At 49.3% G+C, this 121,896-nt stretch overlaps 1 protein-coding gene across 3 annotated transcripts; it reads left to right on the top strand.

The window, feature by feature from the left end:
- Window positions 1–23,041: 23,041 nt before the first annotated feature.
- On the top strand, window positions 23,042–118,811 carry Actn1 (actinin alpha 1). 3 transcript variants are annotated; one of them, XM_041658117.1, is made up of 22 exons: window positions 23,042–23,497; window positions 78,560–78,674; window positions 82,485–82,604; window positions 88,185–88,271; window positions 90,023–90,110; window positions 90,568–90,646; window positions 93,153–93,234; window positions 94,586–94,671; window positions 101,611–101,703; window positions 102,919–103,149; window positions 105,102–105,249; window positions 107,295–107,445; window positions 108,498–108,606; window positions 109,019–109,159; window positions 109,840–110,022; window positions 110,878–111,012; window positions 112,046–112,225; window positions 113,674–113,820; window positions 114,769–114,849; window positions 115,245–115,310; window positions 116,440–116,598; window positions 117,900–118,811. In XM_041658117.1, the coding sequence occupies exons 1-22, from the start codon at window positions 23,393–23,395 to the stop codon at window positions 118,056–118,058; spliced, it is 2,745 nt and encodes a 914-aa protein (XP_041514051.1). In that variant the 5' UTR covers window positions 23,042–23,392; the 3' UTR covers window positions 118,059–118,811. The 3 variants fall into 3 exon arrangements, with proteins under 3 accessions (XP_041514051.1, XP_041514053.1, XP_041514052.1); XM_041658119.1 differs by lacking the exon at window positions 114,769–114,849 and having other exon boundaries at window positions 23,043–23,497; XM_041658118.1 differs by lacking the exon at window positions 115,245–115,310 and having other exon boundaries at window positions 23,044–23,497.
- The last annotated feature ends 3,085 nt before the right edge of the window (window positions 118,812–121,896 follow it).

The raw sequence follows: 121,896 nt of genomic DNA on the forward strand, positions 1-121,896 counted from the left end.
TGGTTTCATGTCTTAGTGGCAGATACAATTGGCATCAGGGAAATCTGTGCCTTACCACAAGTTATAGGACTGGTCCATTACCAGGGCCTGGGAACAAGTTCCTATGGTGTGATATACCCAAGTTTATTCTGAGATGAACAGACACAGGTCATAGGCTAGAGGCCCCCTTATCTTTGCTCTCACTACTTGATCAGCTTTCAAGGACACATGGGAAACCAGGAAGGTTAAGATGAGGGCCTAGCACTGGGATATGTGTCTACTTATTATAAAATATATGAATTGACATACACAAGGAGCAACAAATATGGGGGCTTTGCCACGTGTTCTCATTAGCTTTCTTTTTTCTTTTGGTTTTTTTGAGATGGGATCTCACATAGCCCAGGCTGATCTCAAGCTTATTATGTAGCTGAGAATGTCTTTGAACTCTTGACTCTCCTGTCTCTAACTCTCAAATGCTGAGATTAGAAGTGTGCACCACCAAAAATAAAAAACAAAAACAAAATAGCCTTAAAAAGCATTGGGTGGTTGTGGCACACACCTTTAATCCCAGCACTCAAGGAATAAGAGGCAGGTGGATCTCTATGAGTTTGAGGCCATCCTGGTCTACAGAGTGAGTTCCATAACAGGCTCCAAAGCTACATAGAGAAACTCTGTCTTGAAAGAAGTAGCCACTACCTCACAGTTTCCTGCAGCCTTTTTGCTTCTTCAGGTCAAACAGCAACATCTATCCATCTTCTCCTGTCCTCCAACAGGAAGTACTCAAGGGCCTTGTGGTAGACTGAATGTAACTGCCCTCATAAACTCAGTGAGTGGCACTATTAGGAGGTGTGGGTTTGTTGAAGTAGGTGTGGCCTTGCTGGAGGAAGTGCGTCACCCTGGGGGTGGGTTTTGAGGTCTCTTCAGTTCAAGATCCTCCCAGTGTCTAGACCACTTCCTGATGCCTGCTGGATCAAGATGTAACTTCTTCTCCACCCTCAGCTTCTTCTCCAGCACCATGTCTGCCTCCCACCTCGTCCCACCATGATGATAATGGACTAAACCTCTCAACTGTAAGCCACCCCAATTAAATGTTTTCCTTTATTAGAATTGCCATGGTCATGATGTCTCTTCACAGCAATAGAAACCCTGAACAAGATAGACCTTGGTATAGTGAATGAGAAGCAGATTGCACGTGTATGTGAGCAGCAGAATAGATGGAAGAACTGGAGAGGAGTGTTCATCTAGAATGTTCACACCTGAAGCCTCCTGCCTTCCTAACTCATTGCTCTCTGTTCTCCAAGTTTCACTTCAAACCTCCTGGTGCTGAGGCTGCATGACGTAGCACTTCATTGTGTGATGTGCATTAATGGTGACGTCACTCTGCTTCCTCCAGAAGCATGTCTGTTGAAGGCGGAGCCTCGGTGGTTGGATTTTAGGCATTAGTGAGCAAGTTAAGGAGACCATTGGGGGAACTGTGATCGCTTCAGATTTCAAAGTGGCAGGGAGTTGGGTGTGTTGGGAAGAGTCTCAAATGAGTCTTTTTTTTTAATATTTATTTATTATATATATATACAATGTTCTGTCTGTATGCCTGCAGGCCAGAAGAGGGTGCCAGACCTCATTACAGATGGTTGTGAGCCACCATGTAGTTGCTGGAAATTGAACTCAGGATCTTTGGAAGAGCAGGCAATGCTCTTAACCACTGAGCCATCTCTCCAGCCCCCTTAAATGAGTCTTTTAAAGAACTGGGCCTAGGCTGGGGAAGCTCAGCTACCAGCTCCAGGATGCCAGGCCTTGTCATCCTCTTGGTTTCATAGTTCTCTTTCAAAGAATAATATCATTTTACCTAGTTTGTGGTGAAAGTTTAATATTAGGGTATAATGTCATGCTCTGAGCTCAATGGAGAATCTCATTCTTCTCTTCCATGGCAAAGGGTAAAAGGAAACCCACCTGATCAGACCTTCCCATAGACCTCTGGGACACAGCTGGATCTTGTAGAATATTATTTTAAAATGTGTTACACTTGTTTATGCTGTGGAACATTTATTTAATGATGCAAAGATGTGTTGCATTCTTTTATGTTGCATTGTTTAACTCTGTGAAGCTGTGTTACTATGCCTGTCTAAAACATGTAATTGGTCTGATAAATAGCTGAACAGCCTATAGAAAGGCAGGAGAAAGGATGGGTGGGCTGGCAGGCAGAGAGAATAAATAGAAGAAGAAAAAGAGAGAGAAAAGATCAAGGAGCAAGAAAAGGAGAGGAAGACATGAGGGGCCAGCCATCCAGCTACACAACCAGCAATGGAGTAAGAAAGAAATATAGAAAGTATATAGACTAGAGAAAGATAAAAGGGGGAAAGGATAGATGGGATAAATTAAGTAAAGAAAAGCTGGCTAGCTGGGCAATGGTGGCACACACCTTTAATCCCAGCACTCGGGAGGCAGAGGCAGGCAGATCTCCGAGTTTGAGGCCAGCCTGGTCTACAGAGTGAGTTCCAGGACAGCCAGGGCTACACAGAGAAACCCTGTTTCTAAAAACAAAAAATAAAACAAAACAAACAAAGGAAGAAAGAAAAAGAAAAGCTGACTAGAAATAAGCCAAGCAAAGGCCAGGCATCCATAAAGAAAAGTAAGATTAAGTCTCCATGAGTGTATTTATTTGGGAGTTAGGTGGCGGGGCCCCAAAGAGCAACGAAAAACAACTACAGCTGGAGGGCAATAGTTCCTCACCGGAGCAGACACACAATCCCTATTATGCGCAGGGCAGGGATTAAAGCTCTGTCTTTCCACACTCGTTATTTTGTTTCGTGTAAACCCTGAGGCAGTAATTTGCGGCTGTTGAAAGATGCTCTCCTGACAGCCACTGACGTCCAGTTTCTATTTGTAACAAGATGCGACAACATCACCTTCCCCACCCACTCCCGGGTCCCTGTCAACTGGACTGCTGGGCACTAGAGGGTGACTTCTTACCCCATTGTGATCTGGCCCCTTAGTGCCAAGAGTGCAGAAGAAACATTTAGGAAAGCCAGCATTCAGAGCTCTGGCATCTCACTAAGCCCTTGCCTGGGTAGCAATAAAAATAAAACTGACCTGTGAGGGTCTTTGTCTGTGTTTTGTAGGTAAAGATGGCAAGGCTAGCAGAAAATCATGACTGAATCTTCAACAGGGAAAGAGAAACTGGAAGAGGGGGGTTAGAAAAAGGAATGGTGGAGGGGAAACTGGGGGAGTGGGGAGAGAGAGAGAGAGAGAGAGAGAGAGAGAGAGAGCCAGCCAGTCTACAGAAGAACACCTTTCCTGATTCCTACTGGCCTGGGTTTGTCTGACATGAACTCTAGTTGGGATTTTCTTCTACTGCTGGTCCTGGTAGCCTACTGAGAAGAACAACTTCTTGGAACTCAGACAGGAAATGAGTGGTGAAGGCTCTCTAGCTGGTACGTAAGGATGGCAAGTAGAGTCTAGGAGTTTGAGACCCGGGCAGGGGGCGCGGGGGTGGGGGCAACATTTCAAGACCCGGTACAATGTGAGACAAAGCACACAGAATAACCTTTAGGTAGCTATCAGTGCTTTCACGTGTGGTCTTTTCCAGAGCCAATCCAAAGAGCTGGGCACCTGAACACCTGCTCCACCAACTGTGAAGGAGAGGGCAGCACCTGCAAAGGTCAAAGGTCTTATCCTTGAAACTCCAGCTCTTTCAAGTTCATACTCAAAGAGTAGCATGGCTATGCTGGGGCTTGGTCCTGACCCATGAGAGCTTTAACTCAACAGTCAATGAGCTAACTCAACAGTCCCAGAAAGTAAGTTCTACTCCACACTCGTTATGAGAAACAGATGACTCCTTGCTCGGAGATGGTAAACACCCCCAGAACCCCATGACTGTCCCTCCTTTGCTCCAAAGCAAGCACTTCCTGGGCTTCTGCTTTTATGCCCAGCTGAGGTGGCAGGGTGCGGGGAGGGGATGCTAGAACCAAGGACCTGGATGGGAACGTCATCAAGCCTCTGGGCCAGCTGTAGCCACAGGCTTGGGGGCTGCTTTCATATTGACATCTGAATATCCAAAAGAGCACTTCAGTATAGTACTGGGCTGACTTCAAGGAGGACAGTGGCAGCAACAGGACATCAACATTAACAGCCTAAGTGTCAGAGATGAGGGTCTGTGCTCAGAGCTTTAAGGACATAAGCCCACAAAACTGATGTGACAACTGAGGAAACTGAGGTCTAGCGAATCACATCCCTGTGGAATGAGGAAGCCAGGAGTGGGACCCAGGCTGTCTGACCTCATCCCTCCGTGCTCATAGACCGACTCTCAGAGCTGTGGATGAATGATGAATACAGTCTTTCAGACACTTGCTGCAGATGTGAGGGTCTGTCTGCCATCAGGGACAAGCAGGACATATAGGGCATTTACAGTCTTTCGTGGTGTCACCACAGTGAGGCGTCGTGTTCAGGGAGGCCACGGACTTGCTGGAGGACATTTGGCAAGCTGAGTAAGTCACCCATCTTGGCACAATGAGGCACACTCTCTATAAGCTTGCACAAGTTTGGTCATCTTGAGTGGCTCTTAGCTGGCCATGAAGGTAGTAGTTGGAAAGCTTTTCTGGGGTGGTAAGGAATTTCTTCCCAGCCTGAACCTCGATCTACCTCCTGCTTGTCACTGGTTCCTATGGCTCCAGGTTAAACCCAATGGGAAAACACCCTCCACCAGCCCATTCTCTCCTGGCAAGCCTTGGTGTCTGCTGGCCGACCCAGGCAGACTAGAAGCAGCTAGTTAGGAAAGACACAGATACGATTCTGAATCCTCATCCAATTTACTCTAAAATTAGAGAGGAAAAGCTAGTGGGTAGTGGCACACACCTTTAATCCCAGCACCTGGGAGGCAGGAGCAGGTGGATCTGTGTGAGTTTGAGGCCAGCCTGGTCTACAGAGCCAGTTCCAGGACAGCTAGGACCGTTACACAGAGAAACACTACCTCATAGAACAAAAAAAAAGGGGGGGGGGGGCAGGTGGGCAGATAGAGACAGAGAAACAGAGAGACCGGGTATGTGAGTCTATTTTGACTTCTCCAGCAGTCTCTTGAGTGCAAAACTACGCAGATGCTCTCTGACCCTGGCTGTGCCCTCAGGTCTTTGGATCACCCTCTTTCCTTTTCCCTCCATGGCTGCCCCTCCCTCAGCTCAGGAACATTCTCTCCCTTTGACAGAGCAGGTGGCAGGTGGGAATTTCAGGCCAGCAGCAAACCCCACTGTGATTTACCTACCCAGCGTCCATCTGTGCAGTTTACCCAGCACTCAGTACATGGGATTGCATTTGGTTTATGCTTGAAGTGGCCTTGTGTCATGGTTAATTTTGCCTGTCGGCTGTACCGGGGTATAGATAGGTGTCTAGTTGTTGAAGGCTGGAGTAGAACGGAAAGCTTCGGTCTCCCCACGGTAGAGAGGTCTTTCCTTCCTGACAACTTGACATCAGCTTCTCAACTTTTCCTGGGTCTCGGGCCTGCAGGTCTTTGGTCTGGGACTGCACTATTGGTTCTCCAGGTCTCAGCTCCTGCTTGACTTCTCCAGCTGACCTGGGGACTTGCCTGCTTTATAACTACATGTTCCTTTTAGGAGCACACACACACACACACACACACACACACACACACACACACACACTCACCTCTTGCAGCATTCCCTATTTACAGATGAAAATATGTTGCCCAGTGACTCTCCCATGGAGCTGCTCTGGAAGATGTTCTGTCATGTGTCATGGTCATGGTTGGTAGTGGAGCAAGGACTCAAGCAAGCTTAGTTATGCAGTTTCACACTGGGGCCCCCACTATACTCCTTCCCCACCCACAGGCTCTTCCTAGAGAACCTCAGCCTGAATGGGGGGCTACTCCTAGACTTAGGGTCAGCCCCTGTCCCAGAGGAGCCAGAGAAGACTGGATTTTTTTTTCCCCCTCTGTGTTCAAGACCTTCCCCGGGATCTGGATCAAACTTGCTTTACTGACATGGATCGGGGGTCCCTTACCCTGCCCTCCTACAGCACGGCCTGGGATCTCTCACCCTTCCTCTCCTTCCTCCCCATGTCTGAGTCTGCTCAGCTCACCTAGACGGGCCGACGCTCCCTTGTCAGCTTTTTCCTCCTCTGTCAACCCCGTTTATGATGCCGCTTTTCCCAGGGAACTGGGCCAACAGATGTTCACAGGTGACTGGAACAGACTGGTCCTGCTGTCACTTCTCCCTTACACAGCTGAAAGCAATTGGAAACATCTCAGAACCCTCTTTCTTCCAGTTTGTGGTCAGTCCCTTTGGACAGAAGGCTCTGCTCTGTCAGCGCCTCTCTTTGTGCTCCAGTTTGCATGGGGCCTGATCCGCACCTGCCCTGAGGTTTGTTTCCAAAACAAGGGAGGGATCAGTGCTCCGAGGGCCTGCGCTTTTGATCTGCTGTGGCTCCCAGAAACTCTTTGGAGGAGGAACGAGTTATCTGTGTCTCAACAGGAACTGGGTTCTGCTGGGTCAGTGTCTAGATTTTTACACGGTGGAAAGAAAGCCTGAAAGAAACGGGCAGGAGTATTCAGCAACCAAGTCTAGATATCATAATGTACGCACAGCTTGTATTTACAGGTAACCTGTAAATCTGGCACCTTGACTATGAGGGTCCCAACAATTTTGGCATACCACATGCCGGTTACAAAATTATACGTATCCACTGATTTCCATTCCTGGCATTTGAAAACACTTCAGCACACACTGTCAGCAATGCTCTTTCTCATTTCAAGCATAGAAGACCTAGGGAAGGGGAAGGACAGCTCAGGAGGGCAGGCATGATGGGGCTGGAAGGGCCTCAGAGACCTGGACAACCTCCTCAAGGTCTCCCCTAAGGCAGCCCTCCAAAAGACCATAACAGGGTCTGAAGCTGTGCCCAGATGGAGCTGCTGGGATTGTGGAAGTCTTCCCAACACAGAGGGACTTGGGGAAGAAAGTATGTGGGAGTGTGTCAGGTGGGCATGATGTAATGTTCCCAGAGTACTCGGGGCCTCTGGGTAAAGGACCATTTATCCCCGAGTTATTAGCTCACCTAGTGTTTGTGTCTGTGCCAACAGCTGTGACAATGGCACCCACAAAGGCTGACCTGTGACTGCTGTTGCCTAATGTACATAGTGAAGGCTGGAGGCGGCCGTGAGTTGATGAGGTTTGTCTTTGATCCAAACATGTTTCAGCTGGCTGAGGTCTGCAAGAAAGCCCAGATGGGCTAAGGCAGAGTCAATGTCTTCTGGGCCCCAGCAAGGGTGGCACCTCAAGCTTAGCTTGAGTACATACAAGGAAAGGCTTCAGGTGTTCATCATCTTCATTCCCCCCTCTCTTCCTCCTTCTTTCCCTCCCTTCCTGACAGGGTCTCTCTATGTTGCCCATTCAGTCCTGCAACTCATAAGTAGACTAGGCTGGCCTTCAACTTGCAGTCCTTCTGCCTCAGGCTCTTAAATGCTGGGATTATAAAGCATGTCCCCCTACCTCATTTTAACCTTCTTCTTATGTGATGCCGGACTCAGGGTGATACCCCAATCGATATATGAGGGCCAGTCACAGGAAGTGGCTCGTAGTGCTAGGCAGAGGTCCTCCCTACCATGGCAAGCAGAGGGGCAGGGTGCTGACTCCCGTGTGGCTGTGCCACGCAAGCCAGGGCTGCCCTCCGTCTGGAGTCATCTCGATTCCCATCTAGCACTGCTTGGCCTTAGATTGGCCTTAGATGTAGGAAGCTTGAGTTTACCCAGAAGCTGGGGCTTCCATTTGGAATATGTCCTCTGTCTTGTTTACGACCCATTGAGAAGCTGTTAGAAGCCTCCCTCTTCTGTGAGGGACAGAGAGCCTGGCTCAGTTCTCATCTGAACTTATTTATTTACTTATTTATTATGTATACAATATACATAATAAATTTTATTATGTATACAATATACATAATAAATTTTATTATGTATACAATATTCTGTCTGTTGTATGTCTGCAGGCCAGAAGAGGGCACCAGATCCCATAACAGATGGTTGTGAACCACCATGTGGTTGCTGGGAATTGAACTCAAGACCTTTGGAAGAGCAGGCAATGCTCTTAACCTCTGAGCCATCTCTCCAGCTCCCACCAGTCATGAATTCTTGCATGTGCTTCCAGAATGCTTGCTCCGTTATCACTTCCTGTCAGACATGGGACTAGGATGTACGGTTTGGAGTTAGACTTTGGTCACCTCTCTCTGTGGTCTTGCTTCTTTCAGAAAAATGGACTTTAATCATTGTGTTTGGCCATCCAAGAAGGGAGCCAGGCTCTCAAGCAGGACACAGCCTCTCTGAACACACAGCACTGAACAAAGGCTCAGGAGCAGAGGAAGGAAGAGGTAACAGTCTACACCTCAGCATCTGCATGCCCACAGGCAACCCTGCCTTCTCCAGAGAAGCTGGGCCTTTCCCCTTTGTCAAAATAGGACAATGTGGGGAGCACGGGATTCCTGACTGGAGGTGAGCAGAAACAAGTGGAGGCGACCATGTGTCACTTCAGAGATGAGGTCTTCACTTGTTCTCTCTTGGGTCCCTCAGCACCAAATCTCAAGGACAATCATTTCACTTACAGACAGCCTGGGTAGCAAGGAACAAGCCATTTCAGGGGACCTTTGGGACAGCACACCCTTCAGACTTCAGTCTGAAGTCACCAAAGAGACCCTGAGCCACAGCTTTGGGCTCCCCGGCTCTTAGGTCTCCTCAGCAGCAGTGCCCTGGTTTTCCTTTGAGGCTGCCAGCTTCGCAGTACTTTCTCATGTAGTGATGGGCATGAGCTATTGGCTTACACAGGGAGCGGCTGCTTTGCCGCAGGCAAGTGAGACACTGACAGGTAGTAAAACTTGAATGCAAGGACTCAAGATAAACCAAGAGTGATGGCACACATCTGGAATCTTGGAGGTGGAGACTGGAGGATTCAAGAATCAAGATGGTACTCAGATACATATAGAGCTGGAGGCCAGCCTGGGTTGTATGACATCATGTCTCAAAGAGAGAGAGAGAGAGAGAGAGAGAAAGAGAGAGAGAGAGAGAGAGAGAGAGAGAGAGAGAGAGATGGTGGGCTGGAGAGATGGCTAAGGCTTAGAGCACTTGCCGCTAGGACTCTGGTTCAGTTCTCAGCACCCACATGGTGGCTCTCAACCGTATTTAACTCCAGTTCCAGGGATTCTGATGCCCAGAACTTTATTTTTCTTTTCTTAGATCTTATCCTTCCCCTTGGTTCACATGAGACACCTGACTGCTCCAGGCCAATCCTTACTGCAGGGGATCTCAGGGGGCGGTAGCTCCCCATTTGTTCTTTATTCTGATTGGGTGTCATGATCATTTCTAAATAAATTATTATGCCTGATTGGCCAGGCCTGTGAGGGGTGGGGTCAACTCTATCTGAAGCACAGGGGCGGTGCTTCCCCAGAGGAATATAGAGGAACAGTTGCTGGGAGCAGGAAATGGTTGCCAAGCAGCCAAACAACAGACACTTATTCGTAAAACTACACCAGTTCCGTTCTGTGCTCCACTCACCACGCGCTACACAAAGACACACAGACAGAGACAGACAGACAGACGGGGCCATCCTTGAGACAAGAATGTCAAGAAAGCCCACTTTATTGTGCTGAGGCGCAGCTTATATAGGGCTCTGGCCACGTCCCAGCTCTCGGGATCTTTCAGCTGCAGCCCCACCAGCCTGCCATCAGGGTCTTCTGCTCTGAGCAGAAGAAAACAAGTTGTTTACAAGAAACTCGGGGTCTGGTGGTCTGCAGTCCCCAACATATCCCCTCTTTCTATATAATTAGCCCTGGCATGGGCGTGGCACAAATGTAATAGCAATAAGTTGGAAAGTGCCCTAGTGAACACGCTCATGATTAAACGCTGGAGCCGGCTACAATATAGTCACAGCAGCCGTCTGGCTGATGGCAGTTCCGAAGCGGCCACCAGAGCTGCAGTGATCTATCTCAGGATGGCTCCACCAGGCTAGGCACCGACTGGGCCGGAGTGACCTGCCTCCCACTGCTGCTGGGAGGCATGCTTGCCATTCAAACCACAAACTCCTGGGCTCACAGAGCCAGGAACCACAGCCGCATTCACAGCAGTTGGCTGCTTCCCTCACAAAGCTCTGCTCCAGCCACCGCCTCTCCACTCTTGAGGACTCCAGGAAGCAGGCCCATGCTTGGGAATTGTGGAAGGGACCCAAGTTCTCCACCTGCATGCCTGCAAGCTGCTCATCATGCCCACAATGGCAGACAGGCTCCCGAGCCCTACTTAAACAATAATTTAGGGAATTTGGGCGTAGCTCTCTCTCCAGACTACTTCCTGCTGTTTGGGGTGCTGTATCTTTGTGGGTATTCACAGCAACATTTCAGGGGGTCTTGGTCCATCAAACCGTTCCAGTCTGGAATGACTCCCCCAGGTTCTCATCTTCTGTGGAAACAAAAACAGAACCTCTTTTCCAAAGCAACATATCCTTAGACCCATATTTTAAAGCCAAGATACCTTTCTTAGCAGTTCCCAGAATCAAATGTCTGTCTTCAGTCAACCAACCAAAAGACAACACAATAATTTACATAATCCAAATTCTCTGTGCACATTCCATCCTTTCGTGGCTTATAATCTGGCTGTTTATACTCTGTCTCTTTAAAGATTTACTCAAACACGCATAACACACATACCCATCTTTAATCCACCCTCACCATTCCCGAGGGCAATCTCGCGGAGGGCCTCCACTTGTAAAACTACACCAGTTCCATTCTGTGCTCTACTCACTACGCACTATGGGAACTAGGCTGAAAATTTGAAAGCACAAAGACACACAGACAGATGGGGCCACAGGGACATCATTGAGACAAGAGTGCCAAGAATGTCCACTTTATTGTGCTCAGGGGCAGCTTATATAGGGCTCTGGCCATGTCCCAGCTCTCGGGATCTTTCAGCTCTAGCCCCACCAGCCTGCCATCAGGGTCCCATGCTCAGAGCAGCCTGTAAACAAGTTGTTTACAAGAAATTCGGGGTCTGGTGGTCTGCAGTCCCCAACACTTATTGTCCCTGCATTTTAACTGTGTGCTTCTGTGTGTCTTAGTGTTCTCTCTCAAGTCATCTGGCTTCCTGGCTGCTTGTAGAATGCTCTTGTTTCTTCCTCTTATTTAGGAATTAGACGCCACCCTTCAACAAGAATTCCCTTCAACGCTCTGTTAAATTTGCTGTCTCTCTCTCTCTGTGTGTGTGTGTGTGTGTGTGTGAGAGAGAGAGAGAGAGAGAGAGAGAGAGACAGAGAGAGAGAGAGAGAGAGAGAATGGGTGTGCACCAGTGCCACAGGAGGACGCTGACTTCCTGCTCTATCATCCTTGCCTCAATCCTTTGAGACAGGGTCTCTTCCTGAACCTGGAACTAGGACTGGCAAATTGCAAGCCCCGATGATTCTCCTGTCACCTCAGCCCCTCATTGCTGGGGTCACAGGCACACCAGGCACAGACACTGCCATCAGTACTAAAGGGCAAAACCTAGAGAGTTTGTACCTAGTTTTACATTTGTGCATATCAAAAGGATATTTTAAAAATTGAACACGGCACAGTGTGGGCAGGTGAGAAGAAAAATTGAACATGGCATGAACGTTTGTGATCCCGGCACTGAGGAAACTGAAGCAGGAGGATTGCTGTGAGTTTAAAGCTAACCAGAACCACAGGCCTTTAAAAAAAAAAAAAAGATTTTAAAAATAATTCATTATTTTTTAAATTTTATTTGCATTGGTGTTTTGCCTGTATGTATGTCTGTGTGAGGGTCTTAGATCCTAGGATGACAGGCAGTTGTGAGCTGCCATATGGGTGCTAGGGACTGAAGCCCGGTCCTCTGGAAGCGTAGTCAGTGCTCTTAACCACTGAAGCCATCTTTCCAGCCCCTGAGCCACAGGTTTTTTTTTTTTACTTGGGGATTTGAACTCAGTCCCTCAGGTCTGTGCAGCAAGTGCTCTTAAACACTGAGCCATCTCTCTGGTTGGAACCTCACCTTTAAGAAAGAAGTGCCTTCTCTCCCATCCTTTTTTCTAGATTCCCTCCTGCCTTTTTCTCTCCTGCTTGAGACAAGTTCTTATTTTATCAGCCTCTCTTACTGAAATGCAAATTCCACAGTACAGTAACTTCTGTCCATTCTGCTCCCTGCTAGAACCCAGAACAGTGTCCAATACCTGGTAGGTACTCTAAGCAATGGCTGAATGAGGATCCCCAGATGGGTGTGCACGACTGTATTTGTGAGGTAGCTGAGATGAACTCCAGGCTCCTGCTGTTACAGATGGGGCCCTGAAAACTAAGGATCTCCTCAAGTTATTTTAAACACTAATTGCTGAGTGTTAATGGGGAAACAGCAGAGGGGAACTTCATACATTAGAGTGTGCTCCCACCAAGAGAAGGTTGGAAGACACCCTATGCAGCAATTCAAGCTGAGAAAGTGGCAGGAGGCTTGAGTCATCCCCTGACTGTTGGTAACACAGACATCCTAGGCACTATGGATACACCTACCCTAGGCCAGCCAGATTTAAATCACATGGAGAACAGTAATTTAGAATGTGGCTCATTCGAGTCATACTGGCTTTATAATGTCTTTTAAATAGTATTTATTTCTATTTTATTGTTAACACTAAAGTTTGTACCCATTTTATGTCTGTGCTTTTTTTTTTTTTTTTTTTTGGTTTTTCGAGACAGGGTTTCTCTGTGGTTTTGGAGCCTGTCCTGGAACTAGCTCTGTAGACCAGGCTGGTCTCAAACTCAGAGATTCGCCTGCCTCTGCCTCCCGAGTGCTGGGATTAAAGGCGTGCGCCACCATCACCCAGCTCTGTTTGTGCATATTTTAAAAATAGGGCGTGGCAGCTCATGCTTATAATCCCTGCAGGAGGATTGTTGCGAGTTTGAGGCTAGACTGTGCCACAGTCTGGCTTGGGCTACTGAATGAGACTTTGTTTCACAAAAAGGAGAGGAAAGGGAAACCGGAAGAATGGAAAGAGAAGGGAGAGGAAGGGAAAAGAAAAGAGAGAAAAAGAAAAGGGGAAAGAAAAAGAAAAAAAAATAGAAGAGGACCAGCAAGAGGGAGAGTGAGAAACGGAACAAAAGAGTGGTAACCTATGCAAGACTTTACAGTGTTAACGTTACTTTGTATGCTAACCAAAGCAGCCAATGCAAACATTAAGACAAAAACTAACGGGCTGGGAGCATTTGTATCCTTTATAAAGAAACTTACTTACTACTCAAGGTGGCCAAACACTTCCTGTAGAGTCAAACCCTTGTCCTTGACACACAAGGGAGGAGTCTGAGGATTTCAAGAAAAGGGTCAGAAGCCTAAAGATCACCCGGCCAGTCCAGCCTCTCACGCTGCTTCTGAGTAAAGCCTGGGTTTACTCAGTGAATCCCAGGGCTCTACTCCTGACCTTATCCTGCCTTCCACCTTTGGAGAACCGGCCCCTCCCGGCAAGCAATGGCCTCATCTCCCGGAAGTGACCTGGTCTGCCTCTGGGGCTGAGGCAAGCTCTCCTGCCTCAGCCTCCCCCAGCCTCAGGAATCTGCCTGCCAGCGCCCAGGTTGGGGGATGGAGGGGTGTTACTCACCAGGAATTCCCAGCTGTACTTTGGGTGTTTGCCTGTCGGTATTTGTTGGGAACTAGAGCCTAGAGATATCTGGGAGGTCTCCCCAGCTTTTCTTAGCAGGCCCAGGCAAGGCAGCTGTCAAGCATGGCTATCTTTGTTCTCAGAGCTGACCTCAGAGTAGGTGCTGGAGCTAGAGATAACTGAAGGGCCCTCCCAGCTTTTAAGCCCAGGAAGTTGGGAGAGAGACGGGGAGCATGCTCACTGAGGAAAAGAGGGTTGCAGAAAGTCGGTTGTTCTGTCGGGAGATCAAGGAGCTGGGCAGTGTAAAAAGCAAGGAAACTCTTTTGCCTGCCTTAGGCCAGTCTTTTTCTTCTTCTTTTTTTTTTAGAGATCCTTTAAGGGCAATGTGCCCACTGTCCCCCACACTCTGCAGTCTGCAGCCGGAACGAGGAATGGCTCTCAGTAAACGGTCCCAATTAAGCAGGAGATGAGGGCTCAGAGCTGTTGTCTGGGGCACTTAAGGGACACAACCCACTCAGTGTCTCCAGCAGCACCTCCTTCCCAAGGACTTATAAACTGCTTGACCATAACAAAGGACCAGCTTCTAAGGGCGTATCTCAGGTCTGATAGGGAAACTGAGGCAGAGATATGGAATTTTACTAAAGTCCCGTTTCCTACAGCAAATACCTCCTAGGAACACAGGAAGTGGAAAACATGGAGAAGGGCTTAAATGAAGCAGAGAAAGATGTGGCAGCTGTAAGGGCTGTGCTGTGAGAGTTTCAGAGACCAGGAGTTTGTTTTTGGGTTTGAGGACAAAGCTAGCTTCCGCCTTTCTTTCTGACCCAGAAACCCAAGAATCCAAAGTGTTGTCACTTGCTTTCACTCACTGTGATAAGCACCGGGATCAAAAAACAGGTTTGGGACAGAAGGGTTTAATTAATCTTCCTCCACCTACACCTACACCTCCAGGTATCAGTTTATCAAGAAAGGAAATCAGGGTAGGAACCCGGAGGCCAGAACTGAAGCAGAGACCACAGAAGAATATTGCTTGCGAGCTTGCTCTCCCTAGCTTTGGCTCAGTTGTCTTTTTTCTTTCTTCCTTCTTCCTTTTAAAAAAGATTTGTTTGTTTGTTTGTTTGTTTAATGTGCTCTGGTGTTGACTGCTGTGTGACTGTGTAATTGTTGTGTGAGGGTGTTGGATCCCCTGGAACTGGAGTTACAAACAGTTGTAAGCCGCCATGTGGGTGCTGGGAGTTGAACCTGGGTCCTCTGAAAGAGCAGCCAGCACCCTTAGCTGCTGAGCCATCACCCCAGCCCCTCAGCTAGCTTTCTTATACAGCCCACACCCCCTGGCCAGGGATGAAACTCCCCACAGAGGGCTGGACCCTCACACACGGATTAGCAATCAAGAAAATGCCCCACAGAGATAGTCACAAACCACCTGATTGATGTGCTCCCCATTGAGACTCTTCGGATAACTCTGGGTTGTGTCAAGTTGACAGCTGAGGCTAACTAGGAGATGCATTGAGTTTTCCCTATCTTCTAGCTTCCTGGGGCTTAAGTAGAATATCCTTTATTCAAAGGATTTAGGACTAGATGTGTTTCAGATTTCAGGGTCCCCACCCATGATTTGGGAATGTTTGCATACACATAATGTGGTATTCTCAGGAATGGAGTTGAAAGTCTTAATACAAAATTAATTTTGTTTGTAAATACACAGCCTAATGGTATTTTTACACAATATCTTCAGTATGTCTGCATGTTGGCGGCAATGCAGCGCACGAGTGGCAGTGTGGAATTTTCCACTTGTGTGCTGGTGCTCTAAGAGTTTGGATTCAGGGAGCATTTCACATTTTGAACTTCACCGGGCATGGTGATGCAAGCCTGGAATCCTGGCACCTGGGGCCTGGAGAGATGGCTCAGAGGTTAAGAGCATTGAGTACTCTTCTAGAGGACCTGGGTTCAATTACCAGCACCCACATGGCAGCTTATGGCCATCTGTAAACTCCAGTCCCAGGAGGGATCCGAGGCCTTCTCCTGCCTCCTCAGACACCAGGTGCACATGTGGTGCACAGAATTACATGTAGACAAAACGCCAATACACGTAACCGTCAATTAAAATTTAAAAATGACTGCCAGCACTTGGAATGTGAAGGCAAAGAGGACCAGAGTTCAGTGTCATCTTTAGCTATGTAGAGTTCAAGACCAGCCTGGGCCCTTAAAAAATAAAAAACAAAACAAAACAAAATAAGTAAGTAAAAATAGCCAAACAAGCAAAGTTTGGAGATTCAGATTGAGGATTTGTGCTCGTTCTGTGTTCAAATGACATCTGTGCCTCTGGTGCTCTTATCGTAAGGAATCCATTACCCTCACCCTGTGAGGGAGGAACCCAGGACACAAAGAGGGAAATCCCTAGACTGCTGGACTAGGGGTCTTACAGTGAAAAAAGGTTTCCAGTATCTTTTTTTTTTTCTTTTTCTTTTTTGGAGGAGGGAGGTCTGAGACAGGGTTTCTCTATGTAACTTGCTGTGTAGACCAGGCTGGCCTTGAACTCCTCTCCACCTGCCTCTGCTGGGAGTAAAGGTGTGGGCCACCACCATCTGACAGCTTACAGTAGCTCACAGAACCTACTTGTCTGTGTTGTACAGGGCTCTGCAGGGCCAACACCTCCTAATGGGACAAGGAGAAGGAACGCTTATTGCAGACGCCTGCTTTCGACCAGGCCCTGGGCTGACATTCTGTCATTGTGTCACTTCAAGTCAGGCCAAGGGCCAGGGCTATAGCTCAGGGGAAGACTGCTTGCCTAACATGCACGAAGGAAAAACATGGATTGGAGTTGCTTCGACAAACAGGAGTCCAGTCCATTTCCTCTCAGGTTGTGCCTGCCTGTAACTAGCTACCTGGCATGAAGTGGGTGTGTGCTGGGCATTACCCAGAATTCTCAGGCATTTCCACGGTCCCTTCTTTCCCAGGGAGCTTTGTTCCTCTAGGTAGAGCGAGGCTCTCTCAACAAAGGGGCACCTGTGGCTCCCGGTGACTCACCGAAGCAGCTGTCCTGAGCGTGGGTAATGGAGGAGGCTGGCGACGTGGGAGGTGGAGCGATCTTTCTTGAGCCGGTCCACAGCGAAAGGCTCGCCTAGTGGAGAAGCCACTTCAGCGTTCTCTTCTTTGCCACCCCACGAGCAAATTTCTTGAGTTTCAGTCCCCACACACTAGTGTGTGTGATGGCAAGAACTCTTCCCACACCCCTGTTTCTTTGTTTTTGCAACCAGAGTCATCCAAAGGATGTAGAGGGACAGTAATGGCCGACCCTCTGGGAGGGGTCGATGTGGTTCCTCGGGTAATTCATCCCCTTTGCCCTTCACTGGCCTGTTTCTCCTCACTCAGTTTCTCTGCACACAGAACTCCAGGGAGTGATGGGGCTTGAACCCAGGGCTTCAAACAAGCTACGCCTACCCCCACCGCTGAGCTAACTACACCTCCAGTTCTCCTGTTCTATCTTGTTTGCTTTGCGTCACAGTCTCAAGTGATCAGTGGGGCTCCATCTCCACTGTGGTTAGACTATGGGTATGTGCCACTGTGCCCACCTAGGGATAAATAAATAAATAATATATATGTATATATATATTTTAATTTTTTTCTTTTAAATATTTATTTGAAATATCAGCTGAGGAGTGAAGGAACTTTAATCCCAGCACTCAGGAGTCACAGGTCACGTGGCTTTTTGTGAGTTCAAGGTCAGCCTGGTCTACATTCTAAATTCTAGGCTGGCTAGTGTTCTATATTAAGATCTTGTCTCGAAAACAAAGCAAAATGAAACACTCCCCTCACAAACCCAAACCAGCTGGGCAGTGGTGGTGCACACCTTTAACCCCAGCACTTGGGAGACAGAGGCAGATAGATCTCTGTGAGTTCGAGGTCAACCTGGTCTACAGAGCTAGTTCCTGGACAGCCAGGACTGTTACACAGAGAAACCCTGTCTCAAAAAACAAAACAGAAAAACCAAAATAAGAAATAAAACCAAAATAAAATGAAATGTCATGTAATATAGACTTTACTCACCTTCTCATTTCTATTCAAGCCAAACAAAACATCTTCCACTCAGAGTCAAAAAGTCCCCCCAAAACAATCATCTGCTGAATTGTCCCTAAACATGTACTGTGTGTTTTAAGAGAGACAAGGTCACATCTATCTTGCTGGCATGCTCCACTACTCTCATTTTTGCTTCATTGACATTTATTTATCTATCTATTTATTTATTTATTTTTTGACAGGGTTTTTCTGTGTAACCGCCCTAGCTGTTCTGGAACTTACTGTGTAAACCAGGCTGGCCTTGAACTCACAAAGATCCCCTAGCCTCTGCCTCCAAATGGCTGTGATTAAAGGTGTGAACCACCATGCCCGGCTTTACGTCTTATTTTTATATTTGAAACAGCAGTTGTTGTGATGCTAAGTCAAGCCTTGAACTCAAAATCTTGTCTTTGTCTCCCAAGCGTTGGGATTATAGATTTGGGTTGTCACACCCAGCTTCTTCACTGTGTGTGTGTGTGTTATAAGCCAAAGGTTGATGTCAGGCATTTTCCTCACGCCACACCTTACTTTTTGAGACAAGGTCACTTATTGAATCTGAAGTCTGCCCATGCAGTTAGAATGGCTGGTTCAAGAGTGCCTGGAATCTTCCTGCTCTGTCTTCCACAGGCATGTGCTACTGTGCCCAGCTTTTATGTGGATGCTGAGGATCAAGTCCTCTTCCTTACACAGCAAGCACTTTAGTGAATGAAACATCTTCACCAGCTGTTGTGGAATATAACTTTAACTATGTAAAGATGTGTTACATTTGTTTATGCTGCATTGTTTAAGGATGTAAAGATGTGTTGCTTTGCCTGCCTAAGGCACCTGATTGGTCTAACAAAAAGTGGAATGGCCAATACCTAGGCGATGGAGGGATGGGTGGGGCTGGCAGGCAGAGAGAATAAGTAGGAAGTGGAATCTAGGCTTGAGAGAGAAGGGAGAATGAGGGAGAAAGAGAGGAAGCAGGAAAGTAGGGCATAAAGAAAGAAAGGTAAAAGGCCCTGAGGCAAAACAACAATGAAGAGAAAGAGCTTACAATAAGTTCTAAGAGCTAGTGAGACAGCATAAGATAAGGCCAGATATTTATAACTAGTAAGAGTCTTGGTGTCATGATTTGGGAGCTGGTTCATGGCCCAAAGAAAAGCCTGCTCCACCCAGCCCTTGTCCTCATTCTTTACCTCCAGCACAGTGCCAGGCAGAGATAAGTACCTGGTGAGCGGATGAATGAACGGATGAGAGTAAATGATTGACATTTGGGGAATTAGTGAAATATGCATGCAAGTGGCAAAGAGAGGACGAATCACTACTAGAACCTATGGTGGCAGGAACAGGTAGGTGTTCATTCAGATGGCCAACAGCACACGAAAAGACTCACCAAAAAAGAACCCACTGTTCACCCACCATAATGACTTTTTCTTTTTAAACAATACCAGGTGGTAGGAGGATGGGGAGCAACTGAAACCCTCATCTCCTGCTGCTGGAGAGTAAGTTGTTACAGCCAATTTGAAACACTGTTTGACAATATTTACTACAGCGAAGCATATGCCAACCCTGTGACCTGGCAGTTACACTGAGGTATACATTCAGGAGAAATGAATGCAGGTGTTCATCAAACACACACCCAAACGTGTTCATGGTGGCTTTTGTCATGGTGGTTCCAACCAGCAAGCAGTGAAGATGCCTGTGGAGAGGATAAAGGAGCGGTTACTGAGGATACGCTCCTATAATTGAAAAACACACCACACACACACACACACACACACACACACACACACACACCACAGGGCTGGGGATGCAACTCCTTTGATAGAATGTAGCCTAGCACTTAGAAGGCCCTGGGTTCAGTTCCCCGTAGTGCATATGTCAGGCATGGCAAAAAGTTCAGGGTCATCCTCAACTATATTGGAAATTAGAGACCAGCCTAGGCTACATGAGATACTATCTCAAAACAAGAAGAGAACACAGCTAAGTCGGGCACAGTGGTGAATGTCTTTATTCTCAGCTCTGGGAATGCTTTGTATCTTCACTTGGCTAACAGGGATGTAAATGCACGGATCGATACACTTGATTAACGCACTTTATATAATGAGTTATGCTCTGATCTAGAAGGTGGATGTGACAAATACCCAGACAGAGCAGAAGCAGAGAGCTTGGAGCTTCCCTGTACCATGGAAGTACAGAGGGGATAGGTTTTCAAGGTGAGGGAAATGGGTCACATCAGATACCAGAAAAGCCTGGGCACAAGGCCTAAAACTATGGTGTCTGGATCTCACAGCTGAAAGTGCATTTGTCTGGGCTTTCAGCGGAGTGGCCATAGCTGTGAGTTTAAGAAGCACTAAGTAATGGATAAATTAAGGTCGTGAACACAGAAGAAAGAGTGGCAATGGAGCAGAGCGGCGGCAGTCAAAGGAAGATTTCTTTAAAATCGAAACTTGAGTTATTTGTAGTCTGAAAGACGATCCAGTTTGGAGGAGAGTGCTGAAAACATAAGGGAGAAAAAGACTGAGGGATGGCAGGAAGTTCTTGGGATAGAACCATGGGGTTTCAAGGTTACCAGCTTAAGGATGTGTTGTTACAGCCAGGTTGTGGTGGTACACTCTGGAGGCAGAGGCAGGTGGATCTCTGTGAGTTTGAGGTCAGCCTGGTCTGCAAAGTGAGTTCCAGGACAGCCAGAGCTACATAGAGAAACCCTGTCTTGAAAAACAGAAAACAAACAAACAAAAACAAACCCCTAAAAAAACTAAGGTTGGAAGTCATTAGATCAAGGGCTAGAAAGATGGCTCAGTGGTTAAGAGCACTGACTGCTATTCCAGAGGACCTGGGTTCAATTCCCAGAACCCACATGCAGCTAAAACTATCTCTAACTTCGGTTCTAGGGGACCTGACACCCTCACTCAGACATACATGCAGGCAAAATACCAATGCATATAAAATAAAAATAAATTACAAAAAAATAAGAGAAAGTCACCAGATTGAAAACATGCATGCATTAGGTATCACATGACTTGGACAAGCTTCCGCCTCCCTCTGGGCTTTGGTTTCTTTTCTGTTAAATGGAACTTAAATACTTGTTACAGGCAAACCCCCTGGTCTGTGCCATTATCCTGAGAAACACCTCTCCTCTGTACAGTCAAACTCCTTTGCCTTCCAGCCTGTCCCCAGGTATTGCATCTGTGCACATCTTTCCCATGACAGCCTGGATTTCTGCAACTGGCCTTGCAGTGTGCAGCCAGCACAGTGGGGCTCCTCTACAGCCTCATTCCCTTGTAGCTCCAGTCTAGCTGCCTTGAGATGGTAGGCATCCAGCTATACGCCATGGCGTCTCCTGCCCCTTGATGTCACCTCCCTGGTCCCTCCCCCTGGAATAATCTCCCACGTTCATCTGACTCTCAGTCCTTAAAGTTTACTCAATTTCCACCTGGAGCCCTCTTCCCCATGGGGTTCAGTGCTCCCCGGGGTTCTGCAGAACCATGTCAGACCTCCCCACTCCTGTCTCATTAGGTCACATCTCCGGTTCCCAGTCTCTGGTGGGCTGTATGGGGAAGGAAGTGTGGATATTTTCATCTTTATTATACCCGTGATGTCTAGCATATTCCCCGACACACAGAAGGTATCCAGAAAAAATTTATTGGGTGAATGAACAGATAGAGCACCATCGTTGCCCTTTATGGCCGGTTTAGAGCCACAGTTTAGAAGTGCTTATGAAATAATTCATAAATCTGCTGTCTTTAGCTTAGAAACAGTTGTTTCCTTGCCCAGGGGCTTAGAGAGGACCCAATGCTGATGATAACACTGGCATGAGCATGTGTGGCTGACTAGCGACTTGAGGACCAACACTGCTATCTGCTTATGCCATCATCATGTGTCCTCTGCCAACCAGAGGCAGGGTTTCTCCCTCTCTCTGACCAAAGTACTCTAATTCAGGGCTCTTCTTGTCAGTAAACATCTCTGAGTGATTTGTTAGACTACACCAGCTTCTAGATTAACCAGCTGGCCTACAAACACAGCTTGACCTCCATTTTTACAAATTAGAATCTTGGATTGAACTAACCACAGAAAAAAAAAGCATCCCAAGGGTGGGATGGCTGGTGATGTCAGGATTTCCTCAACAGCGTAAGCAGTCACGTGACATTTCTATTCGGGAATGATTTAAAGTGTACAGTGGATGTATGTAGGTGACACATCAATCTTGTGCCATTAAGTACATGTGAGATTTAAGTTTGCAGATTTTGGTATCTGCAGTGGTCCTGGGAATCAGCTCCCCTGAATATTAAGGGATGACTGTATAAATGAAGGATGCAAGAAGGACCTATCGGTTGTCCACATCAGAGTGCACAGCCAAACCGCTGGCTTATTTGCTACTGCTTTTCAAACTCAGCATCCCTCGAGAGACCACCAGGAAGTCGGCAGCCTCTTCCCAGGATGCAACGCTACTGGACCAACACATTTCCACCCTCCTTTACTGAGCCCAGAGAGTAGTGCAAGGCACCAAATATAGTGGTTTGTTGCAATGTTTCTTCCTCCTCCAAGGACAGTAAGGTTTTGTCAGGCACTAGGTCAGATACTGAATGGGCCTGTAGAGTCAGTCCGTGTCTGCTAAGTCTTGTCCTGCTCAGCTTTTTGAGTCTCAGTTTCCACATCTGTCAGGTATCTGTATCTGGAAGAATTCATGGTATAGGCAGATCATTTCATGGCCCTTCCTAATTTCGAGGAAGGTGTAGGGAAGCTAAAGGAGTGGATAGGACAGGAGGCCTTCAGAAGGTAGCTTCAGTCCACCCGGGCATACCTGCCTGGTGCCTGGGAAGCCGGGCAACCGTAGCTGCCACCCATGAAGCCCGTAGCTGGTCACTGCCCTGAGCCCTCGAGAAGTACCCAAAGGACCCTTGGCGGGGTGGGGACGCTCAGTGGCCTGAGAACCATTGGCTGGTCATAAACCTACAGGGATCAGCCTGGTCCCAAGGGGCGGGGCGGGCGGGGTGGTGGAATCAGGAAATTCCTTTTTACTGTAGGCCCTCCCCGCCTTTCCAGGGTACCTACTTGTCCCGACCTAGGTTTCCTGAGAAAGAGAAAACGAAATACTCGGGTTTCCCCTTTGCAGGACCGGGGTTCGGAGCTCGACCTGGGACCGCAGGAACACCGGTGCTCCCAAGTTCCAGGCCTTCCCGCCCGCAGGGAACCGGGCCAATCCTCGGCGACTCCCGCGGCTCCGGAGCTCAGTGTTGTCTGGTCCCCGAGCTCCACTCTGATTCAGCTTAAGGTGGTGTCACATGAGCCGCGGGGGAGTGGGAACCCAGGGAGTGGGCGGTGGCGTGCGCGCCCGGAGGGGGCCGCCCAGTCCACCTATATGCATAGGGACCCGCCTGACGGATGCCAGGAATTCCCAATGAAAGGCGCTGGGGGGGAAGTTTGGGCAACTCGGCCTGGCCAATGGAGAACCTCGGGAGGGCTCTGCCCCTTCTCCCCGCCCCCTCCCGCCTCTGCTCCGGCAGCGTGAGTGTTCACCGAGCGCAGTGTGCGTGGAGATTAGATCGGAGCGCGCTCCCCAGGAAGGCAGTTCGCGAGCTCCAGCCGCCGCCACCGTCAGCAGCAGCCTCCGCTAGCAGAGCCGCGGCGGAAGCGGGCTCAGGGGAGCGAGCCCGGCCCCGCCAGCCCAACCCAGCCCAACCCTGCCGACTCCCTCCCCACACCCGGGCAGCAGCTGCGGTCGCCTGGAGAGAAGGTGGAGGAAAAAATCCAGCCCCTAGCACTCGCGCACCATCATGGACCATTATGATTCCCAGCAGACCAACGACTACATGCAGCCCGAAGAGGACTGGGACCGGGACCTGCTTCTGGATCCGGCCTGGGAGAAGCAGCAGAGGAAGGTTAGCATTTATCCCCACCCTCCGCATCTCCGAGTCCTGATCCGCTCTGCCCGCCGCACTTCTGGGCTCCCGGCTGGAAACCAGTTCCCGGCGCGCAAGAGCGGAGGCGGGGACAACGCCGCCACTGCGAGGTGGGGTATTGGGTTACAGGCACCGGGCGGAAGAGGGGAGCACCCCTGCCCTGTAGCCCGCGAACTGCGAGCCGCAGCGCGGGGAGGTGGCGTCGCCTGCGGGCAGGTCACCTCGGAGCGGGTGGTCCAGGCCACCCCGCTGCTGCCGAAACCGTGCCGGCGTGGGCACGGCGTGGGGGCGGTGCTCGAGAGGCAGGGGCTGAGACTTCGGTTCCATGGCTGCTTACTCGGGATCGATTTTCCCCTTCCTTCCCTTCTTCCTGGCGCCTCCATATGGCGTGCGGTGGCAGCGCGCTTCCTGGGCCGCCCCTGGGGCTCTCTGTACCGTAGGGGCAAGCTGCCCCGCACTCTGCGCCCCTAGCCGAGTCGGCAGACAGCAGAGCGGGTGCCGGAGGGTTTGGCGGCTTCCTCGGCATCTGCTTGGAACTGGACGTGCTGGAGTGCTGCTGGGGCCGAGAAAATCGGGGGGCGTTTGCGGGCTCCCCAGGGCCCTGTGGGGGCGGGGTCAGGACGGTGAACCGTTTTATTGCTTAACTCAGTGAGCTGGTAGCTGCAAGCCATGCATCTGCGTCCTGCCCTACCGACTCGCTCGTTTCCTAGTGAAACGCGAGTTTGGGTAGCTTGACTCTAGTTGAGGGGCTCCGTGGCGAGGGACGGTCTCAGGAGATATTTGGGGTCGTTCTTTGAGGATCTCTGCTCAGCCCTGCGCTGTATCCTAGACGCCGTCAGCGAGGTCCTGGATCTGCTGCCCTTTCTGGGCTGGGGAATTGGCGATGGGTCCCGAGTGTAATGGCTAGTGGCAGGAAGAGGTCAGAAACCACTCTTGGGGGGTGGGAGGTATTAACCATGCCTCGGCTTTCTGCAAGCGCAGCGAGCCCTTTCCCTGAGCCACGTACCCTGAACCCCACCTCCCATTCCCGTCCAGTCCCTCCCCATTTCATACCCCCCCCCTCGTGATCTGGGTATGGGGGGACAGGATGGCGCGTCCCTCTGGATAGTGCGGTTAGGGCTGGGCTTGAGGGAGAATGCTCATGTCCAAAAATGGTAACATTCATTCCCTTTTTTAAACTTAAAAGGGGGGGGGAGTTAAGAGAGCCGACTCAAGTTTTTTTTTTCCCCTTCAGCTAAAGGCATCCTGTATTAGCTCACTCAGGAATCCTAAGCCCTGAAACGGTGCCCCTTTACTCACTTCATCAGACAAGCAGAGGTAATTTAAAACACACCACAATGGGCTTCCTTAAACAGGCGACCTGAGGCCCTGCCCCTGTCTCCGACAGCAACCACGACTTAAGAGAGTCCCTTGGCTTTGAACTGACTTCTTTGTAATGTATTGGTTGCTTAAAGACACCGCCCTCTTCCTGTCAGCCCCCTCCCCCTCTTCGGGAGCTGAAGGTTGAGGGTCTTTCCCCTATTTCCTGGGACTGTTGCTGGAGGAGAAAACTGGATGAGCAATTTGGAGACTCCCAGAGAGGACAGGGAATCTCCCTCCCCTGTTTCTCTTTCAAAAAAAAAAAAAGGAAACAAAAACCAAAACAAGACAAAAAAAAAAAATCCAAAAACTTTCTCAAGATGGTCAGGAAGGGTGGAATCAGAATGATGGAAATCTTGGGCTCTTCCATGGAGAATAGAAGTCCCTCCTAGGAGTTCAAGTTTGTACTGGAAGAGACAGGAGTGATGGAGCTCTTGAAGAGCCAGGCCCAGCAAGGGTGTGAGACTCACTTTCTGGCATCCAGGCTCTGAGTCTTGGGCCTATATGTTCACTCAGTATTAAAGAATGAATGGCTGAGTGAACATGTTCGTTGAGGTTGGGGAGAAAATGATAGCTTCCCGGAACTCCTACCTGGTGGAAACAGACCATCTAGGTAATTTGGTCGTCTCTGGGCTAATGTGTGCCAGCATCGTAGCTGCTATATCTTGTAGATCCCAGCAGCTCTGTGAGCTGGACACATGAGAAGATGAGCAAACCAGGGTAAGAGAGAAGAAGTAGCCTGGGCTGGGAGCTGGTGTGTGGTGGACTGGGAGACAGCTGGAGGAAGGATGGGAAGAATCCAGAGGGTTTTGGTGTCTGGGAATCCACACCTACTTGGGTTGATAATAGGAGCCTGGCTGTAGGCCCTCTCTACTTTTGACTTGGGAAACCTGGTCTCTGGTGTTGTCTTTCGGGAACTTCAGTTTTCTCTGCTGCAGAAGTTTGGCCCTGCCTAGTTCTCAGAGGAGTCATTGGGATATACAGAGGGACTTCTTAAGGCGAAGCAGCACCTACTAGGTTTTGCTCTTCTTCCTCCTGCCTGGGAATGGGGAGGATGTGATATGGGACCACTGAGGTGGTATGTGCAGTTGGAGTCATTGGCTTCTCAGCTCTCTGAGCGGTATATGTGTGGCTGTGCCTATGTGATGCTTAGAGGCCGATGTCTGGCGTCTTTTGGAGTCACTCTTCGCTTTATTATTGAGATCGGGTCTCTCTGTGTATGCCCTGCCCTGGCTGGCCTTGACTCTGCCATGTAGAACAGGCTGGCCTCTAACTCACAGAGATACCCCATGTTTTTGTCTCCACACCTGGCCAACTCTCTACCTCCTTTTTGAAAACAGCGTTTCTCTCCCTGAACCTGGAACTCCTAACTCAGCTAGTCTGGATGGCCAGCCGACTCCAGTGGTGTCTGCTCCTGCTACCCCTGCGGTTACAGGTGTGGGCCACCATACTCAACTTTTTTTTTTTTTTTTTTTTTTTTTTTTTTGGTTTTTCGAGACAGGGTTTCTCTGTGGCTTTGGAGCCTGTCCTGGAACTAGCTCTGTAGACCAGGCTGGTCTCGAACTCATAGAGATCCGCCTGCCTCTGCCTCCCGAGTGCTGGGATTAAAGGCGTGCGCCACCACCGCCCGGCCATACTCAACTTTTTATGTGGGTGCTAGAGATTGACTTTAGGTTCTTAATGCCTGTGCAGAAAACCCTTTAGTGACTGAGCCATCTCCCCGGCTTTGTGTGAGCACAGACTGTGGGCCAGGCTGAGTTCTAGGCATTGGAAGTGGGACACTGAGTAAGATAGAACCTGATGTGTTTCTACCCTACCGAGCGTCCCCCTCCTTCCAGCTCTTACCCGCTCCTATGAAATGATGAGTGGTGGGAACTGCTTCCTTGGTGGAGGCAGGTAGAAACCCGAGCAGGCAGGAGGCGTGACTCAAGGAACCGAAGGAAAGGGGTGGGGTGGCTGTGGTTCTCCCCTCTTCAAAGAATGCTTAGGGGCAGAGTTCTTGGTTGGTCCCCATACCTCCAAATGCAAAATGTGGCTATGGCCCAGAAACTAGAGATGCAGCTCTGATGGCCTTCCTGACTTCCAGGAGGAGGCCTGAAGTCTTCTTTCTTTCCCGAGACAGTTCTTTTCATGATGACCACAGGCCTCTCTGTGTTCCCTCATGGAGATCTTGCCACGCCCGTGAGTGTTTGTGCACAGGTATCAAACAGGCTAAAGAGAATGTTGACTTAGGGTTAGGTTCTGGACCTGTCCTCTCTCACTGTGACCTTGGGCCAGCTCCTTCTAGCTTCGGGCTCCATATTTGTTTTAACTTGTGAGGACGTGGTCCTGCTCCTCAACTCTATTCTCTTCTCGTTTCTGAGGGAACCGTGTACTCCCACAGGTGTCAGCCCTAGGGCTTTTCCCAATGAGACATCTCATCCACACTTGTTGAGTAGCTGTTGAAACCCAGCAGCCTTGGCAGGCGGATGCGAATAGCTATGGAGAAGACCCAGATCCCAGTGCTGCATCAGTGGTAGACTTAGGCCACCTCAGTCACAGTTTTCTGGGCGGCTGGGCCATCTCATGGGAGCCTACCCAGGATTTCCAAAGGGGGAGTAAGAACTTGAAGGGGTGGGTTTACTTGGGAAGGAGTAAACACCCCAAATCAGGGTGGTACCTGATGGAAGTGGAATTAGAAAGAGCAAGGAATTGGCTCTTCCACCCTCAGAGCCGTCTTTGTCTTCTTGACCTCCGTACCCCTGACAGGTCTGTGGGGGTCAATCATCCAGATTGTCCAGTTCTTTGCTGCATTCCTGGTGCTGAGCAGGGACAGGATTTAGAGGAGGCTGCTGCTTGAGGGCATGGATGCTCTGTTTCTAGGTAAAGACCCAATCCTGGGCCTGCATCCTGGCTCCAGCTTCTTGAGGACATGGATGCTCTGTTTCTAGGTAAAGACCCAATCCTGGGCCTGTATCCTGGCTCCAGCTTCTGGAGATAAATGTGCACCGGGTGTGGTGGGGTGTGTGCGTCTGTCAAAATGTTGGCTCTTTCATTGGCTAACTGTGCCATCTTGGAGCTACTTAGTGAATTCTAGGCTGGCTTGTTCTACATGGTGAGACCCTGTCTCAAAGTCCCCCCCCCCCCCCAATAAAAACTAATCAGGAAAAAAAAGTACTTAAAATTTGTGTCACTGTGTTATAGTGCAAGAAGAACGACACACAGAGAATGAGCGTCCCTTAAGAGCCACTTAGCCCAGGAATTTGCCCTGCCCTCACACCTCCCTGCACCTTCCCTACGCTCACTTGGTGTAGCTGGGAACAGGTGCCCCATTGGTTAAGCAATGGATAAAACCTGAAGGAGAAGTGGGGGAGGGAAGAGTTGGGCCACTAGGCCCCAGATGCCAGCTGGCCCTAGATCAGGCAGGTGTGAGGAGGCCTGGCTTGTGGCCCGAAAAACCAGATTGTCGAACAATCGGACACTGGAGGTGGGCTTGTAGGAAGAAGAGGTCGTAGACGCCCAAAGGGCACGTGGTCAGGGTCTTCTGGAGGAATCTTCCTTGAGGCCGGCTTCCGGAGGTGCTCCAAGGTGCTACCTTTCCACTGGCTCTACAAAAGCCTGGTGCTGAGGCCACAGACCGGAAATTGGGCTTGAGGGCATGTGGTATTTCCTGTGGGTCTAGAGTTGGGGTGGGATAGCCCCAGCCTGCTCTGTGACCTGGTCACAGATGTGTGACTCCTAGAAAGAGTCCAGTCCTTGATGCATGGATTGCTGAGATGACTACTGGAGCCAGGTGCAGAGTGTTGAGTGAATACCCTGGGTGACCTGCCTGGTGGGTCCTGACAACTAGGAGACCAGAAAGATCTGCAGTCATACTGCTAAGCTGTGTCAGTAATAGCTGTTGGAATGAGCAGCTGACAGGCTTTGTGGCCAGGGTAGGGAGGGAGTCTGCACACAGCCTGGGGTGGAGAAGGTGGTGTGTGTGTGTGTGTGTGTGAAAGAGAGGTTTCTGCATGTGTGTGAAAGAGGTTTCTGCTGGGAAACCAAGTGACCTTTTTGCTGCAGGATTGAGAAGGGTGAGGTGAGGGGCCTGCCTGGGAGGGGCAGAGCAAGCCACCCGAGTCAGGTGCTGGGACACCCTCTCGTTCTTCCTCATTCGGACTTGGCCTCACCCACCTTCTCTCTTTCTTTCCTCCTCTTTGTCTTTTTCTTTGGGGAGCAGGGTCTTTTGTAACTCAGGCTGGCCTTGAATTTTCTGTGTGGTGGAGAATGACCTGCTTCTGTGTTCTACGTGCTGGGAGCATAGATGTGTAACAGCTTACGCTGTGGGGCTAGGAATTGAACTCAAAAAGAGTTTCATGCATGGCGGACAAGCATTGCCCCAACTTGGCTACACACCCAGCCCCTGGTCCTTCACTGGCTGAGAGTGACAACTAGGCCAGGCTGTCTAAGCAGGTCACACTGGTCAGGCTCTTAAGGCTCACACCTCTCCAGGTACAGTTGGGGTCATCCCAGTCAGTCAGCCTCAGAGATGCACAGTCTGACACGCAGCCAGATATCACTTGCTCTACTGGCCCTGCCTTTTCTCCTCTTGATATGGCCAGTGGCCCCACATCTCTGCAGGAGTGGTCCTGTGAGCTGGGCCTGTTTACTCACAAGAATACTGGCAGGTCCAGGTGTGGGAGGCATGCCTTTATTCGTAGCACTTAGGAGACAGAGGCTGGGAACATCTGACAGCCTGGTCTATGTGCTGAATTCCTGGTCATCCAGGGCTGCATAGTGAGACCCTGTCAGAATAAAATCTTGGCAGGTCCTGCAGTCTTTCTGCTAGAGGTGGTTTGAACAGTTTTAGTCTGTGGCTCCTCAGAGTATTCACAGCCAAGAGGCCATAGGCAGAGGAAGTCTTGTAGCCCCGTATGCTGGTACTGTTCATATGGGTCAGTGCAGTCCTACTTACCCGTCAGTTCAGGTTTCTGCACCCTCGAACCCGGCCCTGACCCAGGCAAGGAGCCTTGAGAGAACAGGGACAGAGAAGACCCAGGAGAAGAGGGCTGAGAGCCTCCTGGAGGCCCACTCTCCTGCCCCACCCACTGCACAACCAAGATCTGCCATCTGAAGGTTGAGGGGACAGAGTTCCTCAGGCCTTGTCTCGTGCCCTTCCATTGACTGGGGAGTCTTTCACAGGACTTTGGTAGGGGGGCACTAGGAGTCCAGTCTACAGTAGCTATCCTGAGGACCTGTGTGCGTATGTGTCCCTGTGAGTTGGGCCTTACTGTTGTGCCACATTTCATAGGTGGAGAACTGTCTGACCTTTTCAGGATCTCAAGGTCAGGGCGGCAGTGGCTTTAGGGTCTGAAGCTGGTGGTTCTATCCCCCTCTGGTATTTGCCTTGTGCAGGAACGTTAAGCAAAGATGGATGTATACAAATAAAACCCCAGGGGTTGACATGTTCTGGAATTAGACAGTGGCGATGGATGTATGGCCTTATGAGTACGCTCAGAATTGCTGGGCCGTGCACTGCAAAATTGGTGACACTGATGTTATGAGAATTAGGTCTCAATTTTGAAAAAAGCCAAGCCAAGACTAATGAAAAGAAGAAGCTGACAGTTGCCTGTCATCCCACCTCTCAAACGTGCATACTGTCACAGGAGTTCAGATGACACCTGCCATCCTCATAGCTTATCCTTACTTGTGCAATCCCCCTCCCCCATTTCTCCTTGCTTGCCGTCTGCTCCTGGGCTGGGATTTGGAGCCATGAACCATGGTAGGAGAGCTGAAGAGTCATCAGGAAGAGAAGCGTTTCTGTAGAGTGTGATTGGCCCATTCTTGGAAACCGTCTTGAGAATATGACATATAAGAACCGGAGAACAGGGCTGGGGAGGAAAGGTGGCTTTCCGTATCTTCCCAAGTCCCTGACGTGTGAGAGTCCTAGGGGTGTTCAAACATAAACCCTGTTGGACTATAGTCACTGCTTGCCTTCTGCCGTCCCCAGGGTCAGCAGGCAAGGGCAGCTTTCCTAGGGTCAGAGGCAGGTATGGGCTGGAGAGGCAGCTGCAACTCCCTGAGAAGTTGCCTAGCAATAGTGGGTAGGTGACTTAGCCCACTACAGAGGTAGGAGGAGAATAAAAGGCAGTGAGGATGGGAACTGGGCGTAGATGCGTTTCCAGGGATGCTGTTCCCCTGGAAACTGCCTTCTTGGTCCTTGGCTACCATGGGCCTCTAGTGGAGCTGTGATTTGTTCTCCACGGAGGGATCAGAGTCCTCTCCAGGCTTGTGTCCCAAAAGGTCCAGGGTGGAGGACAGGGAGGAATTCTTGCATGCCAGATTGTAAGTCAGACATGTCCCATCAGTGGCCTTCGTTAGTACTCCCTGTAGCAGGGAGTGGAGCTGTGGGATGGTCATTCTTCCTAACTTAGAGAGACAGGGTGACCAGCTCCCAGGCATACAGAGAAAGGGTTGGACATGAAGACCCAGGTGTTCATTTTGGTTTGAAACATTTCAGAAGCCCAAGGTACTAAGAGGGAAGTGTAAACTCTGTCCACCTCCTGGGGAGGGAAGAGAAGATTCTTGAAGGCAAACTGGCCAGGAGAACTGTCTGTTTTACATCACTCAACCAACAAGTATTTAGGTTCTCCAAGGAACTAAAAAGACCAACGATTCATGATGATTAAAGGTTCAATGACTTAGATGACCCCGGTCATTGAGGGAGACACTGTTATTGTGCCTGTATTTATAGGGAAACTGAGACCCAGAGAACCAACCTGCCCGGGAGCTGACCAGTATACTGTTATGAGCAAGGTTAGGCAGATTAGCTTCAGAATTCTGATTTTACCGTAAGTACGGACACACCCCTGGCTGTGAAGGGGCTTGTGTTTTAACTGAGACTTGAGTCTTAAATGCGAGTGAGTAATAACTCAGGGTGCTGTGTAATCGAGTGCTTATTTTATGATTCATAGTTTTTCACATACGTGTGTATAAATCATGATGTGATTTCTAACCGTCAGTGGTGATGAGCAAACTTGTGAGGGCTAAGCTCCATTTTAGGGTAGAGAAAGTGAGCCTCAGAAAAGCCAGGTGATTTTGCCTAGGTCTTGGATACAACTTGAACATTTAGGGTGAATTTTGACCAAAGTCCTTGGGACTGAGGGAGTCTGGCTGACACCGGCTCTTCTGAAGTTACTTTTCTTAGTTGGGAAGGTCGTGGAGGTGCCAGTGGCTACCTTTTGTGCCCCCAAACTGCTCTTAGACATGATTTCAGCTTTTGGGGAGTGGCTTCCCCTGCTTGGGGGTTCAGTAGTCCCTTCCTTTCTGCTTCCTGTTCTCACCAGCCCTGCCCTTTGTTTGTGTCCCCTGGGGAGCAGGAAGGCTGTGTTCCAGGCGGCAGGGCTCTTTAGCTTTACTCTCGTGGTAGGAGTCATACTTTATGCCTTGAGAGTAATGCGCAGAAAGGTGTAGGGGCTTAGGCTGTCTGTCAGCATGACAGGACTGGAAGTGTCTAGGCCAAGCTGAGAAAAGTAGCACCTGCCGGTGGACAGTGACCCTTCTTGAGCCCCAGCATTGAGTATCCTAGGGCCTCCAAGGGTCTAAAGCAGAGGCCCCCCGACTGTCCCGTTCTGGGGGGAAAGACAGTCAGACAGTGCCTCTTATGTTACCTTTCTTCTCCTGCTTGGTGGTTGGGACCTGTGGGGCCATCTGGAGTAGGGTTGCAGGTAATCCTGCAGGTCACAGGATTGTGTTACCAGGCCAGGGCTTGTAGGGCCTGAAGATCTATTTATTTTAGTTGTTTGAGACAGTTTTTGCTCCGTAGCTCAGGCTGACCTGGAACTCATTGTATACCCCAAATCCGCTGTAGGAGAAATGTCACGGGGAGGAACCTGGAGGTGAGTGGCCTCCCTCCGGCAGATCTTTTTTTTTTTTTTTTTTTTTTTTTTTTTTTTTTTTTTTTTTTTTGGTTTTTCGAGACAGGGTTTCTCTGTGGCTTTGGAGCCTGTCCTGGAACTAGCTCTTGTAGACCAGGCTGGTCTCGAACTCACAGAGATCCACCTGTCTCTGCCTCCTGAGTGCTGGGATTAAAGGCATGCGCCACCACCGCCCGGCTCGGGCAGATCTCTTGATGTAGCTTTGTCTTTCCGTGTCGGACAGGAGACATTCTGTCATGTGTGTGGAGGGGCTGTGAGGACCAGGTCCCATCTCGTGTCCCACAGAGAGGCTGGACAGCTCATGGTTTGGGGGTGGAGAGAACCTTTGTGTTTCTCTGGCTGCCAGCAGCCCCTCTGTTGTTTTTGGCCATAGTCTTGGCTTTGAAGGAGGAGTGGTTCCCTTCAAACACCACAGACATCCTCCAGATGACAAATAATGGCACCTTCCAGTCGAGTTCCCGATATTTCCGAAGGGCCTTTCTTTCCAGGAACCCAAAGTGCTTTTCCAGACTCAGCTCTGGGAGCTGGGGTGAGGAGGCGGCGGCACATGAATGTGTTTTCCTGGAGGCGGGAACTAGGCCCCGATCCCTGTTTCCTGGCCTTTGGGTTGCTGTGGCCAGGACTAGAAGTGTATTTGTGCTTACTCCCCCATCCCCTTCATTCCTCCCTTTAGTTGTTTTGTTCTTTGGTTCTGGGAATGGACCTTGTGCGAACTCGACCCGAGTGACACCCACTTCTCTCCTCTTTAAAATTTAAGTTAAGCAGCATGGATCTGGTGAGCCGGCTCAGCAAGTTAACAGACTTACTCGCGATCCTAACAGCGCGTGTTCAGTCCCTGGAACTCACACGGTGGAGGAGAGGAGCCAGTTCCTGAAAGTTGTTCTGTGACCTCCATGTGTGTGCACAGGTGCACATAATAAGCTAAGGTGTAGCAGAATGCAGTGTTAAGAAGTTAAGCAACAGGGGCTGGAGAGATGGCTCAGAGGTTAAGAGCACTGACTGCTCTTCCGGAGGTCCTGAGTTCAATTCCCAGCAACCACATGGTGGCTCACAACCATCTGTACTGAGATCTGGCACCCTCCTCTGGCGTGCAGGCATACATCGAGGCAGAATGTTGTATACATAATAAATAAATAAATCTTTAAAAAAAAAAAAAAAAGAAGTTAAGCAACAGTCAATTTTTAAAATATTTATTTATTTATTATGTATACAGTATTCTGTCTGTGTGCATGCCTGCAGGCCGGAAGAAGGCACCAGACCTCATTACAGATGGTTGTGAGCCACTATGTGGTTGCTGGGAATTGAACTCTGGACCTTTAGAAGGGCAGGCAATACTCTTAACCACTGAACCATCTCTCCAGCCTCCGCAACAGTGAATTTATAGCCTTATTAGTATAATATGTATGTAACTTTATCTTATATATGTTTGTATGTGTATATTGACACATAAAGATATGCATCTATTTGTTTATTATTGTTGTTATTATTATTGGATTTTTGAGACAGGGTTTCTCTGTGTAGCCTTGGTTGTGCTGGGACTCCATAGACCAGCCTGGCCTTGACCTCAGAGGCCCGCCTGCCTCTGTTTTCTGAGTGCTGGGATTAAAGATGTGCACCATTACTCCTGGCCTTATATATTTATTTTTAAAATTAAAAAATGCTACTTTGGTGTTTGCATCTGGGCCTGTTTGGCACCACCCTAAACAGAGGCTGCTTGGCAGAAGCAGCAAGGTCAGTCTGGCACGCAGGGTTGTAGACTGGGCTCTCTGCATAGAAGAAGCTCCTGGTTGAAGAGCAGCTCTGACTTAAGGTCTACATATTAGTCCAGTGACTGTGACCGGGGCTGCCCAGTCCCTCTGAAGCACAGGAAACACCCATAGTCCTGGGGGTTGGCCACAGGACCTTGGTCAAATGCTCAGTGTTTCACAGCGAGGCTTTTGTTTAGACTTCACCTGTGGTGAGATGGCTGACAGGAGGTGAAGGGCATCTGGGGTTTCTGGGGAGATCCGAAAGGCTCAGGTGAGTGGAGCACGTATTTCTAGAGTTTCTGTTTTTGAAGCTAGTTCACAAAGAGCTTGCTGACTTTAGAGTTCTGTTTTAAGGAAATGGCACATTTGAGTTGAGGCCCCAGCATTCTTCTCTGGATTTTCATTGGCTCCCTTGTTGGCATGGACCTGTATCCTGAGTTCAATGTTTTTGTTAATAAGTGTATGATCATATTAACCCTGCCCAGGCAGCTGGTGTGTATCTGTGCCTATTTTAAAACTGGAGGTAGGGGTTGGAGAGATGGCTCAGCTGTTAAGATTGCTGACTGCTCTTCCAGAGGACCTGGGTTCGATTCCCAGCACCCACATGGCAGTTTACAACTGTCTGTAACTCCAGTTCCCAGAGACCCAATACCCATGGCAAAACACCAATGCACATTTAAAAAAACTCAAAAAATGAAAAAAACAAAAAACCCTGGAGATGAGCCTGTAGCCCCCAGTCCCATGTATGTTGCTCTGTTTACACACATCCGTACTGGAACGCTGCATCCCATTTCTGGTTGAGACCTGGAGGCTTTGCCCACATCTCATGACTTCTTGCAGGTGGCAGTAAACCTAGCTTCCTGCCTTTGTGGTGGCCTCTGTGAGGGAGGACAGAAGTCAGTCTCAATGCTGTCTTTTCTTCTTGCATCTAGCACCCGTGTCCTGTGGTTGTCTGCTCTCATGTCCTGCCTGCCATCCTGGGGCTTTGAGGCCAGGGTCTCGAGGACCCACACCACCTGGTTATTGTCTTTCCAGAATAGCAGCTGACTTCATTTATCGATTTACTTATTTATGTATTGGTTTCCTTAAGATAGGGTCTTATGCCTTGTAGACTTGTTCCAGTAGTCAAGAGTGACCTTGAACTGTTGATCCTTTTTCTCCCCCTTCCAAGCACTGGGATTATGTGTGTGTGTGTTCCTCCAAGCCTGGCTTTCTGAAGTGATGGGAATTGAAAGCAGAGTTTGTACATGGTGCACTACCAACTGAGCTGTGTCTTTGCCCCCGCCCCGTTCTTTTGAGAAGAGTCTTCCTACGGTACAGCGGAGTTTGTTCCTCCTGTGTCATGTTTCTGAGCTCTGGAGTAATCAGCTTCCACCACCACACCCAGAGATTTACTATTTCCCTTACTGGGGATTGACTCCCTGGCTCTCTACCTGCTGCTGGGCTACATCCCTGGCTGCATTTATTACAGCGCTTTTTAAATGGTATTTTATGTACATGAATGCTTTGTCCTCATGCACACAGATCACATTACAGATGGCTGTGAGCCACCACATGGGTGCTGGGAATTGAACTCAAGACCTCCTGAAGAGCAGCCTGTGCTCTTAACCACTGTGCCATCTCTCCAGCCCCGTATTACAGCTCTTGATAAAGCATATCTGTAACTACAAACTTATAAATGAATTCATAGTTTATGCCTCACCACAGTGACTTGCAGTCTTTGAAAGCTAATTGTATTCTGGGAGGCAGACTCTCCTGTTGGAGAGGATTGTAGGTGAATGTAAGAGTTCTGGAAGATAGCCCAGGTGAGGAGCCATGATCAACCCCTCTTGGTGAGTCCCATTTCCAGGCCTGAGGACAGCTAGCAGGGTGACAGGCATGTCACCCCTGTCCCTGCCTGGTTTCTTTGTTCCCCCCTTTTCTCTCCTGTCAGCCACTTAGCTGCTGCCTTGCCCAGTTGACACTTGGGCTCCAGGATGGGCTGGCGAGAAACCTGGGAGAGACAGATGTGTTGGCAGGCTGTTGGCAGCCTTGCTATACTGTCTCAGAGAGTCACTGTAAAACCCTTGGCTTTGAGGACGTTTGGAGGATCAGTGACCTGATGTGCCTTGGACAGTAGAAGGCACCTATCGCAAGTGTGAGTTCTCAGAAGCCTTCGTGCCAGGTGGTGCCCAGCCTCCTGAAGACAAGGCGCACAAAAGCTTGTGTGTAGTAGTGCTTCCCTAACTCACTGACTGCCTCTCGATGGTCACCGTCTTGCAGGAAACCCTTGGGTGTCATGGTCTTAGTCACCAATGCCACTCCAACTTTGAGGTTGGTTTCTGGGTTTAGGACAGAGGTCTGGTTTGCTCCCCAGATTCAGATGGACCTCGGAGCCATCCTCATCATTGGACTGGTCAGAGCCTCGGATGAGCTCAGACCCTGCGATGCCTCCAGTCAGCGCTCCAGCTGTGTTCGGTCACAGGGTGGTAGGGTGCTGTTGATGACCTCCCAGCTCCCTTGGGGATAGTCCAGCTGTGTTTGTCTCCTGAGGAACTAACCATGCCGGCCCCTCCCCCAGTACCCTGCCCTTTCTCCCTGGAGGCTGAAATGATTACATTTGGCTGGGATTCCTGCTTCAGAAAATCTTAGGGAGTTTCTGATCCTCTTGTGTGAACCTGAGGGCCCCGCAGGAAGTCAGTGTAAGGTCTTGGTTTTTCTTCTCCTTCCATGGCCAGTGTAATGTGTGTTTTCCCCGGAGCTTAACCTACTGTCTTTAGCAACCTTACCATGGGGTCTCCAGCTGGCCAGGACATGGTGTCCACTAAGGCCTTGATTCTCTTGCCACCTTCTCCCTGTTGGGGCGTTGGAGAGTAGCGTTTGGGACCCCATCTCTTTTGAACTATTAGCTCTGAGAGCTTCTTGGCAGAGTCCTGTCCCATTTCCTGAGCACAGGAGTGCCAATGCCTCCAGATGCCCTGGGATTTTAGTTGGTGCTGTGTGTGACTTTTGTCGTGCTGGAGCAGTCATATGTGCTCATAACCCAGGAGCCTACATCCCAGAATGGTGGTCAGGACTCAGTGCTGGAGGGTGGTTCTTGGGGCCTTGACTGGATCACCACATGGTCCAGTCATCTGGATCTTAATCATCTCCAAGGCCTGGGCAATTGCCAGGGTTCTGTTTCTGCCTTCTGTTTTTTCTGTTTGTTTGTTTGTTGTTGAGACGGGGTCTCATTGTGTAACTCTGGTGCCTAGAACTCTCCACGTGGCCAGGCAGACCTCAAATTCAGAGAGATCCACCCGCCTCTCGCCTCTGCCTCTCAAGGGCTGGAATTAAAGGTGTGTGCCATTGTTTTTTTGTTTTGTTTTTAGGTTTGTTTTTATTCATGTGTTTGAGTGAGTACTTGTACAGTTGTAGCAGAAGAGGGCATCAGATCCTCTGGGACTTGAGTTTCAGGTGGTTCTGAGCCGCCTGCCATTGGTGCTGAGAACCGAACTGAGGTCTAAAGAGAAGAAAGCACTCCCAACCGTCGAGCCATCTCCCAGCCCCGAGGGTTCCTCCTGAAGGGACACTCAGCAGACTCAAATACTTCTTCGTTTGACCTTGGAGTCAGCCTCTGGACTTCTCAGCCTGTCTCTGCTGCTAACCATTTTGCAATCTTACCTGCGCAACCTTCTGTATCAGTTTTCAGGTGTTTCTTCCCACCTGGAGGGGGATCGAGTCCCTTGAATGTCTTTCCCTTCTAGGCAGATCCAGCAGTCAGCGCTCCTGGACACTATGCCTGGCCTTCTTTGACTGTGCAAAATGCCTGGCTAGGGTGTGGCCTTGAGTGGGAAGCCGGTTGCCCCAGGACTTCAAAGTGAGGCCTTATTTGGAGTTAGCAATGGTCCTTAGCTTTGTCCCTTAGCCTGGTTGCTCCAGGCAGGCAAGGTCTAGGAAGGATGGGGACTATCTCTGCCCTTTGCGAGGCAGGCTATCATAATAACCCCCTGTGCTGCATGTTACCTTGACTGCTATTGCCTGTGGGAGGGCAGCTACCTGCCCTGTGGGCTCAGTGGGTCTGAGAACCTGGCCAGACTCTAGAACAAGGCTTTTTGTGTGAATCTAAGAACTGTGTGTGTCATCACTGATTCGCTCTTCTTGTCTTTCTCTCCCCTGCAGCAGTTTGAGGAAAACAAATCAGAGAAGGCAAAGTCAGGGGTCCTTGAAAGTTCTGTGGATGAAGAAACCAAAGTCCATAGTGGTAGTCTGATTTAGCCAGGAGCACTCTGCCACGATATTTCATTCCTCGTAAGGTTGGCTTTGTTAAGGACTTAGAGTACATGGGAACCATCTTCTCCTATCCCTGCAAGTGGGCTCAGGAACCTGAGAGTGGACACACCCAGCCCTGACACAGTGTACTCTTGAGGCAGATAAAACTACCGGGCATCTGGCCATTATGGAGGTGGCCAATTTCAAGTACATTCTGCAAGCTGGAGGGAGTGATGGGCAGGTAAGCTTCTCTACTCCAGTCATCCTGACCTGGCCCCTGAGTTTGCACGTGAGCAGGGACTCAGAAGCGTGGAGGTGGCCGTGGTGGTGGCAGTCCTGGTGATCACAGCTCACACTCACTGCCACATGCTCAGTGCTGTACTGAGTCCAGTCCCTGCGCTGCCAGTGATTCATCGTAACCTCCTCCTAGAGAAACGGTACTCCGGTATTTAATTCCCTCTTAGCAGAAACATCCTAGGCTTTGATGAAGTTGCTTGCCCCGACTTAGACAACTCTATGTGAGAGCTGAACATGGCTCCCAAGATGGCCTTGCTCAGAGCTCCCGGAACTGCCTGCTGCCCTGGCTGTCTTCTTCCTGCTGGGAATGAGCATCTGCTGCCAGGACAGGGAGGGAAGCCCCTCGAAGATGGAGTTGCATCTCTATTTCCCCAGGTCCCAGAAGCTTCTCTCTTGACCAGTATATTCTGTCAAGGCAGCCCTTCTAGCTCCTAGGAACCCGGTGCGGCCCTGCCTCTGTGGCGGTCGGTTGGATAAATCCTGGTGTTCCAGGCCTCCGCTCTCTGAAGCTGCTGTGGTCATGTTGCTGCCCTGTTGCAGAGCCCCTGCTGACTGCTTCCTGTACGCCGTCTTGAATTATCCCCATAACAAAGTAGGGGACACTTGGCTCTTTGGACAGGTGCCAAAATCGAAACTCTGAGAACTCCCTGAGGCTGTTAGAGCAGACTGACAGCCACGCTGGGTCTGTAAGACTAAAGCCTCAGCCACCCAGCACCAAAGTGAACAGAAAGTGGTAGGTGGTGCAGAAACCAAAACCTTAATCCCCAGATACCCCAACACACTCTCCAGCCTGGCCCACAGCATCCTGGGTCTGTGAGAGTCTGGATGAGAAGCAGTCACCGGGCTTCCGGGAACTTCTCCCTCTGTCGTGGTGTGGCTGACTCAGGGCTGGGCTGTTCAATGCAGAAAATCCAGGCAGGCGAATACAAGCCATAAAGATAACCAGAAGCCAATCTGAGGCTGTCCCTCCAATGGCCTCACCTCTCTGCTCCCTTCTTTTCAAGACAAGTTTTAGGTACCCACTATTACCACTATTATCTGTTGACAGAGTCTCTGGGAACCTGGTGGATTGCATGTATCATGCCCATAAGATTATGATAAAGTTGACAAATTCTTGCTGCTGACAAACAGTGACAGTGATGATGACGATGATGATGATAGCAATCTTGTTGCCACCACTGCCTCCACCTCCCCCCCTCCTCTTCCCAGCTTCTCCCTCTCTTTCTCTTCCTCCTCTGTAGCCCACACTGGTCTCAAGCGCACTATGTAGCTAAAGATGACTTTGGACTTTTGATTCTCTAGCCCCTGTCAAGTGCTGGAATGGGGCATCACCTAGTTTAAGCTGTGCTGGGATCAAACCTGAGGCTTTGTGCATGCCAGGCAAGTACACTACCAACTGAGCCACACTGTCAGCCCTTGCTCAGGGTTCCTAGTGCACCTCTGGATTGCTATTGTGTTACCCTTGCCTCCCAGTCAGTACAGTGATGCGTTCTATAAGTATCCACCTGGAAACAATAGGCTACAGCATCCAGTGTAGGTATGCAGGACCACTTAGCCTCGTGTGTATTGCTTAGCTTTGTGTGCGTGCACCGTCATGTTTACACAATGACAAAAGCCTCCTGACAGTGTAGGCAGGCAGGGCTCGAGATAGCCTTATTGCCATGTGATCCCTGGCAAGAATGGTAATTTTAATCTTCATGCTGGGTGGTGTGGGTGCAAACCCTTCTTATGGTGTGAGGCTGGGGCTGTGCTCTGTTCTTTTTGCAGAAAAAACACCCCGGCAACTCCTCTCCACATAGGAACCAATGCCAAGGTCTTGCTTCCTCCATTTTACAGCTGGGGGAAACTGAGGTCCAGAGGGGTATAATAAATGACAGAGCTAGGATTGGAATCTAAGGGCCTTGATTCTTCCTTCTTTTTGAGAGCGGGCCTCGTCCTATAGCCCAGGCTGGTGGTAACTTGCTGTGTACATCAGACTTTAAACTTACAGCATTCTGCTCGGCAGCAGGGATTACAGGTGTGAGCCACCTCGCTGGCTAAGACCATGGTTCTTTTACAGAGGCCTCTGTGTGGTAGTCTTTGTTTGTATCCCCAAAGCTGGCATGACACCTGGTATCTAGTGAATGCTCAGAAAAGCTGTAATGATAGAACAGAGGGTTTGAAGCCTGGAAGAAAAGTGGCCTCTCAGTTGGAAGGAATCCTGCCATGGTACACACTGGGGATGTAAGGCTCCTCAGAATTCCTCCCCTGGCTTCCTGTCATCACTCTTTGGGGTGGGGGATGAATTCAGGTATAGGTGATGTGGGATTCCCCTCTGTGTGCTGTGAATACCATTGCTTAATAAAGGAACTGCTTTGAGCCTATAGCAGAACTATAGGGGAACAGAGCTCGGTGGGGAAAACTAAACAGAATGCTGGGAGAAAGGAGGTGGAGTCAGAGAGAAGCCATGGAGCCCTGCCAGAGCCAGATGGAACTTTAGCCAGTAAGTCATGGCCACGTGGCAAGACACAGGTTAATAGAAATGGGTTAAATTAATATGTAAAAGTTATCTAAAATATCCAAATTAATATGTAAGAAGCTAGAGCTAATGGGCCAAGCAGTGATTTAATTAATACAGTTTCTGTGTGATTACTTCGGTTCCAGGCAGCCCGGGCGAACAAGCAGCCCCCTGTAACATATAGGTGTAGTAGGTGGGGGCTCAGCAGGTGCCCTCTCTGCTCCCCCTTTGCTGAAAGCCTCTCTTTCTCTTTTCATTACTTTTGGGACAGCAGCATGGCATCCTGTCACAAATGCCACCAGCTAGTTCATTCCTGCATCGAGCGAAGATAGGAAGAAATTTAGAGTTTAAAGAAGGGGTCATCTCCCAGGAGGCTGATTCCCACCCCTGCCTTTATCCATGATGTCTGTGTGTTACACGCATGGATTGTCATTAAAACGTACAGGAAATTTACATGTAGGCACAGAAGGAGGGATGAGAATTAGCATCAGAACGTGTCTGAAATGGTTCACCGTCCTGATTGGAGTGCACAGAGATCAGCGAGCTCAGGTGACCTGCTGGGAGTGGCTGAAGAAGAAAGACTAAGGGACAGAGGCTGTCACAGTACTAATGAGCATCACTTTGCCTGAGGGTTTGAACTAACAGCGTATATCACTGGCTGGGTGTCACAACAGTGTCTGAAGGGTGGTTAGTAGGAACATGAGAATCTCACACATATATTGGGGGTGCAAGCACTCTAACCAGCCGTACCTAATTCTTCTGCTCCACCCATATTTGCTGTGGATTCTTTTTTTTTTAATTAACATTGTTTATTTATTTGTGACTTGGTGCGTGTGTGGTCAGAAAACAACTTGCAGGAGTTTCTTCTTGTCTTTTACTGTAGGTCCTGGGGACTGAACTCTGGTCTTCAGGATTGGTAGCAGATATCCTTCCTTACCTGTTGAGCTATCTCCTCAGCCCACCTTTTTTATTCTCATTTTTAAAATGATATTTCTTTTTTTCTTTTTTTTAGTTTTTCGAGACAGGGTTTCTCTGTTAAAATGATATTTCAAACATGACAAAGTATAGATAATCACTGAAAAAGATTTCATGTGCTTGACACCCGTATTTAACAGATGCCAGTTCATGACGGGGATACATTTTGAGATCTGACTTGGGTGATCCTGTCATTGTTGAACAATATAAAGTGGTTGCCGGTGGTGACATACATCTTTAATCCCAGCACTCGGAAGGCAGAGGCAGGCGGATCTCTCTGAGTTCAAGGCCAGAGCAAGCTCCAGGACAGCCAAGGCTACACAGAGAAACCCTGTCTTGAAAAATCAAAACAAACAAACAAAAAAGAACAATATAAAGTATACATCTGCAACCCATACTACTTACAGAATTATTACTAAGAAGCAGGAATTTTCTGCTCTGTTAGCATCTTGCAGATACACATAGGGACATAGGGAGCCTGTAGTTCCATCCAGGTAGCAGCCAGATATGTGATCTCTGCCATTGAGACGACATACGTTCTGAGGAGTCATGGGCAGTGACGGGAGCCCAGAGGCAGACTCTGCTAAACTCCCAATACTTGGAGTCAAATCCAACCTAGAGGACTCCAGGTGGTACAGCTCCATCTGAGAGCATTCACTGACCGTGCTTGAGGCTCTGGGTTCCCAACATTAGGCAACAAAGTAAATCTATAAAATTTCAGAGTAAGTTGGACACATATAATATATAATCCCAATACTAGGGAGGTTGAAGCTAGAAGAACCAGTTTGGGACCAGCCTGGGCTGCATAGTAAGTCCCTGTGGGATGGAAAAGAAAAGAAAACAAAAAGCAAAGCAAAGCTGATCATGATGCTGTACACCTATTGCCCCAGGACTGGGAGGCTAAGGCAGGAGCTCGCGGCATGTTTGAGTCCAGCCTTGATTATATAAAGTTTTGGAATAGCCTGGGCTACAGAATATCAGTCAGTCCTCCCTAGCCCAAGAAAAAAAAAAAAAAAGAAAGGAGGAGAAGGAAGAGGGAAGTGGGTCAGGCAGATGTGCCGGAGTGGTAGAGGCTGTGTGGAGTTGGGCCTGGTAAAGTGTGACCAAGGGCAGGGAAAAGGGAGCATTAAGCTTCGGGGACCGAGAGGCTGTGTGTGTACGCTGGGGGTGGGGGAGTTGGGTAGTCCCAGGCCCTGCCTGAGTCAGTAGAGGGATAAGGCCGTCTTCAGGGAAATAGCAGTCGCTGTGCGCATTCTGAGACCTTCCAAGTCTATGGCTGTTCAACTTGTACCCTTACATGTTGAGAGGGCCATAGATGACTCTAATCTCATGTACAGAGGCTCACATACGGGGCAGGGTGGAGACCACATTACAGGGATATTTGGTGGAAGCTGAGCTTGTTTGAGAAGGCCACGGACTGTCAGTTAAATGAGGGGGCTACGTAGGGATGGGAGAGAGCTCTGTGGGCCACGGGCAGGGAGAGAGCTCTGCGCGCTCAAGGCTCTTTACTTTTTCTTCTAAGAATTTAGGCTGGAGAGGGTGACCGTGGGCTTAGGCACTCCAAGGAAGGCTGTGGAGGAGGCGCTGGCCCGTTGCCATGGGAACGCTCTGCCGTGTGCAAGGGTGCCCTAGAAGGGAGTGAGCTCATCCTACCTATAAGGTGGTGATGAGTCAGGCCTGCCTGCCCTCCTGCCTCTTTAAGGCCAGACCGGAGCTTGACCTGCAGACTCCTGCCTCTACCTGCTCTTCAGCCCCCTCCCTCCCTGCCCCCTATACCCTTGCCTGGGATGTACACTTTTGTCATCAGAGAGTCAAAGTGGCTGCAATACTAAAATTCAGAGTCTAGGATGTCTCCTGTCGCCTCGGCCAAACCTTGGGCCTCTGCATAGGGGACATCCTCTGCTAGTCCCTTGGCTGAAGTGGATTGGGCACCAAGCACTGCTGTGGTGGGTCCGTGGTTCGCAGTCAGGGCTTGGACAACTGCAGAAAGTGGAGGCAGTGGTACAGGGCTCATCTTTTTTGCTTGGTTTTGTATTTTGAGACTGGATGGTTTCTCTGTGTAACAGAACTGGCTGTCCTGGAGCTAGCTCTGTAGACCAGGCTGGCCTTGAACTCACAGAGAGCTGGGATGAAAGGTGTCAACTTTTTAAGAAGTGGATGTTATGTGAGATCTGGTGCTTGAAGAGGTGGTGAGATTCCATGTGGGTGCTGAGATTCGAACCTGGGTCCTTTGTAAGAACAACAAGTGCTCTTACCTACTGAGCCAACACTCCAGCCCTGTGTGAAGATCTGTTGTCAGGAAGTGGGTAGTTTTGAGGGGTTAATGAGGGGAGCGTCACTACCTGTCCCAGCAGGTACTGTCCCAGTAGGAAGGACTGAACTGATAGGAGGAAGCTAAGGTGTGCTGACAAGGTTTTAGGTACCCAGAGTCCGGGGCCATGACTCCTTCATGGATAGCCCATCTGCTATGTGCCTAGTCGTGAGGAAGTGATGAGAACCTGTCAATCATTGGCCGGAGATGGACTGCGAGACTCTGAAAGATCATGGTTGGAGGGAACCAGACACTTGTACTATTGCCATAGCCGGGGGAGGGGTGACTGTCCCTCCCCTTGCATGTCAGCCTGTGAGATGACATGAGAAAGCTGTGCTTTCCTGGCTCTTGATTCAGTGGCTTCTCCCGCTCGCCCCCTCCCCCCATTTGAGAAGATAAATGACTTCGGCAGGAAAAGGACCGTCTAGCCCTTTCGCCTAAACAAAACCGCTTATGTTTCCAGAAAGCCTATGGTGATTTAATCTTCCCCATTTCATTTGGATAGCAGTAATCATGGTGTATATGAAATTTAGCTTGGCTTTTGTATTTTCCGATTTGGCACTTTACCAGAAATGGATTTTCCTTACAGATCTTTGCAACCTCTGTTTCTTCCCCCAGAGAGGGTGAGAACCAAGGCTAGAGGTTGTTTTTATAGCCGTGTACTGCCTGCCTCTTTCCCCGAAGCATTTGGGGGAAGCATATGAACCAGCTTCTGCATAGCAACAAGGCCTGAGAGTCAGAGAACCTGGGGTGTTGGTAGGGCAGGGGTGAGGCTGTTGAGAAATCAGTGCTAGAAGAAGTAGGATTAGGAGACGATGGGATGGCTCAGCAGTTACAGTCACGTGCTGCTGCTTTTTGCGAAGACCCGAGTTTTATTTCCGGTACCCACCAGAGGCAGCTTCCAACCATCTGTAGCCCCAGCTCCAGGGAGAACCTCACAGTACTGGCCTCTGTGGGCGCCTGCACGTCTACGCTCTTGTGCCCCCTACACTGCATATACTCAGGAAAAAAAAAATTAAGAGATTCGTTTACTTGTGGTTTCAGAACACTAAAAGCTCGAGGCAAGAGCCCAGACCAATCTGGGCTACAAAATGAACTCTGTCTCAAAGCTTTTGAAAAGGGTAGGGGGTTAGGTAGTGATGACTCAGCGGGTTAAGACTGTATCTGCTACGAAGCCTGGGGACCTGAGCTCAGTTCCTGGGACTCAGATGATGGAAGGAGAGAACTCATTCCCATACATTGTCCTCTAACCTCTAAATGCATGCCGTGACACGTGTGTATCCACACACATGCATAAACATGCAAACAAGACAAATAGGATGGTGTTTAACAAAATCCACAGTGGGCTTGCAGCGATGGCTCCCTGGTGAAGAAGGCCTGAGTTCAATTCCCAGCACCTACACGGTGGCTTACAACCATCTGGAACTCTAGTTCCAAAGGATCTGATAGTGTTTTCTGACCTCCTTGGGCACCAGGTATACACATGTTGCACATACATATATGTAGGCAAAACACTCATATGCATAAATAAATAAATCTAAAAGAGTTGTTTTTAAATCTCCAAAGGGGAAGAAGGCTGGAGAGATGGCTCAGTGGGTAAGGGCGCTTACCGTGCAATCGTGAGGACCCGCGATCAAATCCCCAGAGCCCACATAAAAAGCTGGGCACTGTCACATGCATGCCTGTATCACCAGCACTATAAACACGTGGAAGATCCTTGGGGCTCGGTGGCTTCCAGCCTAGCTGCAGGCTCAGTGAGAAACTGTTTTAAAGAGAATAAGGCAGAGCGGACAGAGCAGGGCACCTGATGTCCTCTGGCCCTTGCACATGGCTGTGTGTGGGTGCTGTGTGCATCCCCACACAAGCATACACATAAATAAGTAAATTACAGCAAAAACAAACCAAAACACACAAACATAATTTATTTTTAATATTTTTCAGGGTTTCTCTGTGTAGCTCTAGCTGTCCTAGAACTCACTCTGTAGACCAGGCTGGCCTGGGATTCAGAGATCCTCCTGCCTCTGCCTCTCAAGTGCTGGGTTTAAAGTCATGCGCCAACACCACCCAGCTCACAAACATAGTTTTTACTTGTCAATTGTATCTCAAGAAAGAAAGCTGAGGGGAGATAATAACATAAATAAATAATGCGGGGTGTGGGTCGTGAATGCTGCACACCACGTGTGGAGGTCTGAGAACGGCCTTGTGGACTTGGTTCTCTCCTTCTGTTTGTTCGCTGCTTCCGGGGATTGAGCTCTTAAAATGCCGCAAACACCTTCACCTGCTGAGCCATCTCAACCGTCCAAAATGAAATTTTATTTTGTTTTGTTTTATTTTGAGATAGGGTCTCACTGTATAACCCTGGCTTACCTCAGACTGACAGAGATCCACCTGCCTCTTCCCCTCGAGTGCTGAGATTAAAGGCGTGCTTTATCATGCTTAGCTCCTCAAAATTTAAAAAATTTTGTGTGTTTGTCTCTATCTGATGTGCAAGCGCCCCCCCCTCCCCCCGCCCCATGTGTCTTTTTCTTTAGGCCACGGTCTTTGTAACCCACACTGGTTTAGAACTCACAGTCTTGCCCCGGTCTTTACTCTTGTTTCTGAGTCTCCTTTAGACCCTCTTATATGTGATCAAGCAGGCATTGCCCTTCTGTGTAGCTTATTTCGCTCAGCCAAATACTAAAAGTGGTTGATTCTGTAAGTCAGCGCTGGCCTTCCTTCTGAGCCTTCTAGGCTCCAAAACAGGAGGGGAAACTGGATTACACTGTTTATTCCCGAGTATGAGGAAGTCTACCGGCTCATTTGTTTATGAACACTAGCCGCAGAGGGCAGGAGCTGCTAGGCGAGAGGTGCACTGGATGTGCGGTCAGGAGTTCATGGAACACACAGAAACCTCTTCTGTATTCTTGGTTTTCGAATGAACTCACAGTAGAAGCCAAGGCATGGTGTTAAACTGCACTTGAGTGAAGGCGTAGCTGTGGGAAGTGGAGGTCATGAAATCCAGCGATGCTGTTTCTTGAGGCCTCACCTTGAGAACACGGGTCCGTGGAGGTGCTCCACAGCCTTTCCTGGAGACTCACTTGGGGACAGTCTGTGTAGGAGTCCCCAGCCAGGTTTTCTAAGGCCTTTACTAAGAGAAGAAGTGTTTGCTTTGCATGCTGGGCACCAGAGCGTCTGTTTTGTTATGAACACGAGAATGTATCCACCACACCTTTGCAGCGTTCTGGGAGGAGGCCAGCGGTGTCTCTTGCAGGCCATTTTGCATCTGCTTGTGCTCATCGCTGCTGCTGGCTTTGGCCTCTTCACACACCAGGGCAGAGGAGTTTCAAGGAAGAGACCATATGGTTGCTTGGGCCTGGACAAGCCACCTTTGCCTGCTGTCTCAGGTCTCAGCTGGCAAACGCTGTCCAATAATGTCACCACGATGGCGTATTTTTTCCCCCAGCTTTTGGTTATTGTAGATAATGACTATTCCTTTCTTGGCATTCTCAGGACTATGTAACTTGATGGAAGGCGATGATTCGTGTGTGTGTGTGTGTGTGTGTGTGTGTGTGTGTGTGTGTGTGTGTATCTGTCTGTCTGTGTGAGTCTCATGTACTTAATACCGGCCTTGAATTTCACTCCTCCTGTCTCAGCCTCTTGAGTGCTGGTAAGAACGTGGAGGCAGGAAATGAAACAGAGACCCTGGAGGAACACTGTTTACTGGCTCACCTGCAGGCTCACATCCAGGCTTCATTTCTTTTCACGGTCCAGACCCACCTTCCCAGGGGATCGTATCACCCTCAATGGGCTGGGCCTTCCCACATCCATTAGTAACCAAGAAATCCCCCACAGATATTACCACAGACCAGTCTGATGAAAGCAGTTCCTCAATTGAACTTCCCTCTTCCCAGGTATGTCAGATTGATAGTCTAAATTGGCCGGCACAGTCTGGCGACAAAAAAACAAGGATTATCATCGTTCCTCTATCCCAAGGACCTGGGGGTGGGTGGCCACACTACTTACTGCAGTAAACTTGGTGCCTTGTAAACTTGGGACAACCCCATTTCTGGTGTGTAACAGAGAGCTCCCCTATCCCAAAGTGTGTCATCCACGGACTTTGGGCTTACATTGGAAGGTTCTGAAGGCCAGGGCAGTTGTTTGGTGCTACGTGGAATATGGCTTAGGAAACTCTCAGTGCTGAGAGATTAAGTTACCACTGCCCGAAGCAGGGTGGTGGTGGCGCACGCCTTTAATCCCAGCACTCGGGAGGCAGAGGCAGGCGGATCTCTGTGAGTTCGAGGCCAGCCTGGTCTACAAGAGCTAGTTCCAGGACAGGCTCCAAAGCCACAGAGAAACCCTGTCTTGAAAAACCAAAAAAAAAAAAAAAAAAAAAGTTTCCGCTGCTCATTATGCCTTGGTAACTTCTTCAGTAGCAGGCGCAGCAAGGTGGACCTCAACACTTTGAGACCCGGTGTGGTGGGCAAGGGGCTGATGAGCTTTGGTGGGAGAAGCGTTCAAGCATGGGATCTGGCCACAGAAGTTCCTGCTTGTCTTGGGGGCTTGTCTGAACAGGCAGGAGGGTTGGTAAAACTGAGGGGGAAGTGGGAAGGAACCTGAGCCTGCCTTCTTCCTCGCCTCACTTCTCTGAGCTAACGTACCATGACTCAGGTTGCGCACTACCCTCTGCTGCCCCATCAAGAGGAAGCTCCTGGGCTGGGAACCTCTTCTGTGCTGGCTGGATGCTGGCTGAGCTCTTGATCTCCCAACCCAGAACATTACTTCTTCTGTTCAGTCTGCTGTTACCCAAGCCATTGTCTTCTGAATTCCCCAGATGCTGGGATAAGAAAGAAACGACTACTGGAGGAATCGTTTGTTCTCAAGTAGGGAATGAGGCCTTGTCTTGATTCGTGCTAAGAATTGACAGAACATGGGGCAGGAGAGATGGCTCAGGAGTTAAGAGCACATAGAGCTCTTATACAGGATCTGGGTTTGGTTCCCAGCACCCACACTGCGGGGCTCACTGTTGCCTGTAACTCCAGCTGCAGGGAATCTCATGCTCTCCTTTGGCCTCCATGGAAACACTCAGATGGCCATAAACAGACACAAGAAAATAAACATGAAATTAAAAAAAATAATAAAAGTAAATTATAAAATCTACTTAGATGGTATCAAATACCTACATGGGTGCCCATGCTGGGACTTGATATTTTACACACAGTGACTCACCTGAGTGGCTAAGGCCTGTTCAGTGCCTAGGCACTGACACCCAAAAGGTCCCTGTCGTCTGCAACTCTGGCTGTTGCACAGAGTAGGATGGGTTCAGAGCCAGGACTGTCCCTTGAAGAAGGGAGAGGGAAATACACAGATGATGGTATCTTACCATTGTCCACACCCCTGTACCACATGTCAGCTTTCTCAGAGATGGATGTAGAGGATACTTGATGGCCTGTATCCTATGCAAGCCATGGGATACACATCCTGGAACTTATTTCCAGCTTCTAGTGGCGGTGGATGATCAGAACCATGGGCTGCACCTGAGAGACTCGTCCCCAGGGGGCTGTTTCTCAGGACTAGTGATGACTAGCGATGACAATGACGCCTCTGCATTGTCTCCATCACCGTGGGTACCATCTGTGTAAAGTCATTGCCATTGGAGCCTTGTCCTGTCTATAGGCTGTGGCCGTGTGGGCCAGTGGGAACTGATTTGTTCTGTTTTGTTTGGTAGGCCCTGTGCCTTCTCTGCACAGGTACCCAGCACACACAGCACAACAGAGGGTCCATTGATGATCGCGGTCATCGTGAGGTACAGCTGGCCTCTTGAGGAGACAGTGGCTTTTGAGGTGGCCGATGAAGAAGTTCCTCTGTAGTGTAATGAAGCCCCAACCCACCCCCGTCTACACAGTCACCATTCTCAGTGACCTTGGCTTTTCTGTAGGTGTACCACTGCTCTTGTGGTAGCCACTCTCTGTCACCCACAAGGAGAATTTCATTTCGGGACTCTGCTCCTTAAAGGATGATCTGTGGCCTTCCTGGGTACCCTCTAGGCCTGGGAACTGCATGCTCTCATCAGAGCCCAGCTGTGTGTTTCTAACAATTATCCTACGTAATTTTTTTTTTTTTTTTGGATGAAGCTACAGAATTTGGCAGAGCAGTACTGCTGCTGTCGTGTGGCTGTGGGAGCAGTTAAACTCAGCACACCCAGCACCTTCATTCTTCACTTCCTTTGCTGCCAAGATGTCCATTCTGGTAGAGTGTCCTCTCCTTGTGACTGGGAACCTGAATTCTAGCTGCCCTCAAATGGGAATGATGTCTTCCCTTTTCCCTAAGCCCCACCTCCTGTTACTAAGAGTGAAAGAAAGGAGAGGAAACATTGTCACCCTCTGTATGGTCAGTTATGTTGGGTCTGGAGCTGGCGGACTGGTAGACAGTCTGCAAGGGTGCTTTAAAACACTATTGCGGCGACTCCAGTGGAGTTTGCCCTGATGGATTCTGTAAACAGAGACTGCACTTCCGTTTCCTGGCTGCTCAGACCCGAATAATCACACAGAAACTATACTAATTACAACACTGCTTGGCCAATAGCTTAGGCGTATTCCTAACTAGCTCTTACATCTTAACCCATTTCTATTAATCTGTATATCACTATGAGGCTGTGGCCAACCTGTAAGGTTCCAGCACCCTTCTCCTTCTTCAGTTACCTGGCGTCTCTCTGACTCCGCCTACTCTCTCTCTACATCTCTATTTGGATTTCCTGTCTGACTTCACTCTGCTAAGCCATTGACCAAAATAGTTTTATTCATTACCAATAAAAGCGTCACATAAACAGAAGGACATCACATATCAGGATTCCATTCATCCTGGGGATTCTTGGGCCTGTTTACCTGGCACATAGAAAACCCACAGTGCCCAGGGTTCCCTCCCAGCCTGTGCTGTTCCTCCCCTGCCACTCAGCTATGTCCCTCTGTAGCAAGTCCTCCTCTGCACCGCCAGCTCCCAAATAACGACAGAGACTTTTTATTAATTATGAAAGCTCGGCCTTAGCTTAGGCTTGTCCCACTGGCTCTTATAACTTGAATTCACCCATTTCTTTTCATCTTCTTTCTGTTGCATGGCTCATCACCTCATCTCTCCCTGTTTCCCATGCCACTTCCTTAGCATCTGGTTGGTGACTCTGCCTTCTTCCCAGAGTTCTCTCTGTCCCTAGAAATCCCGCCTATACCTCCTGCTTAGCCATTCAGCTGTTGGTCATTCAGTTTTTTATTGCACCAATCACACAAACACATCTTCATACAGTGTACAAATATCCCACAACATCCTTCACTGCCCAGGTCTGTTTGGCTTCCTGTGGAGTGAGGGCTTTTTGGTGCTACATCCCACCTTGCTTGGATCCTTAAACCATCTTAGTGACTTATGCTTCTATAGTCCCATTAAGTCTGGCCTTGGTGCTGACTTTTATATGGTGGTGTGACAGCAGGGGATTGGCTTAGCACTGAACTTCCAGCTTCCTCATTGTCCTGAGACTGGGTCATTCCACCTGGTGGGTCAGCCGGCAGCTGTGTTTTCTGGCACAGACTCAAACTGCCTCTGTAGAAAAACCCTGGTGACAGAAGCCCAGGAGGCTTGTAGGATACAGTCTACCAGGGTACCCCCTGATGCTGCACTGTGAGGGACTAGGGTGTGTGCTGGGGAGTTGTAAGAAGAACCCCCTTGGCTGCCGCTGTGACCAGGGACCTTCTCAGGAGAGATGAGGACCACAGCACAGAACTTAGAGATCTGAAAAGGGTGGCTGAGGGCTGGGGCTACCAGGCAGGCCCATCAGCCTCATTATGGACTGGGATACTGGAAAGGGACTGGGGCTTGGGGCTCAGATTATGCGACCCTAGAGCCCTTCATTTAGTAGTCTAGAGGAGGCAAAAATCTTAAGACAGCCTAACTAAGAATCAGTTTTAAAAGGGTGAAACTGGATTGTCAGAATAGCTCACTGGGTAAAGGCACTTGCTTGCTGCCAAGCCTAATAGCCTGAGTTCAATTCCTGGGACCCACCTGATGGAAGGGGAAAACCCACACTAGAAAGCTGTCCTCTGACCTCCAGCTATACACCAGGGCATGCATTTCCCCCACCAATATATGTATGTGTGTGTGTGTGTGTGTGTGTAAATATATACATATACATATATATGTATGTAACAAAAATATTTAAAAGTGAAACTATAAGGGGACAAGGTAATAACAGATGAACTGGGCATACCCCTTTCTAAGGTGGTACAGGAGGCAGCATACGAGGGTGTTGGCACTTGGGAGAGGGAAGTCAGTCAAAGTGTGCTTGCCCATTGGGCCTGTCATTCCTTTCCCAAGACTGGGTCTGAGCACCACAGCCAGCTGAAAGAAAGGAGTGCTTAGGAATAGTCCCTAAGTGTGCTGTGTATGGATCAGAGCATCTAGGGGAACGGGTTTCTGCATGTGACTAGCTGTCCTGATCTGTCTTGGTGGTGGAATATTTTCGCAGTCTTTAAAGAGATAATAAGGATGATTATACAGGAACAGATGTCAGAGGACGGTTGAAAGTAGGGATTGCTGAGTAATAGGTAATAATAATAGGGCTGGTTTCGAGAGTAAATAGGAAAGACAATACGCAGAATTGAAAATGGCTGTGTTGAAGGTTTGGGATTTAAAAAGTAGCATTTAAATTCTATAGCAAGCCAGGGACTTCCTACCTGTGAAATCGCCACTTCTTCAGCTAGTTTTCTGCTGCTGCCTTTGGCTGGAGCTGGGGACCTGAAGTAAACTCTGACCACTAGGGATGAGCTCCATGGGGTGTGGTTCCCAAGCCCAAAGGTGGGAGATGGAGACGTTTTGGGGAGAGACTAGATGACCCTGTACAGTGAGCCCATCATCCAGGAAACCTTAAAAGGGTAACAGATCTTAGCTGGCACGAAGCAGACTGTCCAGACTGTCCCGGCTCTGTGAGCTCAGAATTAAGTAAGATAGCCGTCATTCACCCTGTTTGCTAGACCCTGGGAGCTAAATCCTGGAGACTTGTCGTCTACAGAGCCCTTTGGGACAGAGCCAGTGTGCAGGCTTGCTCCCACTGGTTAGGACAGCCTTCCCATGCCCAGGGCTGCCCTGTTTGTCTCTTCTCCCTTTCCAGGTTTGTCCCCGTCTGCATGGGTGTCAGACCACCTTGCTCAGCGTTGGGGGTGGGGCTTTGTCCTTTGTTTAGGTGGGGATGTTATTGAGAGTGTGCAAGGGTGAGAACCGGAGGCTCTGGCCCTTTAAGGCTGGACCTTCTAGTGAATTTTGGCAGAGGCCATACTGAGCGTTTAATTTTAGTGCCAGGGAGGGGGCTGGGGAGAAAAGTCCCCAAGCATCTGGTTTGTGTTAAGCCCTTCCTTTAGAAAAAAAGGCTGTGTTTATGGTTAAAATCCGGCAGAGCTGGGGAGGGGGGGATGGCGGAGGGAGGGTTACCGATTCCTAGCACCAGGCCTTGCAGCACAGACAATGCACGTAGCCACCGTCCTGTCCCCTAACCCCATCCCCAGCCAGCTGGTTCCAACTCTGAGAAGATGGCCACACCATTTCATCTCTGCTGTTAAAACAGGATGTTTGCCTTCAGACAGCCTCCAGCAGCTGGACTCTGCCAGGCCGAAGCCGCGTCCCTCGTGCCTCAGCACTCTCCAGAGTTGGCTGCCTGTCAGCTCTGCTTGTCTGCAGTCTGCAGGCCCCGGGTGGGTCAGCCGCCGCTGAGTCCAAGCAGGGCCACCGGAAGCTGCAGACTGAGGAGTGGCTCCAGTAAGCTTTCCTCCAGTGATGCCTTTGTGGACTGTCAGAGGGGACCCCAAAGTCTGTCCCCGCCGCCAGTAGAAAAACAGAGGCCCAGACAACCCACCAAGCTCTTCCAAAGTTACACAGCAAGCTAGTGGCAGACTCGGGAGTCAAACCATGTTCATTTCCTTTGTTCCCCATACGGCTCCATGTGGCTCCCCGTTGCCTTGTTACCCATCCATGCCCCCAACCCTGCCTGCCCCCACGCACAGGCTCTGGGGACAAGAGATGGGGTGGCAGGTCGTATAGGTCCATAGAGAAGTTCGCTAGGCTGTGCGTATCTCCCAGGCTGAGTTTGCTCACCACTGTCCCCAACAGTAGCCTGTGGGAGCTCAGAAAAAAACACTGTGTGATGGGCTGGCATGGCTCTGGGGGAAGGGGTGACGCAGGTGTTCCAGTTGGAACCGGTGCCCCTGGAGGGGTGCCAGCCGTGAGTCTGTATTCTTCAAGCTTGCCCAGTTCCAAGGCCACATCCTGTCTTCTCTTGTCCTTTCTCAGCCCAGCTCTTCCAGAAGCCCCGAAGCGCTCAGCACTTCCTCTGCCCCACGCCTTTCTTTAAGTTACTGATGAGGAAACAGGGCACCAGAACCCCAAACCAGAGTGAGGTGTGGGGGTGGGCCCAGACCTTGCTTATGTCTCTCCCAGTGTACTTAAGTTGGGAGCTGAGTGTAGGACGTTGGGAACTGGGGATAGAGATTGAAGACCGTGTCCTGTCGTTTGCGACTTCCTGTCATGGAGGATCGTGTGTGGGATGTGTGTATCACCAGTGCAGTTGGCGTGAAGTAGAATCTGGGTTGAATCATTCATCCCCTTGTGTCTTCCTAGGAGGGGGAAAAAAGGCAGACTTGAGTGGTTCACTTCCTTCTGGAGAAACTGAGGCCTGAGTCACCCTGGAGTCAGGACCTGGGAAGCGGCCTCCAGTTTGCTTCTCCCCTAGCGTGGGAGAGGCACTTCCCTCCTGCCTGTCTGCCAGGGCAGAGGGCAGAGAAGGGCCTGAGGCTGTATAGCCTTCGTTGTCTTGGAACTCCCCCTGTAGATCAAACTGCCCTCCAATTCAGAGATTTTCTTGTTTCTGTGTCCTGAGTGCTGGGATCAAAGGCATGCACCGCCACTGTCCAGTCCCAGTATATTCATTTGAAATGATTTTGGTATATAAATATCAGTGTCTGTTTTTGTTTGTTTGTTTGTTTGTTTTTTGAGACAGGATCTCTATATAACCCTGGCTGTCCGGGAATTTGATATGTAGTCCAGATTGGCTTCAGACTCACAGAATTCACTTGCCTCTGCCTCCATGTCTAACATGGATGCGGGAATTAAAGGCGTGAACCACCATGCCCAGCAAGATTGGTTTATTTTTATTTTATGTGTATGAGTGTTTTTTTGTTGTTGTTGTTTTTGTTTTTCTTCCTGTAAGTCTGTCTGTGCATCGTGTGTATAACTGTACCTGAGAAGGTCAGAAGAGGGGTCAGATCTCTTGGGGCTGGAGTTACGGACAGTTGTGAGCCACCATGTAGGTGCTGGGAACCTAACCCTAGTTCACTGCAAGAGCAGACAGTGCTTTTAGCCACTGAGCTGTCTTTTCGGCCACGACACTATTTTTTTATGCCACATGGAGATTTCATGTTTAACTATATGCATAAGATTCAACCCTGTACTGTAGTAAGCATATGTGTGTATGTGTGTATATTTGCCAGTTTTAGCCACATTAAATTTGCAATTGGGTGACATTAAACACTTACATTGTTGTGCAGCCATGATTACCATCATTTCCAGGACTTTTTTTTTCACCCTGTAAAACTGAAACATTGTACTCTTTTTTTTTTTTTTTTTTTTTATAAACCATCCATACCCACCTCTTGGGAATGTGGGCATTGTGTTCTTTTTTTTTTTAATATTTATTTATTATGTATACAATATTCTTTCTACATGTATGCCTGCAGGCCAGAAGAGGGCACCAGACCTCATTACAGATGGTTGTGAGCCACCATGTGGTTGCTGGGAATTGAACTCAGGACCTTTGGAAGAGCAGGCAATGCTCTTAACCACTGAGCCATCTCTCCAGCCCACATTGTACTCTTTAAAACAGCACAGCCCCAGTCTCTGGCAGCCATGCAGATTTTCTGTGAAATTGACCACTCTTATTCTAGGTACCCATAGAAGTGGGCGTGTCTTATGCTTGCCCCTTTGTGATTGGCTTGCTTCACTTCAGGTTGTTCAAGCAGTATCCGGTGTCGGAATTTCCTTTTTAAGACGGAATAATATTCCATTTTCATTTTAGCACATTTTATCTAGCACATTATTTATGTGTAGACAGATATTTAGGTTACTTCCACATCTTGGCTGATAAGAATAATAGTACTATGAAACTGGGCGGTGGTGGTGCACACCTTTAATCCCAGCACTTGGAAGGAAGAGGTAGCCGGATTTCTATGAGTTCGAGGCCAGCTTGGTCTCCAGAGTGATTTACAGGACAGCGAGGGCTACACAAGGAAACCCTATCTTGAACTCCCTCCTTCCCCCCAAAACAAAACAAAAAAACCATTGCTATGAAATTTGGTGGATAGTTAGGTCTTGGCATCTCTGTGTGTGCCTGTGAGTCACTTCGAGCCCCCCAGGTGGGATTGGCAACTCAGCAGAAGGCCTTAGAGATACTCCATTCTCTTCTCCTCCTGACTGGGCTTGGCACAGTAGCTGCCTGTAAAGGCCGGTAGGCTAGCCAGCTGGGTCCCCAAGGATGCACTATGTCTAGTGCTGGCTGCCGCACAGCTCTGCAGTTTGGAACCATATACAGGGCTGGTTTGAAGTTTCAGTATCTCCTATTGAGAAAACAGGCCTTTGGGAGCAGGCCCCCCCCTCCCTCCTTTCTTCCCCACCCCTTCTAGCCTCAGGGAAGAGGATTGCACCCTCCTAGGCACCCCAGGGATTAGCGGGGACCCCTCCCCCAGTTCGCTGTTGTCCTCACCTCCTTCCACTCACTTTACCCCCCAGCTTTTTCTCTCAAGGGTTAGAGTATGACACATTTTTGGCTTAGGGAGTTCCAGAGACACTAATGCAAAACTTCCTAGCTTCCCCTGGAGCTCAGCACCATCTGTTTCTTTAACAGCAGGATCCTCTGTCCTGGTTCCTGCTCTCTCACAGGCTGCTGTAGCCAGCAGGTGGTTGGCCCCTGTCTTTCCAGCCTCCAGATACAAGCCCTTTCAGTGGAGCTAGGCAAGCGGGCCTCTGCCTGCTGCTAGTGTAGGCTCCACTCCAAGCCGCCGTGTTTATTCCTGACCCCACCCCCTGCATGCGGTCCCCTCTGGGGTTCTCTGTGCTTCTTATGAAGCCCTCATTGATAGGGGGCCTGCCAGTTAAATTGGAGCTCCCCAAGAGTGGGGCCATTTTCATTCTTTCTCGGGGTCTAGTAGTGGCAGGTCCAGTACCCTGCACAGATGATTCTTGACTTGTATTGAGGCCACATCCCCAATGAAACCTTGGGAAGTTGGAAATACCTTGCCAAGACACCGGTAACATAGCTAACTTACCCAGCATTCTCTCTAGCTTAGCAAATGGTATACTGGATAGCACTGGTTGTCGTTCTCCCCCCCTCCCTGCCCTGCTTTTAAAGTTTATTTTACTTATTTAATGTTACTTATGCGTTCATATGTTTGTCTGTGTATGTGCACAAGGAGTGTTGTTGGATCTTCGTGAGCTGGAGTTCCAGACAGTCGTGAGCTGTCTGGTATCTGCACTGGGAACTGAACTCAGATCCTCTGCAAGAACACTATGCACTTGTAACTACTGAGCCATCTCTCTGATCTAAGATTTATTTATATAAGTGTTTGTGTGTGTGTGTGTGTGTGTGTGTGTGTTGTTTGTTTGTGGGTGCTGGTGGCCAAGGAAGCCAGAGGAGGGCCTTGGATCTCCTGGAGGTGGACTTGCAGGTAGTTGTGAGCTGGATGCTAGACACTAAACTTGGGTCCTCTTCAAGAATGATGGGCTCTTAGCTACTGAGCCATCTCTCCAGCCCAGTTCACCCCTCCCCGCTTGGAAATGCACTGCTCTCTGGTGGGAGCGGCACTCACGGCCACTGCCCAGAAAGATTATACTAGGGGATGATTCAGAATTCCGCCATGGTTTCCGCTGAATTCATTCTCAGAAGCACCAGAAAATTAAAAAGCCGTTAAGTCCCGAGGACACCCACCGATGGCAAGAAGGCAGAGGAAATTAGGGATCTGGTGTTAGGGACTCTAGTTTGGGGCTTGGGGCTAACTCTTCTTTTCTTTTCCTTTTTCAATTCTATGCTTAGCATGTATGTGTATGCGTGTGAGGTCAGAGGACTACTCTGTAGGAGTTGTTTCCTTCCACCATGTCAGTCTCAGGGCTGGAACTCAGGCTGCCATGTCCGGGTAGCAAGCACCCTGCTGGCTGAGGCATCTCTTCACCCCTGGGCTACCTCTTCGCTCATTAACCCCCCTGAACATCGGTGTTTCCATCTTTAAAATGGGGATCAAAGCATCCTGCCTCTTAATAAACTTGCTGTGAAGAGTAAGTGTGACCTTTGGTATAAAGTGCCCAGTAAATAAGGGCCAGCTGTCGTTGATAGGTCCCCTCCACTCGCAGGGTGTGTGTGGGGGAAGCCTGGGACCGCTCTGCTGAAAGGCGGGACTTTGGGCCCCCTGTGCCCTTCCTCTGCCTCTCTTTGGTTTGTTCTAGGCCAGGAGAGGCTGCCTGAGAAGGGGGCACCAGGTGGTGGGCACTCTCCAGCAGATGGAAACTGCTTCCTCCCCGGGCAGAGAGGAGTTACTAAACTTTGGCATGGTGCTGGCTGTGTGCTCTAGACTGGGATTATGTGTGAGTCCGAGAAGGGGTCCAGGGTGCTTTGGGCTCCGTTCCAGCACACTGGGCTCCCTGATCTTGCACGTCCTTTCTTCACTCCGGCTGGAGCATCCCAGCCTCTCTGGTTACTGTGTGACTGTTTCATAGGTGGGCTGTACTTTTCTTTCTAGATGGCAAGCTCCAGAGCCGCTTCTCCATCTACACGCAACCGGTGTCCCTTCCTCCTGCAGGATGACTCTTTCCACTCCTGTGTGGGACCTTGTCCAGGCTCAGGGGAGTGGGTAGGCGACTTGAGTTCTGCTGGGGGCCACCTCTGCTGCTTTCCTCCTGCAGAACATCAAGGCAAAGGGAAGCCACATGGAGCCATATGGGGAACAAAGGATCGTCAGCCGTCGCAGGGCGAGAGTAGGCCTCTTAGTAGCCGTCTTTGAGCCTTAGTTTCTTTCCCTGCCCCTGTTTCTTTTTTGGCGTATAAGTTCATGTGGTTGCACAAGTGCACATGGCCTTGATGTCCAGTGTTGTCTTTAGTTGCTCAGACTGAACCTGGAGCTCACTGTAATTCAGCTAGACTGGTTGGCCAGGGAGCTTGAAGGTGCCACTGGTCTCTGCTCCCTCAGCACTGCAGTTACTGTCATATGTCACCACGCCAGGCTTTTACATGGCTTGTGCAGCAAGCGCTTTACCCCCTGGACCTTCCTCCTGGCCCCTGATGTCCTCATCAGCGGAGAGAGGTTTGTGTGTCCTGTGTGGATGCTGTTAGAACCAGGTGGTGGATGTAGGCCACCAGGGCTGCTGCCTCGTACCTGGTGAACTTGCGTAGATGGGTGTGAGTGCAGTGGGAGGGACCGAACTGTGCTTTTAGCAGCACGCAGCACGTCCATCTTTGCAAAGGCCGGGGCCCTCAACTGCTTGTGCGTTTCTTTAGCCCACAGTTGCCCAAGCTTGCCCGATTACAGGATTCGCCTGGAGTACCTGTTACAATACCAATGTGTGGGCCCCACCCTAGGATTCCTGAACTAGAGTGGCAGTGGTCAGGGCGGGATTTCTGACAGCGTTTGAGGTAATGGGGCCAATTTGAGAAGTGTGACTTATTTTTTCCCTTCAGCTCACTCTCCCTGTATAACCAATCTCCACCAGACGTAGCCCCTTGAGAGGAAGCAGGTATGACTCCTCGGGAAGTGGGGGGCGTTGTAGATGGGAAGCTTGTCCCCAGTGGTGAACCCAGAATTAGAACTCAGGTCTTCTGATGCAGTGTGTCCGTTTTGCAGCAAATGTTGCTTTCAAGCGTGGAGAAGTAGGGGATGGGAAGAGGATGATGGGAAGGGGTGACACACTCAGGTTGTCTTAGGGGCCTCTAAAGACCAGCTGAGGGGACAGATGGCGAAGTGGAGCTCCAGGTGTTCCTTCTGAAAACTAGGACCCAGGTGAGCCTGGTGGGCCTTGGGCATCTTCCCAGAGCCGTAGAGCATCAACAGGTGTCAGGATGTAGAAAGATTGGAAAGGCATGTTTTAGGTGGCACAGACTAGGTAGGCCGCAATGCATGCTGAGGCTATTGAGGAAGTCGCGTGGATAGATAGTGTCCCTTGACGATCTTGATTGGCTTAGAGAGCCTTGTAGAAGCCTGGACAAAGCTGGCTCCCCTGTTCAGACGGGAATGTGTACAGGTATGGCAGCTAGCCATGCTGGCTTGGTGGGCGGGTGCCTTGGAGAAGATGCTTTCTTGGTTCTCTACACGCCTGCTCTGCTGGTGGACTCTGGAGTGGTTTGCCTGAGTGGACTTCATTCCCTCGTGGACTCAGCTCAGGTCTGTACCTGGGGGGGTAGGGCTGGTTTGGGCTCTGGACTCTCCCTCCCCTTCCTCCTAGAGGGTCTCTGGGCTCCACCTACCTCTCTGCCTTCACCACCTGGGTCTGAGCGCCTCTTGTCTCAGGTTGCCCCTCCTGCTTGCAACAGTCTGATGTGCCTTCCAAGATGCAGGTGTCATTGTCACCCATATTTCACTCCCACCTTGTCACCCCTCCTTTGATTTCAGCTGAAATCAGACCAGATATCTTCAGTGGCTTCTCTTGTCCTCAGGGGAAGCAATCTTCACATTCTGTGGGCACCCAGATTCCTGGGGCTCTGGCGCCATGTTCACCTCTGCTGTTAGTCACAGGGGCTATGGTTTTATTTTTTTGTTTGTTTGTTTGTTGGCTTTGCTCCCTCTGCTTGGAGCATGTGCATGCAGCTCGGTTCTCACTGCTGATGTAATATGAATAGCTTTTATTATCAGGGCCTCACATTTGCAGTCCTTCCTCCTAAGTCACTGTCTTTGGAGCAGGAGTCAGGCCAGAACCCACCCGTGACCTCATGTGACGGCCCCTTGCCGTTTATCTCCCCTGTCGAGCCCTAGGTTCCGTGACCTAGGGACTGGTTTTATTTACTGACAGTATCAGTATCAGTACTCAGAACAAATGAATGAACAAGTGAATGAATGAGTGAGTTAGCTCCAACTCCCTGAGGGAGGTGGGGGAGAGCATAGGCAGGGAGGATCTGCACCGGCCTGCTGTGAGAGGCTGCTGTAAGGGGGCTGGCCAGCCCAAGCCCAAACAAGCCGGCTGCTCACACCCTGGCATCCACACCACCAGCTTGGCTGCCTCTTTAATGATTCATTGTCTTTTTTTCAATGGGCTTTGTGTTCAGAAGCCAAGAGACAAGAATTCAAACCCCTTTTCTACCTTCCCCAAACTGAGCCTTAGAAGAGACTCCTGCCTGACCCAGCTCATTCTGCATCCCCAGGGAGCCACAGGGCCAGGGCCCCTCTCGTGGCTTAATCTAAGCATTGGAGGTGAGTCTCGGGTCTGTGTCCTGGGCTGCCCTTCAGCCGCCCTCCTCGGTCCCAGACAGTTGAAAAAGTCTCCACGTGGCTCTATATCCCGATCTAGATTTCCTGCAAGGTGTCAGGCAGAGCTAGCTAGTCAAACGGAGTCTTTACGACTGCATGGCTTCCCTAGAAGAGCCTCAGCTGTCCCGTGAGCCACAGTGCAGACCTTAGCTCTGCCGTCCGCGGCTGCTGTTGGGGTTGCTGCTGCCGCTGCTCACCCTGGCTCCTCCTTTAAAGGAGGGTTGGGGAGCAGATCAGCTGAGCTGATGATGCATGCCTCGGTGGTGACTTAGTGAGTTGGATAGACATACTGAGAGAGCCAGCCGCTCGCTGGGTGGTTCTAATAGCCAAAGTCATTGAATAGTTACAGAGCTTGATTGATTGCTTCCTCTCCTCTTAGGGCTCCAAGCCGTTCTCTTTGCATTCGGCCTCATCCCTTCAGTGAGGCTGTAACACTGTTTTCCTCTCAAGGTTTGGAGGAGGCTGGACCGAAAGCAGGCCTGGGACTTAATCTGCAGCCCAGGAGCCCTCCTAGGGGAATGAGTGGTGGAGTCTCTTTGATCTCAGAGGAGGGCAGTGATCACACCGAAGCCCAGATGAGGCCACTGGTTGGGCGCTAGCTGTAGGTCTCCGAGCATCCCAGCATAGTCAGGAATGGTCCGCCAGATCTTCATACACACACTGCCACAGAGGCTTACCTGTGCCTCGGCTGCCTGCTGCAGATCTGTCCGCCCTGTCCCTGGAGTCCAGCTGGTCATGCCGAGGGGTTGACCAGTTGCCAGGGCAGCAGGTCTGTTGTGTTGGGCTCCTGGACAGGCTGGGAGCGCAGTGACTGTAACAGGTCCCACTGCCTAACATAGGCGAGGGTTCCCTGCTTCTCCTTACTGCAGGGGTTCAGAGTATGTATGCTGTTTTCTGTGTGTGCACACACATACATGTATGTAGTTCTGGGAACTGATCCGGGGCCTTGTACATACTCGTCAGTGCTCTAACACTGAGCTACAGCCCCAGCCCTCTGGACTACTTTTGGGGGGGGGGGGTGAGATGGGTTTCTCTTAGTCCTGGCTGTCCTGGAACTCGCTCTGTAGAGCAGGCTGGCTTCAAACTCAGAGCTCTGCCTGTCTCTGCCTCTCGAGTGCTGGGATTAAAGGTGTGCATCACCACCATGCGACTCTGGACTACCTGTAAAAGTGCTGATCTGTACTGTGTGTGCTCAAGAAAAAGGAACTTGATTGGACCTCAGGTTAAGGGAACTGAGGTGGTTAGGCTCTTTGTTCAGGGCCCACTGTCATTGTGGGTCCATACAAGATGACCAACTGTGTGCCTGTCTCATTTCCTACACAACACTCCCCACAAAAGACCCTCTCACACCCCCTCCACTCTTTCCCTGACAGCAACGCAACCCAGTATTCAGCTATGGGAGAATGCCCTGGATAGGGGTTGCTGGGTTGTAGGGTGAGTGCACCTTGAAGTCCCTCGTGAGGTACAAGACCACTCTCTAGACATGCTGTAGAGTGCCCTTGTCACCCAGTATCCTCCATGACTTCTTCAGGGTTTGGAGAACCATTTCTACGGCAATTCCATGGCCCCAGACTGGTCCCCACAGTCTCGTTTCTTTGCATTGTCCACCCTTAACCTTTTTTACCCTTTCCTTTCTTCTTGTACTTCAGATTTCTTTGGCTGTGCTAGGGTTTTGCATAGACAAGCTGCTCGAAAGCCCTCTCTACCATTCAGCAAAAAAGTATCTTGGAAATGGGCTCAGAAAGGATGGGAATTGATTTAGATCCCAAGGCCAGTAAAGCGGCAGACCAAGAGTGCATCAACTCACATCTTAACCACCAAGTGTGAGGTCTTTAGACAGGGGCGTTCCCAGAGCAGCACCTGCAGAAATGAAATGTCTCCACCTTCCCGGAGCACTGGCAGGTGCTCCGGTGGCAGGACACGGCCATCCGGATTCTAACAAGTGCTCCCGTGACTCTGCTGTGAGTTCCAGTTGGAGACCCCTTCCACTGAGCCGCCTCCTCCATCCTTCTGTGTTCCCATCCCTCCTTCCGCCTTTTCATCGTTGGGTTCGTCTGTGTGAACCCAGATTCTGGGCGCAGGCTGTTCTCGAGGGTGCTTGGTGTCTGTTACAGACAGCTTACATCTCTGTGGAGCCGGAGACCTCCAGGAACCCCTCCTCCTAAATCCCCGAAACCTGTTGACAAGGCTGGATCCCAGCTGTCTCCAGCCATTGCATGGAGGTTGGAGTTCCTGGGCACTGTGCCAAATATTCTAGATAAGCCTGGGTGTGGACTGTGGTATAGGTCTAGTGACAGAAAGGGGAGAGACATGGACAGTTTCTTCATTTAAGCAATTTGGGAATTTGTGCTGAGGATGTGGTGAGCTGTTAAAACACAGCACATAAACGGACTGTTCCCTGTCTGTAGGAGTTCATGGTCAGTCTGTTACATAGTGAGTTTTAGGCCAAGCCTGGGTTACATGAGACTGTCTTAAAACCAAACAAACTGTGCTTTGTGGCTTGACCCCAGAGAGCAGATTCCATAGAGGGGCTTGGAATCTAGTCCAGCTCTTCATTCCTGGTTAGCACGGCGCATTCCATAGAAATGACCCAGGAAGAGATGGATGCTAACCCGATTCTGTTTTCTGAGCCCCTGCCATAAATCAAGTGCTTTTCCATCAGCCCAGAAGCAGTAGATGGATCTTCTCACACACAGGTGCAGCCATTAGTGCGTCAATGCCATCTTTCAACACCACAGCAGAGATTTGTTAGGGTCTAGACCCGGCCAGACCGCAGAGCCCCGTATTGAAGATTAGCAGGCTTTGTCATCTGTGGGAGTTCTCTGTGGAACTGGGTGACCTGTAGGTTTTAGAATCTGTGCCAGATAAAAAACCAAATGAGCTCATTTGTAGGTGGCTTTTCCTTCTATGGGGAAGGAATGTGCAGGCCAGGCCTGTGGATCTTAACTGGCTGAGGTCTGTGTGCTGTCAGCTCAGCAAGGGCCAGAAGCACTCACTCGGGATGTAAGTTGGGGGACAAGAGCTTCCTCGCTCCCCAACTGGCCTGCTGGGATGGGGTGCCATTCTGCTGAGAGAAAGCCTGCTTGCTCCACTAGCCTTCAAATCCTCGTTCCTGCTGGCTTGAATGCCTTGGGGTAGCCGTATAGGGATCCCCAGTCCCTTTTGCTAGCCACGAAGGAGCCACAGCCTGCTTTTGGGGTGGGTTTCTTCCAAAGGGTCACGTGGACAGAGACAAAAAAAGACTAATGTTAGCATAAAAGATTTTGTGGGACCCTAGAATATTTAACTTGTTGGGTTAAGAAAAATTTAAATAGACCCTTCATGGTAGAATTTTATAACTTAATACTTTTCACTGTATTTTATCGGTAAGTGCAACCAATTTGAGAACATAGAAAAATAAATTTCATACTCCTTGGCTATCACCCCCAGCTCTAAGCAACCACTGTTTAATTAATAATTAATTTTGGAGACAGGGTCTCACTGTGTATCTCTGGCTAGCCTGGAACATACTAAGTAGACCAGGCTGGCCTCAAACCCACAGAAATCTGCCTGACTGCCTCCTCAGTGCTGGGATTATTAAAGGCATGTGCCGTCACACCCAGCCATATTTCCTTCTTTCTTTCTGAGATTGGGTCTTGCTCTGTAGCCCAGAGGGTGGCTTCTACCTCATAATCCTCCTGCCTCAGACTCCCAGGCTAGTCTTTACAGCCTGAGCCTTTTGCCTAGCTTTACTTAGTAATATACTTTGTCCCTGTGAAGGGGATGGGATGAACACACTGTACACACACACTGTACACACACACTGTACACACACACTGTACACACACACTGTACACACACACACACACACACACACACACACACACACACACACGGAACCAGCTCTAGACTGAGCACATCGCACTAGCTCACAATAGTCCTAGGGAACTGAGGTTGTTTTTGCCCCTTACTAGTGCTGGAATCAAGACTCAGAGAGACCAAGCAAGTCTGGGACGATAAAGCTGGTGACGGACAGAGCTTCCCGTGGCTGCAGCATTTGTTGGGGACTCTGCAGTCTCTAGGAGCAGGACAGTGGTGGGGGTTATGATGGTGGCAGATTGGTAGGTGCAGTTGACTCTCAGTAGCGAGGGGCTAAGAGAACAGTTTCTCCACTGGGATTGTGTCTCAGTGTCAAATTCTCCCAGGGTGCACAGGTTCAATCTGCACAGGGCAGGGAAGAGCATGCCAGGGCCTCATGGTGGGCTCTTTACAAGCAAGGAATGCTCCTTAGGTTCAACAGCCACTTTGACGTGGGTGACTCTTCCGGTCTCTGGCACTGTGTCTCCAGAAATGGGCTGTGTAGATGGACACAAACCAGAAAACACAGCTCCCCTTCTGCTACAGGCTGATTTGGGTCTCCTCATGAGCGGGAGAAAAATAGCTGAAGCTCTTTCTTGCCAATACTTGGTGCTCTGTGAATGATTAACTCTGATTAAACAGAAAGGGAAGAGGAAGTGACAATGGACATTTATTGGGCTCCTGCTATGACCAGGGAGAGCATTTGCTGACTGGTTAGCATGCATTGTCTTAATCCTAACAGCCCTGGGAGTAGTGACATTGTTTATCCTCTTTGTCAGGCCAGGCACTTAGGCCTAGGTGGATTAAGTAAGGCCACTTGGACCAGCTGGTTGGCATTTTCAGGTGTCTGTTGTGGACAGAGCACTGACTAGTAGTAGTGCTAGTAGTTTACCTGTGTGGATGGATCTTCAGACTGCGAGTCAGGGCTAGTGAGAGGTTAGGTCAGGGCTACAGCTCAGCCTGTCGGCCCCCAGAGCTTAGCCTGTTTGGCCATCTGCATTCTGAGTTTCCTTGACCCCAACATTAGTACGGGGGTATATGGGTGTGTGTGTGTGTGTGTGTGTGTGTGTGTGTGTGTGTGTGTGTGTGGAGGGTGACTTAGAGAGCAACCAGTGGTTGAAGTCTCCTTCACAGCAGCTCCCAAGTGGGCGGAAAGTAAACAGATCTGGGTGGAGGTGATCGGTGGAGCTCTGCCTTTTTATCTGCGGGTGAAGCAGCTGACTCTTGCTTTGAAAGGCTGGCACACCGCCCTTGATAAGCTACCCAGATACTCCTGTTTACACTACCAGCACACCAGGCATTTGAGGTCTCTTCTGGGTAGGTCTCTGCTTAGAGGGACTACTCCCTACAGTGCAGGCCCTGACCAAACTGGCTGCTCGTTTGCGGGAACCCTGAGGACCTCTAGGGTGGCCCTGGGGAGTCACCCTCTCTTTGTTAGCTGGCAGGTGGAGTCGGAGACTTAAACCCAAGCACACCAGGGACTCTGGCCTGCTGCTTTTACAGCACAGTTGGGATCTGGCTCTGACCAGTTCCCTTGGCACCTCAGCCAGCGTAGTGCTTGCTGTGGTTGGAAGGCTATAGGATCCAGTAGGTTTTGTTTTTTTTAAATTTTGTTTGCCTAGAATTGCCAGTTTGTACAGAAAGTTTCATTCCCCCTTCAAGAAGCTTAGCTACTCCTTTGAGGGTTCTGGGACGATGTGGCATACTTTGATTCTCCCTACAATTCACCATTATAGACTTAACTATGGGGGAACTTTTGTTCCAGATGCTGGATTGTCCTCTGTCCCTCTCTCTAGTTATGCCTTTTCTTGTAGGATTTTACCAGGGGATTTGATTTTCTCAGAGCCCTCTGTCTCTCTCATTCTTTTTGTTTATTATTATTATTTTTTAATTTTTTAAATTTATTTATTTTTTGTTTTTGTTTTTTTGGTTTTTCGAGACAGGGTTTCTCTGTGGCTTTGGAGCCTGTCCTGGAACTAGCTCTGTAGACCAGGCTGGTCTCGAACTCACAGAGATCCGCCTGCCTCTGCCGCCCGAGTGCTGGGATTAAAGGCGTGCACCACCATCGCCCGGCTATTTTTAAATAGGTTTTTTTTTCTCTGTTTAGCTCTGGCTGTTCTGAAAAATCTTTGCAGATCTGTAACAAACAGGCTTTCTTGAACCTCCAGTCTCTAAATCATGACACACAGACTTATTATTAGTTGTGAATGCTCATCTTCAGCTTGTGCTTGTCCCACTAGCTCGTATAGCTTATATTAACCTTTTTCTCTTCATCTGCATATTGCCCCAGGGCTTATACCTTCCTTTCCCGTACGTCCTACTACTCCCGTCTGTTCTACTACTCCTAGTTCTCTTCCTCATTCTGCCTGTCTGCCCTGCCTTATTGAGGGATCTCTATTGCCTAGCTCTATTGTCTTTCAGCTTTCTCTTAGACCAGTCAGGCAAAGCAACACATCTTTACATTGTTAAATGCAGCATAAACAAATGTAACAGCCGGGCGATGGTGGCGCACGCCTTTAATCCCAGCACTCGGGAGGCAGAGGCAGGTGGATCTCTGTGAGTTCAAGACCAGCCTGGTCTACAGAGCTAGTTCCAGGACAGGCTCCAAAGCCACAGAGAAACCCTGTCTCAAAAAAGCAAAACAAAACAAAACAAAACAAAAAAAAACAAATGTAACACATTTTTACATAGTTAAAGTCATATGCCATAACAGACCAGGCTGGCCTTGTAACAGAGATCTGCCCGCCTCTACCTCCCGGCTGCTGGTTAAAGGCGGTCGCCGCCACCGCCACCATCACTGGGCTGTCATATTCTCACTCTGTGTACGTATGGATTTATGAGGCAGGATGGCTTATAGTCCAGGCTGGTCTCCAACTTTCTGTGTGGCTGAGGATGACCTCGAGCTGATCCTCCTCTCTCCAGCTCTCAAGGACTGGGGTTGTAAGCAAGAGTCAATACACCCCAGCCTTCATTCTTTTAAATGTAAGGGGCAGTTTCCCCTCTCTATTATAGAAACAGTCAATGATACTGTATCAGCATCCATACCCTTCCACTCCTGATCCCAGAGAAAGAGGAAGTCTATTCTGTCCCATCCCAGAGGCCTGCCTGCCAATAATGTTGAAATTTACACACTTCAGACAGACTTTCTTTACATTTGCATGGCTTTTTAAATAGATAAAGGCAGTATGTGTTGTAAAATTCAAAGGGAAACCAAGGGATATTCTAGGGAAAGCAACTGCCCCTCCCTTCCATCCCAAACCTCTCCTCCTCTTCCCTGGAGCCAGCCACTGGTCCCAGGTTCTCCCGCATCGTCACCCAGGAAGATTCTACCATCAAGCTTTGGTTTCTCATTTTCATTGTAGTCCAAGCTAACCTCAGGCTGACGATTCTCCTTCCCCAGCCTGGTGAGTGCTGGGATTGCAGGCACCATCAGTGCAACCGGCTACCAAATCTTAGCCTGTCTAGTAAACAGTTATCTGCTAGGCTGGGGAGGGTCAGAGAGACTGAAACATTGGCCTTGTTTTGAGTCCCTTGAGGTTAAACCACCCATCCCTCTGGAGTTTATTTGGGAAGAAACTGAGGAGGAACAAAAGGTTGTCACCCAGTGTTCTCTTTAGCTGTGTTTTTGAAGCATCCGATGATGGGATTTCAGAGTTGACAGGTTAACTTATCTGAGGTCACATGCCTAGTTTAGGCAGGGCAGGTCCAGGCTTCCTGACTGACTCCTGTCCTTTGAACAATAACTTCCCTGAAGTCAACCAGGGCTGGGAACCTTGATTGCAAGAGGAAGAGGTATCCAGGAAAGGTGTGGCCAGCAGGTGAAAGCCTAGGCCTGTGGCGGGCCGCTGCCCTGTCCCTGCTGAGCCAGTCTCAAGTGGCTGCAGGGGCTTTGTTTACTCTGTGCTGGTGTCACCAGAGGCCTCTCTGGATGGTCACTTGAGCGTGGACAGCCTGGATTTTGCTTGGCGGAACAAATATCCCAAAGAAGAGGCTAGCTGGGGAGAAGGCAGAGAGGGTAACAGACCAACTGTATTTATAGGCCGTGGGGCCAGAAGAGCAGCTCAGAGTCCTGGGAACTTCAGTTCCTGGAGCACAAGTGTGTTTGTGTTTGGACACAGTTGGCCTTAGTCATTTTGTCATGTTTGTGTGACTGTACACAGTTTGAAACCTGTGTTTATAAACGGTTAGCATGCACAATCTTGTTTCAGACTTTTTTGTTAATTATATATAAGCATTTTCTTATAATAATGTAGTTTCAAAGCCCATCGTGCTAGTCATCTTCTATTCTAACTGAACACGTGGTGATTTACTTAACTATATACCTTATTAATACAATAATCCTAATTTTCTTTGCTTCATTAAGGCTAGCTAGGGAACATGTTTTCATGTTTAAAGTCTTTTCTTTAAAAAAAACCTTTTTTAAAAAAAATATTTTATGTGTATGGATGTTTTGCCTGCATGTGCTACATGCCTGCCTGGTACCTGTGGGGGCCAGAAGAGGGCATTGGATCCCCTTAACTAGAGTTACAGATGTGGGGGCTGGAAATTGGATCTGGGTCCTCTGCAAGGACAGCAAGTGCTCTTAACTACTGAGCCATCTCTCCAGCCCCCTACAGCCTTTTCTTTATTTGGCATTTTATACCCAGGATAGAGTCTCCGAATTAGGGTATAGTTCAGCCTTGTTCTGGTTCGCTTTGGCAAGCTGCTTTCCTTTAGGGCTGTAAAGAACCAGCCTGCACACGGTCGTATTGGGCATTGCCTTGCACACGCCCCACTGACAGGAACTAGCAGGTATTCATTTGCAACGATAATGGGTGGCTGTCCTAGTTGGCCCTCTATTGCTGTGTAAGCACCATGACCACGAGTAATGGGGAAGAACAGATTTATTTTTGCTTACACGCCCTGTTCGTCCACTGATAGGGAAGGAAACTGGGGTAGGTACTCAAACAGGAGCGAAGGGGCGGGGCGGAAGCAGGAGCTGTGGAAGATAGCTGCTCACAGCCAGCTACCTTTTTTTTTTTTTTAAGATTTATTTATTTATTATGTATACAACATTCCTTCCATGTCTGCCTGCATGCCAGAAGAGGGTACCAGATCTCATTATAGATGGTTGTGAGCCGCCATGTGGTTGCTGGGAATTGAACTCAGGACCTCTGGAAGAGCAGTCAGTGCTCTTAACCTCTGAGCCATCTCTCCAGCCCCCAACGACCTCTTTTATACCTCCCAGGGCCACCTGCCTGGGGGTGGCACTGCCCACAGTGAGCTTCCCTTCCACCCATCTGTCAGTAGTTATGAACACGCCCCGTATTTGCTTCCTGGCTAATCTGATGGAGGCAGTTCCTCAGTGGAGGTTTTTCTCTTCCCAGATGATCCTAGCTTGTGTCGAAATGACTGACAAACCAGCACAAGGACATTACCCTTTGTTTTAGTTCACAAGGCGTGGCAAAATGTGCATAGCCATCTAACGTCCTTTCTGAAACACACGGGCTGTTGATCGATTCTACCTGTGGAGTGTTCTCCCTTCCTCGCAGGGTGCCCCCTTTACTTTTGACAGGAACGTCCTCAAGATGGCTGTTGTCATCAGTGGTCTTTAGGAGTGTCCTGTGATAGGCACAGCCATCGGCTATGTGCTTATTGTATGCGCTGCATGCTGTGCATGTATACTTTATTTTGTTAGCAGACTTAGAAAGGGTCCATGGTTTTCCACCGTGGGAGCAGAGAGATACCTAGTAAGACTTAATTTAGACTTGGCCTTTGGCTCTTTTTGCTTTTTTGGAGGCAGACAGGGTTCCTGTGGCATGTATTCTATTTTCGACTGTAGCAATAGTTAAAGATCGAGGGGTTCCACATAGAAGTCCTTTCTTCTTTTCCTGTTGAAGTGTCCCTGTGAAGATCCACTGAGTTAAATGAGGCAAAGCACTCAGAAGAGGGAGAGTCCAGCTCACAGTAAGTGCATGCATGCTTAGTAAGCACAGTTGCTGTCATCTCTGGCATTTATGTTCGCCTCCGTTAGACCAGATTCTCCACAGGGGTATCTTGGGGTAGCTCAGTTTGAAATAGACTTTTTGCTGTTGTTGTTTTCAAGACAGGGTTTCTCTCTGTTAGCCCTAGCTGTCCTGGAATTCATTCTGTAGAGCAGGCTGGCCTTGAACTTACAGAGATCTGCCTGCCTCTGCTTCCCACTTGCTGGAATTAAAGGTACACACCACCACCTGGCTTGGGATAGACTGTGATTGACATCTAGTAGATTGACAGACTAGGTAGAGTTCATGATGGTCTGAGGGTGTCTAAGGCCATGCTACTTTTCCAATGGGGAATATTCTAACCCCAGATTCTTCTTAAAGTATTAAGGTCAAGATACCCAGTTTATATGCCAGGCAGTGGTAGCACACGGCTTGAATCCCAGCACTTGGGAGGCAGAGGCAGGCAGATCTTCCTGAGTGCAGATTGTACTGAGTTTAAGGCCAGACAGGTCTACAGAGCGAGTTCCAGGGCAGCCAGAGCTACATAGAGAAGCCCTGTCTTGTAAAACCCAACACACGCGCGCACACACACACACACACACAGAGCTTATATACTGAAGCACGTGGCTTGGCGTGGCTGAACCCTTCACACTGGTCTTAACACTTTCAGGAGCTGCCCAGGTTTCTGTAGCATCACAGTCATAAAGGGTCTTGTGCAGCTCAGCCTGGGAGCTTTGTGAACCCCTTCAACAGCATTTACACGGTACCCTTCTGTGACATACAGCATGACCCCCTCGGGTCCCCTCAGCCCAGTGACCTGTGATCTTTCCTAAAGCTCTCTGTCCTTCATGAGAGCAGCTGCCTAGGCCGTCACAATGATCTTCCAGATATGGCCGTGGAGGCTTGGGTGCAGCTGTCTCCTCATCCAGCTGCAGAGTCCACATCTCTCACCTGTGGCCTGTTCTGCCTGGGGCTGCAAGGCGTCTTCTTCGGAGAAGTTGAGATGACTTCCTTAAACATGTCTTCTCTCCTGGTTGGAGAGAGAGACCCAGCTCCCTAGTCCTGCCCCTCCTGCCCGTGTGTCTCTGGTCTCCTTCCCGTGTGTCTCTGGTCTCCTTCCCTTCTGGGTGGTCTCCCATGTCCTGACAATCACCTGCCAGCCCACAGGTGCCTCCGCTCTCACTGCGACTCACTGCCATGCTGCTAGAAGAGGCTGCCTTTCTCCCGCTGATCCTGCTGACACAGGGTCTCCCGAACCCATCTGGCTTGTGCTGTCACTGGCTTTCCAGTGACTGGTTTTCGGTGGATTCCACAAAATTTGCCTCACTGATTTGACCAAATTTACACTTAAAATTTTAGCCTTGCTCCTGCACCCCTTCCAACATGCCGCCCATACCCAAGCCAGAAATCAGTGTCATTCTGGGGAGCAGAAGTTGTGAGGGGGTTAGTGATGGTGTCAGTTGGGTAGCCTGATCCATGTGCCCTCAGTTGTACTTTGAGGATATTGCATGCTATCTGATGTCATCGATGGAGTGTGCTTGCAGCTGTACTATAATGACGGTGGCTTTCTCCGGCCATGGCAACAACAATGCTTAGAAGCTACTGAGTGGCATCCCCATGCCAGCCCAGGGGCCCCTTTCCTGTTTTGTTTTTGTAGCTGTTTTCGTTTTGAGACGGGGTCTCACTATGTAGTCCTAGTGGTCCTGGAACTTACTATGTAAGGCTGGTCTTGAACTCATGGAGATCCACCTGCCTTTGCCTTGGGTTGCTGGGGTTAAAGCCGTGTGCTGCCATGCCTGTTTTAACTTGGTTAAAACCAAGCCTCCCTTGGTTTTAAGGGGCCTCTCGTCAGATCTTCTGTTGACGGTTCACGGGGTGTCCATTGTTACCCCCGTATTGCCGTTGGCTGAGTTGGAGCTGGGACAGGTCACACACCCACAGTGATAGATGTGGGGTCTGTGGACATCTCTGTGGCCACCTTGTCTGCGGTCCTACTGATTCCTGCTCTGTGAAGTGATGTCACATAAGCCTGGGGCCTTCCTGTACTTGCTTCCCTCCTTCCACTAAGGTCAAGACTGTGACTGTCACATTAAAAACTCAGTCCCTGGCTCGTGCCGTGGGAAATAAGCTTCTATACCCCAATTCTTACTGGATGTGACTCTGGGAATCTTAACATAAACTACAATAGAGGCAGTAACAATAACAGCAGTGGCCACATCAGGCCCGCTGCATTCCAGACACATTAATATAATAGGGCCATTATTAATACAAATACTACTACTTTGTTAGTATTATCATGCATGCCTGGTAGATAGCTGTTGTCCCCATTGTACAGTTCTGAAAACTGAGGTACATGGAGAAGAGTATATATAACCTTGAGTATGGTAGAACCACACTCAAAGTTGTGGCACTAGACATCTTTGAGCCAGAAGGGAGGCATTCTCAAAAACCAGGGGCATTCTCAAGGTATGTTAAAGGTATATTGTCACGGTAGTGGTTAATGGCAAAATGAGAACATAGTAGAAACCAGGGAAGCAAGACTCAGGCCCTGGGAGCTGGGGACAAAGTGTCTTTCTCGCTCCGGCCAACCTGTGTACCACCACCCTTTGTGACCGTGAGCTATCCTGATACACGGACACAATCTTTACCTCAGGCCCCCATTAGGTACCAAGGTCAGGGAGGGGTGAGGTGACCCAGGTTCCTCCTATTTTCCCTCCCTGTCTAAGACCTGCAGAGGCTGGCAGCTGGGTGCCCATGAACACAGGTGCATGTATGTGTGTGCATGGGGGAGAGGATCATGCATGGAGAGGTACAGCGGAGGCAGAGAGGCGTGCTTGCCCCGTCGCAGCTCTGGGAGTAGGTCCCAGTGTGGTCCTTGCCTAAGCATGGCTCCTGAGAGCGCAGGAGAAGCGGGAAAGGGAAGCCTGTCTTCTGTTTCTGTATTAGACTGTGAGAAGAGGGGATGCTCCAGGAGGGGAGTGAAGACTTTTGGGGATGGAGTGGAAGTTAGATAAAGTAGGGCCCACCAGGACGCAGGCAGGCATGTGGTCCTTTGCCCCTTTTCTAGAATAAGTTGGACTGTTAGGCTTCTGAGTGTAGCACTGCCCGCCCTGCTGGGTGTTGTGTGGGGCCGGGGGTGTCTGAAATGGGTGTCTCTTTGGCTGCTAACTTTTCCTCCTTGCAGCCTGAGGAGAGAACATGGTGGTCTGTGGCTTCTCTGCTGGGGCGCACCGGGCTGCCATAAAAACCTCAGCACCCTGTAGCACCCATCCCGAAGTTCCTAGGAGCAGCACCTGGAAAGTTGGGACCTTGAAGGGTTTGGGGGATGGAGGCAGGGAAGGGTTGTGGAGAGAGAACATATATAGTGGCTCCAGGCCTTCCAGGACAGCCACCATGTTTGGGTTTTTGTTGTTGTTTTGGGGCCTTTGGGTGGGTATAATGGCAGGCATTTTGTAAATCGTGTTTTAAATCCTGTGGACTTGGAAGTGCCTTGTGAACCTCATTTTACTGCTAAGGGATCTGGGGTTTTGGAGTCTAGAGAACAGTGGATTCTGAACAGCCCTTGGGAAGAGTGTGTTCTTAACATTCAATTACTCCACATCCCCCATGCCTGAGCTGTGTGGCTACTGCTTGTAGGGGTACTTTAGTACTTCTGAGGGGTTCAGGACCCTAAGCTGTGGGGCCCTGGAGACCAGGGCTTTTATTGACTCTTCTGGTAGGCTTAGCCTCAGGGCTTTGTCCTGGAGGCCTGAACAAACACAGGTGTTGTTTTGGCTCCCGCAGCTTCCCCAGGAAATGGGGCCAGCTGCTTTCTACCGTACTTAGCCGCTTTCACAAGCTCAGCTCTCTTACAACAGCCTCTTCCTCCCTGCCTGCCTTAGGGGCCAGGTTAGTAAACAGGGAGAACTCCCGGTCCTCTCTGGTGGGCGGCTCCCATCAGGAACCTGAGCTTCCAGTTGCTGGCACTAGCCAGGTTCCCTCAAAGCCTCAGGAAGCCTTTGGCTGAGGGTCAAGGCTCTGAAAGCTAGAGGTGGGCCTGGAAGAGGCTTAAGAACTAGGTGTTGAGATAGGAGATACTGATCATGGGATAAGACACTCCCATCCCTAGCTACAGTGCTGTGTGCAGTGTTGGTGGCTATGGGCCAAAGTATGGACAGGTGGCAGTTAGGAGAGATTGTGTGGAACCAGAGTAATTGTGCCTACTCTAAAGATTTAAACACTTTGCAGGATTTTTTTATGCCAACAAAAGAGTACTTTGGTTGCAGTATTTTTTTTAATGCCGACTAAAGAAACGATAGCAAAATGAAAATAAAAGCTAAGGAGTACACTCTCCTCTCCAGGGTATCCAGGGCAGATGACCCAGGCAGCCCTTTCTCCCAAGCTGTCCTGAGGCCAGAGGGTCTCTAAGTACCAGGGAGGATGGCCACCTACCCACTCCCTGCCCTGTTAAGTTGGGAGTGTAGCCCTCAGCCCCCAGGCCTGAGAGTTGTCTGGACTTCAAATCCCCTCCCTGGAGGGTCAGGACCACTCCCACAGGGCACTTAAGTGAACTCCCTGGTTGGGTTGTGTTTGCCCTCTCCGGTTCTTCCTCAGGGCCACTGGAGAGTGCAGGAATCCCATTAAACCTGGATATTTCTTGTTTTGATTTGGCTTGATTGGAATTTTTGCTTCGGAAAATTCCTAATACTAACCACTTAGTATCGCACATAGGCGATAAGCTGGCTCTTTGGGATCCCCCTCCAGGGCCTAGCAGGTGAGTGTTAAGTACTGACCTGCAGGAGCTGTCGGGTTGACCAGTGGCCGAACAGTGGCCATGTTGCCGGGTCCAAGCAACAGTAGAACGCGGTGTTGCAGGCTCTGCGCCCAACCCAGACACATCTCCTGGAGGAAGTGACATCTGTACCCAGTCCTTTTTAAGTAGGTGTGTTAGCCAAGCAGGGTACAAAGGTCGGAGCAGACTGTGGAATGGTTTATTTTTCCTTTGCCTACCCTGATCTGATGTGGTTTCCACAAAGATTTGGTATGGCACACGCCCCTTGTCCCTGTCACGGTGGTGGGTGTTTGCCCTGGGTAGGTTAGTTACCAGTGAGATCTGAGAACTGAAGCGCAGAGTTCGTCCAGCGCTGTCCCTCTGACCTCTTCCATCTCTCCGTCCCCCTTCTTGCTATCACAGGCTCTTCACCATTGTTCGTAAATCCAGACAGCCAAATTTTGTTGTCCCCCTTGACAGCGAGTTGGATGGTCTTTCTCTGCCCACCCTTTGCCTCTTCGCTTTGGAGGTTCCCAAAGCAAAAGGAAGGTGGGATGTGAGTGACCTCCCCTAAATGGAGACCTGCTAAGCATGCTACTCAACCATGGGGTTTGCAGGGTAGGCAGAAAGAGCTGAGCGACCCCTACAGTGAGGTGGACAGGACCAGACTCTTGAGCTTCGTGTGGTGGTGTCATGGGTTGAGATTTGGCCGAGTTCTGAATGAACAGGAGAAACTGGAATGTATGCGCATCTGTTTCCCGTGTTTGTGGAGTCAGCCCATCCCTTGTCTGTACCATGTCATCGGGAGGTGTTATTAGCATAAGCCCCCTTGGTTGGTGGCCTGCCTATGGCTGGGGCTTGATCGTTCCCCACCCCATCTCACAGAGAAGTAGCTACAAAGTTGATGGTCTGCGTCAACTTCCTTCCACCCCTCCTGAGATTCTCCATGCTTCTACAGCTGAGGGCGATCCACCTTCACCCAGATACCCACATATGCATGCCGGGGGACTTTCTCCTTATCCCTACACCATGCCTCCAAACTCTGTCCCGCAGCAAAAAAGAATCCTTTCCCCTGGTTGGCTACCAGGAAGGAAAGGATTTTATAAGGTGACTTAGCCAGAGGTGCCAGTGGGTTTTACAGGTAACTTCTGGTTTTACTCTTTCTTAAAACTATAGAGGGAGATTGCTAAGAATGAGACTGTGGCCCTTCTGGGTGGGGGTAGAAATGATGCTATTGAGGAAGGCTGGGATGTACTGATTCATTCCCATCCCCTACCGGTACCTTTCTGCCTCAAAGGATGCCTCATGTGCATTTCTGTGAAGAGTTGATATACTCTTAGGCCCCAAAGGATGCCTCACGTGAATTTCTGTGAAGAGCGTCCTGATTGGTTGATGTACTCTTAGGCCCCAAAGGATGCCTCCCTGGCATTTCTGTGAAGAGCCTCCTGATTGGTTGATGTGACTGTGGCCATCCTCCCTGGGCCCTTCTTGTGGCTTGTAAACTGAGGGCGTCACGAGCCTACTGAGGATCTTACACCGAACAGCTGGGAGGGCGGAGGGGGGGAACATGATGGGGAGGGGACCGGAAGTCATTGAGGCCTGTGGACAGGGCCACAGAGACTGTATGGCTCATGAGGAGACTGACCACCTGCTTTTCTTGCCTTCGTGTTAGACATTCACAGCCTGGTGCAACTCTCACCTGCGGAAGGCAGGGACACAGATCGAGAACATCGAGGAGGACTTCCGTGATGGCCTGAAGCTCATGCTGCTCCTAGAGGTCATCTCAGGTGAGCTGGCCTGGCCCAGGGCAGGGCGGCCCCCTCTGGGTTCTAGCCTGACATTTGGTTGTCTTCTGTCGTGTTCAGAGTTGGCCTCTGTGGGTACCAGGCAAACACATGGTGCTCTTACATGTATGCAGGCAAAGCACACACACACGAAAGCACTCATATATTATATAATATATAAGACAAAAATTATACAAATATAAAAATCTGTATATTATATAAGATACAGAAAAAGCATCAATCAAAATGTCACATCCCTTACTCTATTTCTGTGGAGGGATCACTCCGATGACCTTATTAGGCCCTGTCTTTTTAAAAGTCTGACCACTTGGAACATCACCATGCTGGAGTCAAACTTCCAGGACCTGAGCCACTAGGAGAGAAACCATAGCGTTGTGCGTGTTCACTTGAGTGTTCCAAAGCAGTAGCTGGGACTACATCTTGCCATCCTAAAGCCTAACCTAGGACCACAGATTGCTCTGCCTCTGCCCTTCTTTCCACCTTGACACCCCCACTCTTTGTGTCCCCCCTCCCCTTTTAACCTTTTGTTTTGTGGGCCTCTGGTGACTCCCACCTAGAGGAAACCGCCCAGGCCTTAGGTTTGGGCTCCGCCCCTTCCCCTCCCCTCTGCCGCCCAGCACTCTGACAGCCCAAATATGGTCACGCTGTTCCCTGCTCAGAAGGCTTTTGTGCCTCCCCAGGGCTTCCAGCCTGAGTCCACATTCCTTTGCCCAGCCCTTCAGATCATTTGGGAGCTGGCACCTGCTTTGTCTCCAACTAACTATTCCCAAAAAGGTAGCAGACCTCAGGCCCTCTGCCATACTGGGAGGCTCCCACATCTCCCCAGACGACGACGTGTCTCGTTTGTTCCCATGTCCCGTTTCTTGTGCCTTCGCATGACTTCCGACAGGCTTACTTCTCTAAGAACAGCTTTTCACATTTCCTTTAAAATGAAACCTGGGTAGGGCAAAATGTACACAGTGGGAACCTTAACCATTTTTGCCTTTGGGGGAGGGGGCGGGAATTACTTATTTTGGCTCTTGCATTCACAGGCTTCAGCCCACAGTGGCAGGGAGGCCGTGGTGGAACAGATCATCTTGGCAGCAAGCAGCCGAGAGAAGGGGGTACACAAAGAGGCCAGAGCATTTTTCTAATGATGGACTTCCTCCAAAAGCCCCACCTTCTGCTTTTCACCACCTTTTAATCATGCCATTGTCTTCTGGATCTGTCAGGGCATTGATCTGCTAATCAGGTCAGATCCCTAATGATCTCTGAGAACACCCAGGCGTGTACTTGACTAATCTTGGCATCTCTTAATCCATTCAAGTCAACACTCAAGACATGAAGATCTACCTCTTGTCAACTTGACACCAAACACGTCACGTTAAACCCTATCATTCCACCCTTGAACCCCAAAAGGCTACATTCTACATTCACTCTATCTCCATGAGACTGTATGATTTTAACAATTCCAGCGTTGTTCAGAAGTCCCTACTGAAATTTAAGGCAGTCTCTTAGTGCTGAACCCTGTAATAGAGAAGTAAATAAATAAATCAAATTTGCATGCCTCTAACGTATTGTGGCATAAATGAGGGTATAGAAAGAGAGAATAGTACCAAAATAAGACCAGAACTCAGAAGAGTAAGGATTACAGCCCGCACAGCCATGTCCAGTCCTGGAGAGGCATGGTGGATGTGGTGGACTGAGTAGCCCTTCCTTCTACGTGGCTTTTCTCTTGTGTTGCTGAGTCCACTGCCTGAGGCTGTCATGAGCGGACATTCCATGGTCAGGCATCTTCAAGGGGTTTCCATTGCAGCACAGGCTTCACCCCCACCGAGCTCTTTGTAGGTAGTTCAACCGTGTTAGCCGCTTCCTAGCCTCCCAGGCCTTCCTCTGAAATCTGGGTAGAAGCCACCGGAGATCTGTTACTGTTGAGTTCTGCATGGCCGCAAAGCCAGTGTTCTATGGATGAAGCCCCCCAGTGTCCCACACTGCAGTGGCCTCTGGGTGCCTTGAGAAGCTGAACCTAGGAAAATGTTTCCTTGGGCAGAGAACTCGAGCAGCTCTCTCTTCTGAAAGGAAAACTTTTTTCCCTTATGACTTACTTTTATATTACTATTGATTTCAAGTTACCTTACAAAGTAATAGGCTTCATTATATATGCATATATTATATATAATTATATTTGCATATGCCTTGCTTTATTATAATTTATCCTCCTTCCTCACTGCCCTCCCCTGAAGGGAAACTCTTTCGAAAGAGTTTATAGTTTTATATTATGGGGTCTGGTCAGTTCCTGACATGTCAAAGACATCCTTCTTGTCAAGGTGTTTTCCTCTTGACCCCATGTAAAGTTGTTTTTTGTTTTTTTTTTTTTTTTTTTTAAAGAGAATAAGAGATAGTTTGTTCTGAGGCTGCTTGGAGAAACACAGATTTGGTTTTTCTCAAATCCAATGTTCTGGTGTGGAAGCAGTTTCATGAGGGTTTTATAGATTTTATAGAACAAAGGTAATTATAAATCAAGAGGAGTTTAAAACGCGTTGGTGGGTACATCAGAGAGAAACTTACAACAAGATGGGAGAGCCTTTTTCTATAGGCCCAAGACGCTCCCTGATGTCCTCCTAAGCCTTTGGATTGATGGAAGCTAGTACTCTTAAGTCAATAGAACCCAGAAAGTTTCTATTAATCACAGGCTGTTAGTTCCGACATGGAGGAGAGAGGAGTAGCTGGGGAGGCCATTGAGAAAGAAACTCCTGGATCATATCAAAGCTGCCTTGGCTTCTTTTTAATGTCAGTGATCTCCAGCAGTCACAACTTTTAGCTTGCTCTTTGGGGGTGAGAATTCAGGTTTTCCAGATCTTTCCATTCTGCTCTTTGCCCTTGATTCCTGTTTGTCAACTTGCTAAGAGCACCTGTCCGTAACTATGCCACAGCTTGAATGTGTTACTGTCTTGAGATTTCTTTACCCAGGTAATTAGCCTGTTTCCTTTCAGTTCAGCTTCCCACAGAGCTCCTGGCCACCAGCAGCATCTAGACCAGTCTTGGCCAGAATGTTACACGAATGCCTCTAGTCCACTCATGTGCCTGCTCCTGTCTGGAGCCTCCTGGCTATAGTCTTGACTGGCTTTGTTTCCCTTGGTATTCTGGTCTGCTGAGCTCCCAGACCTTCTCATTAAGCTTCCTGTGTAACATTCTTGGACTCCTCTGGTCCACATATACTGATTTTTCCTTCTTGCGTCTCTACACCTGTTTCGGATGTCGCTCAGGAGGTGTAAGCCATAGCTCATTGTATATGTTTTTCCGCCTTTTAATTTAAGAACTGTTCTTTCCTACTGGACTGCAATTTGTTTGCTCTCAGATGCCCAGCACCTCAATCTCTGGCATCTGTTAGGAACATAAAAAAATAAATAACAGAGGCTTGCTGCTCTTCCAGAGGACCTGGGTTTGGTACCAGATACCCATAGCTGGAGGCTCAGTTGCCGGTGTAACTCCAGCTCCAGGGATCTAGTGCCCTCTTCTGGTTTCCTTGGATACCTGCACATATATGACATAGACACACAGACAGACAGACACACACACTTTTAAAAGTATTTTTAAAATAAAGCTATAACTTTTGAGTGAATGCACGCAGGTTTCTCTCTGGGAATCAAGGTAGATTCAACTAATCTTTGATTCCTGGGTGATAACTCTGAACATCTGAGAGGCAAATCATGCATGTGTCCATTTAAGAAGCATTTTGGATGAGGAAGAGTGAGGCTGACCCTGGCTCCTGGACAATTGTATCTCATTTTCATTTTCCTCCCTCTTGATCAGGCGAACGCTTGGCCAAGCCAGAGAGAGGCAAGATGCGGGTGCACAAGATCTCCAACGTCAACAAGGCCCTGGATTTCATAGCCAGCAAAGGAGTCAAGCTGGTGTCCATCGGGGCCGAAGGTGAGGCTTGATACCCTGGGGTCAGTGCTTCCTTGATCCTTTCTGCTCTGACTCCTGTAATGACAACACTGTCCTCCTAGGGCTACACCAGGGCTCGCCCCTTCCCCTTTCCCTTTCCTGTTCTTTCACTACAGTCCTTATGAGGTGCAGTTGCACCCAGAGTGTTGAGCACCTCACCCAATACCTCACTGCCCTCCGTGTCCTGTGGGGGTGCTCTGTGGGTGGGACAGTGCAGACAGACCTGTGGCTGGCAGGGACCTGGGGAGACCCTGCTGCTCAAAAAAAGCAGCATTTTTAGTAGCATCTCCCTGGTTCTTTTGTTCTTTTCCCACGACGCTAAGCCTTTTTTTTTTTTTATGTAGCTGAATCCATTGTTGCATACCCTTCACAGTTAGAATGGAGCAGGTCTTCTGGTGTATGTTGTGTGTGCTGGCTCATAGGAGCAGATGGAATATTCTAACTGGGCCCTCTGATGACATAACCTATGATGAACACAGCACATGTTCACTGGGCGCCTGCTGCAGGGTGCCAGGAATTGAAAGATACCATCTTATTCACTTGGCCAAGACATAGCCACAGTTGTATCTTTGAGGGCTCATTTATCGTGAGGAAAGCCATGCTGAAATGCTTTAACCTGTAACCTCAGAGAATGAAATATCTCTAATGCTCACCCCCACTGCAGAAAAACATGCATCCAGATGACCATGCTGCTTGCTCTGATCTCATCTGGGAGTAGCCAAACTAGAACCCAAATCTGTAGGCGGACCTTTCTTTCCCACCTGCCAGTTCCCAAATAACCGACACAGAGACTCAATATAAATGCTTGGCCTAAAGCTCAGGCTTATTACTAACTAGCTCTTACGACTTAAATTAACCCATATTTCTTATCTAAGTTTACTGTGTGGCTCATAGCTCTGTTACCTCATTTTGTACACGTCCTGCTTCCTCTTGTGTCTGGCTGGCAAATCCTCCTACTCCGCCCTTCTTCCTCCCAGCATTCTCAGTTTGTCTGTCCCACCTGACCTTATCCTGTTCAGCTACTGGTCAGTTAGCTTCCTTGTTAACTAATGAGAGTAATTACATATGCGCAGTGTACAAAGACTGTTCCACAGCAAAAATCCAATTCTGTGTGACACCAGAGAAATGCACCGGGGTAGGCACTGTTGCTCTGTTGCTTCCTGCAAATCTATAAGAACCCATCTCCTGTGGGCAATGAGAAAAGTCCTTTTTTTTTTTTTTTTTTTTTTTAAAGACATAGAAGGGTTTTATGCTCATCTATCGGCTTTAACAGGGGCAGCAAACTGTAATGTGTCAGGTTGAGTCTGGTTGACAAAGGTTTTGGTGAACTGCTGAACACAAAACCACATCTGTTTGCCAGTCATCCGGGGCTGCTTTTGGTATCAGCAATGAAGTTCAGTGGTTGCCGCAGAGACCACGTGGCCAGTGAAGACAAAACTATTTCTTGGCGGACCCCGTATTGAGAAAGTCGGCTGACCCTTGTCTTGCCTGTTCGGGTTGGTGCTCAGGCGGCAACCACACCTCTGGATCCTGGCAACGCTGCAGTTTTGAGCATCTCCAGGGCAGGGGATAGGTTCTCTTCAGCCTGTGGCCACAGCTTCTGGCTGCTGATGCCGGGTGTGTGTTCAAAGCACGCGTGTCTGTGGCAGGTACTCACTTTGTGGCTGGAAAAACATTCTTGGTCTCTTAATAAAAAGAAAAGAACATCTTGTTCTACTAAGGAAGCCTGAAGCCTGGCAGAGTTTTCTCAGGCAGGGAAAGCCAAGAAAAATGCTGCTCGATGATCTGGCACCGGTTCCCCCTGGGGTAGAGAGGGAGAGAGTGTAGGAAATGGACTAGGGTGAACAATAGGGATGGGTGGGGACTGCAGAGAACTGGAAAGAGCTTTTTCTTTTTTTTTTTTTAAAGATTTATTTATTTATTATGTATACAACATTCCTTCCATGTGTGCCTGCAGGCCAGAAGAGGGCACAAGATCTCATCATATATGGCTGTGAGCCACCATGTGGTTGCTGGGAATTGAACTCAGGACCTCTGGAAGAGCAGCCAGTGCTCTTAACCGCTGAGCCATCTCTCCAGCCCCAAGAGCTTTTTCTTAAAAAAAAAAAAAAAAAAAAAAAAAAAAGATGGGCTCACCTAGATTCGGAATGCAGAGCCATTGTGGCTGGTTTAAAAAAAAAAAAAGTCAGGAAAAGGAGAATTTTTAGAAAGGAAAATTTGGCAAAGGATACCCAAAGAGGAAGGGAGGGGTGGAAGAGAATGTCTTGTGCTAACCTGAACCTAACCCACCGGGAAACAGCCAGTCATGGATCACCTCCTCGGGTCAGGCTGGTGAAGTGGGGTTGACAGGCCGGCTTCTAGGGTGGGGGGCGCTGCTGAGACTCAGGAAAATTGCCAGAGAGGTAAAATGTCGGGTTGCTCGGAACCAGACTGTACCTCCATAGCAGAACCCCAATCAGGCTCCAGGCTGAGGTCTCATCCACCCCGATGGGATGTGTCCCCTGGCACCTAGGGCTGAGAATGACGGGACTGAGGAAGTGAGGGATTCTTTACCTGAGCACACCCCGCTGCCCTTCCTCACCTCACCTGAGCACACCCCGCTGCCCTTCCTTTTCTCTAGGGTTAGTTTTGTCTCTTCGCGTGTCTTAGAATTCACTAAGTTCTGGGGAAGGGAGAGAGGACCCCCCCCCAAAAAAAAACTGCCTCGCTAGTTTTTGAAAGGTGTCCAGGGGAGGCAGAGTGTCTGGTCCTCATGGAGTCCAGCAGAGGGGAGGAGAGCCTTCGTTCCCGAAAGGCAGCACCTCACTGTCATCACTTTTATAAGCTTAAAAAAATTTCCCCTCAGAGTCAAAATGCTGCCCATAAAATTTCAGGGTAAGGATTGTTTCCCCCTGAGTCATTAAATCCTCAGGAATGCAGTGTTACCATCCCCATTGAGCATCGCTGAGCTGTTACCTGGGCCGCCTTGGGAGTGGCCAGGCACTATAGGTCCTCCAGGGCCTGTGACAGGTCTGTGTGCCTCTGCTCACTCACCGTGATTCATGCCTGCCTCATTCGTTCATGCATGCATGCATTCATTCATTCGTTCATTCGTAGAGATCTTACTCAGTGCCAGGCCTGTGGGCTCTGAGCAGTGTTGCAAGACAGGAATAGTCCTGACCCTTGTCCATCAGAAGACAACGAGAAATACCTACAGATGTCAGGTAGAGGGTGGTCAAGGAAGGCTCCAGTGACACGACCTGGGGGAGGGGACGGACAAGCCCTGTGGATATTCTGGGAGAAGGAACAATGAGGCTGCCAGCCTAAGAGGGCCTGGGTGGGGTGGGTAGATATGACTTTGAGCAAAAGGGCGGTGAGTTCCGGGAACCTAAGTCACTCTTTGTCCTTTGAACATAGTTTCCATGATAAATAACTGAACAACTAGGATATTTAGACGGAAACCTTACTCTGCACCGCAGGTCTTTGGCCAGGCACAGACACGGAGATAGAATTTCATTGCCGGAACTGAACCACTGTGAGATGCCCATTGCCAGCTTTTTCAGCAGGATTTTTTTTTTCCTTTTAAAAGCCAGTTTCTGCTTCAAGACGCAGTGTACTAATAATGTGTATCTGTTTGAATTTGTTTTTAAAGCTTACTAATTTAACGTCTGGGAAAATGATATACCGGATTGCATGTTCTGGATTTGTTCACGTTTCTCGCCTGTTTACCAGTGAGAGCTTAGAGTTCGGTGCCTGTCAATTTACACTTTTTCAGTGTGGGTGGATGTTAACAATGTCCTGGAGGTTGTAGATGAAAACATCTTTTGAAATGTAAACCATGGATGGGGCTGGGGAGATGGCTCAGAGGTTAAGAGCCTTGGCTGCTCTTCCAAAGGTCCTGAGTTCAATTCCCAGCAACCATGTGGAGGCTCACAACCATCTGTAATGAGATCTGGCGCCCTCTTCTGGCCTGCAGGCATACATGGAGGCAGAATGCTGTACACATAATAAACAAATCTTTTTAAAAATGTGAATTATTATGAGATGAGGCTTGGTAATGCACTCTTGTAGTCCCAGCATGAGCTCGAGTGCAGGACCCTCCCCCACCTTAGCTTTCTATACTCTCACACCTCACCTGCAGTATTTCCTGCAAAGCTCTGGCTGAGGGTGCCGATCATGGAAACAGCTGCCTGCCGCCACCAAGACTCTTTGGTGACTCTTAACATGGACCGGTGGCCCATTGCTGTCTGCGGCTCTTAGCAGGAACGTGGTGTCTCGTGTCTCAAGTGAACGCTGGTATTCCTTTGCCCAGTACACCAGTGCAGACCCAGCGCAGCAGTATTGCAGAAGGGAGTAGCTAAGATATTGCTCGGGTACCTTGCTCTTCACTGAGAGCGTCTTGCCATGGACCGGCTTACTGCCCTCTGCTGCGCCCTGGGGAGGATTAGGGAGCTGCAGCTGAACCTCACCTCTCCGCCCACACAAGACCAAGAGAGCTCTGTGGTTTAGACTGATGTATAGTACAGCTATTCACTTGCTTACATGAATATTTTATCCACTCCTCAGGGCTGAGTCCTCAAGGGGAGTTGCTCTTTTTCTGCCCTTCCCAGTAATTAATTAATAACCGACTATTCTGCCCCAGAGCCTGATGAAGAGGGATGGACTTCTACTTGCTTTTATTTTGTATTTGTTCGGCTACGTGTGTGTCTGTATCACGTGCTCGCCTGGGGCCTGTGGAGGCCAGAAGAGTGTGTTGGAGCCCCTGGAACTTGAATTACAGATGGTTGTGAGCTGCCATGGGTGCTGGGAATCGAATCTGGGCCCTCTAGAAGAGCAGCCACTGTTCTAACTCCTGAGCCATCTCTCTAGCCCTGATTTATATTTTTATATAAAAAAAGGAAGGACAATGTAATAGAATCGCAGCATATAAGGTCTGGAAAAGTGTGAGGACTAAATTTAGCAGGTTGTCTGAGCTGTCTTCTTGAGTGGGTTTTAAAAACAAAAATCTATTTTTAAAACTTAGGACACTTTGAGATTTGACCAATCAGAGGGTTGGTTAAGATGGCAGCCTTAAAATGGACTGTGTGACTGTCTGTTCTTCACCTCGGCTCTCTGCAGGAGTGACTGTTTTAAGAGCTGTGATTGGCCACAGACCCCCAGGTCATTCGTCGCCTCTGCTTAGGAGCTCTGTGAGAGCTTAGAGACCTGTCCCCTCCTGTCTGACAGAGTGGAGGACTCTGGTTGAGGTAGAGCATCCTTTCTGATGAACCTACCCCTCCAAGAGACTCATGCTCAGACAGGCTTCTCTCATGGCGTCTGTAGTGGTCTACCCCACTAACTTTTACCAGCTTCTGACCGTAGAGCTGGGTAGACATGGTGAACTCTGTTTGAGGTGAGTGAGTTCAGTCTCCTGCACAAACAAAAACAAACAAACATATAACCCCCCTTCTGGAAACGGAGGGGATTTGTGATGTTTGATTTCTAAGTGGTCCAGGGGGTGGCATGGGGATGCCGAGGGATGCAGGGGGATGCATGTGTCTGTTGCTCCAGTCCCCCTAACATGTCCTGCCTCTGTCTCTATAGAGATTGTGGATGGGAATGTGAAGATGACCCTGGGCATGATCTGGACCATCATTCTTCGCTTTGCCATCCAGGATATCTCTGTGGAAGGTAGGTTTCCGCTGTGTTCTGTTCCTCTCCCTTTCCTTCCCCGCCTAGCCTTCCTCTCCAGGCTCATCTAGAACTCCCCCACCTGGGGCAGTGACCATGATTTCAAATAACTCCCCCCAAATAGGTTATCCCAGCAGCATCCCTTACTTCCAGAAGGTCAAGGCTGCTGTGGTTGAGTATCTTAAAGCCTCACCGGGTCCTCAGGGGGAAAGGATTAGACATAGGCAAGTGAGCTGACCCATGGCCACCCCTGCTCTCATAGCGCCCCCTGGTGGCCATTTTGCAGATCGGCCCATGACGTTCTGCTATGTGACTGTAATCTCTCTGGACTTGATTGGTTACTCCAGCCAATTTTGAGCTTTGTGTTTAATAATGGTGCTCTTAATCAGTTACTATTTGTGATTTGCTATGTACAAGATATATGCATGCAAAACCACCTTCTTAATACAATTGAGATAAAATGCTTTTAAATATGCATATTTAAGTTTTTTCTTTTATGTAGCTGGGTGTTTTTACCTGCACGTATATCTGTGTACTATGTGTGTGCCTCGTGTCCCAAGTCCAGAAAAGGGCATTGGATCTCCTGAGACTGGAATTAGAGTTGTGAGCTTCCCAGTGTGAGTGCTAGGAGCTGAACCTGAGTCCTGGAAGAGCAATAAAGCACCTTTAACCCCTGAGCCATCACTCCGGTCCCATTAAGATTTATTTTATTTTTAACTGTGTGTTTGCATGTGTGTCTGTATGTGGTTATGTCCAGGTGAGTGCTGGTGTCCTCAGATGCCAGAGACATTGGCTCCTGGAGCTGGTGTTACAGGTGATTGTAAGCTATTCTGACATGGGTGTGAAGAACCGAACCAGGGACCTCTATGAGAACACTAGTGTTCTCAACTGCTGAGCCATCTCTCCAGCCCCATGCCAATGTGTGTGTGTGTATATATATATATATATGTATATGTATATGTATATGTATATGTATATGTATATATATATATATGTTTACTTAATATTTTGAGACGGGGTTTCACCATGTACCTCTTTGGCTGGCCTGGAACCCACTATGTAGACTGGGCTGGCCTTGAACCCCCAGAGATTGACCTGCCTCAGCCTCCAGAGTGCTGGGACTAAAGGAAACACTACTATACCTGGCTCCCCAAGCCAGTTGATTGCACTTGAAAAATTATAGTCTTTGTAAAGATCTTTTAATCTTATTTTAAAGTCCATATAAGTTAGAAATACATGAGGTCTCTCGGGTTCTTTACTAAATGCCTCCACCTGCAGTTCCCAGATCTGAACACCTGGAAGCAGTGCAGTCTGCAACCTTGGAGTTGGGAATTCCGCATCCCCTCAGATGCCTGGCTTAGTTTAAACCACCCTCTCTGTAGAGAGTGATGGCCCCAGGGTGAAATCAGTGCAGTCAATGGGAAGAAGCCTGGCTTCAGATGAACCTGGACAACAGGAGTGCTTCCTTCCTGTTCCTCCGTGTTCACCCCACTGGGAATTGAACTCAGGACCTCTGGAAGAGCAGCCGGTGCTCTTCACTGCTGAGCCATCTCTCCAGCCCTGCTTCTCTGTTTCTTAAATAACCTTTCCAACTTTGCCAAACAAATAGACATGATGTCTTGGACTTCTTTCTTCCTTCTATCAACAGACTTGGGGGCTTAAGGCCCCTCCCTGTAGGCCCTCTTTGGGGCAGTGCCCTCACTCCCCTGGGTCAGCCCACTGACCCCCCTCCCCCTCCTCCTCCTCCACAGAGACATCAGCTAAAGAAGGGTTACTCCTGTGGTGTCAGAGGAAGACAGCTCCGTATAAAAATGTCAACATCCAGAACTTCCACATCAGGTGAGTGCTGGAACCAGAGACTCCCACGGAGGTCAGTTGACCTCCTCAGGACCTCCCCGCACCCTTTGGTTGGAAGAGTCAGGGAAAAGAATCTTCTGGGGAAAGGTGCTGTCTCTTTGAATCTGCCTTCCCTCCCCGTAGCATATTGGCCTTGACTGCTACCTGGTACACCCGTGCTCGTATTTATGCTACTGGCAAGATCCCCTCAAATGTCAGGAAGCCCAGCCCAGGTTTCCAGACCAATGGGCTAAGGCCCTGGGCCTTAGCGAGGAGGGTAGATGTGGCAGGTTCATCTCAACTTCCAACCACTCCGAGAAGCATGACCCCAATACCTGGGACTGTGACAGGCAGAAATCTCCCTTTTCCCCTCTCTTCTAAATCGTGCTCCAGAGGATTGCGTAGTGAACGTCAGAAGTCATCAGCTTGCCCATCTCTCTCTTTCTCTCTCTCTCTCCAGTTGGAAGGACGGCCTTGGTTTCTGTGCCTTGATCCACCGACACCGGCCTGAGTTGATCGACTATGGGAAGCTGCGGAAGGTACGTGCTCACCCGATGAACCATCTCCTCCTGACTGATGGCTGGTCCCTAGTGGATAGAGACAAACTGAGGGAGGACAGGACAGGACCACTGCTAAGAGCCCAGTGCCCAGCATGAAAGGTGTTGACCTGGGCCAGCCAGGCTGAGCCCTGTCTGGACAGTGAGCAGAAAGATGCCTTTTCTATTCATTGCCCAGTGTGCATGTCACAGATTCCGAGAAAACTAGCAGATCTGAGGCCGTAGTGTTTGAGTGATGGTTTGCTGAGTGACGTTTCTCCTTTACATTATTTCTGCTTTTATGGTGACAGTACTTACTAGTGATGTAAGACATCTCATATCCTGAGAGACATTTTGTCCCAGTGTCCCTGACCGGCTGTGTACGCGTAGGCAGGCACTGTAGGCATGGTTTCCTGTGTTGCCGCTCTGTTTCATTTCTGCTTTTGAGGTGGTTAATGGGTTTTACTCTAATGCTCAGGCTGGTCTCCAGCTCCTGGTCTCAGTGATCCTCTTGCCTCAGCCTAGGGCTGAAGTTCACCATTCCGTCATCTTCATTTATATTTGGGTATTAGCTGACCTGGTGATCTTCCTGAGTGAGAAGTGTTTGTGGAGGGGGTGAGGAGGTTGGGCTTTTGCAAGCTCATGGTGACTGTAGGTGTCCAAGCAGCTCAGAGGACCCTGGCCTAGACCTTGGTTGAAGCCTGTCCTGAACCATTCTTATCTGCCGTGAAGCCATTGTTGTAAGCTCTTCTCGGCCGCACACTGGTCTGGAATGGGATAGAAAGGGAACCGGCCCACCTGCTAGTGTATAGGCCCCTTGGCAAGGAATCTTACACAGGAATACAAGCCTGTTCCTCCCCTTCCTCCAGGATACCTGAGGGCAGTGTTCAATCTAGCCTCCTACTCTCCACAGACACACCTGTGTCCCAGAGAGTCTTGCTAACCAGGAACCAAGAAAGCCCTGATGTTCTTGCCCTGGGAACCTCTTTTAGGGTGTAGATAGATGAGCAAGCTGCCAAAAGAACAACAACAACAAAAAACAAAATAAAAACAAAACAAAACAAAAAACAAGATTTGCAAGGAGGAAAAGAGCAGATAGTTTTCCCACGCTCAGCTCACCCGCAAGAGCCCGTCAGCTAACAGGGAGGAGCCTGAGGCCTGGCCCCGTGTCTGGAGCTAGAGCTGCCATTCTCAAGTTAAGCTCTAAGGGAGAAGAGAGTCCCAGCCTAAATAGTGGCCTCTTTTTCTTTATTGTTGTTGTCTTTATTGTTGTTGGTGGTGGTGGTTTTGTGTGTGTGTGTGTGATCCTAAATACATAAATATAAACTGATCAGTCCATATAATGCTACTCTATGAGTATATGTCTTCAGGGCTGACCGTATGGTATTAGATAACCACATGGCTTGCTCTTCCCAGGGGAAGACTTTCTCCAGCTCTCAGCATCCCGTGGTCCAGCTCTCAGCCTGTGGTCCTTTGTCTAGGTTGAGGCTTTCTCCCTTCCCCCTTTGACAGGTCACATTCAGGCAGCCACGCTGGCCAGACTTCTTGAGAATAACTTCTGGCATTTGTAGGATACAGTAGCACAGCAAGCTTTCTGGCTCCTTACAATCCTTTTGCCCCCTCTTTCATGGGAAACCCCACACCTTAGGTATGGGAGTTTAATTTTTTTTTTTTTTTTTTTTGTTTTGCTTTGTTTCAAGACAAAGTTTCTCTGTGTAGCCTTGGCTGTCCTGGAACTCCCTCTGTAGACCAGGCTGACCTTCAGCTCACAGAGATCCACCTGCCTCTGCCTCTGGAGTGCTGGGACTAAAGGCGTGCGCCACCACTGCCTGGTGGGAGTTTAGTTTTTTGAGGACCCTCTGTGCCCTCCTCCAGGGCAGCTGTATTGTTTTTTTGAGACTGACATGCCGCCTGCTGGACTGTGCACTCAGCTGCACCGTTTTACACTGACCTTGGGTTTGAATTACACTCCAGGGTACAGGGACGCCAGGTCCCCCACAGCCTCGCACACCCCTCTCCCCAGTTAGTTCTCTGGAGAGGATTGTAGAGATGTGAATTATCAAAAAGCCATGGCTACATAGAAGAACTCAACATATTCCTATGCGCAGAAGGGTTCGGCTTCAACTTCTAACTGTTCTTTCAGGATTAAGAGCACAGGCCAGCTGTTGAGTTTGGATGGGGGAACCATGTCTGCATTCTCTACCCATGCGTCCTGCTAGGACTGATGGTTCCCTGCTTCCAGCATCATTTCTTAGCAGTTCTTTCCTACCCCAACTCTAGCATGGGGCCCAAATTTTCCACCCCATTTCCCCAATATACTGAGGCTTGAGGTGGGAAGAGAAGGTTTTAAACCTCCAGCTAATGGTCCCTGCCTGGCCTTGAGGCCAGCCTTGGTTACCCAGAACCTGGGAAGAGCTGTGGGAAAGCATCCCTCCCCCACCTTCTCCCAGCTGGGATAGGCTGTGACACATGGCTCTCTGTGTGATCACTCGGTCCTTTTCTCCTTTAGGACGATCCACTCACAAACCTGAACACGGCCTTTGATGTGGCAGAGAAGTTCTTGGACATCCCTAAGATGCTGGATGCTGAAGGTGAGGTCTTTCCCCCACTGTTTCCAGTAGCTGAGTTGGCAAGGGGGTGGGGCTGTTTGCTTGGGCCTCAGCTTGAACAACTTGGGGGTCACTTGCTTGCCAAGGATTCTGTGTGGTTTGGAGGAAGAGGCACTAGCTGGTAGCATACAGGCAGCATGGGGTAAGCTTCTTGGAGAAGGAATCAGGAGCCATGGTGACTGTTCCTTGGGCTCTCCTCAACCCCGATGCCCATGTACCATGTTACAGTATCTCAGCTCCATGTGAGGAGCTGAAGATGTGCACAGGGTAGGGTGGGGAGAATGCCCAAGATTGCCCCCAGCCCTGTGCTCCTGGCAACCCTACTAGCAGGCATTTTATATTTGAAAATGCCATCAGGAACACTCCAAACATGTACAAAAGTATGAGATGGTATAAATGCCCTCCAGTCCAGAAGGGTTATTGATAGTTCATCTCATCTCATTTCTCTCCTTTGTCCCTTTGCTGTCTTTGTTGGACTGCATTAAATCAAATCTCAGTCACCGCTACCTTCTTCCAAGTACATGCCTTAAAGATATGGGTGTTAACCGGGCGGTGGTGGCTCACACCTTCAGTCCCAGCCCTCGGGAGGCAGAGGCAGGCCGATCCTCTGATTTCTAGGCCAGCCTTGTCTACACAGAGAGTTCCAAGGCAGCCAAGGCTACACACAGAAACCATGTCTTGAAAAATCAGAGGAGGGGAGAAAAGAAGATGGGTATTTTTGCATGTAATCAAAATAATATCCATAGGCCAGATGTGCGACACATGCCTATAATCTCAGCACTGGGGAGATCGAAACAGGATCATGAATCTGAGGCCAACCTGGGCTACATAAGCGAGACTCTCTCAAACACACACACACACACACACACACACACACACACCAAACAAAACAAAACAAAAAACCAGTTTGACATCTAGCAAACATGATAGTACTTCCCAATTTATCTTCTCTTGTGCTCATAAAGTCCTCTGGTTTAAAATGGCCATTGAGAGTGGGTTGGCTTTAGTCCATGGGTTGACTGTATCCTTGCATACATTTGATTGGCGAGTTCTATATGTTATTTCCATCTTCAGCCCTTCCCTCCTTCTTCAGCCCCTTTTATCGATGCCATTGATCTTCAGTAGGCATTCCCTGTGGTCTTCGCTTGCCTCCAGGGGTATCACTTTCCTTCCTCTGAGTCCCGTGTTCCTGCTAGTGGACATTGACTCTGGAGGCTGACTAGATTCAGGATGGGCCTTTTGGTCCATTACAGTCTGCAGGTTTCTGCATCCCCGTATGAGATGTGCCGTGTGTCCGATAGCTTAAACTGCAGCTCTCTCTTTCTCTCTCCAGATATCGTCGGAACTGCCCGGCCGGATGAGAAAGCCATTATGACTTATGTGTCTAGCTTCTACCATGCCTTTTCTGGAGCCCAGAAGGTACCTGCAGACCTTTGCTCCTTCTATACCCAGCACACCTCATGCCAGATCCCGGCCACACCCTCCCGCCCTTCCCTCCTTTCGTCCCTCCATGTCCCGGTGCAGGGTGTCTGGAAGGCTTGGTTCTGGTCTTGTGGATAGTTAGCTGCATTTATGAAGAGGTCTTGTTTGCCTCCTAGCTCACCCCACCCTGCTGTCGCTCACCGTGTCTTAGGGCCAAGAACATTTAGCAAGTGCTGGTCCTCTGGAACCAGCTGCGTGGCCCGGGCAGAAAGGCTGGGTGTGGGAGACCAGTGGGTCCTGGCTGCAGGAGCTCCAGGCTTGACAGCCCAGCTCCAGGGCCTCCGCCGGGCTGTGCCGCACTTCCTCTCTTCGCTTACCCATTTTGCAAAGGTCTTGTCATGGACCCCCACCCCACGCCTGCTTCTACTCTCAGGCAGGATTTAACAAGTCTGTCTTCAGCCCTTGAACCCTGTCCTGCCTGGGAGCCCCGTGTGGACACCGCACACTGTATTCTTAGACATGAAGTGTGACTGGTGGGAGGAGGGCGAGGATGTCAGTGGCAAGGAGCCCCTTCTGCTGTCCTCACCCAGATCGCTCTGGGAGGCAGAGGGTAAAGCCAGGTTGAATGCTTTATAATGTACCAGGGCCCAGTTTGTACTGTGGGCACTGGAAGACTGGGGATTGTCGCTCACCACAGGCTTAGCTGGGGCAGTGGAGGTCTCTCCCAGAAGCACAAGGCTGTGCCCACAGAAACCTTCACGGCTTTGGTCCTCAGGCCTGCCACATGCTCCTCATGGCCTCTGAGGGACCTATCTGAAGTGCATGGTAGAAGCTCTGTCCCCACCCCTCCCTTCCTTGCTCATGTCCCCTTCTGCTCTTGTCCCCTCCCTCCTCCTGCCCATCCCCCTTCTGTCTCATGTTCTCTGTCCACTGCTTCTGTTCAGGTTTGCTCCGTGCTGTTCTACTTTCTCCTCTCAACCTCTTCTCCTTCTCTGTGCAGATGTGTAGGCACGCTAAGGCCGGAGGGGAAGGCCATGTGACCTAATGTTTCATGTCACTGCCACGCCTTCTCGGTGCGCAGAAGGTGAGCTCGCCCTTGGCCTCGCCGGCTCTCCCTGCTGCCCTTTGGCCCATCTTGTCCTCTCCGCTGGACACCAGCAGCAGTCCCTGAAGGAGAGAGGGTTAGTTAATACACCTGTCTCCACGGGGAACAGGACATCCTCAGAACCCTGGCAGGCACACTTGCAGATGCCAGAGACACCCAGCCTCTGGGTGGCCTTCCTTTGTGTCTCTGTGCACACTGGGCATAGTGGACCCCACCGAGGGGAAGGCAGCTAAGCTGTCAGAGCCTGGATCCTTAGCCATTCCCTTAAGTACCCAGAATCCCGTTCACCTCTGAACCTCCCTTCTTCCTGCCTGAACCAGGCCATCTTCTCAAATTCAGGCAGGAACCAGGGCCAGGAGAAGTCTTCTGCTTTCTCCCTGGTGTCCAGGCCAGGGTCCTGCATGCCATATTCCAGCCAGGCCTGTCGTAGATAGATGTAAACTATATAAAAATGCCACTTGTATACATACCATAGGCTAGAGATTTGAACATTAGTTACTAAAATTACCGTGCAGATAGCAGCAAAGGTGTCTTTTTCTTTTCTATCTCTCTCTCTCTCTTTGTTTTGTGGTGGTGCTGGGGATTACACCCAAGGCCTCGTGCTTGCTAGGGAAGCATTTTACTGCCGAGCTTCATGTCCAGCAGTAAAAATGTCTTCTAGCCAAACTAGTCTTTTTTTTTTTTTAAATACCTTCAAGAAAAAGCACCTTTTAAAAAAAAAATTGCCCAAAGACAACTAGATGGGCTAGCAGCAACCCTGGCACCCACTTGATGGGTGCTTCATCCCTGCCTTTCTCCATGGTGGCCAGCCGCCAGCTTCCCAGCTCTCCTGCTGGCCTCCTGACTCCTTCCCTTCCTCTGCCTCCCCACCTCTGCTGGTTTCTTGCCAACCTCTCCTGAACCCTGTCCCTGACTCTTAGCCAGGGTATGGGCAGCTCCTCTGCTTGCCTTGGTTGGGCATTTGTGCTCAGCCTACTAACAACATAGAGTGCTGGGCAGGCTGCCAAAGTGGCCTCTCCCCTCTATCTGACTGATTTTTTTCCCTCTTTTTCATGCCCTTTGCCTTTAGGGATTCTGCCCTGGGCTTCATGCCTACTGACACTGGCCTTGCCTGTCTTTGATTCCTTCTCTGTGGCCTGGCCGATAATGCTTGGGAGGTGTGTGTGTGTGCGTGCGTTACTTAGACACACACATGCATGTGCACGCACACGTGCATGGCGTGGAAGAGATGTGATGTGGTATACGTATCCTGTGTGTAATAGGGAGATAGTGGGATTTGTGTGGCTCTCCCTCTGAAATCCCCCCTCCCCTGTGCCCTCTTCCCTGTTTCTCATCCCTGTTGCAACCATTTCATGCTATTGTCCACACCCCAGGATAGGAGCATTGACAATGTGGTGGGGTACGGGGTGTCCTGCTTGATCCAGCGCTGTCCCCAGCCACTTCCATGGCATCTGCCTAGAGTGATCAGCCCTAGAAGGATGTGTGCCTCTGGTTTGGGGGGCAAGGAGATGAAGGAGTCTTTCTGCATCTCACACTCTTGTCTTGACTGCCTCTGTGGACACTACCCACGACAAACATGTTCTAGAGCCCAGCCGTTTCCATGACCCACCCTCTCTCTACACCTTTCTCTGGCCAGTCATACATAATAGAAATGGAAAGGTCCCAGCTAATAGGCATGCGTGAGTGCCTGTGTTGACATGCAGGGATATGGTGGGCACAACTGTCAAGGGACTGTCCGCATTGGGTAAGCACCAACTTCTGTTTGGCACGCTGGTTTAGGTTCTGATTTCCTTTCCTCTGCCCGGGTTTAGAATGGGTGGAGACCATCGAGCCTTGTTTATTCAGTTGGTGCTTTGGAGACCTCTTGGGAGCTATTTCTAGGAGTCGGCCTCCCAAGGGGGTCAACTTGATCTGGTGCAGATGTTTCTGGATGTTTAGGGGCAGGTGGAGCTGTCTGCATCCATCTACCTGCCCATCAATCTCTCGTTCCATTCGTGTAAACCTTCTGAAGGATAAATTGTGTTCCCATCCACAGAAGCTGGGCCTGTCTGGAAAGGCACGCTGACGAGAAGGCAGCAGTCAGTGGGGCTAGCTCTGCTGCAGCTCTGGAGACAGCTGTGGAGCTGCAGGATGCTTTTGAGCAGCAGTTTGGAGCTTGGAGGTTTAGGGTGGGGTAACAGGCCCCCAGGAGAGGCTCGGGTGCCACTAGGGAAGGGCGAAGAGACCATCACTAAGAACGTACTACTAGCAGTGGGGACAAAGAAGGTCATCATCAATAAGGCAGAAGCTTTGAGGTGTGAGAGCCGAGGAAGCCAGCATTGCCAGATCACTATGGGGAAATCGAGGCACAGGTGGAGGGACAGACATGTGTCCCCAAACCCACCCCAGTTTGCTTGTCTTGGGGAAGCTCCATGCTGGAGGCTAGAAGCTATGATCTGCTGGACTTGATGGGGGGTAGGCTAGGTGGCAGTCACTGAGAGTAAAGAAAGGCAATTTTAACTAGATTCAGGCAATTTTTACTAAAAATACCAACAATGAGATCTTTGTAGCATTCATATGAACAGTGGGTTGTGGGTGGTGGAGCCCTTTGCCTGGTTTGGGTATTTGTTGACATTCTTAATTGATGACAGTCTCTCTATGGATGGACCTGTCTCTGGTGACTTGGCACTCGAGTGTCAGAGTGGAAGTTTGGCACAAGATAGCTAAATCTCTAAGAATAATAATAACTCATGGATATATACATATATATATATATATATGTATATATATAATTAATTAAATGTTGTGTGGCCGAGTGTGGTGACACATGCCTTTAATTCCAGCATTTAGGAAGCAGAGAGGCAAGTGGATCTCTGTGAGTTTAAGGGCAGTATGGTCTACATCGAAAATTCCAGGACAGCCAGGGCTACATAGAGAAACCCTGTGTAAAAAAAAAAAAAATTGTTGTTGTGTTAGTTATGCAGTTGAAAGTGGTCACAAAGAACGTGAGAATATACATCTGGCCTTCTCTGGAGTGTATTCTTGGCCTGTTGGTGTCTCTGCTTGCTTGTGCTAGCTCATGCAGTCTGTCATTCAGAAAGACTTGGGCAGCCTGCTTCTTGCATGAGTTTTAGAATAGCCCGTCCCATCATAGAAAACCCCAAACTAGAACCCAGCCTGGGCTTTCTTCTGGGTGGCCTCCATCTCTGCCGTTCTCCCAGAGCCACTTTTTTTCTCTCCTAGTCCAAGTCCCTCCCCGGTGCTTCTACACTCCAGCCACCTTGCGAGCATTGCTTATGTTCCATGCTGCTATTGGTTTTCCCCTCAACTCCATCCTGCAGTTCTGGGGAGGGGAAGCTGAGAAGCTAGGTGCAGCCCTACTGATTCCCTTCACTCTGCGGGTGGGGTCTGCAAGGCCAGCCAAGCTGGGTTGTCTCACCTCTGACTTAGGTTAGTAGTGACTAAGACTTGAGAGCATGTGTCCCCTCTGCCCCTGGCGGGGTCATTCAGGATTGCAGCCTGTGGGAGGAGAGGTCTTTCAAGAAGCTTCTTCTCAAAGGTCAAAGGACTGTTGTCCCTCAAGGTGACCCACAAGTGTTCACAGGTGGGTCCTGTATAAAGAAATCACTCTTGTACTCTTTGGGTCTTCTTTCCCCAAAGGCTGTTCCTTTGGGCATGCTGGTAGTGTCCACCGACTCTCTCCTACTGAGACTGAAAAGATCAGGCCTTCGACCCTTGCAAAAAGCCCTTGAGAATCCCATGGAGAACTCTTCCCAGATTTCATCCAAAGGATGCTTCTTTGATTGTGGAACCATCTACAGCCCGTGGCAAGACTTCAAAGCCTTCCGAGCACAGCTCTTGAAATTGTATGAACTCATAGCCCACCCAGCCCACCAACTTGGCCCAGCAAGTAGTTTATGGCTGCTGAGCCCGGGATTTCGGGACACATCTGGGTGACAGTGAGTGTAAGTTGGGATTTGTTTACATTAGAAATGTTAGTGCAAGCAAGTGTAGTGGTGCACACCTGTCCTCCCAGCACTCTGGGGTCTGAGGCAGGAGGATGGTTATGTTCCTGGCCAGACTGCAGCTGCTGTTTATTTACAATAATAAGCTATCCATGACTTGTTAGTGGCAATGTCTGCAGCCGCGCCGCCTCCTGGTTGTCTGTGGTCCTCTGCCTTAGTTTCGGTGAAAGTAGTTTTGGTAACACCATGGCAGGTGATCATCACCCCAGCCAGCTTCATGAAGCATACTGAGTTGGTGCTCATAAGTCTGCGTTTTTTTTGGACCCTGCCTCTTAGAGATAGGCTATTGGGAAGTGACTCTTTTCTTCAGGGCCTCAGGAAATTCACCACAGTTACTCAATGGTTCTCAAGGTGGTAGTCAAGCAGGACTTCTGTATGAGAAGGGGCCATGTCATTTGCAGGACAGGGTTGAGTTTGAGGACAGGAATGGTAACTGAGAGCTGGGATCCAGAGGGTGCTTAGGTCCCCCTCTGGCCATTCCCACGTTCGTCTCTTGGAGTCCTGGCTGTTCAGTACTCACACTGTAGATGCAGTCTCTTGGCTGTTCAGTTGAGAGACCTTTAGGACAGTTTTGTTCTGTCCCGTCCCCTACGTATCCCAGCACACTCATCCACAAGACATGCGGTTTGGTTGGCATTTCCCCTTTGAAAAATTCTTGGAAGAAACACATATATCATAGCCCATCCCTTCCAGTTCTCGGGGAGTTCTTTACACTCAGTCTCATTTTGTGGTAGCAGAAACTTTTTGGTCATCAACCAGATTTACGTGTTGTCTGCTTCTTTCTTAAACCAGGTGTCCTTCATTATATGTAGGTCACCTGTCTCCAGGGTCTCAGGGTTCCTATCTGTCTTCATGGGCATTGTCTTCTCTGCCCTAAATTGTCTCCTCTCTATCCTGCGGTCCCTAAAGAGCTTCACACTCCCTTCACCTTGATATAGGGTTGGCATGTGTACAACGACACAACTCAGCTTCAGAGCCATTCAAGTGGGCCAGGTGTGAGAGCGAACACCTCTACACCCAGCACGTCAGAGGCAGAGGTGGCCAGCTCTCTATGAGTTTAACATGGAGTACAACAGGAGTGAGTTTCCGGATAGCCAGGGCTACCTAATAAGATCCTAACAACAAAGTCACCTAAGTGAAGTGGATTTGGGAACACAGGGTCCCTGCTGATGTTGGGTACACAGTACCCTTACTAGCCACCAGAGGTTGGGTCTCTTTGGGGTGCTAGGTAGACCTTGTGGCTGGTTACCATGCCATCCCTCATCATTCTTCTCATTGCTGAGAACTGTCTCTGGTCTATCCTGGCCCAGTGCTTGGTGCACGGTGTGATCTTAGCTGGGCCATTGGCACCTGTGATGGGTTTCCCACCGTGCTGTGTTGATCCTTACATCTTATCCTCCATGTGCGGCCATGTCTTTAGCTTTTCTCTAAAGGGCTTTGAACTAGGGGCTTTCAGAGATTTTTTTTTCAGGGAACCTGAGAGGCCGCACCGCCTCACTTTCAGACTTGAAATCTCGCGTCTTCACAATACCATCAAATCCAGCTTGAGGTCCCAAGCCATGAATTTCTTCCTTTCTCCACCTGAGATTTTGAATGCCTCCGTTACTTGATTAATTTCTTCCCAGCATGCATGAGGGGAATCAACCCTTGTCCAGGGCTGGCCAAGAGTGTGATGCAGAAGACAGGAAGTGTGACTCAGAGAGAGCCCCAGGAGCCCCTTTCCAACCACATGGCACAGCAAGGTTGAAGGGGCTTGTTGACACAGGTGTGTCCAGGGGCCCACCTTGCTGGGGCGGGCTAGTCATGACTTTTCCATCTTGTTGCCAGGCGGAAACAGCAGCCAATCGCATCTGCAAAGTTTTGGCCGTCAATCAAGAGAATGAACAGCTTATGGAAGACTACGAGAAGCTGGCCAGTGATGTGGGTACCCCTGTGTTCTTCTAGACCGGCCCCAGCAAGGCCCTGCATTGCATCCTGAGAGAAGAAAGCTCTCGGGATCTATCTGTACCTACAGAGTCATTCTGTAGACACAGTCCCAGGCTGGTGCAGTATATGCTCCAAGCACAGTTAACACGGAGCAGCTTGGCTCTGGGTCTCTGGGAGAGCGGCAGTGAAGACAGAGGAGGTGGTGTCTGGGTTACAGTGAGCCTGGGAAAGTGTCTCCATCTCTCTGGCTCTTGTTTTTTTCTTTCACTTACTGAGTGGGAGTTAAGCCCGAGATCTCAGAGGCATTTGCAGCCTGGTGTACTGCCACTTTGTTGGTTTTGCCTGAACTCGATAGTACAGGGCTGTATCAGGTTCAGAGAAGACATGTGCCTGAGAGGACTCAGAACTGGCTCAGGCTGGCTTAACAGGCCAGCAGGGGACAGGATGACACGAAGTTACCCGGCTGACCCACTGTCATTTGGGTTAAGGTGCTGCTGCTTGTTTCTTCCCTGAAGGAATTCAGCCTTTTAAACTGTTCCCTTAGCCCCTTGGTGGCTCTGCCTTCTGGTTTAGTGAGAGCCAGATGCCCAGGCTTTAATCCCTGCGTCACCGCTCCAGCCAGTCACCATAGCGAGCTGCGTGACCTGGCAGAGCAGAGCCCTGGGCGCCTCCTCCATAGCGTGGGGGTGCTGGTAGCACTCGACCATGTCGTCTTTCTATGATTATTGCTGTGAGTCACTCCGTGGGTCATGCCTGGCAATGTGCAGGTGGTCCGTGTGCTTCCTGTCATCCGTCTTTGCAGCCCTCCATCTTCCTAATCCTCACCATGGCTCCCGGATAGACATCTCGGCTGTCCCAGATTCTAGCCTCTTCTGAGGCCAGAGGTCCCTGTTCTATTATACCCCGGCTTTGTATAGGTGAAGAAACTGAGGCCCAGCTAGACTTGAGCTCAGGTGTCTTTGCTTTTAGAGCAGCCTGTGGTTCTTTGGTTTGTCCCTCTCAGGGCCGAGAAGATGAGGGGTGTGGGCTCTGAGTTGACCATGTCCTGGTCAACTTGGAGGAAGCACCCAGAAGCCTTGCTTCGTGGCATGGTGAGGCCCCAGTGGGTAGTTGGGAAGGGAGTGTGCCATTAGGAGAGACATCTTGCCTTTGCGCACACCTTCCTCCAGCATCCTTGGTGCATGCCTTGCCTCTGCCCTTTCACCGTAGCTGTTGGAGTGGATCCGCCGCACCATCCCGTGGCTGGAGAATCGGGTGCCCGAGAACACCATGCATGCCATGCAGCAGAAGCTGGAGGACTTCCGAGACTACCGGCGCCTGCACAAGCCGCCTAAGGTGCAGGAGAAGTGCCAGCTGGAGATCAACTTCAACACGCTGCAGACCAAACTGCGGCTCAGCAACCGGCCCGCCTTTATGCCTTCCGAGGGCAGGATGGTCTCGGTGAGTGCCAGGGCAAGTCTGGGGCCCGCCTGGTCACCTCCATCCCCCAGCTGCTTGGAGGTGGGTTTTCTTCTACTTAGATGCCATGTTCCACATTTCTTTCACTTTGTCACCCAGACTCAAGCACAGGCACAGAGGGATAGCCACCTTCTCCCCTGACTGTTCTGGGTCAGGCTTGCTCATCTTAGCATTCCAAACTCCCCCTGCCCCTTAAAAAATAATGTTTTAAACAGAATGTCTGGTCATGCTGAACCAAGCAAATAATGTTAGTTTTTACTTTGATATGACCTTAAGCGAAAACAAACAAAACAGACCCACTTTTGTTATCTTAAATAACAAATTAATTTTTGTAGTGTATTTCTAATATACAAATAAATATTAAAAAAAGTAAAAGTTATTTATACTCTTATTACCAACTATCAATTTTGTTCTAATTTGGAAAGATCTTTTTATTGAATCCAGGTCCTCATGCATGCTAGACAAATGCTCTGATACAGGACCACATCCCCAGCCCCCTTTTCATTTCTTTCTGCGAGGTAACTAACTCATCCTGGGGATCAACTCATCTAGGACTCAACCATGAAGACCTTGAACTTGAGATTCTGCCTTGACATTCTAAGTAGCTGGGATTACAGGCCTATGCTGCCAAGTCCAATTTAATCTTTCTGTATAAGTATAATTTTAAGTGGACTCTTAAAGCATGTTTTATATAAGATTCTTTCAAACAGAAATGCCTAAAGCAAGCTGGGTGTGAATCAAGTCTATAATCCCAGCTCTTGGGAAAACGAGGCAGGTGGATCACAGCAAGTATCGCTAAGCCCTATGCAGAAAACAGGGACAAAACCCTAATTTGCAGTTAATTTTCTGTGTCCTGTGGGTGCTCTCCTATTACGCCCCTTTTTTGTCTTGTCACTCATTCCTTTTATCCTGTCTCCAGGACTTTATGAGCCAGGAGAATACAGGCCAAACTCATCAAGGCACCACCTTTTCTCCTTTCCAACAAGGAATAATAATACAAAAACAAACAAAAATCCAGGCATATTGGGCAGGACCAGAGAGGACAGACCAAGTGGGAGGAGGCAGGAACAAGGTGATCTTGAAGGAAGAAAAAGGCCTGTGGTGTCATGTAAACATATGAAGACCAGTTCTTCAGAGTTCAGGATTTAATCAGATGGTTTGGGTTGTTAGAGTCACTGCTAGCTAACAGATACTCTTGAGAAGTAAAGGACGTGCCCCTGATGTGGGGCAGGAGGCTAGCTCTCAGACTGGTTCTGCTCTTGGTATTCCAACTGGGTGCCCTGTGCTAACTGTAGGATGCCTGTACAAAGGGCATTGTGCGTTGCTTTCTTCTCATGATCACGGCTGATTCCCTCATCCAAGCCACTCTCCAGAGCCCAGAGCCAAAATCCTCCTCCTCTCCTCCTCCTCTTCCTCTTCCTCTTCCTCTTCTTCATCTTCCTCTTCCTCCTCCTCCTCCTTTATTAATTTATTTTTTTGTTTTTGAGATGAGGGTTTCTCTTTGTAGCTTTGGTGCCTGTCCTGGAACTTGCTCTGTACACCAGGTTGGCTTTGAACTCACAGTATCTACCTCCCAAGTGCTGGGATTAAAGGCATGCACCACCACCACCAGGCTTTTTGTTTGTTTTTTGTTTTTGTTTCTTAGTTTTGGTTATTTTGCTTCATTCTTAGTTTGGTTCCCTGACTTGTTGTTGAACCTCTGAGGCTGGCTAGGATTCATCTGGAAGCTAGTCAGCGAACGGGAGGTCTCCATAACTGCATGTGAACTGACTCCACTCCCTATCTAAGAGGCAGGGTAATTAATACGAATAGGAGCTGGAAGAGTGAGATGGATGTTTGACTGTGATGTGTGTTGGGGCTAAGATCAGAAACATCTCTGCCTGGAAAGCTCCAGCCCCTCCAGGTTCTCTGAGCCTGTGTCTCCATCTCTGCAGGATATCAACAATGCCTGGGGTTGCCTGGAACAGGCAGAGAAGGGCTATGAGGAGTGGCTGCTGAATGAGATCCGGAGGCTAGAGAGGTTGGACCACCTGGCAGAGAAGTTCCGGCAGAAGGCCTCCATCCACGAGGCCTGGACAGATGGTGAGCCGGCTCCAGCCTCCCTGGTTTCTGCTTTCTGACTCTCACCCAGCCTCCAGCAATAACTCGGTTCCTTTGCTTTGGTTTATGTCATCTTGTTTAATAGTCCTCTGGCACCAGACAAGTTCATTGACCTCTGGATTGTTTCAGTTTCCATGTTTGCAGAGTGGGAACAGTAGTACCCGCTCCTAGGTTTGTGAGAATCACGTGCTGAGGGCTCAGGATGCTGAGGAGAATTGCTGGCATCAGGGAGGACCGCATTCTATAGCTATCTGGGAGTGGCCTGGCTTGGTAGGAAAACACCAGATAAGCTGGTGGATTTAGGATGCCAGTGCACTTTCAAGTACAGAGTGAAGGGAATTGGTGAGGATGGCTCTGATCCATTCACTGTTTTCTTAATTTATTTTATTTCTGTTTTGTTTTGAAATAGAGGTTTCATCATGTAGTCTTGACTGACCTAGAACTCTCAGTGTAGACCAGGCTGGCCTTGAACCCAGAGATCCATCCACCTCCCTAGTGCTGGGAGTAAAGGTGTGTGTCACTACACCCAACTGGAATTTCATTCTAAGGAATTAACCCTAAACATGGAGGACATTGTGTGCCCAGGGTTATCTATGGGAAATCTGTCACAGTACAAGCTGGGGTGGGGTAGGATCTGGGGTCCCACAGAGCAATGAGAAGCTCTGTTGGAAAAATCTGGCCAAGAAAATTATTTGTATCCATGGGTTCTGTGGCTCTGAATTAAACCAAACTTTGAAGCAAAACATTAAGAGCAGAAAGGAATTATGTCTGTGCTGAGCTCATACAGACTGTTTTCCTGTCATAATCCTTTGAAGGCTATGACAAACACTAGCTGTGTAGTATTTATACTGTAAGCAACTGAAGTGACTTAAAGAATATGGGAGAATATATGGAGATTACATGTATACATACTGTGCCATCTTATATAAGGAATTTGAGCATCTTGGGATTTAGGTATTCTTAGACAGTCCTGAAATGAGTCCCCTACAGATCTTGAAGGACCACTATACCCAGGAAGACCATGAAGCCAAAATAGAAATTCTGATAGTGTGTGCTACTAAATAAGTGTGTGCTACTAAATATTTTTAGAGCAGGAAATATATTTATGTAGGAACAGATAAATGCATTTATTTGTAAATTAAATCTAAACTTACTGTGTTACGATTTTAAAGGGAAAACAAACAACAACAAAAAACAAAAACCTAACCCAATTCCAAAAGAAAGAAATGCTCTACTCTTGGCCGTCGCTCTTAGCTTCACAGTTTAGCCTTTATGGGCCGCAAAGGTGGGATCACGCTATGATGGCCTAGTTACAGAGAACGTGCATGTAAACAAGGCTCAGCTTCCCCTACCCTGACAGTCCTTCCTCAGGCAACTTGGAAGCTTTTTAGGGAGGTCATTTCTCATCCTTGCCTTCCTCCTCTGAGAGCAGGGCTAAAGGTACAAGCACTATCCTTGCCCTGGGGTGAGGACATGACTGATGGCAGAGAAGGCTCTGGGCACCAGTGAATGTGAGTGGCAGAGGCCATGGGTGCACCGACTGCACTGAGAAGAGCTGGGAAGGGATCCCTGGCAGGGCCTTCACACTTTACATCGTAACTAGAGCGATCTAAGACTCTAAAGTACCCATGAGGCGCTCCTCTGCCTCTACTCTCCCCCACCCCCGTTACTCCACAGAGCATGTATTGCTGTTTCCTACTGTTGGAAAGTGAATGTCAGGCCTCGTGCGTTTCTACATATTCCTGCATAACCTTCGTAGACAACCAGTTTAAATGTCCTGGAGGTGCTCCCTGAAGGGCAGTGGTCCTCCCAGTCTCCCCCCATAGCTGGATATTCTTTGCTATATATCTACCCTCTTACGCTGTAGATGGGTGTACAGTGAGTGTCTCCATGGGAAATACCCCAACAAGCAGAGCTTTCTGGGGCTTGAGAGTTGGATGACGCTTGCCTGGCTCTTGCTCATCTGTGTCCTGTCCCCATCTCCCCCCCCCCCCCCCCGACCCCTATCCCCCGCCACCCAACCCAAGGCAAAGAAGCCATGCTGCGGCAGAAGGATTATGAGACAGCCACCCTGTCGGAGATCAAGGCCCTGCTCAAGAAACACGAGGCTTTTGAGAGTGACCTGGCTGCCCACCAGGACCGGGTGGAACAGATCGCGGCCATCGCCCAGGAGCTCAAGTAGGGGCTGCTTCGGTCTCTTTTCCTTTGAGGTCTCAGTGTGATGCTGGGGTCTGCTTTCTCAGCTGCTGTAGATGAGGAAGGAAGGGGATAGACAGATGGCGCTTGAGCGGGGGAAGGTGTTGTGCCCATGTGGTCAAGCGGCAGGCAATACAGAAGGCAAGGACTCTTCCTGGTGGGAGAGCCTGAACCGTTCCGTTCTTGTGCAGATGTTTGGTCATCACCTATTACAAGGATAGGATCAGGGGTGCTCAAACCTTTTAGATTAGTGTAAAAGTAATGGGATTTGTTACAACATTTTTGTGCTGTTTGGGTTTTAATTTTGTGTGTGTGTGTGAGAGAGAGAGAGAGAGAGAGAGAGAGAGAGAGGGGGAGGGAGGGAGGGAGGGAGGGAGGGAGGGAGGGAGAGAGAGAGAGAGAGAGAGAACAGGCATACACATGTCAGGGGACAGTGGGAAGGAGTTGGTTCTCCCTCTGCTTTTACTGTGAGCTCCAGGAGTTGAACTTAGGTCTTCAAGATTACACAGCAAGTGCTTCACCCACTGGACCATCTTGATCTTGCCAGCCTAGATTTTGGTTTTCTGTTTGTTCGTTTTCTCTTGAGACAGGATTCAAATTGTGGCTCTAGACTGGCCTAGAACTCAATGAGTAGCTCAGGTTAGCCTCAAACTTGGCAATCCTCCTGTCTCAGCCTCCTAGGAGAGTGCTGAGATTATAGGCATGAGCCACCTTGCCGAGCTCCCAAACCTTAGTCCTTGACTCTGAGCTTTTTTTTTTCTTGAGCCTCAGCAGCTTCCCATCATTGGCCATTAGATTCACCACCAGCTTTATTTGCAGCAAGGGCTGTCTCCTACCTCTGATTTCCTGAAAGCCAAGGAGGCGGGAATGGGGCAGGGTGCTGGAAATGTGCAGAGGAGAGCACCCTCAGCTCCCCCAGCGCAGCTAGTGCTCCTGACATCCCCGGGAACAGGAATGGCAGGCTCCATACCTGCCCACCTCAACCTGTGTGTCCCTCATTCTTTGACCCCTGTCTGTCTCTTCCCACCCTACAGTGAGTTGGACTATTATGACTCACCCAGTGTCAATGCTCGTTGCCAAAAGATCTGTGACCAGTGGGACAATCTTGGGGCCCTCACTCAGAAGCGGAGGGAAGCGTTAGAGGTGAGGACCCTGCAGTGCTGTGTGTCACTTCCTGCTCCTCCTCCTTAGTTCTCTGCTTTTTAAGTTCCCATGATTCCCTAGACCATCCCCATCTCTGGCCTAAATAGGAAGACTCACTTTGACTGAGAATGTGTGAACTTTGCATTGATGGAGATCCTCCCCCTGTCCCCATGAACTTGTGAGCCCAGCTCTAGCCTTTTGAGAGTTGTCCTGTTCTGTAAACCAGACCCTCTTGGGACTAGGACAAGTGATTCCAATGTGATGATATGTCAATTGACAGCCAAGACCCAGAGCCACTGAAGAACTGGTTCTTTCTGCCTCGTCCAGTCTGGTGCTTCTAGACCAAGATGCCCGGGGGCTTGGCTTTCGAGTATCACTCTACTAACCAGTCCGCCCCACTTGATACTCCCAGAGAACAGAGAAGCTGCTGGAGACCATCGACCAGCTGTACTTGGAATATGCCAAGCGGGCTGCACCCTTCAACAACTGGATGGAGGGAGCCATGGAGGACCTGCAAGACACCTTCATTGTCCATACCATTGAGGAGATCCAGGTGGGCATCCCGGAGAGACTGATCCTCTTTAGGATAAACGGAGAACCAGTATCCCAAGGATCCCATAGATTGAGAAGAGTTAGCATGGAAGGTTGAGTTGTTTGGTTTTTAAGATTGTTTTATTTTTATGTTATGAACAACATATGGGTGTTTTGTGTACATGTATGTATGTGTGGCACTTGGATACGGTGCCCAAATTCCCCTGAAACTGGAGTTGCAGATGGTTGCTGGCAGTCATGTATGCTGGGAACTGAACCCTGGTCTGCTGCAAGAATAGCAAGTGCTCTTAACTGCTGAGTCATCTCTCCAGCCTCCCACTCCCTTTTAAAGATAGGGTCTCACCATGTACTGTTGACCAAGCTAGCCTCAAATGCAGAGATCTGCCTGCCTCTGCCTCCCAAGTACTAGGATTAAAGACATGTGCCACCACTGCCCAGCAGACAAATGTATTTATTTATGTGTTCTCTTGACCTTTTCTTTTGTGCACACAAAAATGTAGACTTTATTATATACCATATCCCAAATCTGCCATCAGAACTTGGTTTGGTGTTCCCACGTCTTTAATAGGTGTAGGACTTGACCTTCAGGGGCCTTCAGTCCTTTATTTGGGACTTCTTGGGCTCCTTTTGTTTATCTTGTCTGAGGAGAGCACTGACTAACTCCTGCCATTGTCTGTCCAGGGACTGACCACAGCCCATGAGCAGTTCAAGGCCACTCTCCCAGATGCTGACAAAGAGCGCCTGGCCATCCTGGGCATCCACAATGAAGTGTCCAAGATTGTCCAGACCTATCATGTCAACATGGCAGGCACCAACCCCTATACAACCATCACGCCTCAGGAGATCAATGGCAAATGGGACCATGTGAGTTGAAGGGCTAATGGGCATAGGCCGAACCATTGTATATTTCTTCTTTATTATTGTTTTTATTGAGCTATACATTTTTCTCCACTCTTCCTCCCTTCCTCCCTTCTTCCTTTCTACTCTCTCCCATGACCCCCACGTTCTCAGTTTACTCAGGAGATCTTTTTCACCTTCCTATGTAGATCCATGTGTGTCTCTCTTAGGGTCCTCTTTGTTGTCTGGTTTCTCTGGGGTTTACCTGTAGGCTGATTTTTCTTTGCTTTATGTCTTAAAGCTACTTATGAGTGAGTACATATTATATTTGTCTTTCTGGATCTGGGTTACCTCACTCAATATGGTTTTTTCTAGTTCTACCCATTTGCCTGCAAATTTCAAGATGTCATTATTTTTTACCGCTGTTTAATACTCCATTGTGTAAATGTACATTTTCTTTATCCATTCTTTGGTTGAGGGGCATCTAGGTTGTTTCCAGGTTCTGGCTATTACCAATAATGCTGCTATGAACATAGTTGAGCACATGTCCTTGTGGTATGATTGAGTATCTTTTGGGTATATACCCAACAGTGGTATTGCTGAGTCTTAAGGTAGATTGCTTCCTAATTTTCTGAGAAATTGCCATACTGATTTCCAAAGTGGTTGCAAACCATTGTACGTTTCTTAAGGGCAGGATTTTTATCTGTATCTCATTGGTTTTCATTTGTTAGTGAATGAGTTTCTGGTCTAAGTTGACATCTTTGCTCTTACTGCATTCTGACTTGCCTCTTTTCCTCATGGGGGGGTCCTCATTTCCTCACCTGGGAGTATGGGACATGTGACTGGCATACCTACAGAGTCCTATGGTTATGCCCACCCCAGGTACGGCAGCTGGTGCCCCGGAGGGACCAGGCACTAACAGAGGAGCATGCCCGCCAGCAGCACAATGAGAGGCTACGCAAGCAGTTTGGGGCCCAAGCCAATGTCATTGGGCCCTGGATCCAGACCAAGATGGAGGTGAGTCTTGTCATGGGAACCAGGCTGGGACTGTATTACCCTTTCCTGTTACCATTCCAACCAGTCAAGTCACCTGGTTACTAAGAGGGACCATGGAAGACTGAGGTCTGAGCACATGATCGTTCAATTGCAGGGGTTGCTGGTGGTTTGACTGGGGCAAAGTAGGACACTACTGAGGAACTCCTATGAAAGTTCCACAGGAAGAGCAAGTAGATGCCTGGGTCAGCTCTGCCCCTCTGGGTTGCCTTGTCTCCGTTACCGCTCCCCAGGGCCTGATCCTTCTTCGTAAGAGAGCTCAGCAAGCCTCTCAGCACAAGTATAGAACATTTTGTGGGATGTGTGTGATGAGTGATCACTGAACATCTTGAGTGAAGAGTCTGTGTCAAGTTTATATGAGTGTGTACATGTGCATACACACACACACACACACACACACACACACACCCCTGCACCCCCAAGACTCGACTTTTAAATACTCGATAAATGTTAACAGGGGACTGAACTGAATGAATAAAACCTGCTTTCGCCAAGAACCACTTACATGAGTCAGTGGCTGGCAGAAGTGTACATTAGGCCTCGCTCATGAGGTTGGGTGCCTCAGCAGGGCTTGCATAACCATCCTAGGGGACAAAAGAGCAGGAGCAAAAATAGCTGCAGAGGAGGTATGCCAGGTGAACTGAGAAATATGAGGGGTCCTGGTTGGGAGGGAGCTGGCTGGGAGCAGTGCTCTCTGGAAGGCGTTTAAATAGCAAGCAAAATGAGTGTTCGGGTCAGCTATTGACTCCGCGATCCAATCCTTTCCTTGCGCTAAGAGGTACATGATTGATGGAAGATATTCCACCTAGTGCCAAGGCTTAATATAGTACTATAAGGTGCAGCTTCCTTTCCAAGAACCGTCCATGCTAAATATCTTTTCATGTTCAGTGTTGCTAGTTCTAGTTTCTCTAGGGCCAGGATGCTAGTAGAAGTGACCTTGGGGGACTTGTCCCTGCCCTCTGAGTGGGTCTGATGTTATCTCTTTCCCGATGGACAGGAGATTGGGAGGATCTCCATCGAGATGCACGGTACCCTGGAGGACCAGCTCAGCCACCTGCGGCAGTACGAGAAGAGCATTGTCAACTATAAGCCAAAGATTGACATGCTGGAGTGTGACCACCAGCTTATCCAGGAGGCACTTATCTTTGATAATAAGCACACCAACTACACCATGGAGGTAAACAGGCTGGGTCCTGATTCTCTGAGAAGAAGCTGGGGGCCCTTGCTGTCCTCCACTTGGGGCAGCATCTCCCAAGGAATCTGAGTAGAGGAGGAGGGATCTGATGGAGGAGGGTCATCTGTCTATTTGTTATTTTCATTGGTTAATAATAAAACTGCCTTGGCTTTTGATAGGGCAAAATTTAGATAGGCAGAGTAGACAGAACAAAATTCTGGGAGAAAGAAAGCTGAGTCAAGCAGTCGCCATAGCTCTCCTCTCCGAGATGGATGCAGGTTAAGAATATTCCCGGTAAGACACCACCTCGTGGTGCTACACTCATTAGAAATGGGTTAATCAAGATGTGAGAGTTAGCCAGTAAGAGGCTAGAGCTAATGGGCCAAGCAGTGTTTAAAAGAATACAATTTGTGTGTTATTTCGGGTATAAAGCTAGCCGTGCAGGAGCTGGGTGGGAATGCAGCCCGTTCCTCACAACAGGGATCCTCATTCTTTCTATCCCTGAAACTCTGTACCTTCAGTCCTCAGCACCTTCTTGATGCCCCAGAGAATTTGTGGCAAGTGCACAGATCTGGTCCCTGGTTCCAGAATTCATTTGTTCTAAGGCGACAGTTAATGGATCTCACTTTTTAACAAGCACCTTGCAGTGATATTGATGCTAGTGGGCTCAAAACATCACTGGTGTAGGTACCCACTTCCTATAGGATGTTAGCTGTTCATCCCGTCATGTAGGATATGTTACAAGGCTTGCCCTGTTCAGCCGTTTCCTCATTGTTCACATGCCATAGGGTGTGCCTACACAGGCTGCATGCAGTTTTACTATGTGATCACTGAGACCACCATGGTGTATTTAGCTTGGCTTTGACCAGAAGGCCATTGTGGTGCCAGCTGTATTGGTGTAGATCAATGGTTCGCTTGTAGATGTATGTGCCCTTATGTGGAGTTGTGAGATAGGAGCTGTTGGGAGGGGATCACTCTATTATTTTTTGTTCTTTAGTTTTTCCCACCACAAAGCCTACCTTCCTTCTCTAACAAAGTTCCATTGGCAAATCCGGATCTTACTGCCCTTCCTGCCCCTTTCAGGCCCTCTGTCCTGGTAGAATGTGCTGTGTCCCACCTACTGGTAACACTGTGACTCCAGAAAGATGGCCTTCACAAATAATATATTTGTTTTATCTTATGGATAAGAGTATTTTGCCTGAGTGTATGTCTTTGTACCATGTGTGTGCCCACTACTCAAGGAGGCCAGAAGGGGATATATTTTCTGGAGCTAGAGTTATAGATGGTGGCGAGCTGCCATATGGGGGTTGGCAATCAAACCTAGACCTTCTGGAACAGCAACAAATGTTCTTAATCCCCTGAGCTATCTCTCCAGCCCTTTTTTGAGTTGGGAGGAGGAATGGTTGGACAGCCCAGAGCCTGGGCCTGACAAGTTCATCACTTGCCCCTAGCACATCCGCGTGGGCTGGGAGCAGCTGCTCACCACCATTGCCAGGACCATCAATGAAGTGGAGAACCAGATCTTGACCCGGGATGCCAAAGGCATCAGCCAGGAGCAGATGAACGAGTTCCGGGCCTCCTTCAACCACTTTGACCGGGTGAGCGCCCTACTCCTTGTTCACCTAGAGTGGTCCCCAACCCCCGACCCAGGGCCCTGGAGGGCACTGCCCAGGGCATGAGCCTGGTCCTTCGGTAGGTGAGGAGGAGAGAGAACAAGGAACTAACAACAGCCTGCCCTGACTCAGTCTACCCCATAGAGCCAGGCTTTCTGAGCTGGCCTTGGAAAGCCTGTCTTGCCCTGCACACTTTCACTGCATTCCTAGAGAGAATGCTGCTGCAGGTGAGAGGGTCTTCCATCTTTGACTGTTCCTCTCCTATGAGAAATCAACCCTCAGGAATGAGACTGCCAGAGCCACAAGTAAAACCCTGTGCCTACGGCTGTAGGACCTGTCCCTTACCTCTGCCTTGGGACAAAGGAGCAAAAAGAGACTGCCCATACCAACGCTGCATTTGGGACCTGCTACTGGGGACATTAGAGTACGCTGTCGTGGCTCCTCATGTCAGCTTCAGAATGGGCTGCACATTCCCAGTACCCTGAGCTTGGGGACATCCACAGGGAGGCGGGATATGAGGCCAGGTGCTGTCCACCACCCTGCCTGCTTCACTGCCCTCCAGGGACCTGGCGAGGTGGGGGGGTAGGGTTCTGGGAGACATCAGGTAACCTGGGGCACTTCCGGGAGCTTCTCACCCTTGTGGCTCATCATGTTCCCCTCTGGCCCTGCTTTCCCAAGCAGGACTGTGTGTGCCAGGGACAGGGCCCCCTCTGGAACCTTGTCCGTGTGTCTAACTGTGTGCACTTTTATTTCCCCTCTCCCCCACCCCCCTTACCCTCCACCCTCTCCATCCGCATGCCTTTGTCCCCGTGTCTCCCCACACACACCACCTTCCTCCCTGGGGCATGGCCCACCCTACCCCCACCCCGCCCCCTCACGGCCTCCTCTTCCCTGACACCGCATGGCTCGCTGCCTGGCGCACCACGGCCCCAGGATCACTCCGGCACGCTGGGTCCTGAAGAGTTCAAAGCCTGCCTCATCAGCTTGGGTTATGATATTGGCAACGACCCCCAGGTACTTGCCTCCTGCATGGAGCACGCTCAAGGGTGGCCTCTGGGGCGAGAAATAACGCATTTCTCCTTTTTTTCTTCTCTCTCTGTCTGAATCTCCCTGTCCCCCTTCCTGTGGGCCATGGGGCTCATCCTCTTCTGCTATCCCTGCCTGCCCCCTGTTGGGTTCCTCTGACTTCTGACTTCTGTCCTCGGTATCTTTCCTGGGAACCTGCTTGGGTATCCGCCTTTTCTCCCTCATCACGTCTCATCATTCTTTGCTCTGTCTTCCTTCGACGTGTTCTTCCTATACTCTGTGGCTTTCCCTGATCTCCACCATAAAACTCCACCCTTCATTCTGCTGTCTTCCTGGCCCCTGGCTGTCTGTCCCTCCTGTGTCTTGGTGCCACTGCCCCACAGAAGAAGACGGGCATGATGGACACAGATGATTTCCGCGCCTGCCTTATCTCCATGGGTTACAACATGGTAACGTAAACCCCATCCTCTGCCTGCCAGGCTTTCTGTTGCCCTGGCTGGGAGGCAGTCACCTAACTGGAGAAATCAAGTCTTAGTAATGGGAGACTCGAGGTCCTTAGGTTAGCACTGCCCTCCCCAGGAGAGCCCCTTGTCCCCATCCTTGGGGAAGATAAAATCTAAAAACCAGACGACCCATGGGGTCAGGGTATGGCTGAGAGGCTTGGCCTTGTCATCTGCACCACCTTATGGTACTGTGGAGAGAGGACTTTTTTATTCCCATGGTGGACACCGACTGGATGGCCAACCCCAAGGCGTATAGGGATGGTAGCTCTACTTGAGACACGGAGGTATATATTTCTGCCCCGTAACAGCCCCATCCAGGCCTGCCACCACTCAGTCGTTGGCCCAGGCCTCTCTCTAACCTTGGTGTATCCCCACTTCATCCAGCTTTCTGAGGAGGACAGGACACTTGTCTGGATAGAGAGGGAATTCCTGTCTATTGGGCCAAATACAGAATGCTTGTGGTGCCCGGCAAGGTTAAGGGCTGGGCCAGGTGTGTACTCAGTAAGTCCCACTTCGCCATCAACATCTGTAGTGTCATGAAGTGAGGGAAGCCGCCTTAGTAGTTGTAAGAGTTAAATAACATGGTCACGAGCACACATGACTGTTGCTTGGGAAATACATAGTGATAGGGAAACAGCCTGAGTTCTAATCCTAGCTTCCTGCTTCTTAGTCCTGTGACCTTGGGTAAATCACTTAGCCTATCTTGGCCTCAGATTTCCATGTGATGGAAATACTATGATTTTATTTAATTGTGGTAAACTAATAATTAAATGAATTATAAAACATTTAGAATAGTAGTTGGCATATAGCGCATGTTTTATAAGTGTTAGCCTGTGCTGATATTATTGTCCCTGTAATCAGTACCACCAATATCTTCTGTAAAGGGAACTCAGGGATCTGTGGGGGGTGGGAAGTCCTGAGTCTCCAACTACCGAGTCTCTGCCACACCCTTGGGGCAGCCCAAGCCAGATCAGAGGGTTTTTGTGTCCTCCACAGGCTACACAGGGCTTGAGGTCAACCTGAGATGCTCCAGGAGGCCGTTAGGTGATAGGTGTGGGTTGGCTGTTTCCTCCAGGGAGAGGCAGAATTTGCCCGCATCATGAGCATCGTAGACCCCAACCGCTTGGGGGTAGTGACGTTCCAGGCCTTCATCGACTTCATGTCCCGAGAGACAGCTGACACGGATACAGCAGATCAAGTCATGGCGTCCTTCAAGATCCTGGCCGGAGATAAGGTGGGTCTTTTGTGGCGGCTCAGACATTGTTTGGACTCTGGTCGGGCACACAGCTGCGATATGAGCACCTCAGTCATTCCTTCCAGGGTCCCATGGGGCCTCACTGCTGTGTATCTCTGCCCATTCGCTAATGCCTTGGGCTCAGCTAAGGTGTTAGGACATGGTATCGGCTTAAGGAAAACCTTTGCAAGGAACCCTGCAAGTCTGCAAAACCCACTTATGTTGAACGGAGGAGTTAGGTGCTTTGGAGTGTGTAGTTGGGTGAGTCATACCACCTTGTAGGATCCAGAAGCCATCTAGTCGAAATGCCTAATTTCAGAGAGGAAGAGAACAGTCCAGAAAGGGGTAGTGGTCACCTGACTTCTGGAGTAGACAGAGGGCACCCCTACTCTTCCTCACATCGGGTCCCAAGGGATTCACGGTTGTAGGACTTGGAGCTATGAAGTCTTTGGTAAATATTAGAGCAGTAGTTCTCAGCCTTCCTAATGCTGCGACCTGTTAATAATACAGGTCTCCATGCTGTGGTGACCCCCCCAACCATAAAATGATTTTCGTTTCTACTTCATAACTGTAATTTTGCTACTGTTCTGTATTGTGATATAAATATCTGATGTGCAGGATATCTAGTGTGCGACCCCTGTGAAAAGGTCGTTCAACCCCAAAGGGGTCGCAACCCGTGGGTTGAGAAATGTTATCCCAGAACCCTCAACTCCTACAAACAGCAGCGTCCAGGTTGACTGACCTAGTGGGGAAGGAAAGGAGATTCAGAGGCCCAGGCTAGGAGCTGGCTGAGCTATGCAGCAAGGCCCACACTTGGAGACCAGTTACGAAAGCGGCCGGTAGCTGTGTTTCCTAAACTGCTGGACACCCCTTTTAGGCGGAGGATGTGGAGGGCTCTTAGGAATGCATGTGTTCAGCCAGAAAACCTTTGATACCAAGCCAGCACATGGTTACTATAAACCCATAGGATGAATGAGAAGAATCTCGGCGGAATTGGTTTGGAAGGAAGTTGAAGTGGATACTAAAAGCACAAAGTTTTAAACAATTTTTTATATATATATATATATATATGTATGTGTGTACATACATATGATATGTAATGTGTAAATATATAATGTGTATTCATATATATGTATACATGCATATACATGTCTGTGTTATATGTATGCATGCATGTATTATACGGATCAGGGAGACCTCAGAGAAAGTTCCTGACATTACTGGCAAATTTACTACCTAGTCGTTGCGGCAGTGCAGCGCTGCTTTCCAGCTTTGCGACTCTGACCATGCTTTCTCTGCAGAATTACATCACGGAGGACGAGCTGCGCCGCGAGCTGCCACCTGACCAAGCCGAATACTGCATCGCGAGAATGGCCCCCTACGCAGGCCCAGACTCTGTGCCCGGTGCTCTAGACTACATGTCCTTCTCCACCGCTCTGTACGGCGAGAGTGACCTCTAACCTGCCCCACGCCCCGCCCACCTTGGCCCTCTGCGCGTGCGCCCCACCCTGCTCCTCCTCTGCCCAGTCCTGCTGTCCGGGTTTGGTTTCAGCTCAGCCACCAGGGGGACTAGCTGTGACCCGGGCGGCACTGAGCCTCCCTGCCGGCGAAGTGAGACAGTTTACAAAATTATTTTCTGCAAAAAAGGAAAAAAAAAAAAAGAGTTACATTAAAAAAAGAAGTTAAAAAAAACCAAAAACTACATATTTTATTATAGAAAAAAAGTATTTTTTTCTCCACCAGTCTTAAATGGAAAAGAGGAAAAATTAACTATTTGCACCGAAATGTTTTTGTTGTGACATAGGAAAATAACCAAGCACAAAGTTATATTCCTTTCTTTTTACTGAATTTTTTTTCCTTCTACCTGTTCCGTCTGCTGTATTCATTTCTCTTCCCTCTTGTCCACGGGGGTGGGGGTGGGGGAGGTAGGCTCTTGTCAAAGCCACATTGGTGCATGTGTTTGCTAGCTCACCTGTCCGTGAGATTATTTTATGATATTAAAGAACATCTTTTGAAATGGCTGCTTTTCAAAGAAGATAACTCATGGCTTCTCATTTTTAAATAAGTCTCCTCAAAAGTGTGGTTGGCCTGTTTTATGAATGCAGACTTTTTTTTAAGAAAAAAATTTTTGAATATTGCCTATTAAAGATAGGGCAAACTTGGAGATTATGATGTTGCTTGGCACAGACTCTATTAAAACAACACTCCCGTGACACCACTTTGTTTGCTCCTTTTGCTGATGTCCAAAAGTGAGGGTGGGGTGTGTCAGGAATGGTGTGGGATATCTGTGCCCGCTCACCTCTAGATTTTGAGCCTGGTATGTTCAATCTCATTTCTTTATTCCGGAAAGGGAAAGATGGTTTCTCTGTACTGGAAGTTGAAAGGCCATGGCTGCTCTCTATAGAGTCTGTGACTTCTGCATGCCCCCCCAACCAGTTTGTTTTTGCTACAGGGGACGGCTTGAATTGTGTCAGGGTCATATTCCCCTTCGCTGCTCTAAATGTCACATAGCGGGCTGGGGCTGTAACGACTTGGTGGCAGGGTATGTGGTGAGCATATGGTAGGTCCTGAATTCAGTCCCTAGGACCCCCCCAAAATGTACCACAAATAACAGCTATTGAGCATCACAGGAACTCACTGACAACATAGATGATCCACACGCACCCACACGCGTACACATACCTGTATCTAAGAATACATGATGCTAGGCTCCAACTTATCATCTAAGACTAGTCTGTGTTGTTAGAAGGCCTGCCCCTTTCTCCTTACCTGTCTCTTCCCTTAGGCTTCTACTCAAAGTACAGAGCAGCGAAAATGACCATGGTTAAGATAATTTAGCAGGTAAAGTTGTATAGATGTGTTTGGGAGTTGGGCCTGGAGTCAAGGTTTAAAATCCACAGCTGTGCCTCCTAAAAATGGTGAACCGGCACCCTGCCATTCCCTCACCTACTAAGGGGCGCTCTCAAACTGTGGTAAACAGAGAGCCGAGAAGACTAGTATGCACGCACGTTGGCTGTGTGGATCTAATGTTCATTCAAAGGAGTCCATTGAGTTGGAAGAATTGCTTACAAGTGAGCCAGTGGGGGCAGTGAGATGGCTCAGTGGGTAAACGTCCCTGCTCCCAGGTCTGAAGACCTGAGTTTGGTCCCTGGACCCACATGGTGGAGAGAACCAACTCTCCAAAGTTGTTCTCGTGACACATGGGTGCGGGGGGTACATGTACTTGCACGTGCTAAGTAAATAAATATAAATATAAATATAAATGGGACAGTCCTTAACATGGTGTGTCCCCTCAATTAAGGGGGACCAAAGCTAAGTCAGAATTCCTGGGCTGAGCTAGAGAAGTCTAGTGTAGGGATTGGTTCAGGAGGCCATTCTGGTGCACTCGGCTCTGGTTTGTCACTGAATGGTAACAAGTTCAGTGAATACTCAATGAGAACGCCATAGAAGTAGGATTTTGGGGCAGGCAGATCTCTGTAAGTTTGAGGCCAGACCTAGTTCCAGGACAACTAGGGCTGCTACACAGAGAAACTGTGTCTTGGAAAACAATCAATAAATCAATTAATCAATAAATAAAGATTCAAAGTCCTGTACACTTATTTCCGAGTTTGTTGAATATCACATGGCTCTGGACTTTGTAAACTGGCACATGCTAACCCTCTTCAGGGCTGTCAGGCTCAAAATCATTCAAGGTGAACTCTTTGTTTTGTTTTGGTTTTTTTGAGGCAGTTCTCTGTAACAGCTTTGGCTGTCCCGGAACTAGCTCTGTAGACCAGGCTGGCCTGGAACTCACAGAGATCCGCCTGCCTCTGCCTCCCAAGTACTAGGATTACAGGCGTGTGCCACAACCGCCCGGTGAACTCCATTTCTTAATAGACGCTGTCTACTTTGGTACCAGATGGTCCAGCCCTGACTTCATCTGGCCTACATCACTTGCCCATGGGCATCTTTTGTATTTTATCCTTGCCCATGTTTGGTCACGCACTATTCCAGCTTACTCTAAATGCCTGGAAGATGGAATTCCCTGCCGTGACCCAGCTGGCAGCTCCTTCTCTGAGAGAAGCATTTGTATCTTCTCTCTCCTGCCTGTCTCCATGGCACATTGTAACTTTGTCTCTTTATCCATCCTATACCCTACCTCTCTGGAGACTGTTGACAGCCCCATGAGGCCGTTCAGTGAAAACGGCACCTCTCTGACTCCCCACACCTTAGCAAACCCAAATGTCTGTTCTGAGCACCCAATCCAGCTCAGTGCTGTTTCCATCGCTAAGTCTAAGCTTTGCTGTGCATGGAAACTCAGCACGCAAAGAATCGGTCACTTGCCTAGTAAGTATGGAGTGTGTTAGCCAGCTTTCTGTTGTTGGGATGAGATACACAGAGTAATCACTTTAGAAGAAGAGAAATGTTTGACTCATGATTACAGGGCTTTCCGTGTAGAACTCATGTGATTCCCTTGCCTCCGGGCCTATAGCTAGGTATCACGTTAAGGTGGGAGCCCACTCTGAAGGATGTCTGTGTTTGCCACAGCCAGGGAGCAGACGTCCTTCTACAGGGCCCCACTTCCTAAGGGTCCCATCATTCCTCACAGTGCCCTGGGCTGTAACAGGGCCTCAGTACCCGGCTTTTGGGACGGAAAGTGTCAGTCTCCCATCTTGGCAGCCCTGAAACTGAGTCTCACCAAATGCCTTAAGTACGTCCACACAGCGCTGGCAGAGCTTACAGCATGGCCACCCAGAAAGAGTAGGGTCCCAGACAACCTGCTACTGTCACCCACAGGGCTCCCGAGAAGAAGGTGCATGAACAAGCGCTTCAAGTCTGACAGGGTTGGGCTCTGTGCTTGATGAAAAGGAACACAGTAAACAACTATGTCAAATGAGGTCTATTGATAAGCATCCAGCATACATAGGTGAATACATGATTAAAATAAATAGGAAGGCATTGTGTTGTAGTTGGACCAACTATACTTTCTTTTTGCCTTCTGAAACCGGATCAGAATTTGCTAACAGCTGGGGGGTGGGGAGGTGGGGGTGGACCCTGACCTCTACAGGAGGTCTCCCTCCTAAATAAGAAATGAAAATTTAAAAATTATTATCAATTTTTATGAAAGATCTATAATCTCAGGAGACAGAGGCAGCCTGGTCTTCAAGACTAGCCTGGTCTACATAGCCAGTTCCAGGCTACCCAGAGCTGCATACTGAGACCTGTGTTTATAAACAACAACAAACTAACAATATATCCACAGTGACAGTATAGAACAGTGGTTCCCAGCCTCCCTAATGCTGTAATTTTGCTGCTGTT

Source organism: Microtus oregoni, unplaced genomic scaffold (genome assembly GCF_018167655.1).
Source record: "Microtus oregoni isolate MIOR12 unplaced genomic scaffold, Mior012 000009F_ref0000495, whole genome shotgun sequence".
Classification (NCBI taxonomy): Eukaryota; Metazoa; Chordata; class Mammalia; order Rodentia; family Cricetidae; genus Microtus; species Microtus oregoni.

Excerpts from the sequence above, each read along its gene's own strand:
- Actn1 (XM_041658117.1), top strand. The coding sequence starts at position 23,393 with ATGGACCATTATGATTCCCAGCAGACCAACGACTACATGCAGCCCGAA. Across the intron at positions 94,672-101,610 it reads CCTTTTCTGGAGCCCAGAAG|GCGGAAACAGCAGCCAATCG; the intron begins GTACCTGCAGAC and ends TCTTGTTGCCAG. Across the intron at positions 108,607-109,018 it reads AGCGGAGGGAAGCGTTAGAG|AGAACAGAGAAGCTGCTGGA; the intron begins GTGAGGACCCTG and ends TGATACTCCCAG.